This window comes from Malaclemys terrapin, chromosome 1 (assembly GCF_027887155.1).
Source record: "Malaclemys terrapin pileata isolate rMalTer1 chromosome 1, rMalTer1.hap1, whole genome shotgun sequence".
In the NCBI taxonomy this organism is placed as follows: domain Eukaryota; kingdom Metazoa; phylum Chordata; order Testudines; family Emydidae; genus Malaclemys; species Malaclemys terrapin.
In genome coordinates, this window is record NC_071505.1 from 141,441,907 (window position 1) to 141,585,007 (window position 143,101).

Below are 143,101 nucleotides of genomic sequence, written 5' to 3' on the forward strand. Positions count from 1 at the left end.
AGAGAAAAGCAGTACATACTAACTCTCATAAATTTTGCCACCCAATGGCCAGAAGCAGTAGCTCTAAGCAACACCAGGGCTAAAAGTGTGTGCCAGGCATTAACAGACACTTTTGCCAGGGTAGGTTGGCCCTCCGACATCCTTACAAATTCAGGAACTAATTTCCTGGCAGGGACCATAAAAAGCTTGTGGGAAGCTCATGGGGTGAACCACTTGGTTGCCACCCCTTACCACCATCAAACAAATGGCCTGGTGAAGAAGTTTAATAAAACTTTGGGGGCCATAATACATAAATTTGTAAATGAACACTCCAATAATTGGGACCTAGTGATGCAGAAGTTGCTCTTTGCCTACAGGGCTGTACCACATCCCAGTTTAGGGTTCTCACCATTTGAACTTGTGTATGGCTGCAAGGTTAAGGGGCCATTACAGTTGGTAAAGCAGCAATGGGAGGGGTTTATGCCTTCTCCAGGAACTAACATTCTAAACTTTGTAACCAACCTACAAAACACTCTCTGAACCTCTTTTGCCCTTGCTAAAAAAAAAAAAAAAAAAACCTAAAAGGTGCTCAGGAAAAGCAAAAAGCCTGGTATAATAAACATGCCAAAAAGCGTTCCTTCAAAGTAGGGGACCAGGTCATGGTCTTAAAGGTGCCCCAGGCCCATAAAATGAAAGCATAATGGAAAGGGCCATTCACAGTCCAAGAGCGCCTGGGAGCTGTTAACTATCTCATAGCATCCCCCACCTAAAGCCTAACGTGTACCATGTTAATTCTCTAAAGCCCTTTTGTTCCAGAAAATTAAAGATTTGTCAGTTTAACAGCCCAGGAAGATGACACTAAGTGGCCTAAAGGTGTCTACTACCAAAAAAAAAAAATGACGGTGGTGTGAAAAAGGTAAACCTCTCCATAACCCTTAAACGTATACAGCAACAGCAGATCAAGGAGCTGTGCACTAGTTTCACACCAATGTTCTCAGCTACCCCAAAACAGACCAAACGGGCATACCACTCCATTAACACAGGTAATGCTCACCCAATTAAAGCTCAACCTTACCGGGTGTCTCCTCAAGCCAAAACTGCTATAAAACAAAAAATCCAGAACATGCTACAAATGAGTGTAATCCGCCCCGCTAACAGTGCATGGACATCTCCAGTGATTCTAATGCCCAAACCAAATGGAAAGATACGCTTTTGCGTGAACTACCGTAAGCTAAATGCTGTAACTCGCCCAAACAACTATCCAATGCCATGCACAAATAAGCTATTGGAGAAACTGGGACATGCCCAGTTCATCTCTACCTTAGACTTAACCAAGGGGTACTGACAAGTACCACTAAATAAACCTGCCAAAAAAAAGTCAGCCTTTATCACCCATGCAGGGCTGTATAAATTTAATGTGCTCCCTTTTGGGCTGCAAAATGCACCTGCCACCTTCCAAAAACTTGTAAATAGTCTCCTAGCAAAATTGGAAAAATCTGCAGTCACCTACCTTAGAAAAAATGGCCACATTATTAATTCATGGGCAAAACACCTGGAGCATCTGCAAAAAGTCTTCGAGCGCATAAAGGAGGCAGGACTAACTGTTAAGGCTAAAAAGTGTCAAATAGGCCTAAACAAAGTAACTTACTTTAAAGACCAGGTGGGTCAAAAAACTATCAGCCCCCCTGCAGGCTAAAGTAACTGCTATCCAAAAGTGGCCTGTCCCAAAACCAAAAAAACAGGTACAATCCTTCTTAGGCTTGGCTGGATACTACAGGCGATTTGTACTGCACAACAGCCAAATCGCCGCCCCACTAACAAACCTAACCAAAAAACCCAGCCAAATGCAGTTCAGTAAACTAAAAAGTGTCAAAAGGCCTTTACCAACTTAAAACGACATTTATGTCTAACCCTGTGCTAAGGGCCCCAGACTTTAACAAACCTTTCCTAGTAATCACAAATGTGTCCAAGCGTGGTGTAAAAGCAGTTTTAATGCAGAAAGGACCAAATCAAAAATTCCACCCTATCGTGTTTCTCAGCAAAAAACTGTCTAAAAGGAAAAGCCACTGGTCAATCAGCAAAAAAAAATGTTACGCCATTGTATACTCACTAAAAAGCTACGCCCATACGTGTGGAAATGGCGTTTCCACTTGCAGACCAATCATGCTGTGCTAAAGTGGCTTCATACTGTCAAAAACAATAACAAAAAACTTCTTTGGTGAAGTTTAGCTCTCCAAAATTTTAATTTTAAAATACAACACATTTCAAAAGCTTCTAACAAAGTGGCTAATGCACTCTCCCGTAAAAGTTTCCCAAAATCAACTAAGTAAAATCATCCTTAAAATGTAAAAAATATTGTTAGTTTTTATATAATAAATAGTATATCTAAAGGTGCATATGTTTTATTAATTCTGTTTTCTCCTAGAGCTCTAGGAAGAAATCACAGCCAGTGTGGAGGAGGCTGTCCAGCACTGCCTATGATTTGGGGAGCGTATCATAAACATACAGCTAAGGGTAGCATAAAATCCCTCCTTTACCAGTAAAGGTAAGAAGCTCAAATAACCTGGTTGGCACCTGACCAAAAGGACCAATGGGGAAAAAATATACTTTCAAATTTGGGGGGAAGGCTTTGTTTTGTGCTCTGTATGTGTTCTCTCAAAAAACAAAGGAAAAGATCAAGCAAGTAGTCCAGCTCCTACTAAAATAATACATCTAATATTACAAAACTAATAAGTAATAGTAAAAAATGCATAAAAGTATCTTTTGTTTTAGCTTGTAAATTTTCCTTATGCTAAAAAAAAGGTTTATTCCTGTTTTTTTGTAACTTTAAAGTTTTGCCTAAAGAAAAATCCTCTGCATTTTAACTCTTATTACCCTGTAAAATTACCTTCCATCCTGATTTTACAGAAGTGTTTCTTTTACTTTTTTTCCTTATAATAAGAGTTCTGTTTTTAAAAATCTAATTGGGTTTTTAGTGTCCCAAAAACCCAAGGGTCTGGTCTGTGCTCACCTTAGTTATTCTCAAGCCTCCCAAGGAAAGGGGGTGAAAGGGCTTGGGGGAATATTTGGGGGAAACAGGAACTTTTCCTAAATCTTTGTCTAACTCACTTGGTGGTGGCAGCATACTGTCCAAAAACAACAAAAGAATTGTGCCTTGGGAAAGTTTTTAACCTAAGCTGGTAGAAATAAGCTTAGGGGGGCTTTCATGCGGGTCCCCACATCTGTACCCTAGAGTTCAGAGTGGGGAGGGAACCCTAACAGGGTCTTTTGCCAAGGCTCAGTCACAATGAAACAGGAGCCCAAACCAGCCATACCTATAGTCATGCTAATGGGTGTTAAGGACAGAGATAGAGGATAACTGCATCCTTAAAGACTGCTGGACAGTTACATCTTGTGGATAGCAGATGAGAATCTAATTTCAAGTTTTATATTGTGATTTAGATGTTATGAATGTGAATGTATTTAAGTTTGTTGTAGTTCTAATACATTCACTTTTGCCTTTTAGCTATAAAAATTGGATGGATAGTGAACTCCTGCTGCTAACAATAAGGGAAATCTCTAGGAAATACAAATTAATGCAGGGCAGCTGCAGAACTCTATGGGCAGCCAAATTGGGTTTCAGTATCTACCACGGGGTAGGCAATTTATGGCATGCGTGCCGAAGGCGGCACGTGAGCTGATTTTCAGTGGCATTCACACTGCCTGGGTCCTGGCCATCCGTCCAGGGGGCTCTGTGTTTTAATTGAATTTTAAATGAGCTTCTTAAACATTTTAAAAACCTTATTTACTTTACATAAAACAATAGTTTAGTTATGTATTATAGACTTATAGAAAGAGACCTTCTTGTGAATTCCCTTGCTGTAACTTAACTACTCTGCCCTCAGGCAAAGAAAAAACCTCCAGCTGCGCTCAGCTAAAAAGCAGTGACTTGTGTGGTGTTCTGTCCCATCTAGTGGCACTGAGACTTTTGGGGAAGTAGAGCCAGCTGCTGAAGGGTTCTGTCCTTTTAACTCCATAACAGCCAGTTCACGCTTCTGGGCCGCAATCTGGGCCTATATTTCTCTGTCTTTTAACTTCAGGACTCTTTTATGGGCAGCCTCCTCTCTGGCTGTTTCTGCCTCCATAGCCCTTCTGTATGCAGTTGCCTCTGCTTCTTTGAGTTTCAATTGAAACTCCCGGTCCTTTGCCTTCTCTTCTGCTTCTAGTCTGGCCAGCTCTAGTTTAGTAGCTGCCTCACTGGTTGTCATACTTGCTAACCTTCCTGCCCTTACCGCAGCCTAGCCCGAGAGCTAGGAAAAAAAAACCCCACAGCTTTAATAAAAATAATAAATAGAGATATACCTATCTCATAGAACTGGAAGGGACCCTGAAAGGTCATTGAGTCCAGCCCCCTGCCTTCACTGGCAGGACCAAGTACTGATTTTGCCCCAGATCTCTAAGTGGCCCCCTCAAGGGCTGAGCTCACAACCCTGGGTTTAGCAGGCCAATGCTCGAACCACTGAGCTATCCCTCCCCCTAACTTCAGATACTCACACCTTCTTGTCAACTGTTGGAAATGGGTGACAGCCACCTTGAATGAATTGGCCTCTTTAGCACTGACCCCCCACTTGATAAGGCAACTCCCATCTTTTTATGTGCTGTAATATATATATTGCTTACTGTATTTTTCACTCCATGCATCTGATGAAGTGGGTTTTAGCCCATGAAAGCTTATGCCCAAATAAATGTGTTAATCTCTAAGGTGCCACAAGGACTCCTCTTTGTTGTTGTTTTTTATGCAAGATGGCTCATGTAAGATATCATTGGAAAGGTTATGATTTACTGACTGTGATTATCCAATTTGTATGCCTGTATCATTTCTGTATCTGAAGTTAGGAATATTGACTATGTATCTGTATTTCAAATGGGTTACTTTGGGTGTCACCCCCAACTAGCACTTCAGGTACAACAACGGAAAAGCCAGACAGTGCTAATGGCCCATTAGCAAAAACAATGGACTGTGAAAGGGCCTAGTCTTCATGTGGACGCTCCAGACAGCCTGCAAGTAATGGCTGCCACAGCCCTGCAGAGACATGGGTCCAAGTCACTTGGTACGGGACTCCCTCCCTCCCCTTTGGAATGCCAGCATTTTTCCACTGGAAGACAAAGGGTTCCTGCCTTACTCAAGAGCTATATAAGGCAAAGGAGTGACATCATTGAGGTTCTCCTCTGCCTCTCCACCCAAAGAGACACTGAAAAAGACCTGGAAGCAAGAACTGAACTGGGGGGAGTAGGGTTGAGCCCAAACTGGAAGGGCGTCTAACTTGTGAGTAATAATATCAGAGGTCTCTAGCTGCAGACCAACGCAGCTGCCTTTCAAGACTTTCTGCAATCTGTCTGTAACAATATGTAGGGTGAGAAATTATTATTTGTATTTGTTTGTGTATTTTGTTTTATTTGCTTAATAATCTGCTTTGTTCTGTTTGCTCTCTTTTACCACTTAAAATTCACCTTTTGTAGTTAATAAACTTATTTCTTGTTTATAATATAACCCCATTTGTACAATTCATAATTGGGGGTGGGGCAAGAGGCTGTGCATATCTTCCTCCACAATGAGGAAGGAGGCAGATTTCATAATATACCTTTGGGTCTGCACTCCAAGCAGGGCCGGCTCCAAGGTTTTTGCCACCCCAAGCGGCGCAAAAAAAAAAAAAGCCGCGATCTGCGGCGGCAATTCGGCGGGAGGTCCTTCGCTCCGAGCGGGAGTGAGGGACTGTCCGCCGAATTGCCGCCGAATAGCTGGACGTGCCACCCCTCTCCGGAGTGGCCGCCCCAAGCACCTGCTTGGCAAGCTGGTGCCTGGAGCCGGCCCTGACTCCAAGGGAAGTGGACACCTGAGTGCTGGAGCAAGTCTTCCCAGAGCTGATCTCAGTGTCTGTGTCATTCTGCAGTTGGGTGTGGCCCTGCGTGTGTGTGTGTGTGTGTGTGTTTGTGTGTGTGTGCTGGAGGAGGCTTAATAGCCTGGCTCAGCAACAGGGCTGGCTCCAGGCACCAGGACAGCAAGCAGGTGCTTGGGGCGGCCAACGGAAAGGGGCCGCACGTCCGGCTCTTCGGAGGGAAGGACCTGCTGCCAAATTGCCGCCAAATAATGAAGCAGCAGTAGTAGAGCGCCGATCGCAGCTTCTTCTTTTTTTTTCGCCGCTTGGGGTGGCAAAAACGCTGGAGCCGGCCCTGCTCAGCAAGACAGGTAAAAAGGGTGCCCAGGCTGGCAGAATAGGTGGGCTCAGCGGTATCCCAGGTAAGTGGTATCCCAGCACATCAGGTGTACTTAGATTTTAAACTCGTGTTTGAATCAACAGCCAATTATAACTAAACAGGGCTGAAGCAGAGAAACAAGTAAAGTGGCCTGGGGGTTGCTCTAATTTGCACCAACTGGGTATAGTCCTCAATAGGCCATATGCCAACTGGAACTAGCCAGGACACAGTTTGTTCATGTCCCCCCGAACACAGCATAGGCAGGTATAGGAGCCAGTACTACACCCACAGGAGGGTAGTACTTGGGGTGTTGAGTGAATCCCCAAGGGAGAACTTGCAGATGGCTTCCAGGGTTGCCAGCTCTTATGATTTTATTGCAAGTTGTGATTTTTTGATGTATTTCTTAAAGCTTCAGCTCATGGAGTCAAAAGATTGCATGAAAATCTCAGCTTCCTTTCTAGACGTAAATTTCTAGACCTCATGGTTGCAGAGAAATGCTTGAAAACACAAAGCAAGTGCACCCTAAAGGTAAAGAAACCAGAAGGCAAATAACAAGAAATACAATTTAAAATAATCTCCTGGTTATGGGCCAATTTCATGGTTTGTGTACTTGACTTATGATTTTTGAATGCTCAAGTGTGCCTGAGAATGAAGAGAGCAGAACAAGGCAAAGAATCTGCCTCTCTTTGAAATTAACTTACCTTAAATAATGTGAGACCTTCAGGCTAAAGTAGGTGAACAGCAGTGAGCATTTAAAACCACTTGATGGCGCCAAGAGTCCATCCTCTGCAGGGGACAGTAAGACTACTAAGGTTCTGCTTGGCAGACAGCTAGGAAACTTTCAGAGATAAAGAAATACTGGAAAGGTATGCTGTGGGGTATGTGGGTGAGGGAAGGGCAGGGACATAAGGAAGGACAGAAACTCTCTTGAAATAGACAGCAGTAAGGGTTGACAGAGAGAAATTGCAAGGAAAACTGTCTTGTTTTCCTGTCAGTTACAAAATTAGCAGATGAGGGAAAGGCATTACAGGCCCTACAGCTGGGGTCTTGTTCCTCCTCCCCCACCTTCCCCAGGATATTAGTAACTGCCTTAGACTTAAGTGGGAATATTGGTATCCTGCAGGGGAGAATTGGGTGATCATTTAGTACTGTCTGTCATAAAATCTTAACTGAAAAATGAATTCCAACTTGCAGTCACAGGGTTTGAGAACTGGCTAAATGTTTGTAAAGAAAGAGCTGTGATAAATGGCAGTGTATCAACATGGAGAATGGTATCTAACAAGGAACCACAGGGAGCAGTGTTGGGCCCTGTCTTATTTATCATCAGTCATGATTTGGAAGGGTGAGCAAACAGAACACTGAAAAATTACTGAAATCAGGAGGAACAGCAAACACTAACAAGGACTGGAAAAATAGTTTAGAAGAGACCTACAGAGCATAGGAACCTGGGCAAAAAACAACAGACTAAGAAGCAAATTGGAAATATGAAACTAATACATTTGAATGGGGTTGGGAGATACACAGTGGAAGGAAGGAATGTGCAAAGCTGTGATACTGAGAAAGACCTAGAGGTGATAAGACACCAAATAGATTCTATTTTTGATCATCCAGAAAAGTACTAGGCACCAGCTAGACATGACTTAGCAATGTGATATGACTGCAGAGAGACAATCCCGTTCTGAGCTGCACATGCAAAGGCATCATGTCAATGGAGCATTTCTATATGGCTGTGATGCACCTGCATCTAGAATACAATCCCTGATTCTGGGCACCACATTTCACACAAAGATACTGACAAATCAGGGTGTTCAAAGAACAGCAACAAAGTGATCATGTGGCTGGAGGAAGTGAGTGAGGAAAGACTGGAAAAAATTGCTGAATATATGTCTGTGACATGCTAACTATGTTTAAAAGACTATTGAGGCTTCACAGTCAGGCACTCAAATTAGGAAATGCCAGAATTAAGCTTTCCCATGCAACCTTATTTTGGCTTATGGGTGTATGTATTTTTGCACAGTCTTTATCTGCATGATTGCATATTCTATTTTCCATAGGTCCTGCCTCATTCAGTGAATAGGATGGATGATAAGGAAACATAACTGAACTTTTTTCCCCAACCATCAAAGATCATTTGGGTTTGAGTTTTGGAGGGTTGGGTTCATTTCCTGTTTTATATTGAACTATTTGCCCTCAGCCCAGGTCTTAAAGTGGGGTCACAAGGTGTTTTGTTTCACTATCTGGGCATACCCTAAGATAGTGAGCTACTGGTAGAAAATATATACAAAGAGCTAGCAAGTTCCAGCACTTAAAGCAACAGTAAAGCCACTTGATGCTATTCCTGGCATTATGCCCCATACACTAACAAGCTAAGACCCAAAAACCCTGTTGTTCAGACTCCCAATAATTGGCTGGCTCTTGCTGATGAAATGGCAACATAGAGAAATGACAACCTTGTACAGGAGCCATAGACAGGAAATTCCTGAACAGGTCATATCAGAGGAGTGGCTGTTTGATAAACTTGCTTCTAGAATTTCTGGAGTGTCCTTCTGAAAACACCATATACACAGACACACTTCTTACAGCGCTAAGGACCTGAAAGTGAGTCCTCAGCTCTCTCTCTTCTTCTCCCCCTGCTGTGACTTCTTCCAGCTGTTGAACCCAACTAGAATCGTCATCCCCAGTGCAATTCCCCTCTCCTAATGCTGGTTCTCTCCCCTTCCATCTTCTCAACACAATCTCTGTCTCAGGCCTTGTCTACAGAGGTTGCCCCAATTTCAGATACTGATGACCCACCTTTGGTGTAGCTGCACCAGTGCAAACCCCTAGAGTAAGAAGGCAAGGTACAATATTTGATTTGATGGAGCTTGAAATGGGTAAGATCCACTGGTGTAAACTGCAGCTTTTCTTGTCTACACTTGGGTTTTACACTGGTGCAGCTGCAACAATAGCTGAAATGGGGTAAACCGCAATGGAGTCAAAGCCTAAGAGAGCAAACACTCTGGTAAAACTAGACAGGGAGAGAGTTCCCCACCACCCCCTTCATTCAGCCTATCTGCCAAGATTGTTGCTATTCCCTCCTGCTTTTTGGCCTTTCTTACTGAGAAACCAGCCCCATCTGCTGCTTTTGCCGGTACCAGATTCCATCCAGGTATGACAGTTGCTGTCTTGGCCAATGCCAGGGCCTGAAACTGGGACTTGCAAAGATAAAAGCATGTGTATCGACAGCTAGAGCTAGGGTGACCAGATGTCCCAATTTTATAGGAACAGTCCTGATTTTTAGTCTTTTTCTTATATAAGCTCCTATTACTCCCCACCCCCATCCCAATTTTTCACATTTGCTGTCTGGTCACCCTAGCTAGAGCTAATGATCGGGCTCAGTAATTGCAACTGTAACAGCTACATTCTCTGTGGCTCAGCCATAAGGGAAGATGGTAAGAGACACTGACTTGTTGCATCTGAAGCAGTGGGGGTTTTTACCCACGAAAGCTTATGCCCAAATAAATCTGTTAGTCTTTAAGGTGCCACCGGACTTCTTGTTTTTACTGACTAGTGGATTACCTATGAACAGTGCAGGAAAGTTTTACATGATATTAGTGATTTGTGTGTTTAGAAACAGTCCAGGCACTCACAAGGTTTCAATGTCATCCTCTGTGATTTATCTCCTCATTTAGATGTTTCAGTCCCAGTATCTCCTATAGGACACACTAAAACCAAACAAAAGTCTTTTCTACCTAGTGCTCTGTCAAGGAATGGAGTACACTGACCAGCTAAGGCCCTTTCACAGAGGTCACACCAAGAAGCAGCTGGAACAACTTTCAGGTTGCAGGACGCATTGCTTTAACCCCAGATGGGGACTGTGGCAACACTAGCCCAGAAGGTGGCATCCAGGAGCCATGCACAGCATTGGAGCAAAGGTCGGGTGGAGGAACGATCCTGGGAATAGTGGCTGGCTGCCTTTAAGGTGGATTTATTTGCCTGCCAGATGTGAAGTCTGTAACCAGCCCCTTTAAAGAGCAGGTAAAGCAGCAAGTGGGTAGGGAGAGAACTTGCTTCTCCACCCCTCGTTTTGGTCTTTCATCATAACTCCAGGCCAGGCAGGCAGATTTTGCAATGTGTGCACTCCCGTCAGGAGGCTCCAGGAGAAGTTCACGCACAGGGAGCAAGTGCCAAGTGTCTAGGGCCTGAGCCAAGGAAGCAGAGGCCCAGGGTGCAAGGGGCTGGGAGCAGGGCTTCCTCCCCGGGGACTATGGAGCTGAGATCCCCTGGCAGCAGGACAAGTCTCTCCACTGGGCTCTTTCTCCTGCTTTGTGCTTTCCTGCCTTCTGAAATACCTGGGAAAGAAGGTAAGGATAGTGCCTGGCCTCCCCATCCCCCGGGAGCTGGGCAGGGCTCTGCCTCCAGCAGCAGGAACCCCTACAGCTTGGCTGAGAGAGGGGTGGGAACGGAAGGTTCCTTGGGAGACCTGGGCAGGAGGGGGGTGGGAAGGAGAGCCTCCTCTGTAGGGGGCTGGGACTGGCCTTCCTCAAAGGGGGACCGGAATAGGGAGGGAGGGAGTTGTAAAATTAAGACAGGGAATTGTGTATGTGGAGGGGTGTGGGGAGACTGACAGGTGGGGTTTGCTCAGGAAACTAACGTCTGACTTCTTACTTTTCTTTGTGACTCTGTAAACTATTATCACACTCCAGGTGCGTGGGAAAGCAGTCATGTTGCTGCAACTTCAGGGAACTGCACCTTCCCTCCCCCCAGTCAGTTTTAAGCACAACATCTTAAAGCATTTGTAGGTCCAGAAGGGATTTTTCTCCTTTTGCATTTAACACAAGCTCTGGGGTTACAAGTTCAAACACAAACCAAATGAATAAATCCCCTCCCCCTCTCCCTGAGGAATCTCTCTGGGGACTGGGGGGAGTTAACACTTTCACCAATAACAGTTTTTGTTTGATTTGTAGCTCTTGTGGAGATTTCTGCATTAGAAAACCCATCAGTACTGGTCTCCCCTTCCACTTCCTTGTGGCAGGGCGAGGAACCTGTACGTGGGTTCATCTACTCTGCACAACTTATCTACCCTGCCCTGTGCATTCCCCTTGATCCCTGTTTTCCCCCCTCCCATTTCTCTTTCCTTTCCACCTCTTGGCCTGCCTCTGATCCACTTCCCTTTCCTGCTTAGCTCCTTCTCCCTCCTTTCCCACTTAGCCCCTTTTGCTAGATGTAGTGATAGATATTCCTAGACAGTGTGATGCTTGTGAGGGATTCAGAACCTGCGTAGAACAGGGTATGGGGAGAATGATTCTCTAACTTTCTGTGAGGTTAAAGTGAACTTGTGGAACTGTCTGACCCTCCCTTACACTACCTGTCTCTGTCACCTTTCTCTGCACATTTGTATGAGGGGCTTCAGTGTTCTCCTCTCCTACTGGAGTTGCTCTTCCCCTAGCACTCAACTAGAAGAGCCGTCCACCTCTGTGCAGATTACGGTATGAGCCTCTCTCTGGCCCTGCGCTGGGCTTTATACTGTATGTGGTTCTCAGACACACTTTAAATAGGGTTCCGGATAAATAAGTTTCTAGACAGGTTTGGCTGTATCTGTCGCTGAGAGGGCCAGATTGGATTAGAACCTAAGTTGGGCTCCAAGTGAACTCCAGGAACTGACTGGTCTGTTGGAAGAATAGTTGGTGATAACATTTTGAGGACTGGATAACTTGTTCAAATACATCTGCCATGCCCCCTTCACTAACAGTTCACCTGCCTCAGACTGTTTTGTTTTGGTTGTGGCTGTGATCCCTTCCTCAAGTCCAGACCCTAGAGCAAGTGTAGACATGCCCTGAGATGCTTTGAGCTGGGGGTGTAATTTGCAGCTTGAGGAGACATACCCGTGCTGCTTCTGATCAAACTAGAGCTCTAAAAATAGAATGAGGCCACAGCAGCAGGAGGGGCTAGCCTCCCCAAGTATGTATCCGTCCAAGGCAGCTGGCATGGACTCAGGGCAGCTAGCTGCTCTCTCCACTGCGGCTACAGTATACGCGTAGAGTCTCTACTGGATAGGTACTTGGGTCAGCTAGCCCCTGATGCCATCCACGGCAGCTACATTTTTTTTTTTTTTTTTTTTAAGCACACTAGTTCACTCAGAGCCAGTGCAGGTATGTCTCCTTGTGCTGGGGATTGTGCCCCCAGCCCAAAGGGTAGACATACCCTAACAGGACTCATCCCCACTGGTCATATCCCCTGACTCTGTTTGGGTCCCAGTGTGGATGGGGCCTTTATTTCTTTTGGAGAGATTCTCTCCCTCACTATATGCCGTATAACAGTGAGACTTCCACATGTTAGGGGATGGGCAGCCAAGCTCTCTGCCCCACCAGTGTGCCCTCTGTCCCCTAATATATTAACTTTGCAGGTAAGTGGCTCAACGCTACCTTCCCTCCACTTCCATGCAGCATCCAAATTGTGAGCCTTGTGGGTGGAGACCTGCCTTGCTGGTGCACTGTCCATAGGGGCAGGCAGTGCATGTATGTGTTCCCACCACGACTCACAGCAACTATCCTGTACTACCAGATTGCACTCCAAGGCAGCATGAGCTTCCGCACAGCTGGGTCCTGTCCTTGCCTAGAAAGCTCTTAAATCTCTCTTGCTCACTACAGTATTTTTCTCCTCTCCTTACCCTTATAAAAACTGTCTCTTCCCACTCACTTTATCCTGCCCCTTACTTGTGTGGGGTAGATATTGTGTCCTCTAGGAAGTGACTCGAGTGAGGAGCACCTCGTGCAGATAGGATTTGGGACTGTGGAAGTGTTATCTCCTCAAAAGTCCCAGAGGGAATAGAGTGGAGAGGGGAAGAAGAAGGGAGGGGTACAAAGATTCATGGCCCTATCTCTGATTCTGGGCCATGCCCTGCTTCCTCATTCCACACGTCTCTTACACGCTCTCTCTTGCACTTTACACTCTGCTGGCTGTAGAATCATAGAATCACAGAAGATTAGGGTTGGAAGAGACCTCAGCAGGTCATCTAGTCCAACCCCCTGCTCAAAGCAGGACCAATCCCCAACTAAATCATCCCAGCCAGGGCTCTGTCAAGCTGTGAAAGCCAGGGCTTTGTCAAGCCAGGCCTTAGAAACCTCTAAGGATGCAGATTCCACCACCTCCCTAGGTAACCCATTCCAGTGCTTCACATCCTAGCAAAAAAGTTTTTCCTAATATCCAACCTAGACCTCCCCCACTGCAACTTGAGACCATGGCTCCTTGTTCTATCCTTGTTCTGTAACTGGCAGGCAACACTGATCTAGTCAGGGGCAGCAAAAGAAAGATTCCGGCTCTTTAAATGGCACTTTATCACCCCCAGTTCTTTCCCAGTCCAATTGGATATGGCCCTCAGAGTGAAGCTAGTGGAAATCGACAGGGCATCTTCAGGGATTTTTCTCTGTGCTGCAAAAGTGTAATTCTCAGGCCAGGTTTATACTAGGAGTGCTTTGCTGGCATAGCTGACCTGGAATAGTGAGGATGCAGCTTATACCAGCAAATCTACTCTTTGCTGATATAATTTATTCCTGGACACAACCCACACCCCAAGACAAACCAGTAGATTTAGTGGGATTCAGGTTTTATTTTTTGATCATTTAGATGGATAATAGCAATGTTTATTTTTAAGCAGTTTTTCAATGCTTATCAATTTAAATTTTCACAGTAGTAGAAAATTATGGGGGTGGGGTGTCAGACAATAATTATTTAATAACAATAGATGTTGAGATGCAAAAAGTTAAAGCTTTATAATTGCTAAAATACAAATTGTCAACATCACATAGCAAAATATAAAAAGTAAATATCCTTAAATCAAACTCTAGTAAGTTCTCAAGCAGCATTTTTTTACTTTGTCTAACTGAACATTTTGATTACCAGTGGAAATATTTTTTCATTAGTTTGTGTGAATTGTTACTAACATTGACCAATAAAAATCTAATCCTTCCAGCCTATAAACAAGCAATCCATGGAAGAGTGCAGTTCTGCTGGTATAACTGTATCTACACTAGGGGCTTTTGTCAGCACAGCTCTGTTGATCACAGAACACTCCTCTTCATACCTTGGCCAACATAGCCAGCAAAGCTTTATAGTGTAGGCCTGGCCTCAGGATTGCCAACTATAAAAGCATTCAACAATCATGAGCCAAGCCTCAAAAAATCATGAGACTGGCTTCTAGATCCCAAGACTTTAGGGTGCACTCAGATAGGGGCAGCTCTATGTTTTTTGCCGCCCCAAGCACGGCAGTCAGGCGGCCTTCGGCGGCATGCCTGCGGGCGGTCCACGGTCACGCGGATTCGGTGGCGTTTCTACAGGTGATCTGCTGGTCATGCGGCTTCGGCGTACCCACTGCTGAATTGCCGCCGAAACCGCAGGACCAGCGGACCTCTCACAGTCACACCGCCGAAGGGTGCCTGACTGCCACCTTCACAGTGACCGGCAGGCTGCCCTCTCCTCCCCCCCTCCCCGACGCGCGCAGCTTGCCGCCCCAGGCACGCGCTTGCTGCGCTGGTGCCTGGAGCCGCCCCTGCACTCAGATCACATTTTCATTTTTTTCCACAGCAACCATGAGGGATGGAAACTAAACTGAAAGCAGGATTCTCACCTAATCACATGCTTTCTAGGAGTCAAGACACTAAGAAAAACACCAAACAGCTTGAGACTCATGAGAAAACCATGAGAAGTGGCAATACTGCATTCTGCAGACCTTGTACACTTGCTGAGTTAACTACTGCATGAAGCAGTTGAGACAGTGCATTTGGAGGGGAAAGGGATGCAAGGTGGAGGTCATAGGATGCAAAAGTCAAAGGAGAGAAGATGAGTTGAACACCGTGGGTATGAGGGATGGAAGATGGAAGGTTAGTGAGGGAGATATTGGGATATGGGGGAAAGTGAATGCTGAGATAAAGCTTGTAAATTTCTTTCTTATTCCCATCCCTGAACATGGAGGAGATCTTTGAGTTAAAGCATCTCCCCATAGAAATACAGAGGGAGAGGAAAGAAACTGGGTGGTTGTGGACAGTCGATACTAAAATACAGCTGACAGAAACACTCCCGCTGGAGACTCAAATTAGGGCTGATACTGTCCTGGAAATTAACTAGTTAATGTTAGTACAGCCCTTTGCAGCTTCAAAGCACTGATAAAGTTTTCACTGTTATAGTTTGCCATAAACAAAGAAAGCTCTATAATTTCAGTAGGGAAAAGAAAACCAAAGTAAAGACTGCAGGAGAGGGAGAGAGAATGGTGTTTGTCTCTCTTTGCAACCAGCTACATCTGGGCTGAATGCAAAATGACAGCTTCCCCTGCAGACAGGAAGACTCCTAGAAACTTAAATACAAAAACAAAATAACAGTTGGATGGTTCCATATGTAGGGGAGATGATACATCCATAAACTAGCTGCTAAAGGCTCTTGGTTGCTGTGACTGATGCAGTGGAGGTTACACTCTTCATGTGGTCTCTTTACACTGTATCTTCCCATGACCCTCCTTCCTCTTTTTCCCCAGCCCTGGCTAGTTCCCTGAGGCAACACTAATTGATCTTTTGTGGTGGTAATTTGTTCAGTCACTTCAGCACTTATCTCTTTTCAGCCCTCTGCCTTTGCTTCTCCTGTTCTGAAGGGAGATTCTTGGAGAGGATTCCATTACCAGGCCAGTTTTGGGGCACTGAATTCCCATTTTAATTCATCCCAGCATCCTGTACCCATTTAAGGGGGTGGGGAAACACTGAGAGGAAGCCTACTCTGCTAGGCTTCACGAAGGGCTCCTCTTGATTTTTGCTGCCTGGGTTTATGGATTGGAAAGAATTTTGGGTAGCTGCAGTGTTACTGAGATCTATTGCTATCCTCCCTCTAGCTGTGCTATGGGTTTGGGGACAAAGGCAAAGATTCTTCATGCTCGTTTCCTGGCTGGAGAAGAAGGAATTGGGGAGAGATGATGTGGCTATGAATTGTGGGGCAGAACTGCAGACATTGCTGAATGACCTGGATATGGTCACATTGAATATAATGGGGAAAGTCAAAAGCAGTAGTGACCTAAGAAGCAGTGACAGAATGGGAAGGCTCTCTATGCCTGTTCCATAAACCATGGGAGTTCGGTTTCTCATCCTTTCCTTCTGGTTTGCAGTGAATCTCCTGGACACAAGCACTGCACAGAATGAACTGGGCTGGCTTCCGGATCCTCCAGAAACAGGAGTGAGTACTATGCTGGGGAAGGAAGGGCAGAACTCTGGAGTATTGTCTGCCGTGGAGAGAAATCAAGGATCAATTCCAAAAAGGGACTCTTAGGGCTTGCGAGTTACAGTGCATTAAAGCAGCCACGGGCGTCCTAGCTCACTACCCATCCACACTGGCAAGGCACATAGAGCGCTCCTGATACTCCACAGCTAGAGCGCTCCTGATACTCCACCTCGGCGAGAGGAATAACGTTTGATGCGCCCCCCCATTGGAGTGCTGCGGCGCCAGTGTGAATGGGGTGTTGCATTACTGCACTCTGATTGGCCTCTGGAAACACCCCATAATCCCCTTAAGTCAAGTGGCCACTCTTGTCATTGTTTTGAATCACTGCAGGAATGCGGATATGCCCTTTGAAAGCTCCCTTTCAGACAGTCGGTTGCTTATCTGCTCCGAGACAAAGCAACCATTAGTGTGGAATGCAGTGTGTGAGAGAGAGGCGGGGGAGAGAGGGGGTCTGCTGCTGTGTGAACTTACAAGACAGCATGCTGACATGGTCTCAGCCCCCCAAAAACCCACTCTCTCTGCCCCCTCATACACACAACGCACTCCCTGTCACACTCCACCCCATCCCCACCCCCCATTTGAAAAGCACGTTACAGCCACTTGCATGCTGGGATAGCTGCCCATAATGCACCGCTCCCGATGCCGCTGCAAGTGCCGCAAATGTGGCCTTAGTCTTAGCCTTAGTCCTGCCCTGCAGCTCCCCATAGTATTTCAATCCTGGCCTCCCCACACAGCTCTGCCAATGCCCCTCAGTCCTGCCCTGCAGCCCCCTGCTATTCCAGTGCTGGGCTCCCCTCACAGCTCTGCCAATGCTCCTCAATCCTGCCCTGTAGCCCCCCTGTTAGTCCCGTGCCATGGATCCCATTACTAAGGAAATATAATAATGTTGTTACTTTTTAGTGATTATTGGCAGTTGGTATTTAAATAAGAAATCTTTCAAATGGATTCATATGTTGAATCTAAATACAGGAGGAGGAAGAGTAAAACTGATGTCCTATCTTGTCACCTGAGTTCCTCTGTCCCTTGTTGCAAGTACAGTGTGTGCTTCCCACCCCCATTGAAATACCCATGACAGAACTACTTCCATTCCTAATGATTTTGAAGAATCTCGAACAATTTGAAAATAAGTGGGACTCTCTGTTCACTCCCTCTTAGGGCCTTACTGGTTGTAAACTGAATATATTGGATCATTAATTGACTGTGAACAGTCAATTGAGAGACTGCCCCAGGGAGATGCAGTATGGTCTAGTGCAGTGGTCTCCAACCTTTTTATGCCCAAGATCACTTTTTGAATCTAAGGGCAACTAGGATCTACCCCCACCCCTTCCCTGAGGCCCCACCCCTTCCCCAAAGCTCCGCCCCACTCACTCCATTCCCCCCCCCGTTGCTTACTCTCCCCCACCCTCACTCACTTTCACCGGGCTGGGATATGGGGTTGGGGTTCGGGAGGGGGTGCAGGCTCTGGGCTGGGGCTGAGGGGTTCACAGTGTGGGAGGGGGCTCTGGGCTGAGCCTGGGGCATGGCATTGGGGTAAAGGAGGGGGTGAGGGGTGCAAGCTCTAGTAGGGAATTTGGGTGCAGGAGGAGGCTCCAGGCTGGGACAGATGGTTGGGGTGCAGGAGGGGATGCAGGGTGCAGGATCTGGGAGGAAGTTTGGGTGCAGAAGGGGGCTCCAGGCTGGGGCAGAGTTTTGGGGTGCAGGAGGGGGTAGAGGGTGCTGGCTCTGGGAGGCGGGTTAGGGCTGAGGCTTGGGGTGCAGGAGGGGGTTTGGGGTGCAGAATGTGGTATGGGGTGCTGGCTCTTGGAGAGGGCTCAGGGCTGGGGGTTTGGGTGCAGCCTCCCACCAGGCAGCATTTACCTCTGGCAGCGCCCAGTTGGCGGCGGGCGCAGTGGGGCTAAGGTAGGGTACCTGCCTATGCCGGCCCCACACCACTTCCGGAAGGGGCCAACGCACATCTGTGGTCCCTGGGGGAGGGACAGAGGGCATGTGGCTCCATGAGCTGCCCCTCTGTGCAAGCATCAATGGGAGCTGCGGTGGTGGTGCTTGTAGACAGGAGCAGCGTGCAGAGGGAGACCCCTGGCTGCTTTCAAGAGCAGCATGGGGCCAGGATAGACCTTAGCGGCAGCCACGCTGCTCCGCTGGAGATCACGATCGACTGGGAGATCCTCTAGGATCGACCTGTCAATCATGATTGAGCGGTTGGTGATCACTGGTCTAGTGGATAGAGCCTTAGACTGGAATTCAGGAGACTAGAGTTGTAGTTCTGCCTGTGCTACTGGCCTGCTGAGTGACCTTGGGCAAGTCACTTCTTTCTGTGCCTCAGTTTCCCTATCTGTAAAATGGGAATAAGGATACTGGCCTCATTTTTAAAGTGCTTTTAGATCTATTATTATTACAAATTAGAATATGACTTTTCTAGTTGCCAGCACTACAAACTCTGACCTGGCATTTACACATCTCACAGAGTGCTTGGTTTTCTTCTGTTCTTATCTGTTATGTACAAACAAAGCAATCATGTACTCTCTGTAAAATGACTTTTGTTTTAGATCAAAAATAAATAAATATTAGAACAAAAATAAAGACTTTATGAAAAGACAGCATGTTTTTTTGTCTTCTCCGTAATGTCTGAACTGAACACAAAATAGCAGGTGCCTTCAGCAGACTACCAGAAAGTTAAAGATGCACTATGCATAAAATTAAGTGCTACATAGCCACATGCCATTACCACGGGAAGGGCGTCACTAGTTGGCACCAAGATAATATCTTCATCTGCATAGGATAAGCCTGCATAGCCAGCTTTGGTAATGCCTATCCAAAGAACAGCAACTAAAATAATGTCCCTTCTCTATGTTTCTCGGGAGCTGGGAATACAATTACAGGGCATGACAATTCCTATGCAATTCCCCCCTCCTCTCCCCATCAGTGTGATCACAGTTATATCAGTATAAATGTGCTTGAATCAGTATAACTTATTCCAGTTTAAGAAGCAGAATAAGCTAGCAGAACTGCATCCACACTAGGGCTTTTACCAGTATTACTATTTTGTTTAACAAAAATAGTTATGCCAGTAACACTTCTCAGTCTTTCCCCCTGCCTTGCCACCACTATGTGGCTTTGACTAATATAGTATTCCCAGTTGGCTAATGGGGAGTACTGAATCCAAATGTTCCATTCCAGTAGATTGGTAGCAATATAAACCCCACTTTGGACTCTTGGACACTGAAGAGGAGGTATGCAGCCCCAAATGTTGAAAGAAAAGCATAGGATCAGGCAGCAGGGAGTGAGGAGTGCCAGTTTTGAGTAAGGGGATTTGGGAGATGGATTGGGATAGAGAGAACAAACTCTGTCTGTTAGTGGCAAAGTAATTTTCTGAGCAGGTTTTGCCAGGTATCACAAAGTTTGGTGTGGGGGGGAGTTTCCCAAAGCTAGGGTTACCATATTTAACAAATAAAAAAAGAGGACCCTCCACGGGGCCCTGGCCCCGCCCATTTTCCACCCCCAGCCCCGCCCCAACTCCGCCCCTTCCCCACCCAACCCTGCCCTAACTCCGCCCCCTCCTCCCTCCCACTCCCAGCCACGCGAAAAGGGCTGCCCGAGCGCTACTGGCTTCACGGTTTGCCGGGCAGCCCCCAGACCCTGCGCCCCCGGCCGGCGCTTCCCCAGCACAGCTGGAGCCCGGGAGGGGAAGCGCCCAGCCGGGGGCGCAGGGTCTGGAGGCTGCCCGGCAAACCGTGAAGCCAGTAGCGCTTGGGCTTCGGGCAGCCCCTATGCCTCCGGACCCTGCGCCTCCGGCTGGGCACTTCCCCTCCCGGGCTCCGGCGGCGCAGGGTCCGGAGGCATGGGGGCTGCCCAAAGCCCGTAGCGATCGGCTCTTAAACAGAGCCGAAGAGTCAGGGGAGGAGCAGAGCTACCGCGTCCGGAGGCTCTGCTCCTCCCCTGACTCTTCGGCTCTGTTTAAGAGCCGGGCTGCCCGAGCGCTACCGGCTTCGGGCAGCCCCCATGCACTGAGTGTTAGTAAGGGGGCAACAGTCCCCTTACATAAAGGGAAATCATGTCTCACCAATCTATTAGAATTCTTTGAGGGGATAAACAAACATGGACAAGGGTGAACCAGTGGATATAATGCATTTGGACTTTCAGAAAGTCTTTGAAAGGTCTCTAATCAAGGGCTCTTAAGCAAAGTAAGCTGTCATGGGATAACAGGGAAGGTCCTCTCATGGATTAGTAACTGGTTAAAAGACAGAAAACAAAGGGTAGGAATAAATGGTCAATATTCAGAATAGAGAGAGGTAAATAGCGGTGTGTGTACTGGGGCCAGTGCTGTGCAACATACTCATAAATGATCTGAAAAAAGGGATAAACAATGAGATGGCAAAATTTGCAGATGATACAAAATTACTTAGGATATTTAAGTTTAAAACACAGTTAAAAAGGGATCTCACAAAATTTGGGTGAATGGGCAACAAAATGGCAGATGAAATTCAATGTTGATATATGAAGTAATGCACATTAGAAAACATAATCTCAAAATGATGGGCTCTAAATTAGCTGTTACCACTCAAGGAAGAGATCTTGGAGTTATTGTGGATAGTTCTCTGAAAACATTTTCTCAACGTTCAGCGGCAGTCAAAAAAGCTAACTGAATGTTAGGAACCATTAACAAAGGGGTAGAAAATAAGACAGAAAATATCATAATGCCACTATATAAATCCATGGTATGCCCACACCTTGAATACTGTGTGCAGTGCTGGTCACCCCATCTTAAAAAAGATATATTAAAATTGGAAAAGGTACAGAGAAGGGCAACAAAAATGATGAAGGTAGGGAACAGCTTCTGTATGAGCAGAGAATAAAAAACTGGGACTTTTCAGTTTGGAAAAGAGACAACTAAGAGGGGATATGACAAAGTCTATAAAATCATGAATGGTGTGGAGAAAGTGAATAAGGAAGTGTTATTTACATTTTCACATAACACAAGAACCAGGGGTCACCCGATGAAATTAATAGGCAGTGGGTTAAAATAAGCAAAAGGAAGTAATTATTCACACAACGCAGTTAACCTGTGGAACTTGTTGCCAAGGGATGTTGTGAAGGCCAAAACTATAGCAGGGTTCAAAACAAGACTTAAATAAGTTCATGTAGGACAGGTCCATCAATGACTATTAGCCAAGATGGTCAGGGATGTAATCCCATGCTTTGGGTGTCCCTAGCCTCTGATTGCTAGAAGCTGGAAGCAGATGACAGGGGATGGATCACTTGATGATTGCCTGTTTTGTTCATACTCTCTGAAGCATTGGCATTGGCCACTGTTGGAAAACAAGATACTGAGCTATATGGATCATTGGTCTGACTCAGTATGGCTGTTCTTATGTTCTTGAAACGAACAGTTCATGAACAATTCAGTTTGAAAGCTATTCCTCCAAAATATTGGAAATAACAAACATATTCCAAGCAAATCAGGATCAGTTCAGAAAATTCATGAACAAAAATGGCTAGGTTAACAATGAATAGCTTAAGCAGCTTGATTAATAGCTAAAGGACTGGAAGGAGGATCAGGATTTGGTGGTTATTGCTGTTCTCAAATGCAGGATCTCCCATTCCAAAACTGTATTTGTGTGAATGTGCTCAGCTTATGTGTAAGACACAGGGTTGGAGTTCGGATGGGGACAGTGTTGGTGTATTGGCCACCCCACACACGTTCAGAGTCTCTGCTTGAGCTGATTTGAGTTTCCTCTGGCAGTGGTTTTAGGAGTTGCTGAGACTGTTTATTCCGGGTGACGTGATTATCCATCCTGGTGATTGTTCTGGATTAGCTCAAGACCTCATGGCCATCTTGGATGTTACTGACTTGGGGCATATAGCTAGACATACATGGATTAGAGAGGAGAAGAGGGGTAGAATTATACTCTTGTCATGGACTAGCTATTACCCTCTTTTTCATGGTCAAGGGCTCACTTCTCCCACTGAAGTGATGGAACCTATTATACTGATCTTATCTCAGAAGTTAATGAAGCCAGGTTGTTTTTGGATGACTTTGAGGATGAATTCTGACACACCTCTCTTTTGATGGCCTGGTCAGAGCATAATTTTGTGTCCTCGCTGTTGATACAATGACACATAAAAAGCCCTCTCACCCTCTTTTGTCCTTTGAGGTAATTTTGATGGGAGAATGGGCTGCCACAAGTGACTTAGGAGGGGTGATGGTTAGAGAACCTTGTGGTGAAACTGTGGCCCAAGCTAAGTTGACTTGTTGCATAAAAAATGTTTGAAAGCTAACATCTATAAATTTTCAGTTTACTTTGTGGATAAGGTCACTTAGGTTTAGAGAGAAGATTGTCTGTGGGAACAGAACTGTACCTTTTTCAGTTATTGAGTTTTGACCACAATGGGCAAAAAGGTGTGGCTTTTTTTCTTCAGTCAAGTTGTTTAATGTGATTGAAAAGCACTCAGTACTTGACAAGTTTCAAAGCTCAGTACTTGACTTCAAGATGTGATGTTAGCATGTGCTAGCTAACTTGCAAACTAATGCATTTAAAAATATTTAATATAGACATTGTTTCCTTTAACACATGCAAAATTCATGTTAAAGCTTAGTGGGCAAGCTAAGCTTTAACTTACATGGGCAGTGTCTTCTCTACAGTAGACTTCTAAAGGGTGTGTGTGGTAGCTAGTATGCTGTCAAACCTTATATCTTAGACCTTGCCTAGACTAAGTCACAGGTAAAAATGTACGAAGGTATGTACAGATTGGCATGCGATACTTGAACTGACATACTTCAAGAATGACTGAATTGATCCAATCATGTACTGTGTTATCTGTTATGAATTCATCTGGAATCCTAAAAGTAAGCAAACTGATTTACAACACATTTATTATCCTGCTACTTGGTGTGTTGTAGAATAACAATTTTAAAAACAACAGTAATCTTTTTCTTTAACACAAATAGATTTACATCAACTTTGGATCAAAGGTTATGGTTTTTCTTTCAAAAGTTTACAACTGAACATTGACTTAATTCAGCTTTGAAACTTTACTATGCAGAAGAAAAGTGCTGCTTTTAACCATCTTAATATAAGTGAAACAAGCACAGAAACAGTTTCCTTACTTTGTCAAAGCTTTTTTTAAACTTTCCCTTTATTTTTTTAGTAGTTTACGTTTAACACAGTACCGTGCTCTATTTGGGTTTTTTTTTTTTTTTTGCACTTTGCTGCTGCTGCCTGGATGTGTACTTCCGGTTCCAAATAAGGTGTGTGTTTGACTGGTCAGGTTGTAACTCTGGTGTTCATAACTCTGAGGTTCTACTGTAGTTTCATTTTGACACCCGGTAATAAGGGTGTGCACCTCATCCCAGTCACGTGAACCCGGTCAGAGTCACAAAATGGTGAGCAAGTCAGTATCGCTCATTCCAGCCGTTACTGTTGTGAAAAGTTATGGCTTGATGCAGGAATTACTGTGTGAGGTCAGACTTGATGATCACCATGGTCCCTCCTGGCCTTGGAATCTATGAATAGGACAAATTCAGCAGTAGACAGAATTGTCAGATTTTCTTTGCCGCTGTTAGTCTGGTGTTCAATCCCAGGCATTGCATAGGCACTGCGTTGGTCAATTATTTTCTTCTGGTGGTAGGCGAAGATCAAGGAACTATGACCTGTCAGCAGCCTTTGATACCATTGACCAAGAGGTATTGTTTACATGCCTGCTGACCTTGGCAAGGGTAGACAGTGTCCCTCTAGAAGTGAGTCAATCCTTCCCTTTCTGAGAGGTCCCAAAGGGTAGTGTTAACTGATTGCTTGTCTGCCTTGAGGGTACTCTCAAGCAGGATATCGGAGGGCTGTATAATCACTCCTGCTCAACAGGTAGACACTGTTATTATGGGAGATAGGGAGGCAGTGTGGGCTGTGCTGCCTTCCCTATGCAACTAAATACTAGCTCTGTGCCTATTTCATCATACCTAGACAGTGCAATTAATCAGCTTTCTCAGTATCTTCCTGAAATAAGGCCTTGCTGAGACCAGGACAGTTGAAGCTCATTCCAGATAAGACTGAGATAATATTGATAGATAGCAGGGGAAATAACCTGTGGAAAATCTATACCTAATATTTGTCTGTCCCCCAGCTGATGAGTCTGTCTCCATGTGGCTCTGTGTGGAAGGACTAGCTCAAGGGGTATGTGTAGGTGTGGGGTTCACTAAGAAGTCCTGGGTGGGGTTGCCTCCTGTGACTCCACTTGCTGTTAATGTATGGGGCTTGTCAGGTTGTCAGCTCCTTCATCTGGACAAAGTTTGCAAGGAAGTTACAAAACCTGAGATAAAACACTGGCAGGTTTTTGTTTGACTTGCAAAATCAATGGCAACCAGCTGTGGAAATAGAAACACTTCTGCCTTCTCACTCTTCCACTCCTGCTGCTGCTCATCTGCATCAAGTGGGGGAATGCCAATGTTCTTCCTCATAATAAATATTCAGCTCAGTGAAAAATAAACTTCTTTTGCTGTGGGCTGGGGAGGCAAGAGAGGAGAATTCTCTCTACACTGAGGTACTCACTTGAGGATTGACAGAAGCATGAGTTGGGAGTGGATGAAAGGGTCATAACTTGAGTTCTCTCTGGTAAATTGGTAATTATTGTGTCCTGGGCTAACTAACTTTGGAGGTGAACTTAGTAGCCCAGGATACAGTCGTTACCCCATAAACAAGAAGCACTCAAGTTATCAGCTAATTAAGCCATTGCTATGAAGAAGAGAGCTGCAATGGCACTCCTTCAAGGATACTGTGTTTCACCATTGGCACAGAATTTCAGTAGCTAATCCTGTACTAAAAATGAGATGCCAATGTTGTCTAGCAACTTATGAGAGGTGATTAACCCCTTTATGGATGTTCGTGCAACATGCTTCTTGCTAGTGCTCTGTAAAGGCATGTTTCACTAAACTTCCCTTATAACCAGACTCCTCTGTCTTCTCCTGCTCTGTATTCTTCCAAGTGCTTTCTTTCTTTTATAATTGCTGACAATGTGCTTGACCCTGTATGAGACACACCATGGAAACCCTTTGTCCTGAAGAATTTGCTTCTTTTGAGTCTGTGTTTGATAGGCTGTAAGTGAACTATTATGTAGTACATGTGTGGAATTTCATTATTCCACATGCTGCACCCAGTACCACTCCAACAGGAGAGGTATCATAAACTAAAATTACAGGCAAAGTGGAGGTAAAATGCTCTAACACATGGGCACACAACACTTTCCATGTTCCGCTTTGGCCACAGGAATACCAGATCTCAGGATGTACACTTTGTATTGAGTCAGTCATGTTGTACCAGAGCAGCCACATCTGAAAATGAGTTTTCCATAATAGCTTACAAATGCTAGGAAAGTCACAGCTGGCTAACTATAGATACTACTCATAGCTTCAGGGTAGGGTTTCTGTGGTTAATTCCTTCAGCGTTGAACCTGTTTCTGACATAGGCTACACTATTCTCAATCAACCCTTAAATCTGTTTGAGACTATCCTAAGTACTTGATTTTCTTTGCTATCAATGCATTGTCTTGCAGTCTATATAGTATTACTTCCAGGCTTCCATCTTACCGCCATAACGAGAACACCAGCTGCTTTCAGATCTCTGGTCCATAGTAAAGGTATAAACAGCTAATGCACTAGTTACACCATAGGGTGACCTTTTTGTTTAACTTGCACTGGTCACTGTGGTGACTAAGTCCATTAGAGACCTTTCCCATTACCAAATGGAAAAATATCCTCTTGCTCCTAGTCTAGATGATGAAAAAAGCAAGAGTGAACAAATGCCTCTTGGATGCTGATCCACAAAGGTACTCAGAGTTAGGTCCTAAATCTAGGGTTAGGTGCCTAAGACCCACTTTTAGGCTCCACTGTGATCTGCTGAACCAGTAGGCCCCTAAACTCACTTGGCACCTAACTTTTCAGGGTAAAAGTTCCCCTGGCACCTAAGTTTTTGCCTCTGGGCATGTGCAATGCTGCCTCACTTTAGCCGTCTGAACGCCTATCTCCCCTCTGATCCCCAGAGCAATCCATGAACCAGGGGAAAACATGCCTATCTTGCGTACGAGGTCTGTTCTGATGAGAGGCCACCTACTGGCTCAGGTCCCATTCAAAATTCACCAGCAGGAGGCATTGCTGCCCACTTTATAGTTTTTATTCCAGAGGTTAGAGCACTCACCTGGGATGTGGGAGGTCTGGATTCAATTCCTCCCTCTGCCTGAGGGGGAGAGAGGATTTGAAACATGGGTCTCCTACCTTTGAGATAAGTGCTTTAACCACTGAGCTATGGGATATTCTGATATGGGGTTTCCTCGATCTCTTCTGTTAAAGCAGTTCCACCATGGTTAAATAATTAAAGTATGATTAGAGAAGGGGGAATGAACACCGGGTCTCCCACCTCCCAGGTGGGTGCCCTAACCACTGGACCTCAGAGTCACAGTGTCTCTCTCACCCGGTGACTGTTTCACTGTGGATAATTACTATTAAGTCAAAAAAAGCTGTGTAAATGTTGCTTAGACATTGTGGCTCAGGCTGGAGCTCAGGCTCTGAAGCCACCAAGGCACATAGTGGGATATGTAAACAAGGCTCTTTCTCCTCTCTGAGGTGTGTTGTGTTTTTTTGATGGGGATGGGGGATTGATCTTTGCCTGCTAAGTAGGCCAAAGTGGATCTATGTTGCAGGGGTGGATGCGTGTGTGTGTGAGAGAGACAGAGATCATGTGGGAAGGTTGGGGGTGGTGAGGAACATTGTAGGTCAAAGTAAAGATGATCTGAGAGAACTCATACTTGTCATGACAACTAGTTGGGCTTGGGCTATGACCTATTAGATAAGTTATCAATTTCATATAGACCTCTCCCTAAGCAGTTAACAGTGTTGAGTACATTATCAAGTCTTGTAGAAATTTGGTTTCTCAATCCTATTTTTGCCAAATAGAACAGAGCCTTTGCTTTAGAATCATAGAACCATAGAATATCAGGGTTGGAAGGGACCTCAGGAGGTCATCTAGTCCAACTCCCTGCTCAAAGCAGGACCAATTCCCAACTAAATCATCCCAGCCAGGGCTTTGTCAAGCCTGACCTTAAAAACCTTTAAGGAAGGAGATTCCACCACCTCCCTAGGTAACCCATTCCAGTGCTTCACCACCCTCCTAGTGACATTTTTTCCCCCTAATATCCAACCTAAACCTCCCCCACTTCAATTTGAGACCATTACTCTTTGTTCTGTCATCTGCTACCACTGAGAACAGTCTAGATCCATCCTCTTTGGAACCCCCTTTCAGGTAGTTGAAAGCAGCTATCAAATCCCCTCTCATTCTTCTCTTCTGCAGACTAAACAATCCCAGTTCCCTCAGCCTCTCCTCATAAGTCATGTGTTTCAGCCACGTAATCATTTTTGTTGCCCTCCGCTGGACTCTTTCCAATTTTTCCACATCCTTCTTGTAATGTGGGGCCCAAAACTGGACACAGTACTGAAGATGAGGCCTCAGCAATGTCGAATAGAGGGGAATGATCACGTCCCTCGATCTGCTGGCAATCTTATTTGCCTACTTATACAGCCCAAAATGCCATTAGCCTTCTTGGCAACAAGGGCACACTGTTGACTCATATCCAGCTTCTCGTCCACTGTAACCCCTAGGTCCTTTTCTGCAGAACTGCTTCCTAGCCATTCGGTCCCTAGTCTGTAACAGTGAATGGGATTCTTCCATCCTAAGTGCAGGACTCTGCACTTGTCCTTGTTGAACCTCATCAAGTTTCTTTTGGCCCAATCCTCTAATTTGTCTAGGTCCCTCTGTATCCTATCCCTACTCTCCAGCGTATCTACCACTCCTCCCAGTTTAGTGTCATCTGCAAATTTGCTGAGAGTGCAGTCCACGCCATCCTCCAGATCATTAATGAAGATATTGAACAAAACCGGCCCCAGGACCGACCCCTGGGGCACTCCGCTTGAAACAGGCTGCCAACTAGACATGGAGCCACTGATCACTACCCGTTGAGCCTGACGATCTAGCCAGCTTTCTATCCACCTTATAGTCCATTCATCCAGCCCATACTTCTTTAACTTGCTGGCAAGAATACTGTGGGAGACCATAACAAAAGCTTTGCTAAAGTCAAGGAATAATACATCCACTGCTTTCCCCTCATCCACAGAACCAGTTATCTCATCATAGAAGGCAATTAGGTTAGTCAGGCATCACTTGCCCTTGGTGAATCCATGCTGACTGTTCCTGATCACTTTCCTCTCCTCTAAGTGCTTCAGAATTGATTCCTTGAGGACCTGCTCCATGATTTTTCCAGGGACTGAGGTGAGGCTGACTGGCCTGTAGTTCCCCGGATCCTCCTTCTTCCCTTTTTTAAAGATGGGCACTACATTAGCCTTTTTCCTGTCATCCGGGACCTTCCCCGATCCTTTGCCTCTTTCCGGTGCTTAATTTATAATGAAAGAAGTGTTGTGGCTCAAGCAATTTTTTTACATTCATAACTGATGCAGCAAGCCCAATGGTACCGGGTCTAATTAAGCACTGCCTCTTTCTAAGATTGTTTGTTTATATCTTTACGTGACCCTAGAGCTCAGGACGCAATTTACATTTTCTGCACATACCGTTTTGCAAATTTTTTAAAACGTCAACAAAATTTCCAGTGTCTGTTTCCATTTGGATGTTTATGCCTTTGTGGGCACCGCCCAGGTATGATTTTTTTCACACAGTCTGTACAACTTATGCTTATGTAGTTCCCATACCAGTTTTTCTCCCCCCGTCTCCAGAGGTCATGTTGTAGGCTCTTGGGAATGTAGAGAACTGGCAGAAAGCAAACTGTCTAACTTCTCTTGGAATATTGTGGGCTGCAGAGCTTGAGAATAGTGCCCTAAATTCCCCTTAATGGCGTTGCACCACTCTGGCCCTGTATCTGGGCCATGACCTGCTGACTCCCATGTTTTGAAGGGTGATCCTAATTCCACATCCATTCTTGATCTGTAACAGTGAATGGGATTCTTCCATCCTATTGAACATATCCAATTCTAGAATGTCTTTAAACCTGAATATATCCAGTGCTAATCCTCAGTCAGTGAAAACAAAGGGCTGATCTCTTTACAAGTCTTGCTTTCTGTCTCCATGTTGCACTATGATCAGAATTTTCAGTATGCCTGTGTAGAGCAGCATTATGCAGTTCATAGATACTAAGGCCAGAAGGGACCTCTGTCATCATCTAGTTCAGTAGTTCTCAAACTTTTGTACTGGTGACCCCTTTCACATAGCAAGCCTCTGAGTGAAACCCCCCTTATAAATTAAAAACACTTTTGTATATATTTAACACCATTATAAATGCTGGATGCAAACCAGGAGAGGTCCTGACCCCCAGTTTGAGAACTCCTGATCTAGTTTGACTGCCTGTATAACACAGGCCATAGGACTTCCCTGAATTAATTCCGCTCTGAACTAGGCTAGAGCTATATTTTTTTAGAAAAACATCCAATCTCAATTTAAAAATTGCCAGTGATCAAAGTTAAATCATTAAATGCTGTGTCTAAGGCTCTCCCAATTATTCGCAATGGCCAGAGTTCAGATCCAAGACCAGTCTTCTCCAAAGGTTGCCTTTACTGAGTTGCTGCTCAGCTCACTACTAATAATCCCCTGAACAAATTCTCCTGACATAAAATCACACTTGCCCAGGGAAGCCCAAGCCTATTCCGTTTTCTCTAAATTAGACAGCTTTGCTGCCCCCGGCTGTCTATGGACACTAGTGGTACTTTTGCTAAGATAGCTATCTTAAGAGATATTAATTCACTTAGCACTCTGATGGTAACATTAAACCTGGTTTATCCTGGATTTGTCCTTTAGCTGACCAAATGCCTTTGGGCACAACAATGACAAGAACTTGGCTCTCTTTCTGCATTATTCTTAAGTTATTTAGCCAAGACTTGCTTAATTAGGAGTCTAAAATTAGGTGCCTAAATAAGAGGGCTGATTTTTCAAAAGTATGGAGTACCCAATCACTCCTTTTGATCCCAGGTGGAGTGGGTAAGGTGCTTAGCCCTCTTTGAAAACCAGGTCCCTAATGTTAGGATCCTGTCTTGAAAATCTTTGCCCTGCTTCTAAAAACTCTTAGATGCTTCTCATGAGCTCTAATGCTCTCTGTAGGATCACAAAAGCATGATCCAGACTCACTGCTAAAATGGTCCTTTCTCTGTTTTTCCCTCTCTTCCTAAAGCAACATCAATTCTTTTCCTCATTGCCAACCTATGGTGATTGGAGCAATGGTAAAGAGTGTGGAGATGAAATGGAAAGATAACGACTGTATTAGAGGAGATTAATTCAATACCACCAGCAGGCAAGCTGGAAGGGCAGGTAGTTTAGAGTGATTGAGCCAAATTTCACCCACACAATTCTGCAAGGACATTGAATTAATAAGCATTGCATCAGAGGCATAAACTCTGATTGGCTGCTGATGTTCCAAGGACATGACACTGCTGCCTAGCAACTGGTGAGCTAATTAACCCTTTAATTAATGTTGCATACTTCACAGTTCGCTGAATTTAAAAGTTGAACTGATTAATGGGGAAAATTGTGGGTGTTAATAGGTGATGGCTTCATTCTGCTTTGCTTTATCCATTTGGTCTAACTTGTGTAGGGTCTGTTGCCAGTCTCATTGTTATTTGTTTGCAGGGTGGGAGGACTTGGTAGTTTTGTCCAGAACTTTGGGTAAAATTTTCAAAAGCACCTAAGGGCCTAAGTCACATTTGAAACTGTTCCCTTTTGTGTACACCGACATTTGGACTACAACGGAAAGCTTTGGAATTTCCCAAGCATATTTGTCGCTGAAGCCCCCCCAGCATCTTCCACAGGACTGCCATCCAGTCCATGGGAGTCTTTATACAGATCTCATTTTAGCTGAATGCTGTCTGTAGCTAGACCGTGGCCTTTCTGCACCTATCCTTGTAACTAACTTCCTGTACTTTAGAACATATTAGGGTTACCATATTTCCACAATCAAAAAAGGGGACACTGGGGGGGGGGGATCCCCACTCTAGCCCCGGCCCCCGCCCTGCCCCGCCACCATCCACTCCCTCCCACTTCCCACCCCCTGACTGCCCCCCTCAGAATCCCCAACCCCCCCTCCGCTCCTTGTCCCCTGACTGCCCCCTCCTGGGACCCCTGCCACTAACTGCTCCCTAGGACCTCACCCCCTATCTAAGCCTCCCTGTTCCTTGTCCCCTAACTGCCCCTTCCTGAGCCCCCCCCAATTGCCCCCCTAGGACCCTACCCTCTACCTGTACCCTGACTGCCCAAAACCTTATCCACACCCCTAGACAGACCCCCCCACAAACTCCCAACCCATCCAACCCTGCTCCCTGTCTCTTGACTGCCCCCTCCAGAACCTCCCTGCCCCTTCTCCGACCCCCTGGCCCCCTTACCGTGCCACTCAGAGTGCTGCGGAGCGGCGCACTGGGCAGCAGGGGAGGGTGAGCAGGGGGAGAAGCTCCAGACTGCTGGAGGCCGATGTGAACCGCTGGCCAGGGGGAGGGATGGAGGGAGAGAGAGGAGGGGAGTGATTTCAAGCTGCAGGGGAGAGGAGGGGGAAGTGGAGGAGGGGCTCTGGCTGCCAGAGTCCCGTGCGAGTGGCAGGATCTGGCCGGCTGCCCTGTCAGCCGCACGCACTCTGCATGGGGCGGGGGAAGTCCGGACATTTACAAATTCCCCCCGGACGCTATTTTTAACTCAAAAAAGCCGGACATGTCCGGGAGAATCCAGACAAATGGTAACCCTAGAACATATCTTTTCGAACCTTTCCAGCCACTGCCATACTTCCCTTCCCTCAAACATGTATGCAAAATCACTAAAATCACCTTATGGTACTCATCTGAAATGCTGTACTTAAATACCTTGTCTGAGGCAAACAGTGCAGCCCAACTGCTGGGCCTCATATTCAGAGATTCCTAGGCTAGTAGAGACCATTGTGATCATCTACTCTGACCTCCTTTATAAGCATACTCATGTATTTCCCAACAGACACATGCAGGCATACAGCTATACTGTATACAGAAAACCTTCCAAAAGCCTGTTTCAGTGTAATGAACTTGAAAAATACATCACAACATTCCCATGTCTCCCATCCACCCACCCATCCCTATCCTCTACCTAATCATGTCTCCTGAGTTAAGTTCAAATCTATACCATTCTCGGTGTGTTTGCCTCAAATTGTGTATGACATTATAGTTATTGCCTCTTCCTTGGCTTTGCTGTTTCTCTTTATTCCTTGTTTTCTCTCACCTTCAAAATATTCCAGCCTCAGTTTCTTCAGTCTCTTTCAGTGTCAGGTTTGCAGTTAATTAACCTTTATGGTCTTCCTCTTCCCCCACCCCCACTACCTTGATCCCTCAACCTACTTTTCATCCATTGTTAGTCTCTTTACTGCTAAAACACACCTCTGTGGTACCCATGGTTGCTCCTGGGCCTCTGTGGCAGGGAACATGACTAGTTTGTGCCAGTGAGAAACAGTCACTATGACAAACTCTCAGTCCTAGTGATTGGTTGATTCCTGGTAAATTCCCACACAAACAGCAGCAGCTTGCTGAACACTTCACAGACAAGGGACATAACAGTGAAATCCTTGCTGATCTTAAACACAAAAAAAGAAGCTTACAAGAAGTGGAAGATTGGACAAATGGCCAGGGAGGAGTATAAAATTATTGCTCAGGCATGCAGGAGTGAAATCAGGAAGGCCAAATCACAATTGTAATTGCAGCTAGCAAGGGATGTTAAGAGTAACAAGAAGGGTTTCTACGGGTATGTTAGCAACAAGAAGAAAGTCAGGGAAAGTGTGGGCCCCTTACTGAACGAGGGAGGCAACCTAGTGACAGAGGATGTGGAAAAAGCTAATGTACTCAATGCTTTTTTTGCCTCTGTCTTCATGAACAAGGTCACCACCCAGACTACTGCACTGGGCAGCACAATATGGGGAGGAGGTGACCAGCCCTCTGTGGAGAAAGAAGTGGTTCAGGAGTATTTAGAAAAGCTGGACGAGCACAAGTCCATGGGCCGGATGCGCTGCATCCAAGGGTGCTAAAGGAGTCGGTGGATGTGATTGCAGAGCCATTGGCCATTATCTTTGAAAACTCATGGTGATCCGGGGAAGTCCTGGATGACTGGAAAAAGGCTAATGTCATGCCCATCTTTTAAAAAGGGAAGAAGGAGGATCCAGGGAACTACAGGCCAGTCGGCCTCACCTCATTCCCTGGAAAAATCATGGAGCAGGTCCTCAAGGAATCAATTTTGAAGCACTTAAAGGAGAGGAAAGTGATCAGGAACAGTCAGCATGGATTCACCAAGGGCAAGTGATGCCTGACTAACCTAATTGCCATCCTCTTTGGAATCCCATTTCAGGTAGTTGAAAGCAGCTATCAAATCCCCCCTCATTCTTCTCTTCTGCAAACTAAATCCCGGTTCCCTCAACCTCTCCTCAAAAGTCATGTGCTCCAGCGCCCTAATCATGGATTAGAGGATGGATCTAGGCTGTTCTCAGTGGTACCAGATGACAGAACAAGGAGCAATGGTCTCAAGTTGCAGTGGGGGAGGTTTAGGTTGGATATTAGGAAAGGGGGAGGTTTAGGTTGGATATTAGGAAAAACTTTTTCTCTAGGAGGGTGGTGAAGCACTGGAATGGGTTACCTAGGGAGGTGGTGGACTCTCCTTCCTTAGAGGTTTTTAAGGCCCAGCTTGACAAAGCCCTGGCTGGGATGATTTAGTTGGGGATTGGTCCTACTTTGAGCAGGAGGTTGGACTAGATGACCTCCTGAGGTTCCTTCCAACCCTGATATTCTATGATTCTCTGATTCTATAAACAGGACTAAGGGCAAGTCTACACTTAAAGCTCTGCACTGATACAGCTGCACTGCTGTAGTGCTTTAATGAAGATGCTGTAAGTTGATCGGAGAGCTTCTCCTGTCGACATAGCTACCTCCTCTCAGGGAGGTGGATTAACTGTGTCCATGGGAGAAGCTCTCCTGCCGACATAGCGCTATCTGCACTGGAGGTTAGGTGGGGTATAAATGCATTGCTCAGGGGTGTGGATTTTTCATACACCTGAGCGATGTAGTTATACCGAGATAGGTCTGTAGTGTAGACCAGACCAAAGGAAGAAGCTACCCATCGCTGCTGCAGACTATCAGAATAAATAATGTATGATTTCCTGTGGAAAGGTGGCTTTCAAATAGGCAACATGATGCTGAATCTGAGCTTACTTCCACCAATGTAAATCAGAAATGATTCATAGAATCATAGAATCATAGAATATCAGAGTTGGAAGGGACCTCAAGAGGTCATCTAGTCCAACCCCCTGCTCAAAGCAGGACCAATTCCCAGCTAAATCATCCCAGCCAGGGCTTTGTCAAGCCGGGCCTTAAAAACCTCCAAGGAAGGAGACTCCACCACCTCCCTAGGTAACGCATTCCAGTGTTTCACCACCCTCCTAGTGAAATAGTTTTTCCTGATATCCAACCTGGACCTCCCCCACTGCAACTTGAGACCATTGCTCCTTGTTCTGTCATCTGCCACCACTGAGAACAGCCGAGCTCCATCCTCTTTGGAACCCCCCTTCAGGTAGTTGAAGGCTGCTATCAAATCCCCCCTCATTCTTCTCTTCTGGAGACTAAACAATCCCAGTTCTCTCAGCCTCTCCTCAAAAGTCATGTGCTCCAGACCCCTAATCATTTTTGTTGCCCTCCGCTGGACTCTTTCCAATTTTTCCACATCCTTCTTATAGTGTGGGGCCCAAAACTGGACACAGTATTCCAGATGAGGCCTCACCAATGTCGAATAAAGGGGAACGATCACGTTCCTCGATCTGCTGGCAATGCCCCTACTTATACAGCCCAAAATGCCATTAGCCTTCTTGGCAACAAGAGCACACTGTTGACTCATATCCAGCTTCTCGTCCACTGTGACCCCTAGGTCCTTTTCAGCAGAACTGCTACCTAGCCATTCGGTCCCTAGTCTGTAGCAGTGCATGGGATTCTTCTGTCCTAAGTGCAGGACTCTGCACTTGTCCTTGTTGAACCTCATCAGGTTTTTTTCTGCCCAATCCTCTAATTTGTCTAGGTCCCTCTGTATCCGATCCCTACCCTCTAGTGTATCTACCACGCCTCCTAGTTTAGTGTCATCTGCAAACTTGCTGAGAGTGCAGTCCACACCATCCTCCAGATCATTAATAAAGATATTAAACAAAACCGGCCCCAGGACCGACCCTTGGGGCACTCCACTTGAAACCGGCTGCCAACTAGACATGGAGCCATTGATCACTACCCGTTGAGCCCGACGATCTAGCCAGCTTTCTATCCACCTTACAGTCCATTCATCCAGCCCATACTTCTTTAACTTGGTGGCAAGAATACTGTGGGAGACCGTATCAAAAGCTTTGCTAAAGTCAAGAAATAACACATCCACTGCTTTCCCCTCATCCACAGAGCCAGTTATCTCATCATAGAAGGCAATTAGGTTAGTCAGGCATGACTTCCCCTTTGTGAATCCATGCTGACTGTTCCTGATCACTTTCCTCTCCTCTAAATGTTTCATAATTGATTCCTTGAGGACCTGCTCCATGATTTTTCCAGGGACTGAGGTGAGGCTGACTGGCCTGTAGTTCCCCGGATCCTCCTTCTTCCCTTTTTTAAAGATGGGCACTACATTAGCCTTTTTCCAGTCATCTGGGACCTCCCCCGATCGCCATGAGTTTTCAAAAATAATGGCTAATGGCTCTGCAATCTCACCCGCCAACTCTTTTAGCACCCTCGGATGCAGCGCATCCGGCCCCATGGACTTGTGCACGTCCAGTTTTTCTAAATAGTCCCGAACCACTTCTTTCTCCACAGAGGGTTGGTCACCTTCTCCCCATGCTGTACTGCCCAGTGCAGCAATCTGGGAGCTGACCTTGTGCGTGAAGACAGAGGCAAAAAAATCATTGAGTACATTAGCTTTTTCCACATCCTCTGTCACTAGGTTGCCTCCCTCATTCAGTAAGGGGCCCACACTTTCCTTGATTTTCTTCTTGTTGCTAACATACCTGAAGAAACCCTTCTTGTTACTCTTAACATTCCCCTGAAATCAATGGAGTTACATCAGTGGAAATGATAGCCAAATCAGGTCCCTGGGTATAATGATGTTCAGGTTTCAGCAGCAGCAAAATCTGTCTTTCAGATAAGACTTTGCTGCAGGTAATATGTATCTGTTACCAAAGTATAACTTCCTCCTGAAGAAATAATGGTTGGCCAACCCTTCCTGTGCTGCCTGCTGTATGAAAACTGTCCCCAAACCATCTCTCTGTTATGGGGTCTCTTGTCTCTGCCTGTGTTTCCAGATGTTCATCAGGTAGATGCCATTGCAGCACCATGCTGGCTAAAAGGATTAAACATTACTCGTTTATGTAAGCAGTCTTCCAGTTTCCTTAAAAGAATTAAAACATATTTATGAAAAACAATAAGCAAGAGGAGAGTGTTTCTACAAGATGCAACTAAACACATTAGTCTAGATTGTCGCTGACAGATTTACACAATTAATAAACCATCCAATAAATCTTTTGCTTTCTTTTGCAGTATGGAAAACGCTTATTTACTTTAAAATTCCCCATGAGCTAGCTGCCAGCCCAGACGCTAACTGAATGGTGTGGCAGCTGTGTGTTTCCATGCATAAGGAGTAACCATATACTTTAAATAAATTATTTTAGACTAGGATTAAGAAAGAAAGCCCTGTGATTGCCCCCCGCCACAATGAGATTCTGTGACAGACCCATGTCCTCACCCACTCTATTCTCCAAGCTGCTATTGCCTTTGTAGAGGGGGGATACGCTGGAGTCTGATACCCCTTCAGGTGACACAATTTTCAGGGGCAGATGGGAGGCCCTAGCCATACTCACTACATACCCAAAGGTTTCAGTCAGGTTTGTACTTGGCACAGCTCAGCCGCTACCCATGCTGCCACAGCTACACTGCTAGTCATACTCATGCTAACTTATTGAGAGCTAGCATGAAGATGTGTACATAAGCAGGGGAATCACACTCCTAGCTTGTTGTGTAGACATAGCCAATACCCAATCTTGATTTACAAATTGCCAGTGATGGAGAATACACCACAGATGTATTCCAAATTATTCCAAAGGTAATTACCTTCATTGCTAAAATTTGGTGTTTTATTTTCTGTCTGAATTTGTCAAGCTTCAACTTCCAGACATTGGATCATGTTATACCTTTCTGTGCTCGATTGAAGAGCCCATTATCAAATATTTGTTCCCCATCTGTAGGTACTTTTAGACTGTGATCATCACTCATTAACCTTCTCTTTGTTTAGCTAAATAGACTCCAGGAGCTCAATCTATCACTAGAAGGCATACTGTTTAATCCTTTAATAATTCTCATGGCTCTTCTCTAAATCCTATCCAATTTATCCATATCCTTCTTGAACTGTGGACACCAGAACTGGACACAGCATTCCAGCAGTAGTTGCACCAGTGCCAAATACAGAGGTAATATAACCTCCCTACTCCTACTTGAGATTCCCCTGCTTATACATCCAAGGATCACATTAGCCCTTGTGGCCATAGCATTGCACCAGGAGCCCATGTTCAGGAGAAGTGGTGAGTCATTGTCAGCTAGAGCTGAGTCAGACCCAGATTGCAGATCATATTTATTGCTCCATGCTCACAGTGTTAAGGCAGGCTCAGAGCTCTGAACCAGAAGCAGATTGTTCAAGGCCTTGAGGTTAGTCAGGATCTGAGTCCCAAGTTTGCAGAGGCTTGGATCTTGTGGGCCTGTTTTATTGCATATTTAAGTGTCACATGTCTCTTCTCTGTATAACATGAGTTTGTTTGTGTGTGTTTTGTTTTCTTTTCCCCCTGGGAGCAGTGGAGCGAGGTGCAGCAGATGATAAACAGTACCCCCATCTATATGTACCAAGACTGCAGCGTGCTCTCGGGGGGCGACACTGATCACTGGCTCCGGACCAACTGGATCTACCGAGGTGAGGCAGCCTCCCGCATCTACGTGGAGCTAAAGTTCACTGTGCGTGACTGCAAGAGCTTCAAGGGAGCGGTAGTGACCTGCAAAGAGACCTTCAATCTTTACTACATGGAGTCAGAGCAGGATGTCGGCATCCAGTTCCGTCGCCCCCTGTTCACCAAGGTCAGTAGCAGTGGGGGTTGGGGATCCTTTTGATCCCTCCGCCTAGGGTTACCATATTTAAACATTAAAAAAAGAGGACATTCTATGGGGCCCTGGCCCTGCCCCTTCCCCCGGCCCCGCTCCTTCCCCGCCCCAACTCCGCCCCCTCCCCTGTGCGCCCCACATTCCCCCTCCTCCCTCCCAGCCACGCAAAACAGCTGCCCGAGTGCTACCGGCTTCACGGTTTGCCAGGCAGCCCCCAGACCTCCAGACCCTGCGCCCCCGGACGGGTGCTTCCCCAGCGCAGCCGGAGCCCGGGAGGGGAAGCGCCCGGCAGGGGGTGCAGGGTCTGGAGGTCTGGGGGCTGCCCGGCAAACCGTGAAGCCGGTAGCGCTCAGGCAACTCCACTCGGCAGCTGCACAGAGCTGAGGTGTCTGGGGGGAGCTGCAGGCGGATTCCCCTGCGGCGGTGGCGGCGGCTGCTGCTACTCCCCCCAGACACCTCAGCTCTGTGCAGCTGAAGAGCCGAGCTGCCCGAGCGCTACCGGCTTCACGGTTTGCCAGGCAGCCCCCAGAGCTCCAGACCCTGCGCCTCCAGCCAGGCGCTTTCCCTCCCAGGCTCTGGCTGCGCTGGGGAAGCACCCGGCTCGGGGCGCAGGGTCTGGAGGTCTGGGGGCTGCCTGGCAAACCGAGAAGCCGGTAGCGCTCGGGCAGCTCGGCTCTTCAGCTGCACAAAGCTGAGATGTCTGGGGGGAGCAGCAGCAGCCACCGCCGCCTCCAGGGGGAATCCTCCTGCAGCTCGCAGCCTGCCGGAGCCGCTCTAAGGTAAGCAGGGGACTGGGGCAGGGATGCCGGCAAAACAAAGCTGGGAGTATTTTCCCGGACATGTTCAGCTTTTTGGCAATTCCCCCTGGACGGGGATTTGAGTAACCCTACCTCCGCCCCAACCTAAACAAGATGGGGCTGGCCAGATGGGAGACCTCCAAGGAAATCAAGGGTCCCATAGGGAGCATAGGAAATGCTCTCTTGCTGCTGCCCCAGCATGATGATCAGGGCCCTCTCTGCTGCAGGAGGTGCCAATTGTCAAATGAGCTGTTAAATAGAGGGACTGAGAACATTTAATGTTGATGGTAATGCTTTGCATTTACTTATCCAAGGACTGTGAAGGGTTCTAACAAACATCATCATCCCCATGTTACAAATAGGGAAACTGAGACCAAGAGAGAACAAGTGACTTGCCCAAGGTAATAAAGCAAGTCAGGAAGATAAAGAAATAGGAAATAGGTCTCCTGACGCCTAATCCCCTGCTCTCATCACTGGTCAGAAAAAAGTGCATGGCATTTTCTTTGAGGGTGGAGGCAATGGTCTCATTGGCTGTACCAAATTCTTATTTGTGTCACTACACTCTGCCGCCCTATGTTTCTCCTGCAGTTTCAGTTGGATATGGTACTTACTGTCCCTTCTGCCCCAAAAGCAGCTGAATTCCAGTGAAGAGAATCTCTGCTTTCCTGTAAACAGTCTCCCGTAATCAAGGCCCAGTGTGTTTTGTGGCAAGCCATAGACTTATATTCTTTGGCAGTCCTCCCCTCTTAATTCTCAGCAACACATCATGATAAATTCTTCTTGAAATTTCTGCAGCAGCTTCTAGTAAACTCAAGCCCAGAAAGTTGCACTGAATTAAACAGAAAAATGAAAAATGCAAGTATCTTGTACCTTTATTTGGGTTATTTATTTTGATATTAAATTCATGTTTTTCTATTCATTCCCGCTGCCCCCACATTTTCACTATGTTCTAGTAAATTCTGGAGATTTAGGTAGTTGGGGATTTTGACAGGTAAGAGGAAATTGGGGCTTCCAGTATACTAAAGAGGAGGAGATCATCATCACCCAGCTCTTATTCATAGATTACAAGGCCAGAAGGGACCATTGTGGCCTCCTGTATAACACAGGCCTTAGAACTTCCCCAAAATAATTTGTAGAGCAAACCTTTTAGAAAAAAACATCCAGTCTTGATTTTAAAATTGTCAGTGATTGACCAAGATCCTTGGTAAATTGTGATTAATTACCCTCACTGTTCAATTTACATCATATTTCCAGTCTGAATTTGACAAGTTTCAGCTTCCAGTCATTGGATCATATTATCTCTTTCTCTGCTAGATTGAAGACCCCATTATCAAATATTTATTCCCCATGTGGATACTAATAGACTGTGATCAATGTAAGGGGACTGTTGCCCCCTTACTAACACTCAGTGGGGGTGTTTTGGTTGGCTAGCTCCCAGCACAATGGGGAGAGGCCAATGCTCCAGATCAGCCTGATTGACAAGGCGGGCAGGCTAATCAGAGAGTCAGGAGGCCGGGGGGGGTCCCGTCCTCCGTGTGAACTGGAATGGCCTGAGTCAGACAGAGTGGGGCCGAGCTAAGGAGAGAGCAGGGGCCCGAGCTGAGCTGCTGGGAGCAGAGCTGCAGCCCCAAAGCCAGAGCACAGACCAGAGAGAGCAGAGCTGCAGCAACCAGAGCCAGAGGGGCCAGACAAGCAGCCAGGAAGCAGGTCAGAGCTGGGAGCAGAGTCACAGAAGCAGCCTGCAGAGCAGAGCTGTGCTGGGGGCAGAGCTGCAGCAACCAGAGCCAGAGAGGCCAGAGAAGCAGCCCAGGGAGCTGAAGGCAGAGCAGCAGCAGCAGCCGTGCTGAGGCAGAGTGGAGCTGGAGCAGTCCAGAGCTGGGGCTGGGGCAGTCTGGAGCCGTGTGCAGTCCAAGTGTGGTGAGCAGCTGGGGAGAGTGAGGGGGACCCTGGGCAGTGGGCCCAGCACAGGGAGACGCCTCAGCCAAGAGGCCTTGCAGGCCAGACTTGGAGGGGGATCATAACCCCGACCGGGCAGGGGCGACGCTGGGCAGAAGGGTCCTGCCACCTAGAGCCTGAGAGCGTGTGGCCACCACCAGAGCAAGTGTCCAACCCACAGCGTCCCTGCAGCACAGACAGGGCCTGAGAAGCAGGCCTGGGACCTACAAGGAACAGACTGAACTGCCCTGACGTTCCAGAGACACTGTTTGTAATGTTCCCTGCCACAGAGCGGGGTGATGTGTTTTCCTTTAACCTTTCCCATTTTTCCTTATTCTTTTTTAAAATTAATTGTTAATTAAACAACTTGTATTTGCTTTAAATTGTATGGAATAATCAGTGGGTCAGGGAGGTGCCCAGTGCAGAGAGAGTACCCCGGAGTGGGGACACCCTAGCTCCTGTCCTAGGTGACCACAGCAGGGTTGGGGGTCGAGCCCCCCAGGAATCCTGGGCCCAGCCTTGTTGGGGTTACGAGGACTCAGCCAGACAGGAGAGTGGAAGGGGAGCCCTCAAGGGCAGGGAGGCCTCTGGGTAAAGGAAGTGGGAGCGGGGACTCAGATCCTTTCGCTAGTCCACTTCACCGGGGTAGTACAGAAGCCAGGAAAGTTCCCCACAATAGCGGGACCATTCCCCCGCTTACATCAAGTTACCCCTTAACTCTTGGTTAAATAGATAGACTCAAAGAGCTCAATCACTGTAAAACAGGTTTTCTAATCCTTTAATCTTTCTTGTGGCTCTTCTCTGAATCCTCTCCAATTTACCAACATCCTTCTTGAATTGTGGGCACAGAACTGTACACACTATTCCAGCCATGGTCACACCAAAGTCAAATACAGAGGTAACATAACCTTTCTGCTCCTGCTCGAGATTCCCCTGTTTATGCATCCAAGGATCACATTAGCTCTTTTAACCACAGTATCACACTGGGAGCTCATGTTCAGTTGGTTATCCACCACAAGCCCCAAATCTTTTTCAGAGTCACTGTTTCCCAAAGCAGAGTCCCACATCCTGTAGGTATGGCCTATGTTCTTTGATATCTACCATGTTTCATCAGTAGATCTCAAAGCACTTTAAAAAGGAGGACAGTATCATATCCCCATTTTACAGAGGAGGCACAGAGAGGTGAAGAGGGTTGCTGAAGGTCACCCAGCAGGCCAGTGGCAGAGCTGGGAATAGAATCCAGGTCTCTTGAGTCCCAGTCCGGCTTTGTATCCACTAGGCAACACTGCCTGCATCTCCTCTTTCCTGCCCCCTTGGGGCAGAGGTAGAAGTGACTTGAAATATTTTTTTGTGGAATTTTAACACCTACTTCTTTGCAACCAGTTTTACGGCAATAGCTGTCCCAATTCCCCACCCCTCACATCTGCAGTTGCTGCATCCAAAGATGGCAGTTGAGCCCACTTGAAGTTTCTGGTGAGCTGATTACCAATTGACTGCAGAGATGTTTCAGGCTGGGGTTTTCAGAGGAGTCTAAGGCCTTGTCTATACTAAAGGGAAAAATCGATCTAAGCTATGCAATTTGAGTTACGTGAATAGCATAATTCAAATTGACGTAGCTTAGATCTACTTACACTATGCGACGGCGATGGGAGACACTCTCCCATCGACTCTCCTTACTCTTCTCGATCAGGTGGAGTACAGAAGTCGACGGGAGAGTGATCGGCAGTCGATTTAGCGGGTCTTCACTAAATCGACCGCCGATGCATCGATCGCCCCAACGTTGATCCTCCGGTAAGTGTAGACAGGCCCTAAGGGAGTTAGGTGTCGAACTCCCAAAGACTTCAGATTTGCCTCAAAAGCCTGTGTGCAGGAGCGATGCCCATCTAGCCAGGGACTGGAAACACACCCACTGTCCCCTGTGGATTATATCAACAGATGGGAAATATCAAAGGCACACGCAGGACTGCTCACAAGCACCGGACAGATGGAGAATTGTCAGCAGCAGTTTATCAACATGTAATTTCAATTAAACAAATCCAAAGACTATCACAGTTTATTGGTAGATAAATTGCTGATAGAAAAAGAAACAATCCACCTCAGAAGAATGACTTCTTGCTGTAGTCTGTAAGTGTGCTGTGGCAGTGCCCAAAGGCCAGCCTGAGATCAGGGCTTGTTATGGTAGGTGCTGTACAAACAATGAATCAATCACATGGCTCTTGAAGAGAAGCTAAGTGGAGAGCTGGGAGGAAAGAATAGAAACGAGGCTTGTGAGGCAGATGGGGGACGTCCATAGGAGTTATATAAAATGAGGGAAACAATGGGGAATGAGTGCACTTGTTTGACGTGTTTGTGCTTAGTCATCCACATGCAAAGATGGGCAGATCATGGAGTCCAGAGCATCAGGGCTAGAGAGAGGCCATAGAGAAAGGAGTTACAGTGAAGGCTGTAACAGGGCATAGGTTTTCTTCCCCCACACCTGATCCTTGGTCACTGCAAAAACCCTTCAGATTCTCTTCTTATAGTGTCTACTCCATAGAATTTATTCAAGTTGCCTCCACTAACACTTGTGCAATGCAATAACAACAATTCTAATACCTATATCCCTATTACCCGTTTTTCAGGGCCCTGAAAGGAAAAGAGACCTCCTTTTCTTGGGATCAGCTTCAGTCTGGGCATCGTTAGGCCTGTCGTCCCCTCCTGCTAATGCTTCCTTCCTGCCTTTTATCAAGATAGTCAGCTGATGGGGCAGTTAGTTCCTTCACTCACCCAGATTCCCCATCTAATTAGCTAATTCCTCTATTTTCCTCAATCAACTGTCACTGGGGAAACTAACTGAGGCTACAGTGATCAGAGTGCTGGCCCATCTATTAGGCCTCAGCACTCTTATCACAGGGGCTTTGGGGTGAAAGATGCATGACAAATGTAACCTTGGAGGAAGATCTTCCAGTGCCATAAATTTTGATTCTTCCTCTCCTTTTCAGGTCAACACAGTGGCAGCAGATCGGAGTTTCACAAGCCGGGACATTGAGTCAGGCGTTATGCAGCTGAATGTGGAAGTGTGCCCCATACGGAAGCTGTCTCAGCGCGGATTCTACCTGGCTTTCCAGAACTCTGGGGCATGTGTGGCTCTGGTCTCTGTCCGGGTATATTACAAGACCTGCCCAGAAACAGTGGTGGGACTGGCTCACTTTCCAGAGACACTGGCAGGCTCAGAGGGGCTGACAGAGGTGCCAGGGGTCTGTGTAGAGGACGCAACCGAAGAAGCAGGTTTCCCACCCAGGATGCATTGCAGTGCTGATGGGGAGTGGCTGGTGCCAATGGGCCAGTGCCTGTGTGCTGTTGGGTTTGAGGAGGCTGACAGAAGCTGTGTAGGTAGGTGTGGAAGGGAGCAGTCAGGTGCAAGGGGAACGATGGGGAGATGGAGATCTGGGCAGTGATACAATCCAGCAGTGTTTGCAGTGGGGTGAGAGGTGAGTTATAGTCACCTGACCAAGAGCTGCCCTAAGTGCATCTGACTTTGCTACTGTCTTTCTCTTTCTGTCCCCATCTCTCACCCCTGCTGGCTGTGCCCTGTCTGTCTCTCAGTGATTCAGTTATTCTCTCTTTATTTCTCTCTTTTGTTCCTGTCCCTGTCAGGCGTAACAGTTGCACACACTCCTCCACTCCCTCTTGGTCTCCTTCCAGCAGCGCTTCAGGTCTGGAGCTGGTTTCTGGGAGCTGTAAGTATATGATTGACACTGACTCACTCAGCAACTGGCTCCCAACCCTTAAATGGCAGCCTTGTTCTCTGGGGTGTAACAGCTAGGTCAGGGTAGAGCAGATGGACAGATAAGCACCTTTGTCCCCCTGGCCAGGATCTTGGGTTCATGGGTGGGAAGGGTCAGAGCTCCTCCTGTATTGTGCACATGCATTCCCTGAGTGGGAGAGAATTCAGCTGTGTTACGGAATGAGTATAGCACCCCCTGCACGGCCCAGCTCAGCATTCAGGCAGAACAAGCGCATGAGAGACCATGGGCACACCCGCTGTATTGGAGGGGAGTGCTTGGCAAACTAAATTGGGCCCATCATAGCAGTAGATTGAGTCTCCCCTTGGCAGTGAGGGGAGAGAAGGTGCTGGTGGACTGTCTTCCAGCCTGTAGCAGCTGGGAGAGAAAGGGGATGTGTTGAGGGTATGTGGATGGCACATTGCTGATCCTATATTGCTGATGGGGGTGGTGACTGTGCCCAGGCAGTTATAGGGCCCACAAGTGATACATTCCTTCTCGTGTGCTACATAGTTGCAGATAAAGGAATGAAGAGGAAAGGGAGAATTGATGGGAGCCTAAGTCACAGGGTGTCAGGCAATCCACAGTGGATTCTTAGGGTCTATAGGGGCCTTGAGCGATTCCCTGTCTCCCTGCCTTGTTCTCCCTCTGTTTGCTGCAGTGTGAGGACTCGATCTCTGTTTGGATTGCTGATGCCTCTCCAGTCCAGCCTTGCTCTGGGAGCTGATGAAGGGTTAAGGGAGTCTTCCAGCATGAGATTCCTGCCCCTCCCCTTTGCTCTCCTTCAATGGCCCAGCCAGTTTTTCCACTTAGCTGTTGCTGCTGAACTCTCCCCACCCTCCTGGGAGCTGAGCACACTCTCCTGGGAAGGGGCAGGGAATCCATCATGCCTGGGCTGGTTCTCACCGCTATCATGGGATGGGACAGCCTCCAGGTCCTGGCTATTCCCCCTCCCAACCCAAGAATAGCTGAAGCCAGATGTGTCCTCTAAAGGGACAGCAGGGATCAGGGTAGTTGCCCAGAGGGCGGTGGGCGTGGGGTGGGGTGTGTTTGAGGAAATGGCAAAGCCTGAAGTGGCATCTTGTTGGTGGATGCAAGGAAGGAAGGGTAGGTCTAGGGCACCTGTTTGTCCGCCCACATCTCCATTGCAGCTGCTTTCCAGTGGCAAGGGGCCAAGTGCTCTGCAAAGGATCAGAACTGATCTAGATCTCTCGCTGAACCCACCCAGTGCGGCAGAGGCAGGGATTGTGGCTCTGACCTTTGCCTTTGGAAGGAGGCCGGCTCCAGCTCAGAGCTCTGTCCTGGCATGGGGATGAGGACTCAGCTCTGGCCTTTGTCCTCTGATGGGAAGAGGGCTGGAAAGGCAGGGAGAGTCTTTCACTGGGATGGGATGGGATGGGATGGGATGGGGGTGGAGGGAGATCCAGCTGTGACCTGTACCCTCTGATAAGGGAGGAAGGCATCGCAAGGAAGACATCTCTGACCTTTGCCTTGGAATAGGAGGATGAGGAGGGATAGTAATTGGGGTGTGAGGGGGTCCCAGCTGTGCACTAGTTCAGACAATTGCTGGGTGACTTTTCAGGTACCGATATCAGAGTGTAAAGCCTTAAGGGGTCTAAGCCCAGGCACCTCACCCCCTTGCACCCACCATAAATCTATGCTCATGTGGAGATAGACGGCTCTGCATCCCAAATGTGTTGCTTGTGGGCACTGGTGGCATAGCTTTCCCAGTGGCCAGCCTGCACCTCTGGCATTAGCTCCCTGCAGTAATACAATTAATTATGAAGGTGCAGGATGCCTCTCTTTGCCCAAGCTTTCCAAACCAATTGGGTCCCCTGGTTTCCTAGCTGGCTGGCAAAGCAGCACGGAGTATGTGGGTTGGTCTCTTATTATGAACTCTTGATTGCCTCAGCTTAATCTTTGTAAGGTGCCCAGTCATCCTAGTGACGTGCACCAAATAAATACTTGTAATAATGATGAATGAAGGGCAGGGCAGCCGGCTCTGATCTTTGCCCTCAAAAGGGCGGTCCTGGTCTTTTGCCTTTCCCAGAATCTGTTTTCCCCCATTTGATTCCTTCGGACTTTAATTCCAAACAACAAAGCTGCCCAAATGCTATGGGGGTGCACTGGGAAGGCAGGGGGAACAGACAGTTGGGAATGGGGAGGAGGGGCAGGGTACAGGAAGTCTGGGAATGGCTCATCTGACGTCTCTAACGGGGAGTCACCTCCCACTCTGGGTGCACTGAGGGCAGAGACTCTCTGTTCCTCTTCCTGTTTGATGAGCCCACAGAGGCCTTGTTAAAGATAATTGCTGGGTGGGACATGGCGGCAACGATGGCAACAGCGCTCTGGGCCAGTCCCACACTCTGTACCGCCCACACAGGGGAGGGGTGCCTCATTTTCTGCTAATGTGGTGGGGTCACCCCAGTTTGTATCTAATTTATTTGAAACTTGTTCCCTTCTCATATCCTCCTCCCACATGTGAATCAGAATTCTCAGCTCTGGGATGGGGACCTGGCACAGCTGCCCCCCAGACAGAGGCAGGGGAACCTTGCTTTGAATGGGGGGGGCGAGGTTTGGGGCTGGGATGTGTGCCAGAGAACTTGGGGTTCTGGCGGTGATGGGGGTGGGAGGGCAGCGGCGGGGCAAACACCTGGGCCTTGGACACAAATGGTAGGTCAAGGAAGTGGCACAGTTAGGGTGGCTGCAGCAGCTCGGTATCCCTCCCTCACCCCCCACCCCAGGCCTCCAGAGCAGCCCCTCACCCACCTTCCTGCTCCCACCCCACCTGCTGCTTTTAGACTACTGGCAGAGGTTCCTGCCCTGGAGTGGAAACAGCTCTCCCCACATCCCTGAAATGACACGGCTCTGTCTGGCCACCCCTTCCCACCTAGCCTACCTCCAGCACCCACCTCTCTCCTCCGCACCAAAGGAGCCCAGGCTGCCCCTTCTCACAATGCATCCTCCCCAGGGACAGAGGAAATATTGTGGGAACCAAAACATAGATCAGCTCTCACAATATTTCCATTGCTGCGGCACTAGCCTGTACTTCTCCCCTAGTTCTGCCACCGCTGCCACTGTGCTTAACCCCTTCCTTCCATCCAGCCACCCCAGCCCCCAGGGTCAGTGTGTGCAGGGGTCCCTGAGGACACCCGTGAGGGAAGCAAGCTTCCACACTATGCGCTACAGTAAGAATCTGCCTTCCTGGTGTGGTGCTGCCCCTTGCTGGCACTTGTTACCATTGCACCTTCCATCTCACCTGGGTTCATTCCCTTCTCTCGAGCTGGCTGTGTGTGGTGACATAATCCTGTCTGTCTGGCATGCCTCTACCCTGTTAGATCCTAGGCGTGTTCCCTCCCCTTCTCTTCAGCACACCCTCCACAGGCCCGCACTAAAATTTCCCACTTTGTTTTCTTACCTTTAGAAGCAGTAGCCCACTCTGTCTAGCTAGGTGTTCCTCATCCAGGGCCATCATTTCAGAAAAATGCAGGGAAGGGGAGGAGAGTGCCAGCATCCCTGCTTCCCCTCCCCGCTGAGGCCGTGGCAGCTTGTGGGGGGTTAGTGGGCTGGTCCCATCCTGGGGGGGGGTGGGGAAGTGGCTGGCTGGTCCTATCCTGAGGAGTAGGCAGTGAGCTGTGCGGGGAGGTTCTCACCAATGACTGGCCTGGCACAAGGATCAGGGTCCAGCTTGCTCCATGCTCAGCTCTGGCCGTAGTTGCTGCTGCTTCCTGTCTGGCTGGTAGGGCAGAAGCTCTCTGTTCCTCTTCCTGTTTGGCCAGGCCCAGATGCCCTCTGTCATGACACAGGGACAACTGGACCAAATCTGCCGCCCTCCACACCAACCTAAAAGTCTGGGAGCTGGGGGGGAACCAAGATCAAATGGCCTTTCTGCCACATACCAAATGATGCTTCATCCCCACCCATTGTCTTCTGATGGGCTTGCCAACTGTCACCAACACCAGCCATGCTGGGCAGGAGAGGGGAGAACAGTAGGAAACACGAGGAAATATATCAGGACAGCGTAAGGGGAGGGTTTAAAAACACACTCATCCCACTCCTTGGCTGTAGCACTTGGAAACCCCTGGAGACTGCTGCTTCACCAGGCCCTGTCCAATCCTGGCAGCCCACCTACAGTCCTTGCCACCTGGGGTAGGGGGAGAGAGACCTCCCAAAGCTGCTTGATGCAGGATTGCTGCAGCTGACAAGAGGATGCAGATGATATTGCTGGACAAGTGAGAGTTGAGAGGAAGGAAGGAAGGAGGAAGACAGGGCGGAGGAAGTCAGGTTTCTGGGGTAAAGTCAGGATGTAGGGTATGTATCCCCTGAAGTGGTTGTTCTCCTCACTTGGTTTCCACATTCAACCCTTGTTCCCCCTAGCAGCAGGGACTGGGTATATATGCCATCTCTACATACCTGACAGGCAGTGTGGTTCAGTAAGCATGAGGAGACCTGAGTTCCATTCCTGGCTCTGCCACTGACTTGCTTGCAACCTTGGTAAAGTTACTTCCCCTCTGTTCTTCAGCTTCCTGTCTGGTGGGGTGATAGTGCTGCTGCTCCCCCGGGTTTGTAAAGGGTTTCAAGGTCCCCGGGGAATGAGCATCACATAAGTGCTTTTGTCCTTCCAGTCCACAAACGAGAAGAGGTCTGTAGGGTTGGGTTGAGAGTTGTATGCTGAGAGGGTTGCCCCTTTTGGGGTGTTAGTGATTTGACTAGGGTTTGCTTAGAAGGGTTTAATTGTCGTATAGATTTTTGGGCTCGGGCTGGAGCCTGGGCTCTAGGATCCTGCATGGTGGTCCCAGACATCTGTGTGTAATAATACAGCCCCCCAGCCCAAGCCCCATGAGCCTGAGTCAGCTGGCACAGGCCAGGTGCAGGATTTTAATTGCAGTGTAAACATACCCATAGATGGTTTGCTTGCCTGAAGCAGACTTTTTCAATTTGCTGACAAAATCAGAACATTTTCGGAACTGAATATTTTTTCAGTTTGCTGGCTGAACTGACAAATCAGTTATTCACTCAGCCCTAGCCAGGGGTCCATGCTTGATTCTTTTAGATCTGTCAGCACCCTTTAATACCATGGGGCACGTAATTTTGTTGATTCAGCTGCAGATCCTGGCCAGTAAAGATGGGCTCACACTTGAATGGTTCTGCTTTTTCCTGAAAGATGACAAGAGAGTGCTGTTGGGCAAGTGCTTGCATGTCCTCAGTGGTTCCCCCTTCCTGCACTCTGCAGGTTTCATTCTTTGTGGCTTACCTGCTCAATGTGTATCCACAGCTGATGGGTGAGGCTGTGATACTCTTTGGGTCATGACACCACTATTATGCGACTGACAGGCAAGTCTGTGTCATCAGACCTGGATGGAGTGGTCTGCCTGCTCTCTCTGGCCAAGACAAGGGGTAGATGGAAATAAAAGGCTGAGGCTCAGTCCAGGGGTGACAGAAGTTAGGGAGAAGCCTGAATTTGTGGCAGAGAGAGTGCCTGACCCTGTTGTTGAAAGGGGTATGCCTGCCCTTTGTCAATAAGCTCCTGGATCCTGGAAACATTGCTGGGTACCTCAACTGCTCCCCAGTTTCCAAATAGCATTGGTGGACTGGAGCATCTCTTTCCATCTCCTTTGGGTCAGACGATTACAGTCATTTCTGTGGTGCAAACTTCACCACGGTTACCCATGCCTGTGCTCTCCCTGTTGGGTGACTGCAAGTGCTCTTCATTGGGCTTCCCTAGAAGACTCCTGAGATGCTACAACCAATGCAGAATACAGCTGCCCTCTGACTTAGTGGTTTGGCCATAGGGAGCACATGGCACATCTTTTTTGCAGTCTACACTGGCTTCGTGTCCAGCTGCATCCAAGTGTAGTCCAGGGTGTTAACATTGATCTAGAAATTCCTACATGCCCCGAGGTTGGGTAGGCAATGCATTGGTACAACAGTCAAGATCAACAAGGCCACCCATGCTAACAGTCCCTAGACTTAAACCCATGGTGTCAGTAGGCACCCCTCATTGTTATGGATTTCCCAGCCCAAAGAGATACCCTGTTTGTCTAGTGAGACTTTTATTTTAGATTAAGGGAAACAAGCAAATAAGAAAGAACAAAAGGAAGGTCTTCATGAGAGTGTGGGCATTTTTTTGGTACCAGGCTGCCTCAGATCTGCCTCACAGATGCTCTTCTGGACAGGCAGACGCCCCAGAAAGGTAGAGGAGTAGTGCAAGAAAACTAAGTGCCAGCAGTTCCATAGCTGCCTACACCACACTCAGCTCTGATGTTTGCAGCCCAGGGTGGCACAGCCAGGTTTGGTGTAAATCTTGAAGGGACAGGGAATGTGCTGGATTTATGTTAGGAGGAGTCTCTTTGAGGCTAACCAAGTCTTAAGTGTTCTGTTGATTTTTACAGGGACCTCCCATGTGCAGTTTCCAGCAGCCATGATCTTCTATTCCCTATCCCTGGGAGCAGGAGAGAGGGAGGAGTACCAGGGCTGTGGAGGTGGAAGATGAGGGAGCCAGGCAGGGTTGGTTGGTTACTTCCCACTAATCCTGTGCTTCCCTGTTGTTTGTGTGTCCGCAGCCTGCCAGCGAGGATTCTACCGTCACTCCCCAGAGACTGAGCACTGCCTCAAGTGCCCCCCAAACAGTTCATCCAGTGCTACAGGGGCCACAGCCTGTCCCTGCAACCCGGGCTTCTACCGGGCACCCACTGAGAGTCAAAGTGTTGCCTGCACTCGTGAGTCAGTGCTGGGGGAGGAGAGCAAAGGGATGTGGAGAAGAGGAAGGGTCAGGGGGAGAGAGGAGGGGGGAGATCCAGATGCAGAGAGAGGGGACGTTGGTGCTTTGGAGAGGGAAATGCCTTATGGGGTGGGGAGAGAGGCAGGTCCTGAGCCACATGAGGGGAAGGGAAACTACAAGACTGGTTTGTGCATTGGAGCCTGTATGCTGGATCTAATTCTCTCTCCCCCACTCTCTGCAGGCCCCCCTTCTAGTCCCCGCAATGTCAGCTTCTCCCTGGTGGGGACGCAACTTTCTCTTTGGTGGCAGCCACCCAGCGACCATGGTGGGCGCAAGGATCTGACCTACAGCATCTCATGCCAGCGCTGCTCTGTCCTGGCATGTGAGCCATGTGAGGCTAGTGTGGTCTTCTCCCCCAGTGCCTCAGGCCTCAACAATACATCCATAGATGTGAATGGTCTAGAGGCTTATACCAACTACAGCTTCACTGTGAAGGCACGTAATGGTGTCTCAGAGGTCAGCCCTTTCCCCCAGCGGACCTCCCCTGCTGTCTGGGTCTCTGTCGGGCATGCAGGTGAGTCACCAAGGTGGGTAGAGGAGCAATTTCAAGGCAAGAGGAGAGTCAATGTGGGTCTCTGAGCCTTTTTCATCTTATCTCTCTCCTTATGCGGCACCCATCAGCATGGTACCTGCCTTCTACCTATTGAGTGAATCTCTTATAAGGTGCCTGTAGCTCTGGCAACTAAGCTCTGTCACTGTCTTTGTCAGTCACTTTCCTGTTCTGTTTATAAACCAAAGTAGTGACTGTAATGATCGTTCAGAAAAAGCAGTACGTTCACCAGGCTCTTTGCAGACATGATGGGGCCCAAGTCTGCTCTCAGTTACATAGCTGCACGGCAATGGGAACTGCCCCCATGTAACAGAGCAGAACTGGGCCTGTAGAGTGAGACACCTCCCTGCCTGATATATGCAACAAACAAACCACAACATCTTGGTGCAAATAGAGTCTTTAAACACACTGAAGTCCGGAGATTCACAAGTGCAGGTTCCTACCTCACCACTCACTTATCCACCAATGATGGTGCGAGACATGGAAAGAGTCTGGCTTCACTCTTGGATCCCAGGATCATTCACAGTACTACCCTTAGGGGGCCATGTTTTCACACCTAAACAGAGCACATTTGCCCTAGACTAGCTGAGAGATGATAAATATGGAGTCTCACAATGGCATTTCAGTGTCACTTGTCAGAGCCAAGCTGCACCCGTATGGTGTTAAGTGAGGGTGTATTCATGTTGCTGTAGGAGCCCTAACTTTGGAAATTCCTTTCTGCATTTAAAGTCTTCACCTTGGTGCTGCATTAATAGAGCTACTGTGGGTGTGGATGATGTTTCGAAAGTACAACAAAATCACAGCTGAAGTGCCCTTGCCATCAGCAGTGATTTACTACTGAACCCCTGGCTTCCCCTCAGGCACACCAGAGAAGGATGAGCTGAATGCAGTACCGGAGGTTCAGCAGGGGCAGCAATGGGAGAAGCTGTAATCTGCGCATAGGAGCCACACAGCCTGGGAGGATGGAGGGGGTTTGGTTTGTGTTTTCATCTGATTCTGTTTCATGCCATTGCTCTCCCCTGCAGCTCCAGTAACAGTGTCCCACCTGACTCTCACCCAACGTGATGACAGCAGCCTGTCTGTGTCTTGGCCAGCCCCACGACACCGCAGCCGGAGTTCAGTGCAGTACGAGGTCATGTACTTTGAGAAGGTGAGAGGCACCTCTTCTCTGCTCCTTACCTGTGTCTCTTCTGCTCTTTGTTTGTGACACCCAGAAACTTTCCTCCTCTAAAAGTATAAATAATATGCTAAGAGTCTAAATAATAAGATGGGTGAACTAGAGGGCCTTGTGTTAAATGAGGATATTGATATAATAGGCATCACAGAAACTTGGTGGAATGAGGATAATCAATGGGACACAGTAATACCAGGGTACAAAATATATTGGAAGGACAGAACAGGTCATGCTGGTGCGGGAGTGGCATTATATGTGAAAGAAAGTGTAGAATCAAATGAAGTAAAAATCTTAAATGAACCAAACTGTACCATAGAATCACTATGGATAGTAATTCCATGTTCTAATCATAAGAATATAGCAGTAGGGATCTATTACCAACCACCTGACCAGGATGATGATAGTGACTATGAAATGCTCAGGGAGATTAGAGAGGCTATTAAAATAAAAAACTCAATAATGGGGGATTTCAACTATCTCCATATTGATTGGGTACATGTCACCTCAGGATGGGATGCAGAGATACAGTTTCTTGACATCTTAAATGACTGCTTCTTAGAGCAGCTAATCATAGAATCATAGAAGATTAAGGATGGAAGAGACCTCAGGAGGTCATCTAGTCCAAATCCCTGCTCAAAGCAGGACCAATTCCCAACTAAATCATCCCAGCCAGGGCTTTGTCAAGCTGGGCCTTAAAAACCTCTAAGGATGGAGATTCCACCATCTCCCTAGGTAACCCATTCCAGTGCTTCACCACCCTCCTAGTGAAATAGTTTTTCCTAATATCTAACCTAGACCTCTCGCACTGCAACTTGAGACCATTACTCCTTGTTCTGTCATCTGCCACCACTGAGAACAATCTAGCTCCATCCTCTTTGGAACCCTCCTTCAGGTAGTTGAAGGCTGCTATCAAATCCCCCCTCACTCTTCTCTTCTGCATACTAAATAAGCCCAGTTCCCTCAGCCTCTCCCCATACGTCATATGCCGGAGCCCCCTAATCATTTTTGTTGCCCTCCGCTGGACTCTCTCCATTTTGTCCACATCATTTCTGTAGTGGGGGACTCAAACCTGGACACAGTACTCCAGATGTGGCCTCACCAGTGCTAAATAGAGGGAAATAATCACTTCCCTCGATCTGCTGGCAGTGCTCCTACTAATGCAGCCCAATATGCTGTTAGCCTTCTTGGCAATAAGGGCGCACTGTTAACTCATATCCAGCTTCTTGCCCACTGTAATCCCCAGGTCCCTTGCTGCAGAACTGCTGCTTCGCCAGTCGGTCCCCAGCCTGTAGCAGGATTCTGCACTTGTCCTTGTTGAACCTCATCAGCTGTATTTTGGCCCAATCCTCCAATTTGTCTAGGTCCTTCTGGACCCTATCTCTACCCTCCAGCATATCTACCTCTCCCCTCAGCTTAGTGTCATCCATGAACTTGCTGAGGGTGCAATCCATCCCATCATCCAGATCATTAATGAAGATATTGAACAAAACCGGCCCCAGGACCGACCCCCTGGGGCACTCCACTTGATACTGGCTGCCAACTAGACATCGAGCCATTGATCACTACCTGTTGAGCCTGGAACCCACAATAGGAGAGGCAATTCTTGATTTAGTCCTAAGTAGAGCACAGGATCTGGTCTAAGAGGTGAATATAGCTGGACCGCTTGGTAATAGTGACCATAATATAATTAAACTTAACATTCCTGTGGCGGGGAAAACACCACAGCAGCCCAACACTGTAGCATTTAATTTCAGAATGGGGAACTACACAAAAATAAGGTTAGTTAAATAGAAATTAAAAGCGCCAAAGTGAAATCCCTGCAAGCTGCATGGAAACTTTTTTAAGACACCATAATAGAGGCTCAAATGAAATGTATATCCCAAATTAAAAAACATCGTAAGAGAACCAAAAAAGTCCCACCGTGGCTAAATAACAAAGTAGAAGAAACAGTGAGAGGCAAAAAGGCATCATTTAAAAAGTGGAAGTTAAATCCTAGTGAGGAAAATAGAAAGGGATAGATAATAACACAGAAAATATCATATTGCCTCTATATAAATCTATGGTATGCCCACATCCTGAATACTGCGTTCAGATGTGGTCACCCCAAGTCAAAAAAGATATATTGGAATTGGAAAAGGTTCAGAAAAGGGCAACAAAAATGATTAGGGGTATCGAACAGCTGCCATATGAGGAGAGATTAATAAGATGGACTTTTCAGCTTAGAAAAGAGACTACTAAGGGGAGATATGATTGAGGTCTATAAAATCATGACTGGTGTGGAGAAAGTAAATAAGGAAGTGTTATTTACTCCTCATAACACAAGAACTAGGGGTCACCAAATGAAATTAATAGGCAGCAGGTTTAAAACAAACAAAAGGAACTATTTTTTCACACAGTGCACAGTCAACCTGTGGAACTCCTTGCCAGAGGATGTTGTGAAGGCCAAGACTATAACAGGGTTCAAAAAAGAACTAGATAAGTTCATAGGTAAGTTCATGGTCCATCAATGGCTATTAGCCAAGATGGACAGGGATGATGTCCCTAGCCTCTGTTTGCCAGAAGCTGGGAATGGGCGACAGGGGATGGATCACTTGATGATTACCTGTTCTGTTCATTCCCTCTGGGGCACCTGGCATTGGCCACTGTTGGAAGATAGGATACTGGGCTAGATGGACCTTTGGTCTTACTCATTATGGCCATTTTTATGTTCTGTTTCCGTGTGTGTGTTAGCTGTCCAAGTAACCTGTTCTCTGGCCCCCGCAGGGAGAGGATGCACACTACACAGTGAAGCAATTCCATGAACCCAATGTGACCCTGAGGGACCTGCAGCCGGACACAGCCTATCTGCTCCGTGTGCGCTCCATCACGCCTCTAGGACCTGGCCCCTTCTCCCAGGAACAGGAATTTCGCACCCTCCCGTCAGGTGAGGCACAGCTGCCCTCTATCTGATTGTTGGGTTGCAGGGGCTTCCCACTTATGGCCTAGGTTCTTCCCCCAGCACATACAGTTGTGGAAGGAAAGAACCGAGGAATGGCATTTTGGGGATTCTTGTTATCTGGGGCCAAGTCCTGCCACATTTTACCCGGCTCCTGAGCATGATTCTGATTGTGAACTCAGCTAAAAGCTGGAACAAGGTAGGTGAAGGAAGGGAGGTCTCCCTGAAAGCACAAAGTGTAGCGATTAGTGCTGCAGAGACCACATGATAGGGGAGGTACCCTGTCTCTCACGGGCCTCTCACCTCCACTCCCAGGTCAGTGCAGGATTGTTCCCTACATCCCACAGGAGGGGTCTTCCTCTCCATCCCTTTTGGGGACAATTACACACACGCACAGATCTCACCATGATGTCCGGACATTCAGCCTAAACTTTGTCTTCCTTAATGTCACACTGCTGCCGCTAGCACTAACACTTTCTGTTTGGCTTTTGAATTGTAATGGTCTAGCTAGCATTGGTTGTAAGTGAAATATTGTCTCATCCTTCATTCTCCCTTAATTCTCCTTTGTCTAGGAATTTCCTGTTTTTCTTTCTCCTGGGTGTTTCCCCAAATGTCCCACTAGTTAAATTTTCTAAAGAATAGTGGTGTCATTAGAATTGAGTGAAAAACAATAATAAACAAAAAACAATCAATAATAGATTTGAGAGGTTGTGTCAGGTAAGTGATTCAGTGAATATAATTCACCCAAGTCTCCTAGTCACTTAGCTCTTGATGTGATAAACACGCAGGGACTGTTATGGACTAGAATTGCTCGGCCTCGAGAATCTGAATGGAGAAGAGAATCTGCTTTATTCAAACAAACAGGACACAAACCCCATTGCAAGACAGAAACTAGGAACAATATTTTAAAAACAGGAGCCTACAGTTAGGCTCCCAAGTCCATAATTAGTCATCTGCTGGATTTTCAAAAGTGCTCAGTACCCAACAGCTGCCAATGAACTAATTGGCCTCAGGACCAAGCTCAGAGTTTGATGAATGTATGCAGAAGGTGGAGGAAAATGTCCATTTTCCAGGACAGATTGCATGAGTGGGGAATAAGGCAAGTTAGACTCCTTTGGAGACTGTGTGCCAGGCTCCCTGACTTCATTCCTGAGCAGAACAAAGGGTCTAATACAAAGTGAGTAGGTGCAAACAGGTGAGAAGGAGGGAGTGGAAATATTTGGTATCTGAAAGTATTTGGAAAAATAATTCAGTTGGAAAAACAATAAAAAAACAATATCAGGATCTTAGCTGGAATTTATCCAGACATCCATTTGAAGGTGAATTTTAGTTCATCCACCATGTGAAATAACAATAATAATGATATTTGGCCCAAACCTGCTGGCTTTTACAGTCAAAGTGCCATGTGGCTATGCACTATGTACATGGGTAATAATTATACACTGGGAGTCAAGTCTGGCTGATGGCCACACCCCGGGATGTGTCAGCGCTATTCCTTCCCTGCTCCCATTCCCGTGTTCCCTCAAATGACACTACTGGTATTTCCAGCCACTTGTAGTTCTATGCTATTGCCCAGCACTAAGGAGGGCAGATGGCCATTGCTCATTCAGCACCATCTGCTAGACAGGCTGGCTGTTACATTCCCAGTCACCACAGCCTGGAGATGGGAGTGTTGGTCTTTTGCCTTTGTGTGGGGAAAGCATGTGACTGTCGTTCTGTCCTGCAGACACCGGGGCTCCATCTGGAGGGGTGCTTGTCTCCATTGTCTTCGGAATCCTACTGTTTATTGGACTGGTTGTGGGAATCTTCATCTTCACACAAAGGTAAACTCAGCCCCTTCTTGGATGAAAAGGGTAGGGAGGGCTGGGTGGTATGGTGAGGAAGGAGCTGTGGAGAGAGGAGCCAGGCAGTGTGGTGGTGGGGCTTGACTGTTCATTGGAGAGCAGAACAGATAGAAGTTGGGGTGACTGGTTAGAGATGGAAGGGGGGATGGGAGGCCAGGGCCAGGTGGAAGGAGACAGTTGGGGTTTGATGGCGTACTGAGGGACTTGGCAGTTTGCACTGACAATCTGCTCATGCTGTACAAGGTCACTTGCAGGGCTGGCATGAGGTTTGCTTGATAGGTCTGTGGGGTTGGCACTCACTGCTGATGACTGAGAAAGGTGCCATTTCATGCATTTCAGGGGGACAGAACAGGTTTGGGGTGGAGGACTCCAAATTCTAACCCTGGCCCTGCCCACCCCCTACCATAGAAAGCTGATGTTGTCTGCTCTTGTTTGGATGTGAAGGAGAGCTCTTTCAGGAGGAAGGAAGCAGGAGCTGATTAAGTTTGCGACATTTTAGCCACTGAAGATTGTAACTTTCATAGTCTGAACTAGAAAAGCAGGGGGTCAGGACTGAGGCACAAGCAGCAGAGCTGTTTGAGGCCAGCAGTCCTGTGCATTTTCACAAGGGCCATGTATTCTGCAGCTGCAGAAATTGCAGCAAACTCCACCCACTATTAATTATGGGTCTACCTCTCCTGGTTGCAAAGAAAATCTTGAGAATGTGAACAAAATGTAAGTGGTGCAGCGACTGGGTCTGCAGACAGCCTGAAAAAATGGTTACTCACCTTTGTAACTGTTGTCTTTCGAGATGTGTTGCTCATATCCATTCCAATTAGGGTTTGCGCGCGCTGCGTGCACAGCTGTCAGAAAGTTTTCCCTTAGCAGCACCTGTCAGTGGAGCCCCCTGGAGTGGCTCCTTCAGGGCGCTCAATATATACCCCAGCTGATCTGGTGCCTCCCCAGTTGCTTCTTGTCGACTACTCCGACAGAGGGGAAGGGAGGCAGGTTTGGAATGGATATGACCAACACATCTCGAAGAACAACAGTTACAAAGGTGAGTAACCGTTTTTTCTTCTTCGAATGCTTGCTCATATTCATAGAATCATAGAATCATAGAATATCAGGGTTGGAAGGGACCTCAAGAGGTCATCTAGTCCAACCCCCTGCTCAAAGCAGGACCAATTCCCAACTAAATCATCCCAGCCAGGGCTTTGTCAAGCTGGGCCTTAAAAACCTCCAAGGAAGGAGACTCCACCACCTCCCTAGGTAACGCATTCCAGTGCTTCACCACCCTCCTAGTGAAATAGTGTTTCCTATATCTAACCTAGACCTCCCCCACTGCAACTTGAGACCATTGCTCCTTGTTCTGTCATCTGCCACCACTGAGAACAGCCGAGCTCCATCCTCTTTGGAACCCCCCTTCAGGTAGTTGAAGGCTGCTATCAAATCCCCCCTCATTCTTCTCTTCTGGAGACTAAACAATCCCAGTTCCCTCAGCCTCTCCTCATAAGTCATGTGCTCCAGACCCCTAATCATTTTTGTTGCCCTTCTTTGGACTCTTTCCAATTTTTCCACATCCTTCTTGTAGTGTGGGGCCCAAAACTGGACACAGTATTCCAGATGAGGCCTCACCAATATTGAATAAAGGGGAACGATCACTTTCCTCGATCTGCTGGCAATGCCTCTACTTATACTGCCCAAAATGCCGTTAGCCTTCTTGGCAACAAGAGCACACTGTTGACTATATCCAGCTTCTCATCCACTGTGACCCCTAGGTCCTTTTCTGCAGAACTGCTACCTAGCCATTCGGTCCCTAGTCTGTAGCAGTGCATGGGATTCTTCCGTCCTAAGTGCAGGACTCTGCACTTGTCCTTGTTGAACCTCATCAGGTTTTTTTTGGCCCAATCCTCTAATTTGTCTAGGTCCCTCTGTATCCGATCCCTACCCTCTAATGTATCTACCACGCCTCCTAGTTTAGTGTCATCTGCAAACTTGCTGAGAGTGCAGTCCACACCATCCTCCAGATCATTAATAAAGATATTAAACAAAACCGGCCCCAGGACCGACCCTTGGGGCACTCCGCTTGAAACCGGCTGCCAGCTAGACATGGAGCCATTGATCACTACCCGTTGAGCCCGACGATCTAGCCAGCTTTCTATCCACCTTACAGTCCATTCATCCAGCCCATACTTCTTTAACTTGGCGGCAAGAATACTGTGGGAGACCGTATCAAAAGCTTTGCTAAAGTCAAGGAATAACACATCCACTGCTTTTCCCTCATCCACAGAGCCAGTTATCTCATCATAGAAGGCAATTAGGTTAGTCAGGCACGACTTGCCCTTGGTGAATCCATGCTGACTGTTCCTGATCACTTTCCTCTCCTCTAAATGTTTCATAATTGATTCCTTGAGGACCTGCTCCATGATTTTTCCAGGGACTGAGGTGAGGCTGACTGGCCTGTAGTTCCCCGGATCCTCCTTCTTCCCTTTTTTAAAGATGGGCACTACATTAGCCTTTTTCCAGTCATCTGGGACCTCCCCCGATCGCCATGAGTTTTCAAAAATAATGGCTAATGGCTCTGCAATCTCACCCGCCAACTCCTTTAGCACCCTCGGATGCAGCGCATCCGGCCCCATGGACTTGTGCACGTCCAGTTTTTCTAAATAGTCCCGAACCACTTCTTTCTCCACAGAGGGCTGGTCACCTTCTCCCCATATTGTGCTGCCCAGTGCAGCAATCTGGGAGCTGACCTTGTTCGTGAAGACAGAGGCAAAAAAATCATTGAGTACATTAGCTTTTTCCACATCCTCGGTCACTAGGTTGCCTCCCTCATTCAGTAAGGGGCCCACACTTTCCTTGATTTTCTTCTTGTTGCTAACATACCTGAAGAAACCCTTCTTGTTACTCTTAACATCTCTTGCTAACTGCAACTCCAAGTGTGATTTGGCCTTCCTGATTTCACTCCTGCATGCCTGAGAAATATTTTTATACACCTCCCTGGTCATTTGTCCAATCTTCCACTTCTTGTAAGCTTCTTTTTTGCGTTTTAGATCAGCAAGGATTTCACTGTTTAGCCAAGCTGGTCGCCTGCCATATTTACTATTCTTTCTACACATCGGGATGGTTTGTTCCTGCAACCGCAATAAGGATTCTTTAAAATACAGCCAGTTCTCCTGGACCCTTTTGCCCTTCATGTTATTCTCCCAGGGGATCCTGCCCATCTGTTCCCTGAGGGAGTCAAAGTCTGCTTTTCTGAAGTCCAGGGTCCGTATTCTGCTACTCTCCTTTCTTCCTTGTGTCAGGATCCTGAACTCGACCATCTCGTGGTCACTGCCTCCAAGGTTCCCATCCACTTTTGCTTCCCCTACTAATTCTTCCCTGTTTGTGAGCAGCAGGTCAAGAAAAGCTCTGCCCCTAGTTGGTTCCTCCAGCACTTGCACCAGGAAATTGTCCCCTACACTTTCCAAAAATTTCCTGGATTGTCTGTGCACCACTGTATTGCTCTCCCAGCAGATATCAGGGTGATTAAAGTCTCCCATGAGAACCAGGGCCTGTGATCTAGCAACTTCTGCTAGTTGCCAGAAGAAAGCCTCGTCCACCTCATCTCTCTGGTCTGGTGGTCTATAGCAGACTCCAACCACGACATCACCCTTGTTGCTCACACTTCTCAACTTTATCCAGAGACTCTCGGGTTTTTCTGCAGTTTCATACTGGAGCTCTGAGCAGTCATACTCCTCTTTTACATACAACGCAACTCCCCCACCTTTTCTGCCCTGCCTGTCCTTCCTGAACAGTTTATATCCATCCATGACAGTACTCCAGTCATGTGAGTTATCCCACCAAGTCTCTGTTATTCCAATCGCATCATAGTTCCCTGACTGTGCCAGGACTTCCAGTTCTCCCTGCTTGTTTCCCAGGCTTCTTGCATTTGTGTATAGACACTTAAGATAACTCATCGATCGTCCCTCTTTCTCAGCATGAGACAGGAGTCCTCCCCTCTTGTGCTCTCCTGCTTGTGCTTCCTCCCAGGATCCCATTTCCCCACTTACCTCAGGGCTTTGGTCTCCTTCCCCGGTGAACCTAGTTTAAAGCCCTCCTCACTAGGTTAGCCAGCCTGCTGGCGAAGATGCTCTTCCCTCTCTTCGTTAGGTAGAGCCCGTCTCTGCCTAGCACTCCTCCTTCTTGGAACACCATCCCATGGTCGAAGAATCCAAAGCCTTCTCTCCGACACCACCTGCGTAGCCATTCGTTGACTTCCACGATTCGACGGTCTCTACCCAGGCCTTTTCCTTGCACAGGGAGGATGGACGAGAACACCACTTGCGCCTCAAACTCCTTTATCCTTCTTCCCAGAGCCACGTAGTCTGCAGCGATCCGCTCAAGGTCATTCTTGGCAGTATCATTGGTGCCCACGTGGAGAAGCAGGAAGGGGTAGCGATCTGAGGGCTTGATGAGTCTCGGCAGTCTCTCCAATTGATTCCAATTAGGTGACTCCCAAGCCTTACCTAGGTGGTGGGGTCGGAGTGAAGCAATGTGGACTGCAGTACCGCTCTACTAAAAGCTGCATCGTCCCTGGCACGCCGGATGATGGCATAGTGCGAGGCGAAAGTATGTACCAAGGACCAAATTTGCTGCCCTGCAAATTTCTTGAATTGGTACCTGGGCCAGGAATGCCGCCGACGAGGCCTGGGCCCTAGTGGAGTGAGCGGTGAGAGCTGGGGTCGGTACGCTGGCCAGCTCATAGCAAGCGTGGCTGCAGGACGTAATCCAAGAAGAGATCCTCTTAGAGGAGACTGGGAGACCCTTCATCTGGTCTGCCACCACAATGAAAAGCTGAGTCAATTTCCTGAATGGCTTAGTGTGCTCAATGTAGAAGGCCAGAGCCCTGCGGACATCGAAAGAATGCAGCCACTGCTCCCGGGGACTGGCGTGAGGTTTAGGGTAAAAAACAAGCAGAAAAATGAGCTGGCTGGTGTGGAAAGCCAACACCACCTTGGGAAGAAAGGCTGGGTGAGGTCTGAGGTGTACCTTCCTTATGGAAGACCGTGTAAGGTGGTTCTGAGGTAAGGGCCTTTAGCTCGGAGACGCACCTCGCCAATGTGATGGCGACATGGAAAGCCGTCTTCCAGGAGAGATACAGGAGGGAGCATGTGGCCAGAGGCTCGAACGGGGGCCCCATGAGCCTCGAAAGGACCAGATTAAGGTCCCACGCGGGGACAGGCTGCCGGATTTGAGGGTAGGAGCGGTCCAAGCCCTTGAGAAAGTGAGCAACCATAGGATTGGCAAGATGGCCGCAAGGTGAACCTTCACAGAAGATGCCGCGAGGCCTTGCTGTTTCAGGTGCAGGAGATACTCCAAAATGAGGAGCACCAGTGCCTGGAGGGGTGGGGTGTGGCCCTGGTCTCACCAACACAAAAACTGCTTGCACTTCACCAGGTACATGGCTCGAGTGGAAGGCTTCCTGCTGCCCAGTAGTATTTGCCATACGGAGTCCGAACACAGAAGCTCCATAGGGTTTAGCCATGCAGCATCCATGCTGTGAGGTGGAGAGACCGCAGGTCGGGATGACAGAGGCAACGGGACTGGAACGTCCATGGACAGTTCCAACAGCATGGTGTACCAATGCTGCCTGGGCCACACCAGAGCCACCAGAATCACCCTTGCCCCATCTCTGCGGATCTTGAGCAGGACCTTGTGCACAAGGGAAAATGGAGGGAAGGCATAAAACAGGCGACCCGTCCAGGGAAGCAGGAACGTGTCTGTGAGGGAGCCTGGGCAGCAACACTGGAAGGAGCAGAACGCTGGGCACTTCCTGTTGCTGCGGAAGGCGAACAGATCAACCTGGGGAAAACCCCACCTTTGGAAGATGGGGTGGACAACATCCGGCTGGAGAGACCACTCATGCGAGTGGAAAGACCTGCTGAGGTAGTCTGCCAGCGTGTTCTAGATCCCAGGAAGGAAGGATGCCACCGGGTGAATGGAGTGGGCTATACAGAACTACCACAGTTGAATGGCTTCCTGGCAGAGGGAAGAGGAGTGGGCCCCTCCTTGCTTGTTGATGTAGAACATGGCCGTGGTGTTGTCCATGAGAACTGCCACACAACAACCCTGCAGGTGCTCCTGGAAGGCCCAACAAGCAAGACACACTGCCATCAGCTCTGAGATGTTGATATGGAGGGAGAGTGCGGACGGGAACTATAGGCCCTGAGTCCAAAGGTTGCCGAGATGAGCGCCCGACCCCAGGGCTGACGCATCTGTGACCAGGGACAAGGAAGGCTACAGACTGTGAAAGGGGACCCCTTCGCACACCACCCAGGAATATAGCCACCAGCAGAGGGAGGCGAGGACCCGCTCCAGAATGGTGACCACCAAGTTCAGGCTGTCGCACCCCGGGCAATAGACTGAAGCGAGCCAGGCCTGCAGCAGCCAGAGCCAGAGCCTGGTGTGCCGGGTCACATATGTACACGAAGCCATGTGGCCAAGACTCAGGCAACTTCTTGCTGTCGAGGTCGGGAAGCTCTGAAGACCTCGAATGAGGCCTCGAGAACTTGGAAATGAGAGTCCAGCAGGAGGGATCGCACCTGAATGGAGTCCAGAACCACCCCGATGAACTCTATTCTCTGAGTCGGTTCCAGGGTCGATTTTGCTATGTTGAGGAGGAGACCCAGCCGAAGAAACGTATCCCTGACCAGGTGGAGATGGGACTGCACCTGTTCTCTGGTGCAGCTCCAGATCAGCCAGTCATCGAGGTAAGGATATACTTGCACCCACTGTTGATGGAGGAAGGCAGCCACAACTGACATACATTTCATAAACCCCCAGGGGGCCGTGGAAAGGCCGAAGGGGAGGGCCGTGAACTGGTAGTGTTCACAGGTGACCACAAAGAAGAGGCAACGTCTGTGCGCCGGATGAATCGCTATGTGGAAGTACGTGTCCTTCATGTTGAGGGCAGCATACCAGTCTCCAGGATCCAGGGAAGGTATAATGGTGCCCAAGGAGACCATGCAGAACTTCAACTTTACCATGAATTTGTTGAGCCCACGCAGATCTAGAATAGGCCGGAGGCCCCCTTTGGCTTTGTGGATTAGGAAATATCGGGAGTAAACCCCCCTGCCCCTTAGTTCCCTTGGAACCTCCTCGATCGCCCCCATGGTGAAGAGCGCCTGCACCTCCTGAATAAGGAGTTGCTCGTGAGAAGTGTCCCTAAAGAGGGACGGGGAAGGAGGGTGGGAGGGTGGGGAGGAACAAAATTGGAGAGAGTATCCCGCTTCCACCGTGTGAAGGACCCAGTGGTCCGTGGTTTGCGACCAAGCATGGTGGAAATGGGATAAACAATTCAAAAAAGGTAAGGTAAGATCCTGAGGGAGGTCTGATACGCCGTCCTTGGGCGTCCCTTCAGAAGGCCTGTTTGTAGCCCAGCGATGGCTTGGTTGGGCCCTGGCCTTGTCCAGACAGTGGGTTAGGGGGTTTCCTCCTGCCATTACGCCCCCACCGTCTGTAAAAATCCTGCCTCAGCTGAGGATGATAGGAGTGCTGCTGCGGTTGCTGAGGCTTGAAGTGTTTCTGCTGGGTTGCTGGGGTGTGCATACCCAGTGACTTCATGGTCACCCTTGAGTCTTTAAGGCTGTGCAGCCTAGAGTCCATCTGTTCCATGAACAGACCCTCCCCGTCGAAGGGGAGGTCTTGCAGCATCTGCTGAACCTCCGGGGGACATGACCAATCCCAAAGGACAACGTACACGTGGCCAAGTCTGCAGCATCCAGCGAGGCCTGCAAAGAGGTCCGTGCCACTGTTTTGCCCCTTGTCAACCAGGGCCCCAAACTCCTCTCTGGACTCAGGAGGCACAAGCTCCTTGAACTTCAGCATGGAATTCCAGGAGTTAAAATTGTAATGGCTCAGGAGCACCTGCTGATTGGCGATCTGGAGCTGAAGCCTCCCCATAGAGTCGACTTTGCGTCCAAACAAGTCGAGGCACTTAGCGTCCTTCGACTTGGGTGCAGGGGCCAGCTGACTGTGTCGGTCCTTCTCGTTCACAGCCGCAACCATGAGCGAGCAGGGCTGCGGGTGGGTAAACAAGTAGTCATACCCCTTCGAGGGGACAAAGTACTTGCACTCCACTCCCTTGGCCGTAGGGGGAATGGAGGCTGGAGTCTGCCAGATGGTTTTGGCATTAGTCTGGATGGTCCTGATGAGAGGCAGGGCCACCCTTGACGGGCCTTCTGGGGCCAAAATGTCCACCACAGGATCCTCCGATTCCATCACCTCCTCAGCCTGCAGGTTCATATTGCGCGCAACCCTGTGCAGGAGGTCCTGGTGGGCATGGATATCGATCGGAGGTGGCCCTGAGATAGAGGTGCCGGCCACAGCCTCATCGGGGGAGGAGGAAGAGGAGTCTACAGGGGGAAGAGGGTTGTCTTGACCCCCCTGCGTTGTGGGGGCCTGCTGTCCTGTGTCACCAACAGCAGGGCCCGGCTCAGGGATTGGAGTCCCAAAGTGGGAAGAGTGCATGCCACCTCTTCCATACCCCCCGGAGCAGGCCGACTGGCGGCGGCTTCCAGCACCCGTGGCTCTGAGGGGGCTGACCGGGAAGCCCCAGACAGTGCACCCTGGGTTTGGTGGTACACCCATGGAGTCCAGAATGGCCACTGGGTGGGTCCCTGTGTGGGTCCCTCTCCATGTGCCTGCCATGACCCCACCCCCACATCAAGGTGGCACGGTCTGACTGGCCACGGTCCGAAAACCTCAAACCTGTGTCTGATCCCAAGGAGTGAGAGCCAGAGCACGAGGGCCAGGGTGGTGTGTGACAGGTTGGATCACAGAAAACCCCTTGGGAACTGCCAACTGATGTGCTGGGACTACCTCTAAGCCCATTTTCCCTGGCAGCTTGGGACTTCAGAACCCTGCCTGGTTTGAGCCAGACACACTAGCCTGCTACAAACCCAGACCCAGGTCGGAACAACATCCCCCAACAGCAGCAGGCTTAACTGAAAATAGCTTAAGAAGTGTTCCTGTCTCCAACACTCAGATGCCCAGCTCCCAATGGGGTCCAAACCCCAAGTAAATCCATTTTACCCTGTATAAAACTTATACAGGATAAACTCATACATTGTTCACCCTCTGTAACACTGATAGAGAGATATGCACAGCTGTTTCCCCCCCACCCCCACCCCCAGGTATCAATACACACTCTGGGTTAATTAATAAGTAAAAAGTGATTTTATTAAATACAAAAAGTAGGATTTAAGTGGTTCCAAGTAATAACAGACAGAACAAAGTGAATTACCAAGCAAAATAAAATAAAATACGCAAGTCTAAGCCTAGTACAGTAAGAAGCTGAATACAGATGAAACCTCACCCTCAGAGATGTTCCAGTAAGCTTCTTTTACAGAGTAGCCTCCTTCTAGTCTGGGTCCAGCAATCACTCACACCCCTGTGTTTCTGGACTTTGTTCCAGTTCCTTTGTTCCAGTTCCAGTATTCTTTGGGGTGGAGAGGCTGTCTTGAGCCAGCTGAAGACAAAATGGAGGGGTCTCCCAGGGGCTTAAGTAGACTTTCTCTTGTGGGTAGAGCCCCCTTCCTCTCTCCTATGCAGAATCCAGCCGCAAGCTGGAGTTTTGGAGTCACATGGGCAAGTCACATGTCCATGCATGACTCAGAACTTTACAGGTGGCAGCCATTGTTCACATGCTACCTTGAAAGTCCCAAGTAGACTTCTTATGTGGATTACAGTCTTCCAAGATTCCATTGTCCGTTAAGTGTTTCTTGATTGGGCACTTAACTTGCAAATTCCTTTCTTAAGAAGCTGACCAAATGCCTTACTAAGGCTACTTAAAATCAAACAAGTACACAGCCAATATTCATAACTTTGAATATGAAAATGATACATGCATACAAATAGGATGAATATATTCAGTAGATCATAACCTTTACAGAGATATGTTACATGGCTTATGTAGCATAAAACGTATTCCAGTTATGTCATATATACATTCATAAGCATATTTCCATAAAGCATTATGGGCTGCATCACATGGTGCTGAGCGGATCTGCGTCAGTGAGCGTCGATGGGGAGACGTGGAACATGCTGTGAAGCTGGGGAGCGGTGCCGAGACCTGGATCGGTACCGGGACATGGATCAGCACCTGGACCTGGAGCGGGGCCAAGATGACGAACGGTGCCAAGATTGGCACCAGGTTCAGGATCTGCTCGGTGATAGCGACCAGCAGGCAGAGTGGCGCCATGATGGGGAATGGCGATGCAAGCCAGAGCGGTGCCGCAAGTAGGGCTTTAAACTAGGTTCACCGGGGGAAGGAGACCACAGCCCTGAGGTAAGTGGGGAAATGGGATACCAGGAGGAAGCAGGAGCAGGAGAGCGCAAGAGGGGAGGACTCCTGTCTCATACTGAGAAAACGGGATGATCGGCGAGTTATCTTAAGTGCCTATACACAAATGCAAGAAGCCTGGGAAAGAAGCAGGAAGAATTGGAAATCCTGGTACAGTCAAAGAACATTCCAATGTGATTGGAATAACAGAGACTTGGTGGGATAACTCACATGACTGGAGTACTGTCATGGATGGATATAAACTGTTATGAAAGGACAGACAGGGCAGAAAAGGTCGGGGAGTTACATTGTATGTAAGAGAGCAGTATGACTGCTCAGAGCTCTGGTATGAAACTGCAGAAAAACCTGAGAGTCTCTGGATTAAGTTTAGAAGTGTGAGCAACAAGGGTGATGTCGTGGTGGGAGTCTGCTATAGACCACCAGACCAAGGGGGGTGAGGTTGACGAGGCTTTCTTCCGGCAACTAATAGAAGTTACTGGATCACAGGCCCTGGTTCACATGGGAGACTTCAATCACCCTGATATCTGCTGGGAGAGCAATACAATGGTGCACAAACAATCCAGAAAGTTTTTGGAAAGTGTAGGGGACAATTTTCTGGTGCAAGTGCTGGAGGAACCAACTAGGGGCAGAGCTCTTCTTGACCTGCTGCTCACAAACAGGGAAGAATTAGTAGGGGAAGCAAAAGTGAATGGGAACCTGGGAGGCAGTGACCATGAGATGTTCGAATTCAGGATCTTGACACAAGGAAGAAAGGAGAGCAGCAGAATATGGACCCTGGACTTCAGAAAAGCAGACTTTGACTCCCTCAGGGAACTGATGGGTAGGATCCCCTAGGAGAATAATGTGAGGGGGAAAGGAGTCCAGGAGAGCTTGCTGTGTTTTAAAGAATCCTTATTGAGGTTGCAGGAACAAACCATCCCGATGTGTAGAAAGAATAGTAAATAACAGTGAAATCCTTGCTCATCTTAAACACAAAAAAAGAAGCTTATAAGAAGTGGAAGATTGGACAAATGACCAGGGAGGAGTATAAAAATATTGCTCAGGCATGCAGGAGTGAAATCAGGAAGGCCAAATCACACTTGGAGTTGCAGCTAGCAAGAGATGTTAAGAGTAACAAGAAGGGTTTCTTCAGGTATGTTAGCAACAAGAAGAAAGTCAAGGAAAGTGTGGGCCCCTTACTGAACGAGGGAGGCAACCTAGTGACCGAGGACGTGGAAAAAGCTAATGTACTCAATGATTTTTTTGCCTCTGTCTTCACAAACAAGATCAGCTCCCAGACTACTGCACTGGGCAGCACATCATGGGGAGGAGGTGACCAGCCATCTGTGGAGAAAGAAGTGGTTCGGGACTATTTAGAAAAGCTGGATGAGCACAAATCCATGGGGCCGGATGCGCTGTATCCGAGGATGCTAAAGGAGTTTGCGGATGTGATTGCAGAGCCATTGGCCATTATCTTTGAAAACTCAAGGCGATCGGGGGAGGTCCCGATGACTGGAAAAAGGCTAATGTAGTGGAAAAATCATGGAGCAGGTCCTCAAAGAATCAATTATGAAACACTTAGAGGAGAGGAAAGTGATCAGGAACAGTCAGCATGGATTCACCAAGGGCAAGTCATGTCTGACTAACCTAATTGCCTTCTATGATGAGATAACTGGTTCTGTGGATGAGGGGAAAACAGTGGATGTGTTATTCCTTGACTTTAGCAAAGCTTTTGATACGGTCTCCCACAGTATTCTTGCCGGCAACTTAAAGAAGTATGGGCTGGATGAATGAATAGGGTGGATAGAAAGCTGGCTAGATCCAGGTCTAGTTGGCAGCCGGTATCAAGCGGAGTGCCCCAAGTGTCGGTCCTGGAGCCAGTTTTGTTCAATATCTTCATTAATGATCTGGAGGATGGCGTGGACTGCACTCTCAGCAAGTTTGCAGATGACAATAAACTGAGAGAGTGGTAGATACGCTGGGTAGGGATAGGATACCGGGGGACCTAGACAAATTAGAGGACTGGGCCAAAAGAAACCTGATGAGGTTCAACAAGGACAAGTGCAGAGTCCTGCACTTGGGACGGAAGAATCCCATGCACTGCTACAGACTAGGGATCGGATGGCTAGGCAGCAGTTCTGCAGAAAAGGACCTAGGGGTTACAGTGGATGAGAAGCTGGATATGAGTCAGCAGTGTGCCCTTGTTGCCATGAAGGCTAATGGCATTTGGTGCTGTATAAGTAGGGGCATTGCCAGCAGATCGAGGGACGTGATCATTCCCCTCTATTCAACATTGGTGAGGCCTCATCTGGAGTACTGTGTCCAGTTTTGGGCCCCACACTACAAGAAGAATGTGGCAAAATTGGAAAGAGTCCAGTGGAGGGCAACAAAAATGATTAGGGGGCTGGAACACATGACTTATGAGGAGAGGCTGAGGGAACTGGGATTGTTTAGACTGCAGAAGAGAAGAATGGGGGGGGGGGGGAATTGATAGCTGCTTTCAACTACCTGAAAGGGGGTTCCAAAGAGGATGGATCTAGACTGTTCTCAGTGGCAGCAGATGACAGAACAAGGAGTAATGGTCTCAAGTTGCAGTGGGGGAGGTTTAGGTTGGATATTAGGGAAAACTTTTTCACTAGGAGTGTGGTGAAGCACTGGAATGGCTTACCTAGGGAGGTGGTGGAATCTCCTTCCCTAGAGGTTTTTATGGTCAGGCTTGACAAAGCCCTGGCTGGGATGATTTAGTTGGGAATTGGTCCTGCTTTGAGCAGGGGGTTGGACTAGATGACCTCCTGAGGTCCCTTCCAACCCTGATATTCTATGAGTCTATGACCAGCACCGCGATGGAGAGCAGTGCCGGGAGCGGGAACAGTGCCGCAGCTTGACCGACGGTGCTGACAGGTGAATCAATGCCAGCTTGCCCCAAGATGGCCCTGGGATGTTGGCGTGGAGCTGAGGGGACCCCGATGCCATCATGGCAATGAGGTCCCTCGCTGCTGCACGGGTGTCCGGGGTAGAAGGTAGCTGGACTTGTACCACACTGCGGGTTGGGGAGTCTGGTGGCACCGGACTCAACGGATCCCCCTGCAGGGCCGGTGTCAACGGTGCCGGGACTGCGGCCTTTGCTCCTGGGAGCTCCCCTCTGGGATGCAGCCCAATAGTTGGCTCCAGGGAAGCTGGTCTCGGTGTAGGAGAGCCACCCTTTTCCAGCTTCCAGTGCCGCTTCCGACCAGGGCAGTGGGAGCAGTGTCTAGCCAATGTCGCCGGTTGTGGTGCCAGGAAGCGTTGGTGCTGCGGGTCTCAGTCAGAGTCCAACCGCGGGGGGGCCGCACCAAAGGAGGCTGAGGGCTAAGAGCTGCCTCCACAAGGAGCTGCTTTAAGCGGAAGTCAAGCTCCTTTTTAGTCCGAGAACTAAACCCTTTGTAGATCCTGCAATTTTCGGCTTGATGAGCCTCCCCGAGACACTTCAGACAAGAGTCATGGCGGTTGTCCATTGGCATGGGCTTAGACCAGGACCGGCAGGGCTTGAATCCTGGAGACTTGGGCATGGAGCCCAAGAAGAAGGCTTGGGGTGGAGGGGAAAACCCCCAATCCAGCTAACACTAACTAAAAACCAAAAATAAGAACTATAAACCAAACTTACAACAACTATCTAGAGAGTTAGGGAAACGTGGAGAGCAAGCAGAGCAAGACTCCATAGTTCCAACAACTGTTACAGGCAGTAAGAAGGAACTGGTGAGGTGCCGTTTCGGCTGGGGTATATATTGAGCGACGTGAAGGCGCCACTCCAGGGGGCTCCACATCTGACCCCACGGGTGTTGCTAGGGGAAAACTTTCCGATGGCCGTGCATGCGGCACACGCACACCTAATTGGAATCAATATGCGCAAGCACTCAAAGAAGAACAATAGTTCTGAGAGGTGTGAATTGCTCTGTTTCTATTAAGGGAGTATTAGCTGTGACAGTTTGTTGTTGTTATGCAATAATTTACATAGCATGGGTAACTTATTTCACTACTGATCACTTCAGCAGAAACATCCAGCTAATGTACATATCCATGATATCAACCTCACATATGCCACCTCCCACAGCTGTCCCCATGCCAGTTCAGCTACTAAATTCTACAGCATCTCTATGATGCCATTATGTATTGTCACTAGAAGGACCTGTGGCACACTGAAAACTAAAAGTATGGGGACAATGTAAATTAATGGATTTTAATCTCTAAGTAACTTCCCTGGGCCCTGTGCAATGGTATTGTTCATTCCCATGTATAGTGAGTTAAAACCTCAGTTTTAACTGTAAATAAAGCTGCTGCAGTGTTTCTCACCTTTGGCATTGGAAGACAGGGAAGTGGGTGCAGCACTTGGATCCACACTGCTGCAGAGTGCATGGAGCCCTTTTCCTGACCAGCTGGGGAAAGGACTCTGAGACGTCTGCTCTTGCCTTTGCCTCATTGTCCTGTTGCCAGGGCCAGCTCCAGGCACCAGCGCCCTAAGCAGGTGCTTGGGGCGGCCAACGGAAAGGGGCGGCACGTCCAGCTCTTTGGTGGCAATTCAGCGGCGGGTCCCCCAGTCCCTCTCGGAGGGAACGACCTGCTGCTGAATTGCCGCCAAAGAATGAAGTGGCATGGTAGAACTGCTGCCGAAGTGCCGCTGATCGTGGCTTTTTTTTTTCCCACCGCTTGGGGCAGCAAAAACGCTGGAGCCGGCCCTGCCTGTTGCTCTGTTAGTCGTTCAGGTTTGATGGTGACTGTCTGTCTGTCTATGTCTTCCAGGAAAGCCCGTTGTCACCAAGCACGGCCAGACTATGACATCTCAGCCTTCGACCGAGGTGAGATCCAAAGCCAGGAAGGGAAGGGGAGCTCTGCTGAGAGAGAGTCCTGGCAGCGAGTCCAGGGGGAGGTCTGGGGTGGGTCAGACATTCTTAATGAGAGAGACTGGAGGGCCCTGGCTCTGGATGAGCATCCTTGGCTGTCAGCACTGACTTTCTACATTAGTTTCTCTCTTCCCTTAATGGCTCTGGTTTTCCACATACGATTGCTAGCTGGTTCGCCCAGTGCTCTGGCTTTCCAGCCAGAGCATCCTGGCTCTCAAGGGGGTCCCAGGAATCTTGGTGACAGGGTGTTTATTTCTCTCTGTTTCTCTTTGCCATAGAGGAGAAGGTCTGGTTGAAGCCCTATGTGGATCTACAGCCCTATGAGGACCCGAGCAGGGGGGTCTTGGAGTTCACCAAGGAACTAGATGTGGCCTATGTCACCATGGAGAATGTTATTGGGGAGGGTGAGTCTCATTGGGGCTATCTCCATGCCCTCATTCCTGGGTTCCCCCTCACACCTCCCCTTGTCTGCCGCCCCTATTCCTGTGTTCCCCAGTAACCTCCTGTCTCTGGCAATGCCGCAGGGGAGTTCGGGGAGGTCTATCGCGGCACCTTGCGCCTGCCAGGGAAGGAGCGCATTGTGGTTGCTATCAAGACCCTGAAGTCAACGTATTCGGACTCTCAGTGGTGGAATTTTCTGCGTGAGGCAACAATCATGGGCCAGTTCAATCACCACAACATCGTGCACCTGGAGGGGGTCGTCACCAAGCGTAAGAGCCCTTGTGGGATGGGCAGTGATGGGCACCGCTGTGCGAGTCCAAGGTGTGGGTAGAATGGCCATATTCCTGTGAGAGCCAGAGGAGGAGAGGATGCTGCCCACTAGCCTGTGCAGGGAGGAGAGGAAGACTGCCATCATGTTAGCCTGTGGCAGGGAGAGATGTAGCTTTGTAGGAGTCTGGGGACACCATCATGAGAGCCCCTAGTAAGGATGGTGGGGGAGTGAGGAGAAGGGATGTGTCTCCTGTGGGCATGAGGAGAGGAAAGGTATGAATTCATCTCTGGAGGTGTGAGGGGGGAAGGCAGGGAGCTGGCTGGGGGTGGGCTCCAAGTTGGGAGTGTGGGGTGGAGGGCACTGCAGGGTGAACAGGAGGTGAGGAGTCATGCTGCTTTGTGGGTAAGGGAGCCGGGTGGCTCGCGGTGGGTCCTGTAGCAGAGAGGGATGCAGTGTGGGTAATGCTCTCTTTTCCTCTTGCCCCAGGGAAGCCGATGATGATCATCACTGAGTATATGGAGAATGGTGCCCTGGACATGTTCCTCCGGGTGAGGGACCAGAGTTTGTAATGTTTTTAGTATCAGAGGGGTAGCCGTGTTAGTCTGGATCTGTAAAAGCAGCGAAGAGTCCTGTGGCACCTTATAGACTAACAGACGTATATGCATCCGAAGAAGTGGGTATTCACCCACGAAAGCTCATGCTCCTATACGGCTGTTAGTCTATAAGGTGCCACAGGACTCTTTGCTGTAATGTGTTTGTATGCTGTGGGCACTTGCCAGCCATTGCAGGTGCTGAGGGGCAGGGATACTAGGCCGTCTTGGCCACTTCCACTCACAGAGAGCTCTGTTCGCTGGGAATTGCACCCACAGCTGCAGCAGCTGAGGCTGGATCCCATTCAGCCTGTTTATTGTCCAGGGTCTTTCACTGCTGGGGAACGAACTGCAGATCCCTGGTTATGATTCCAGAGGGCTCTCCTTCCTCCCTTCTGATCCTCTCACCTGTGATGTTCGCTAGTCCCCTTGCGAGCTGGTAAGCCTGCTAGCCAAGAATCTGCAGACTCCAGTGATCTGATGGAACCTGTTTCTTTCCCCCTCACCCTGTAGGAGAACGAGGAGAAGTTCAGCTCTGTACAGCTGGTGGTTATGCTGCAGGGCATTGCCTCAGGCATGACCTACCTCTCAGACCGCAACTACGTGCACCGGGACCTGGCTGCCCGCAACATCCTGGTAACTCACAGCCTGCAGTGCAAGGTGTCTGACTTTGGCCTGTCCCGGATATTGGAAAACGATGTGGAGGGGACGTACGAAACTAAGGTGACATGGCAACAACCTGTGTGAAGACTGGGGCCCCTCAGGGTCTTATAACTTCTAAATGGAGTTATTGTACATTGTGGGTAGAGAGCCTTCTGGATTTCATGCTAAGGGAGGCCAGGCCAGGTGAAGATTTGGATGGGAAACCTCCAAGGAGGGGTGTGGGTGACTCAGAAGGTGGTGCTCTTCCCTCTGGAGTAAGTATGGAGCTCAGTGTGGTGCTGGCCAGCACTGTGCTGGAGGGGCTGTCTTTTAGGTGAGGCATAAAACCAAAGTCCTGATCATTTGCAGTCAGCTAAGAGCCTGTGTCACTTTATATAAACTTTGGGGATTAACCGTAGTGTCCTGACTAAATTCCAACCTGGATGGTTCTATGATGCCACCCTAGCATTCCCCCTATAGATTCAGTTGGATAAAGGAGTCTCCTCCATTTTCCCTCCAAAACTATGTCACTCACTGTTAAAAAGTTGCCTCATTTAGCCCAGCGGTGGCTGCATGTCACTGGTGGATGAAGTAAGCACATTGTTATATGTGGTTTGTACTGCACTTTGGGATCCTCTGGGATGAACAGTGCTGAAATATGACCAGACGGTAACCGCTAGCTGTGCTCTGGTCCCTCCCTGCAGGGCGGGAAGATCCCCATCCGCTGGACAGCACCCGAGGCCATTGCCCATCGGATCTTCACTTCAGCCAGTGACGTCTGGAGTTACGGCATTGTCATGTGGGAGGTGCTGTCCTTTGGGGACAAGCCCTATGGAGACATGACCAATCAGGAGGTAACAGGGAGGGAACGGCTGTGGTGTTAGCATGGAGGTCATATACTGAGCAAGAATCAGGGCCTAGGCTGGGAATGGAATGGATAAGGCACATAAGACCACCTACTTTGGGGAACCCATTGTCTGCAGTCCCTGCTGTGGCACCCCAGCCCCTCTAAGAGTAGCCACTGCCACTAGTGTATGCTAACCCCTGCCTTAAAACAGGGGAATAAACTCTTTTTACCCTGACCTCATTCATGTTAGTGGGGCAAGGAAACAAAGACCCAGCCCTGTGGAGTGTCACACCTGTATTTCCCCCACCCCACGTGGAAGGCTGGTCCCAACAGGGTTGGTTAAGCAAGGGCTTCTTTAGCCATAATCCTATATAAAGATAAAGGTGGCTTACTCCGACCAAGGCCACCATGAGTACAGAGAAAAGCTCTTTCCCCCCTTCCCCTCTGAAAACCCCTCTCGGTCTCCTCCTACCTAGACTACCCTTTTGAAGTAGTCTGGATTATTATCTTATCTCATTGTCCCTATTCCCCACCCCCAGCTCAGCAAGGTTATCCCACTGGATTCTTCCTCAGAGACTGTTAACCCTTTCCCCACCAATCCTGGGACAGGACTATAGACCCCCATATCTCACATCTGCAAAGATGAACATGTGTGTATGGAGATGGGGGCACAGTGACAAGTGTACCTATCAATGTGCTCCCTGGCACCTCCAAGCATCCTGTCCAGTAACTTTCCCACACCCCTGTTTATGAAGTGACCCCATCTGCTTTTCATTGCACAGGGCCCCATAAAACACTGACCATCGCATGGCCTTTCCTATGGAGGCATTCTGGCTCCTCTTTGATTATCTCTGTGGCGTCTCTGCCATGAGTAAAATCTGGTCACAAGTCTCTCTGCCCTTCTGTGTGTAGGTGATGAAGAGTATAGAGGATGGGTACCGACTCCCACCCCCTGTAGACTGCCCATCCATCCTCTATGAGCTCATGAAAGGCTGCTGGTCACATGATCGCATGCGACGGCCCCGCTTCCAGGAGATCCAGGGCCAGCTAGAACACTTCATCTCCAGCCCCCATTTACTCCGATCTGTTGCAGACTTTGACCCCAGGTAGGTGGTGCTGGGTTGGGAGGTTCCACAGAACTGGGAGAGAATGCAGTTAGTTCCTGGCTCCAGCATTGGTGCTTTCCCCAGAGGATGGGGCAATGACAAAATAGGGGAGAGGAGCCTCCAGGCTATGTGTGCAGGACATGGAAGTACGGTCTCTTTGGTGTCAGCACAGGACACTGTTGCTGAGTTAGGGCTCAGGGAGTGTAGGAGCAGACATACCTGTCTGGCCTCAGCAGAGGGTATTCTTGCTCTTTAGATAATTTCCAGTTTTATGGTGCTGGCATTCAGTTCAAGGTAGTTGCCTTGATGATGACTTTTTGTCCCCAGGGTGACGCTGCGGCTCCCCAGCTGCAGTGGGTCTGATGGGATCCCTTATCAGTCAATCCCAGAATGGCTGGAATCCATCCGCATGAAGCGGTATATCATCAACTTCCGCACTGCTGGCTTGGACACCATGGAATCCATCCTGGAACTCACTACTGAGTAAGCTGAAACCACTGCGGCCCTCCTGGGCGGTCCTGGCTCCCCTTCGGGCCAGGGGCGAGACCCACACTAAATTTATGCAGCCATCTGTGGTATCTGAGCACACCTCCAGAAATGGGTACACAGATTATCCAAGGGGATCATAGCATCCCCTTCCTGCTCCCTAGAGTCACAAAGAGGGGGAGCTTTCCCCTTTCCCGGAAGGTGATAAAACCGACTCATCCTAATCCCCTGGAGCTTGTTCCATAGCTGTAGCCCTCCCCTTCCTCATAGACTCTGCCAGCTGATGGTCTTCTCTGCCCTCCTGGAGTCTGAAATATAAGGGTTATGCTGTGTCCTCCCAGACGTGCCATCAGCCACAGGCAGCTGCTCTTCTTGAGCACTGAGAGGCAGTCTCCTGAGTGAGCCAGCTCCCAGCCCATGTAGGGCTTTGGAAAGGAGGACCAGGGGCTTGCATCAGACTCTGAACTGGCTAAGCAGGGAAGGCAGAATGTGAGGCTCTGTAGGGACATGTTCTCCATGGTCTCTCTCAGTTAGCTGGCCAGACACTCTGTGCTCTACCAGCTTTAGCTTCTCAGTGGCAATCAGTCTGCTCCAGGTGCAGCATGTCTGGCCTGGAGATGCTAAAGCTCTGCCTGGATCTCTATTGCCAGGAAAGTGGGTGTCTCCTGCTCAGAGCCAAAGGGGAAAGTACATCCAGGAGCAGAACTGAATCTAGCAGGACTCCCCCTACCTTTGAGGACAGATTCCTCTGCAGGCTTTGCCAACTAACAAAGTCTTCTCTGCTCTGTCAATGTGGAGCCTGAACCAGGTGCTGCTCATCCATGCCATCTGGACAGCAGGGAGCCCATGCGGTTGATGCTCAATAGGAAGGAGTCAGAGCAGGCTGCATGGGTGGCCAGGGCCTGCTCTACCATTTTCGCCGCCCCAAGCAAAAAAAAAAAAAAAAGCCGCTTGGACTTCCGCCCGAACTGCCGAAGCAAAAAAAAAGCCACCCAGACTGTGCTGCCCTTTAGCATGTGCCGCCCCAGGCACATGCTTCCTCCACTGGTGCCTGGAGCCGGCCCTGTGGGTGGCACAGCCCTCGTGCTTGCAAGGAGATATCAGGAAATGGGAGGGGTTGGGACCAGTGTGCATAGCACCAGGGGAGTACGGTAAGTACGTAATTTAAGGAAGCATCTGCCCAGAGGAAGGGCAGGAGCCACAGGAGTGGGATGTATGAAGAGGCTGATTGATTTGGTGGGGGAGGAGGGGGACACAACTGTATCAGGTGGAATATTTACAGCAATGACATTTAGGTCCAGTGCCATGGGTGTCCATCGTCCTCCCTCCACATGCTCATGCCAAGAAGACAGCAGCTGGCGGGAAGAGTAAGCTGCTGAGTCTGATGGCAGCAGTGACATGCAGCCCTGCAGTGGGCTCTCAACATCCATTGACTACAGGGGAAGGCACTGGGGGCCAGCAGCTCTAAGCTAGAGGGAGGGGGAAGTGCCTGGACCTAGGAACTGATCCTAGGGTTTGATTTCCACAGAATGAACGGTAGCTATGTGCCATTCCCTTCCCCTGTCAACAAGGAGCAAGAGCAGCGAGTCAGCTGATCTTTCTCTTCTCCCTCCCCCAATCTCTTTAAGGGACTTGAAAAAGATGGGGGTGTCGCTTCCAGGCCACCAGAAGAGGATTCTCTGTAGCATCCAGGGCTTCAAGGAGTGACCGGGCCTCAGGCCCTCAAGCTACCAACATTCCCAAGCCTACTGGGTATCACTTGGAGCCATTCCCAGGGCAGTTGTTTCCAAGAAGGGAGACTGAGGTGATCAAAGCAACTAACAGGACAAAAAGAACTCTCCTGTAAAATCTGCCTGCTCCATCCATGTGTGAGTCTGCACCGAGGTTGCAGGGTGCTGTACATACTCCAGAGCCAGGACACCCTTCTCAGCTCCAACACTTGACATTCTCTGTAACATATTCTGTGCAGTACTGAAATAGCCCCTGCAGCACAGACTGAGGCCTGAGTGATACAGAGGGGGAAATCTTTAGGGATGCACAGATACATGGAGTGATGGCCCTGTTAAGATCTGTTGAGAGACAAGAGCGGAAATACAGAGAAGAATCTCTGGGGAACCTACACAGGGGCTGGGACAGCAGAAAGCCCCATCCCTGCTTTCCCCGCTACCAACTTTGTAGCATATGTTCCCCATTGCTGCAACAGTGCATCTGCCTTCCCCATTTCATTGTTATGGTGGAAGCAGGTACAATCAGCTGCAGAGATCAGGGAAAGGATTCTTCTTAACTTTCTTTGCAGTGAGTATATCTGCCAATAATGCTAAATAAGGGTATATGCCTTCCCCTACTATACACTGCCCCATCCTCCCTGTGAGGGAGGGGAGAGCCTGAAAAAGAAGGAAATGGGGTACCCTGCTCTTGCTCATGTGCTTCCCTGTTTTCTTCCATGAGAGAGAACCAGGGTTAATGCTGAAGCAGGGCAATTCAGACCCCACCATGTGTGACCTGTACCTCCCCTTCTCCTGCCACCTGTTTTCTCCTGCAGCCTGTTCCAAATGTGGGGATAGGCTGCTTTTGCTGCAAGGGGGGATTGTTCCTGTGTGGAAGAAATATGGAATTTTAAAGTCTCAGGGGGAAGGCACGGTGGCCTGTAACATTTTTGTAAATAAACTCGTGGCAGAGGTGGGGGTTCTGTAGCATTCCTTGACTAGTATGTGGGTACTATATGGAGCTTTCCTTCAGTAATGCCCAGATGCAGGGTGAGTTCTGTAAGGCCAGCTCTGTGGGGCATAGGCTATCTCTTGCCACACTCACACCTGAGCTGGCTTATACCTTCTCCTGTTCCCCAACAGGCACTCAACCACAGGAGTCCCTCACACTAGTGGAGCTAGATTTACTGCTGTATCTATTAATACTGCACCACTTATGTTGGCCCTGGGAATCTCCCAGCTCCAGCCCAAACTGGCTGCCCCAGCACTGTAAGATCTGACAGACCACAGCCCTGCTGCAGTGGCACAGCTGTGAGCTATGCAAGCACTCAAGTGAAGCCAATGTAGGCACGCCTAGCCGCTGCTGTGGAAATGACACTCCTGTCAACTCTGCAGCCACACTGCATGAGAGACCCTGTTCAAGGGAGAGAGACACCAGAACGTCAAATCCTTCCCAGCAAAACTCCTACCCCCCACTGAAGCACAAGGTAGCATTTTAATTACAGTAGTGAAGAACAATGCAGGCTGCTGAACAGGAGCCCCAGGCTGGAGCCCTTTCCAGACACCATTACTCCTGGCTCTCTGTTTAAAAGACAGTCTTTCCCCCGCCCTCAGATTAATTCTGCAGTTGATCACAAAAAAAGAAAAGTTATCTGAATTGCATATCACACCACATGCTGCTGATCTGCTCACATAAGGCCCCCACTCCTTATCAGTGCTGCAGGAAATCGGATTGCTCTTGGCAAGGACATAAGGAAGAGGGCTGTCCCTGGGTGCTAGTGGCACATGGGCCACGGAGAGAGAAACAAAAGTGCTGTATGCTACAGGAAGGGATGTTGAGAACTCAAGCTAGACTTTTGCCTTCCAAGACCATGCAGAATGAAGGGCAATAAGAGGGTGCAGTCCTCCATCTAGAACAGCCATTATTAAAGCTTTGATCAGTTTTTAAGCGGCAGCGTTAAGTCTTGCTGGATTTCAACTGGGGCAGTTTGACCTTATTGACCTAACACTAAACATTTGTCTTAATAAACTGGAACATAGCAGGCTGATGAGATAACCTACTTGCTGTAGATTCAGAAATGTGATGCAGCCTGGTTTCTACTCAACACCAAAAGTGGCAGAGTAAACACAAGGCCAAATAGTTTATTTGCACAGCAATAGCCACATTTATTCACAATCCCCAAGTTCAGTAACAAATTCCCTACTATCATCCTATCTTATGCTATAATCCTAGTATATATTGGGGTACAATATCTACACGGTCACATACTATCTTTCCCTAGGACCCTTCCCTCATTCAGTGCACAAGAACAATAGTGCTCAGTCACTGAGGCAGCAATCCAATATTTCTTTTACTGAGCGCAGGAACAAATATTCATTTCCTCATGGGCTTCTTCAACAATGTCAGAGAGCTTCCCACACAACTGAATGTAACTTCCCAACATCTCCCAGAGATGGAGATAAGATAGCTGAGGACTAACACCGGCACAGAGACAAAGATAAAGTTGTGTATGACCACTGTTTTAAGTCCCATTTGGTGCACCGACCATCCTCAGCTCCCATTGTCTCCAACTTTACTGGAGAGCATTCTGCACGTGTGAGAAGTCAGGTTATAGGTGTTTCATGGTGGGCCTCCAGAAAATGAGGAGGAGCATACAATTAGCAATCTTGCAAAAACTCTGGTTTAAGTGATTTACCTAGGAGCAGCTTGAAGTTCATGTCAGATACAGAAAATCTGCCTAGTTTCCAATCCAGGGGCTTAAACACAAAGCCATCTTTCTTCATGCAATCTTCCAATGTGGTAGGCATCCCACAAGCAACCCTTCTTCAGCCACTATCTATCCTTTATAATGGATGAGGGAGGGAGAGAAAGAAGGTATGTAATGTGATCATGAGCTTGTGCAATTTCTCAGTTGCCTCCAGCTGTAAAGAGTGAAGAATATTTGTCTGCCCCTTGGGTAAGGACATGTAGCCTTATTTAGCCACAAGGGTTATGAAATATTAACACCAGGCAATAGAAAAGACTATACATGAGGCCCTGTTCCATTGACTTCAAGCCTAGTGCATCTTCCCCTAAACAAAGGGGTACTGAGAGCCTATGCACTTGGAACATTCTGCAAATTAAAGAACACCTGTAGAGTAAGTTGCACTGAGTTTGGGCAAATGGTGAGATGGTTAGAGGCATAGATAACTTGGCAAGTCACAGGTACAACAAAAGACAACTTCTCTCAACATGACAGGCCAGTTTTTGAATTCCTATTCTAAACTATGGAGATGTTACAGCTGATTTTGTTTTACACACACTGCCAAAGTTACCTACCCCTGATCCCAGAAAAGCCTGAACTGTTTGTGCGCTGACACACAAACAAACAAAAAAAACCATCTCAAAGCCCAAGCATGGGAAATTTCAGGCTGAAAGAAAGAGTTGGGCAGTTTTAGTAATTGCAAAACAAGGTTTATAATGGGAAGGGTTAGACAACCCAAAACTATAGGCAATGCTGTGCACTCCACCTACAACTTTTTGTTAAACTGAGGAAGATAGTCAAGAAATGAAACCCTTTCTTTTGAGAATTCCCCTCACCTAACAAAATGTTCATGGGGAAAAAAAATTCTCTACCCAGTTCTACCTAAGGTCACCAACAGGTTTCAAATAGATCAGTTCAGATTGGCTGAAAATAGTGGTGAGGTTTATTTTATTTTTTAAACACAGGAGAGCAAGCTTACCATAAACCATTTTCAAACTTATGGAGCAGAAAGATTTTTAAAAACCCTTAAATTAAATTCAAAGGCCAATCAGTTCTCAAAATGCCCCTGCATCAGTCTGGACACCCCCATTTCACACAGGTTTAGTTGGCTAGGAGTATGTTCCAGTGTGATTGGAACAGAAGGAATGAGCAGGCTGCAGTTCCACACCACCTTTCCAAAAAGGCACACCAGTCCAAGTTCTCTCAACACAAGATCATAGAATATCAGGGTTGGAAGGGACCTCAGGAGGTCATCTAGTCTAGGGTTACCATACGTCCGGATTTTCCCGGACATGTCCGGCTTTTGGGGGCTCAAATCCCCGTCCGGGGGGAAATCCCCAAAAGCTGGGCATGTCCGGGAAAATCGGGAGGGCTCGGTGGTGCTCGGCCGGGGCCGGTGCGGGGCCGGGGGCATGGGGCCGGGAACCAGGGGCGCAGTGCCGGGCCAGGGGTGCAGTGCCGGACGGGGAGCCGGGGGCGCGGTGCCGGGCCGGGGTCCGGGGAGCCGGTCAGCCGAGCCCGCGGGGCAGGGAGCCGGGAGCCGGACTGGGAGCCGGGCCCACGGGGCGGGGAGCCGGACCCGCGGGGTCGGGAGCGGGGGGTGCGCCGGGCCGCCGGGGGCCGGCAGCGCTGGGCGGGCCGGGGGTGGTCAGCCGGGGCCGCGCCTCCTCCCCGCACACTCCCCTTACCTGCTTCAGGCTTCCCGCGAATCAAATATTCGCGGGAAGCAGGGGAGGGGGCGGAGACTTTGGGGAGGGGCGGGGCTGGGGGCGGGGGGCCGTGGAGTGTCCTCCATTTGGAAGCACAAAATATGGTAACCCTAATCTAGTCCAACCCCTTGCTAAATGGCCCCCTCAAGGATTGAGCTCACAACCCAGGCCAATGCTCAAACCACTGAGCTATCCCTCCCCCCCTTCCACTGCTCCAATTTGAGGGGCTACTCATCAGTTTCATGTTGAACAAGGTTGCTTCCATAGCAATCAAAGGCACTTCTAGGACTTGTATCCCTGTTGGCTACAATTGGCAATGAATTAGCACACCAAGAAAAACAAAATGCAACTCCATTATGTGTCACTGGAGTATTTATGTTTTACTCCGAAATGATAATAACATACCCAGAATTCCAGGCAAGCTAGGCAGAAGCACAGCAGCATGAAAATACCCCCAGAATAAAAATAGGAGGCACAACCAGGCAGCAACTCCGGGTGGAACAACACTAACAGTCAGTAATACAGTGGTCTCCAACCTTTTTACACTCAAGGTCACTTTTCAACCAAGGATCTACCCTTCCCCAAAGTTCCACCCTTCTCGCTCTCCCCCACCCTCACTTTCACCAGGCTGGCATAGGGATTCGGGGGGGAGGGCGAGCTCTAGGCTGAGCCTGGGGCAGTGGGTTGGGGTGCAGGGTGCTGGCTCTGTGAGGGGGGCATCAGGGCTGGGGCTTGGGGTGCAGCCTCCCGCTGGGCAGCACTTATCTCTGGCAGCTCCCAGTTGGTAGCAGGCGCAGGGAGGCTAAAGCAGGGTCCCTGCCTACTCTGGCCCCACACTGCTCCTGGAAGGGGCCCAACATACCCCTGTGGCCCCGCATGCTGCCCCTCTCTGGCAGGGAGAGCTGCAGAGTGCTTGCAGGCAGGAGCAGTATGCAGAGGGAGACCCCTGTCCTCCCTCCCTCCCCCCGGGGGGGCCACTGGCCACTTTTGGGAGCAGCGTGGGGCCAAGGTAGGGAGTCTGCCTAAGCGACAGCTACACTGCACCACTGGAGATCACGGTCAACTGGGAGATCCTCTAGGATCAACCAGTCAATTGTGATTGACCAGTTGATGACCACTACAGTGGTAGATGCAATATCCATTTTGTCTAGCTTGTACAGAGTGCTCACTGCCCCACACCAATCAGTGAGACTGGTTTTCTGGAAAAGATCCAGTTTGCCATCTGCAAAAATTGCATTTTTCAGGCCAGCAGCCCACATTTTCTATACTCCTAATCACTCTCCCATGCCATTTCAATGGGATGGAATATTATGCTTCACTTCTTGTCCTATTGTGCAGAGTTTCACGTATGCAACAACTAGGGTGACTAGATGTCCTGATTTTACAGGGACAGTCCTGATATTTGGGGCTTTGTCTTATGTAGACACCTATTACCCCCCAGCCCCTGTCCCAATTTTTCACATTTGTGTGTGGTCACCTTAGCAACAACTACATTTAGGTGTTAGGTCGTTGGGCGAGTCTATATGCAAACACAAGCACTTCAGCATCTCTCTACTACAGGAAGTATGCCAAAGAAATCAACAAGGCATAGTGCTGGTTTAAATGCACACAAGAAATCCAGAATTAGATTTCCTATTGCAAATTTTATTGACCCCCCTCCCTCACAGGTGTATTGCAGAAAGACTTTTGTTAACTGCACATACAACTGCCACATGGTGGACATATTATACCTGGACTTCAGCGAGGCTTTTGACAGTCCCACATGACATTCTGATAACTACGCTGGAGAAATGAAGGTTTGGTGGAACTACCATTAAGCGGATACAAAAATGGTTAAACAACTGCAAAGAGTAACTATTAATGGAATGATGTCAGATTGGATGGAGGTCTCAAGTGGGGTTCCACAGGGATCTGTTCTAGGTCCAATATTACCTCTAGTTCATTAATAAAGATGTTAAGCATAGATAGCACACTGATCAAGTTTGTAGATGACACAAAGCTGCGAGGGGCAGAGGTTTGCCAATACTTTGGAGCTACAATTCAGAGAGATCTTGATCAATTGGAGGATTGGGCTATAGACAACAAAATGAAATTCAACAAAAACAAAAGTAAGGTGCTAGACTTAGGGGAAGAAAAACCAAAGGCACAAATACAGATTGGGGGAAACTGTCTTGGCAGCAGCACTGCTGAGAAGGATCTGGGAGTTGTGGTGGATCACAACCTCAACATGAGCCAGCTGTTTATTAAAAAAACAAAAAAAAAAACAAAAAAAAACCACACACCCCAAATGCAATTTTAGGTTGCATTAACAGAGGCATAGCATGCAAGTCACAGGAGAGGATAGTACCGCTCTCATTGCCACTTGTTAGGCCTCAGCTGGAGTACTGTGTCCAATTTTGGTCACCAATGCATAGAAAGGATGCAGAGAACCTGGAAAGAATCCAGAGGCAAGTGACAAAGATGATCAAAGGGATGGAATGCAAACCATATAAGCAAAGGCTGAAGGAACTGGGCAGGTGTAGTTTGGAAAAGAGGAGATGAAGTTGGGGGAGAGGGGACTTGAGAGCTGTCTTCAAATAACTTGAAAGACTGCCATTAAAAAAGATGGCGAAAAGTTGTTCTCTTCTGCCACAGTCAGGACAAGAGGCAATGGGATCAAACTACAGCATAGCAGATTTAAATTAAATCTCAGGAAAAATCTTCCTAACTGTTAAAAGAGTAGGATAATGGAACAGACTGCCTAGGGAGGTTGTGGAAGCTTCTTCACTGGAGGCTTTCAAAAGGAGTCTGGATAGTCATCTGTCTTGGATGGTCTAGACACAATAAATCCTGCATCTTGGCAGGGGACTAGATTAGATGACCCTTGCGGTCCCTTCTAACCCTATAGTTCTATGGCAAATTTTATGATCATGGGATGTATATGTGACAAGCAATAGCCACATACATATAGACTGCAAGAGAGTCTTTGACCTTTAAGGACTCAACCACTAGAACTAAGGCCCTGTCTATATGACAATTGCTTTGCCAGTATACCTATCTCAGCAAGACACTAGAGATGCTGTAAACCTGAAAGTTAAATTTAAGTTGACTAATTTCAAAACATTCAGGCAGTGATTGTTTTCTGGTGCCCAGCTTAGATGTGGAAGGATCTTTTAGGTCAATTCAAGAGCAACTGGGAATCTACCTCTCCTGTCCCTTCCACACACACAGACCCCCAGCATATTCACCAGCTACCCCTTTAGCTTCACCTTTGCTGCACCTGTTGCAAGTAAAATACCCTTGTACAGAACCTAGGGAATAGGCTGAACATGAGCTTCCCCAGACCAATATTTGAGTGATATACTAGTGGATCACACAGGAAGGGCAACCAACCATCAACAAAACAGGAAAAATTGCTAGACACTTATCAAATACAAAACTGTAAACAAAGAAAGGAGAATATTTCTCTAATCTCTTTCACTTCTATTCTAGGGATCTTGGGGGTTACTTAGAATAGAAATGAAGCATTCAGAGGGAAACATGAGTTTCAAGTTGGCAGTGTTGCTTTCAACTCTCTCACCCTTGTTTCCTACCACCAGGAACAATGAGTTTATTACAAGCAATAGGTTACATTCTATATACATAGGATAGGTTAAGATGATGCTGAGCTTTCAATTGCACTAAAGTTGGAAACGCGTGTCCTATTGTGCATATGATCTCACAACTCAGAGACAGCAAGCAATAGGACTAACATTATGGGATTATAACAGGAGATGCTCATAAGATGTATATGTAATGCAAACACATCCCACAGTGCTCAGTGCACAAACCAGAAGCCCTCAGCACCAAAAATCAAGAGCACCTACTATGGCTCTAGAAGTATTAACTCAGCTGTAAATAAGTATCAGGCAGAAAAGATTACACATATGTGCAAGACCAGGCAAAATAAGAGGTACTGGGTTTTCTGACAGTGACAGTCAGTCAAATAGAGAGCATTTATACACTTAACTCACCGAGGCGTCGCTAGCAGTAGATGTTTGTGAAGTGATGTAATGAATGTAAGAATTTATGTGTAAAGCAACAAGTATTATTGCCACCTGATTCTTATTCAGGCTACAAAGGCCTATGAATTAGATACATAACCTCTTGCTTGCTAGAAGCATCAAGCATTCACATGACCACAAAGCTGCTAGTGGGATGCCTCAGCGGTCAGTTGCTTCTCAGTTTGCAAGTGATCTTTGGAGAGAGGCAACTGTTGTCTGTCTCTATTAATGCAAATAGAAAATTGCATTAATAGTTTGACTTTCAAGCCTCAAAAATTTGATCATCATACTCACTGCCTGGGGATTGGTCCTGCTTTGAGCAGGGGGTGGGACTAGATGACCTCCTGACGTCCCTGCCAACCCTGATATTCTGAGATTCTCACGGTATGCATTTAGAATCATAAAAATAAGGCAACCTACATACTGTACTGGCTAATCACAAAACATGTTGCAAGTGAGGGAGACAATGTGGTTCTACTCAGAAAAATGACTGAGAAACTGGCCCCTCCTCATTCTCTACTTACACCATGTGTAGCAGTCCCAGCTACATACTATAGCATCTAAAGATTTTCCTGCTTTTTCACTCCTGTGAGTGCTGCAAAGACACTAGACAGAGCTAACAGGTTAGGTGCCTATCTCTGCTCAGGATTCACAGCCACAAACCCCTCTTCTGGGGTTAGGCAAGTGGGGTTTTTTGTTTTGTTTTTTAAACACAAACAGTGAGATGATGGTGCTGTTCCTCCCCCTTTATAATTTCTGCCCCAGGGGTTAGAGCACTCACCCAGGCTGTGGGAGTCCCAGGCTCAATTGCCCCCTCTGCCTGATGTGAAGAAACTGGAACTTGTGTTCCACCCCACCCCCATTTCCATGCAGATGCCCTAGGTCTATGGGGTATCCTGGGGCATGCTTCTCATTCTCTTGTTTGAGCTGTTCTACTATGTAAGTACTTAAGGCCAGAGAAAGGAGGACTCCATAGACCAGTGGTTAGGGTATTCTTTTGCAGCTGGGGGAGGGGGAAGAAGAGGAGACCCAAATTTAATTCCCTTCTCCACATCAGGCAGAGAGGGAACTGAACCCTGTCTCCCACATCCCAGTTGAGAGTTCTAACCAGTGGGCTAAGGATTAGAGGGGGCAGCACCACTACTCTTCCCTCCCACCATTTTATGTGGAGTTTGGCATGCTTGGAGAAAACTCTGATTGGAACAGGCCCCACAGGCAAGATAAAGTAGGTGTTTCCCCACCTGAGGATCCCACTGGTGCTTAAGTGTGAGATAAGCACCTGGGCACCTCAACTGAAGAGGCTGTGCACATGCTCACTGGCAGAAACTTGGCACCTAAGGGATTTAGTAGAGGAAGTTTAGGTGCCTAGAAGATTAGGCAGTAGTTGAATGGAGATTTGAAGATTTGTGTCACTTAAGCTAGATCCATAAAAAGATTTAGGTGTCAAAAAAAATCAGAAGAGACAACAGGAGCATTGTGAAAGAGCCGAGATGCTATGGTACTTCCAAAGCAGGACGTGCATTCAGGGTTGGGCACCACTCAATTCTGGAGAAGGTCCAGAGAACAAACAATTAACCTAATCAAAAGTATGGAGGGCTTTAGGTTCAGCTATTAGGTATTAAGGCTCCTAGAGATGCTTCAACAGAAGTTAGGTATCTAAGCAGGTGTCTTATCTGCATCGATATATGTCTAAATACCTTTGAGCTAAGGGCCAGATTTTCATAGAGTGTTTGAGCTCTTCAGCTTACACAGTTTGAAGAGGAAGCTAATAATATAGGGCGGGGAGACCCAGACCTTCTCATTGCCAATGCAAAGTCAGAATCCATAGCCCCAGGGTTCAGGTGCAGAATGGGGAAGTGACCGACAGTTGCTGGAACAGCAATGCTATCTCATAGCTGTATGGTGGTGGAACAGGGTGATTCTCATGCACAAGGTTGGATTAACAGACCAAGGAGGAGATTTCAATAAAAAAAAATTTATTTAGATGCACATAGTGGCTGGAAAGTACAATATCCAAAATGCTGGTTCAGTCAGAGAGTGATTCCAGCCCAGGAAGAGGGGATCATCCTAGTGACAGGCAGAGCTAATTAGGACATTGCAATTATCACTGCAGCCTTCCCAGTAACAGTGAGCAATGCCTATTGGTACCTGGGGAGACATTCCTCCAACCTTGTGCTGGCAGTGAATCCTCATACCACACCCTGGGGCCATTCCCTACTGGGTGCTGGCAGCCTCCACAATGAGCTCTCGGAGTCCTTTGTGTAAACACAAATCCTTTGGATAGTTTGCTATGCCAAGCGACTGGGCCAAGCACCAAGGAAGACACTGAGTGAAAGGAAATGGGGAGTACAGACCTTCTGGGAGGGGAGGAAGAGGGTCCCAAACCCAGTGAGAGGCCCCTCCCCAGACTGACAGGTTTATCTGTCAGGGAAAAATGTTAGACAGGATCAGCCAGCTGGTGAGCTCTGACAGAGGCAAGAAAGCTATAACCTAGATTAACTCTTTCCAGCCCAGGGAGCAAGGCCGCCCACCAAGCTCTGTCTCCACTCTTCTCAGAAATATGCCTATGCTCCTAGATATGGGTGAGGAGACCGCAGAGAACGGAGCACTGAAAAGACGGGCACTTCATCTCACAATGTCAAGTACGTGTACTGCTCCATGGAGCAAAGATACCTTTAGCCTCAGACACAGCCACTAGGTAGTTCTGTCTAGCTCTACCAAGTGGAGCTGAAGGAGTAAGAGAGCACAGAGTTGGAGAGGCCAACCTATTTCCTCCAGGACTATTGAAATGTCCATTCTAGAGCAATTTAGGGGAAAAACAGAGGGATCTCCTACACTCCCCAGTCTGGAACGCACTGGGACCAGGAAAAGCAGGCATTGCAGAGGGGGATCCTGGCATGGAGGAGGGGATATGGGGTGGTGATCCCTGTGTAAAGGAAGGATCATTGCCAAGGTATCTAAGTAGGAATGTGCTCTGTGGGGCAAAGGGATTGGACCATTGAGAGCAGGGGAATGCAGGCCATTGGCATGGGGGAGGAGAGGTATCAGGGACATACCCCACTCCAAGCCCCTCAGCACGCAGCTTTGGCACGAGTGGTGTGACACTTCATACACAGTACGTGACCATCCAGGGGGAAGCAGCCGTTCTCATCTGCCTCAATAGACAAAGGCCTCTCACAGTCCTGGGGGGGAAAAAAAGATGACAGGAAGTTCAGTGACAACTAACACTAATGTGAACGAGACACAGGGTGGGGGAAGACAGATGCACATGGAGGGCCCCGTGGGAGGGCTGACAGGCTTGAGAACAGGACAATGCCATAGAGAGACATGGAGGGGATTTGGAGGAGAGGCTGGTTACCTCACACTTGTAACACTTCATGTGGAAGTTCTTCTCCAAGGCCACCACACGTACCGTCTCATCCTTTCCAGGCTCTGGCATGATGGGCTCAGCACAGACTGAGCAGCGGGGGGCATACTTCCTGCAGCACACACAGGAGAGGAGACACTGACAACAGCAGCCTTCCCAATGGGAATCCAGTTAAACAGTGCAGGAGAGCTGAGAGGCAGCCAAGCCTGGAAGAGGGCCTCCCTGCAGCAAGGATGAGTGGGGGGGGGGCTCCCCTCTCTTGGGAGACTACCTGCCTGTGGGGCTGGCTCCTCCTCTGGCCAGATGCCTCCTGCCTACCTGTGATAGTCATCCACACAGTGGGGTTGATTGGCCTGGTCCACAATGAAAGATGCCCCCTCGAGGGGGGTCTGACACACCACACAGGTGAAGCACTGGGGATGGTATGAGTTGCCTGTGGCCTTCAGCATCCGGTCTGTGATGGTCTGTTTGCAGACACTGCACTTCTCCAGGGTACCCTAGGGAGAAGACAGGGCAAGTGAGCCAGAGATAAGAGCAGCCCAACCCAACAGTAATCCCTGGACAGGAGGGTCAACCTTCCTTCAGGCAATTGAGGGAGGGAAGACTGGGGCAGGCCAGCCACACAGAGTGCTGTGCCCACTCACAGCATAGCAGCACCCCTATGCCCATTCCCCTTCCAGCACAGCAATGCCCCACACCTTGGGCCCCCTCCATCACTCACAGCATAACAGTCCTCACAGAAGGGCTTCTCATCCACATTGTAGAACTGCTGCCCCTGCAGTTGCTTCTCACACTTGAAGCAGGTGAAGCACTCCACGTGGAAGAGATGGTCAAGAGCACGCACAGCTGGCTGAGTTCGGGACAGGGGCCTCCGGCAGAGGCCGCACAGCTCTGCCATAGGAGGGAGAAGAAGGTTAGAGAAGGGGAATAGCCACCACAACCCAGATTAATACTCAGCTTCTCCACAGGGGGCCCTCACTTGCCAACACCCACCAGAAGTGGAGGCTTCTGCATGGGGTGGGTTCTCCATATCCTTCATGAGCTTCTGGGTCAGCATCTCCAGCTCCTCCACCTCTTTCATGGTCAGTGAGGAGTTTCCCCTGGGGGGCTCTGAACCAGTTCCCACAAGAGCCCTGTGCTGCAGAAAGAGGGGAAGACATTCAGCGCCAGAAAGCAGTTACTGGGGGATGGGAGCCCCCTCTCCCCCCATGTTTGTGCCCCTTTCCCCACTGGCACAGTATCTCTCAGGAGCACCCTGCAATGCCTGCCGCCTTCCCTGGTATCTCTGGGGAATACCCTTCTCCACCTACTGCCTGCCCCCTCCACTGTATCTTATTTGAGGGAAGTCTCTTCCTCAGCTGCTCCCTCTCAGATGAGTACTAACTTTCCTCACATTGGAGGGAACCCTGTTTTCCCTTACACATTCCCTGTCACAAGCCATCTGGAGCATGGCTCTGCTCCTTACCATGTCCCGTGGGGTGGCAGGCTGTCCTGTGGGATGTGGCTTCTCCTGCACCTGAGGTCTCTCCTGCTGCTGGGCATAGGTGAAACTGGGAGGCTGGGGCCTTGGGGCCAAGCCCATAGCTGAAGGGGTTGTGAATTGGGTCTGAGTAGGGGGAGGGGCAGTAAATCTCATGGAGTTTGTGGGGACCCCAGAAGCACTAGCAGCTGGTTTGGATCCAAATTTGGGGGAGCTGGCAACAGGGGGTGGGGTAAATTTAGGGGCAGGCTGGGCTGAGGGAAGAAGGGGTGCAGATGGGGCTAGTGCTCTGGACTGTGTTGCTGGGGAGTCTCTACGCTGCATTGGGGCTGCCCAAGGTGCTGGTGCAGGGACCACATCCACTTGAGAAGGTTTTGGCATGAATCCTCCACTGGGTTTTGGGGTGAACTTGGGGGGGAAAGAAGCAGGAGTTGGGGGATCTTTAGGTGCAGCCATGATTTCTACATGGCCTTTAGGGGCAGAAGGTGTTTCCAGGGGAGCTGTGAATCCTGGAGACACCTGCAAGGAGAAGAGATGGGGAGAACAGACAGCCAATCAGTATTATGCAAGTGATTATCTACCATGCTTTGCAGGGTGTGTTGAGGCACTTCAGCATAAGGTCCTTGGAGAGTCTGCATTGCTGCTTGAGGCAATCCCCAACCTCAGACACACTGAGCTCATCCACTCCCACAGTCTGAGGTTGAGGCTAGAGCTGCCCTTCTTTCTCCTCCCTGACTCCACACCCCACCTCATCTATCTGGCTACCCCTTCAATCCACTAAACATCCCTGACTATGCTGCAACAGATTTTTTCCCCCTTCCAGCTATGCTCCCCCCCCCATGGTTTATCTATCCATTTCCTACTTCAGTAATGGCCCCTACCACACAATCTCCATTCAGCCATCCCCCTGACCCCACCTTACCCCTAGTGAAACCAGCCTACCACCCCTCCCCTTCAACATGACCCATCCAGAGAATACAATGCAACCTGGAGGGCAGCTCACCCGGGATTTGAAGGGATCATTCTTCTCCATGTCATCCAGCATTGAGGACAGCGAGTCAATCTCCATATCAATGCTATTCGTCTTCCCACGCACCTGTGTCACCAACCAATGGGGGAGGAAAGAGAAATAGGGCGTGTTACGTGACTCAGCCCCATCAGGAACAGCTGCAAACCTGGGGGCATCCTCTATCCCACTGTGAGTTTCCCAACCCCCACAGTCTTCTGCTGGGACAGAATGCTGTTGGCCTGGGATCACAGCATAATCCTACAACTGATTTTGGGCGAGAGGCAAGCTGGACGGGACGGTGGGGGGTTAGGTACATGCTGTGCAAGCACTGTGGGCAGTACGGAATGCAGGCCCAGACAGATGGTACCACAGTAGTGACTTCCCCAGGAACAAAGCACTCTGAAAACACCGAGGAGGTGCCTGAAGTGAGAGAGCTTTTCTGCTCCCAGCATCTTCCCAGTGCTGAGGTGTGTGTGCAGAGATGTTGACTCAAGGCCATACAGCCCTGCCAAGTGCCTGCACATGTTCAGAACACTGGGAACTAGAGTGGCCCACCTAAGAAATGAACCCCAGACCAGCTATAGCTATACTTACCTGTGGGGCAGGCACCCCAGTCACAAGCCCCTCGTCAGCCATGGGGGGAGGGGGAGAAGGAAAAACCTCTTCTGGGGCCGGGGGGAAGGGCTCTTCGAATGGTGGTGGGGGTGGGGGGAAAGCACAGGTTGGGGAGATGACGGTCTCCTCTCCTGGAGGGGGTGGAGGTGGCAGTGGCAGCTCTGCAGGGAAGAAGAAGGGATTAAGAGAAAAAAAGAGGGGGGATAGGTTTTGACCATGCTTCTCCAGCAACACTCAGACAGAAGATCGAGGGCTTTCCAGAGGAGGGACATAAGAACGGTCAAACTATGGGGTCTCTAATTCCCATCCCACAATTCACAAGCTTGGCATCACACAGAGACCATTCCCAACACACTTGCCATTGCATAAAAGACAAACACAGTAATTGTGCACATTTGATGCATTTTAGACTCAGACTTTAAGGTCCGAAGGGACTGTTGTGATCATCCATCCTGATCTCCTGCACACTGCAGGCCACAGAACCTCACCCACCCACTGCTGTAATAGACCCATAACCTCTGGTTGAATTACTGAAGTCCTCAAAATGCAGTTTAAAGACTTCAAGTTACAGACTATTCACCATTTACACTAGTTCAAACCAGCAAGTGACCCGGGCCCCATGCTGCAGAGGAAGGTGAAAGAAACCCACAGTATCTGCCAATCTGACTTATGGGAAAATTCCTTCCCAACCCAATACGGTGATCAGTTGTTAGACCCCGAGCATGTGGGCAAGAACCACCAGCCACACACCTGGGAAAGAATTATCTGTAGTAACTCAGAGCCCTCCTCATCTAGAGTCCCATCTTCAGCCATTGGATATTTTTGCTACTGGCAGTTGCTGATGGGGCATATGCCCCATCATCCCATCCCCTCCATAAACTTAAACTCAATCTTGAAGCTAGTTAGACCTCCCCCCGCCCCACTGCTCCCCTTGGAAGGTTGTCTAATTTCAAGCCTAAACTTGTTGTGGCTAGTTTATACCTATTTGTTCTTGTGTCAACACTGGCTCTTAACTCTCTCCCTCCCCAGTATTTATAGAGAGCAATCATATCTCCCCTTACCCTTCTTTTGGTTAGGCTAAACAAGCCAGCCTCTTCAAGTCTCTTCTCATAAGGAAGGCTTTCCATTTCTCAGATCATACTAGTAAACCATCTCTGCACCTATTCCAGTTTGAATTCATCTTTCTTAAACATGGAAGACCAGAATTACACACAGTATTCCAGATGAGGTCTCTCCAGTACTTTGTATAATGGTACTAACACTTGCCAGTCTCTACTGGAAATACCTCACCTGATGCATCCGCCTTTTTCACAGCCGCATCACATTGATTGCAGGATGACTATGGACTGTCAATCAATACACCCAGGTCTTCCTCCTCTGTCTCTTCCAACTGATATATCCCCAGCTCACAGGATAATTTCTTCTGGTTATTCCCTAAATTCATGACCTTGCACTTTGCATTATTAAATTTCATCCCATTTCTATTACTCCAGTTTACAGGTCATTCAAACCTTCTTGTATGATATTCTGGTCCTTCTCTATATTGGCAATTCCTCCCAACTTTGTGTCATCCACAAATTTTATTAGCACGCTCCCACTTTTTAAACACAAATTGCTGGCCTTGGCATAAATAAGACTGGACCCAAGACCACCTCCTGAGGAACTCCACTAGTAAGCTCCCTCCAGCATGGCAGTTCACTTTTCAGTATGACCAATTGTCTACCCTTTAACCAGTTCTTTACCCAGCTTTCAGTTTTCATATTAATCCCCATCTTCTCCAATTTAATTATTTCCCATGTATAACCCAGGTATAGTATATCTGCATTTTCTTTGTCAAAAACTTGGTTCTCTTCTCAAAGAAGGAGATGAGGTTGGTCTGGCATGATCTACCTTTTATAAAACCATGTTATATTTTATCCCAATTATTTTTACAAGAAGTAGGTCTCCTTTGAGATAACTGATTTTTTTTTTAATTGATATGGCACATTGTGATGGGGTATGCATACCCCACATTGGGCCGGAAGGGATTACCACCACACTATGGGCAGAGGAAGTCCTGCCCCTCAGACCATACTGGTCATGCTCCAAGTGCTATGCCAGTATAAAAGGGAGCAGCTCAGTCTAGACTGACTGCCGGAGAGGGAGGACCTTTGGTGGAGTCTGCAGCTGAGAAGCCATCACAGCCCTTGCCTGCAGGAGCTGGAGATCCCAAGAACCAGACTGGAGATCTGTGGCTAATGAAGCCCCAGGAATTACCTGTGCTGAAGAGCCCAGAGACCCTGATAGCCCATGGACTACAGCTTCAGGAAGCGACTCAGGGAGAATGAGCAAGTGATATCCTCCACCTGTGTGAGGTCAGCATGTTTCGTTGCAATTCCCTGCTGACCCAGGGGTGGACCACCCCGCTACTGATAGGGTCCTGGGTTGGGGTCTGGTGGAGTCAGGTGGGCGCAAGCCCCACTACCTGGGCTGCCACCCCCCTGGTAGCAGCCCCTTGAATAATGGCCACTAGGCCATGCTGCCCCGAACCCAAGGGCCGCTGCTTTCACTCTGGCCCTTGGACCTCTGTGTGGTAAGGTATGAGAGTCGGGTAGATAGTAACCGCAGTGTCCACACACCCACTATCCACCCTGGCAGGGGAAGGGGTGTGCATACACCACCATGCATGTTCACCCTTATTTAAGTTTCTCCCCAGTCTCCTGCACATGCTTCTCCGATGCCTGATCCTCTCCCACTAGCAGGTGGCCTCCCATTTCCTCTCTTACTCCTACATAGCAGATCCCATTAGGACAGAAGGTTAAAGTGCTTATTCCTCATTTCCCAGTACTTTTGCAGGCACCCAGGCTTTTTGCAATGAAGAGTTTAGAAGACTATATAGATCAAGTTAAGCAGACAGCACCATATAACTTGCCAGCAAGTACACATGGACAACATGTTTGGGAACTGGTGCATTAGACCAGTGGTTCTCAATCCTAGGTACATGTACCCCTGGGGGTATGCAGAAGTCTTCCAGGGGAGTACATCAACTCATCTAGGTATTTGCCTAGTTTTACAACAGGCTACATAAAAAGCAATAGCGAAGTCTGTATGAAATTTTCGTTAGTATATAGAGCAGTATAAACAACTCCTAGTACAATGTACTTACATTTCAGTGTAATATTTGTTGATTTTATAATTATATGGTAAAAATTAGAAAGCAAGCAATTTCAGTACTAGTGTGCTATGACTTTTGTATTTGTCATTTCATTAAGCAAGTAGTTTAAGTGAGGTGAAACTTGGGGGTACACAAGACAAATCAGACTCCTGAAAGGGGTACAGTAATCTGGAAAGGTTGAGAGCAGCTGCATTAGACTATCTGGCCCATCACACAAAGCAGACACTAGGGTGCTGTTGGAAGCCACTATTCTTTTTCTGGTAGCTGAAAGAAGCATTGGCTCTGGGGTTAAAGTTTCCCGTGCCCAGTCTCCACAAGGACTTGAGAAACTTACCAGACACCTTCTTGACAGAGGTAGAGATGAGAGGAAGGAACCTACAAGTCCAGGGATCATGCTCTGGTAAAAAGCTCAATTCTCCTCCAGTTGAGGTTCTTATGAGGCAGATGTCCCTAGGCCCAGCTTAGGGGATCCTCTAGCCAGCAGAGATCTGATAAACCTATACCCTCTTCCTCCCCACCTTCTAGAAGCGAGGAGAAATCTCCTTGCATTCTCTCCTCCCCATAACCCAAAGCTACAAAGGCTTCTGGCTACTGCTAGGGAAGGGGAGGTATCCACTACTATATCCCTTACCCTAGATCCAGTGCCTCTATTGCTGCTTATAGTTACCCCTTACTAGCAGCATGAAGTTGACCTGATTATTGTCCATTCCACTGCTGGATACAGAACTCTGAGCAGGAGCAGCAGAAGTGAAACTGACTAGCCTTGTTGGTTTTGACCTGCTGCTGCTTGGGAAAGTTAGACTCAACCATCAGAAATATGCTGGTTCACATTTGGGAGGTTCTCTTCAAAGCTACAAGGGATAAGATAAGCTTTCAGCTTTAAGAAAAAAAGTGTAAGTTTTCCTTTTAGCCAATTTGGTGTTATTCAGACTTCCTCTCAAGCTGCTCTCATTCTCCAAATTTCTGCCTTCATTTTAAAAAATAGATTAGTAACTTATGGTTGCAAAGAAAACCATGAATATGTGAAACAAGCATAACCGTAGCAGCATGGTCTGCTTGAGTTTGCAGAGAGACTGAAACAAGAACTCAGGGATGTAGGCACTGCCCCATTCATCTAAGCACTTGTTAAAGTATCAATTGGTATTGAAGTTAACGGTCAATGCTGTTAGCTCTTTCACTGCTCAAAGTATGTAAAAAAATGAAAGGAAGTACTCTGAGTGACAAGCTCATTTTGGCACCACAAGTTGGGGAGATACCACTTGTTTTTTCCCCTCCCTGTTCAAGGAGCGGGACCCAATGCACAGAGAAGCTCTCATGGAGGGAGCCAAGTACAGAAAGCCTAGCGGAACAATCATATTCTGAACATATGCAGTCTATTGACAGAACCATCTCATTTTCTCCTCAAGTGGGCAGAGCTTATTTTTGTAGCTAGAGAATGAAAGAGTACATCACCTTCAATCCAAGCCTGCAATTTGACCCCCAATTCAGGGAAAGCTTCCTACTTGCCACCAGCAAATGGAATTTTCAAACCTTGGTTTCTGCATGCGCGTATACACATACACTCCTAACTGAATGGAAAGTTTGAGCAAAGTCCGTTTAGCTGTTTCAACTCAGGAAGGAAAGATAATGCCGGAAGATTGAATGCAAAAAGAAAACAGTTGCTCAAACACAAAGCAGTTTGCAGAAGTGGAACCAAGATCTGCCAGGATGGTAGGTGCCGTATCAGCACAGATTATGAATTAGTCACCAAAATGGCTTCATACCATTATTCATAAAAGGATAATTGTTAGTTATTGCACCTGCACTAACTTGATCTTAATCCTCAATAGTAGATACGAGAGAATTCTTATAGCAATATTAACTTGCCATGTTGCATAGCAGTTAGGGTTACCATACGTCCTCTTTTTCCCCGGACATGTCCGGCTTTTCAGCAGTCAAACCCCCGTCCGGGGGGAATTGCCAAAAAGCGGAACATGTCCGGGAAAATGGCGGCTCTGTTTAAGAGCCCGGCTGCCCGAGCGCTACCGGCTCTTAAATAGAGCCGCGGGGACTGGAGCCTCCAGCCGCCGGGGCTGTGTGTAACTGACACAGTGTCAGTTACACAGAGCCCCAGCCGCTGGAGGCTCTGTTTAAGAGCCGGGCTGCCCTAGCGCTACCGGCTTCGGGCAGCCCCGTGCCTCCAGACCCTGCGCCGCCGGAGCCCGGGAGGGGAAGTGCCCGGCTGGGGGCGCAGGGTCTGGAGGCACGGGGCTGCCCGAAGCCGGTAGCGCTTGGGCAGCCCGGCTCTTAAACAGAGCCTCCAGCGGCTGGGGCTCTGTGTAACTGACCCAGTGTCAGTTACACAGCGCCAAAGAGGAGAAAAGCCTCCAGCCGCAGGGGCTCTGTGTAACTGACCCAGTGTCAGTTACACAGCGCCAAAGAGGAGAAAAGCCTCCAGCCGCAGGGGCTCTGTGTAACTGACCCAGTGTCAGTTACACAGAGCCCCAGCCGCTGGAGGCTCTGTTTAAGAACCGGGCTGCCCGAGAGCTACCGGCTTCGGGCAGCCCCCTTGCCTCCGGACCCTGCGCCCCCAGCCGGGCACTTCCCCTCCCGGGCTCCGGCGGCGCAGGGTCTGGAGGCACGGGGCTGCCCGAAGCCGGTAGCGCTCGGGCAGCCCGGCTCTTAAACAGAGCCTAAGAGGAGCAGAGCCTCCAGCTGCGGAGGCTCTGCTCCTCTTTGGCTCTGTGTAACTTATACAGTGTAAGTTACGCAGAGCCACCGGGGCCCCGGAGGGGAAGTGCCCGGCTGGGGGCACAGGGTCCGGAGGCATGGGGGCTGCCCAAAGCCCGAGCGCTACCGGCTTCACAGTTTGCTGGGCAGCCTCCAGACCCTGCGCCCCCGGCTGGGCGCTTCCCCTCCCGGGCACCAGCTGCGCTGGAGAAGCGCCGGCTGGGGGCGCAGGGTCTGGGGGCTGCCCGGGAAATCGTGATGCTGGTAGCACTGGGGCAGCCCTTTCCCCCTGTCTGGGAGTGGGAGGGAGGAGGGGGTGGAGTTAGGGTGGGGGAAGGGGCGGAGTTGGGGCGGGGCTAGGGGTGGGGAAATGGGCGGGGCCATGGCCCGTGGAGGGTCCTCTTTTTTTATTTATGAGATATGGTAACCCTAATAGCAGTAGCATTTTTCTCTTCCTATTTAACATTATACTACTTGTATTTTTTGTGTAATACTGGTTATGTCTGTGTCTGTGCAGCGTGGTGGAGTTTCATAGACTTTTTAAGGCCAGAAGAGGCCATTAAATCATCTAGTCTGACCTCCTGTATAAAAACAGGCCATAGAAGTTGATACAGTTAGCATTGCATTACATGATCTTATATTTATTTTCTACATTAACATGGCATTCTCTCTTTGCCTTTGTTATGGAGAGAGAGAGTCTCCACAATTAAGCTTCAAAATTCACAAAAATCAATCTGCATGAAGTTTCTCTTTAGCCTCTTGCCTTTAGACTTTTGTTGCAAGTTTTTGAGTGAATCAGAGAGGGAATTTAGAGATAGGAAAGTTACAGGGAAGAAAAAAGTTTGCCACCATTTGGGAAAGTCTAGGGGTTTCTTTGGAATGAAATATTAACCACTGTTTGGGCTAGAAACTCCCAGCTGGCTTGATGTTTTGTCTGCTCTCAATGAGAAAGTTTGTTGTTTGCTGTTGGAGTTTTATGGTAAGGGCTTTTGCATCTCCCCATAGTCCAGGAACTCCTTTTTAAGGTCTTGAGAATATTGGGCGTTTTATGATCACCCTGCCATTTTCAAGCAGCCATCTTGTTTGGACAGAAACAGACATCTAGTGGACAAAACAGAAAGCTGGAAGCCAGCAATACACAAGATCTAGTCCCAGCCTTGTCCCAATAGGTGGCCCTAACAAGGCAGCTTTGGATTTATACAACTCCTTTCCAAGGACTCAGTATGTGATTTACAAACAGCCAGACTCAGTCATTAACAAAAAGTGAGTTTCACAGCCCATGCAGTGGATATTATCCATGTTTCCCAGCTGGGGGAAAAAAGGGTTTGAAGCAGTGCCTTGTCCAAGTGAGCCAGTAGCAGAAATGGAAGCTCAAAGTTCTCTGGACTCCCAGTTCACAGATTAATTAATAAAGCTACGTTGCCTATTATGAAAGTCATTTCATGCTTGAGCATCAGTTTCCTCCTCAGTAAAATGGGGAGAACGAGTACTTCACAAAGCAGTACTAAGGATTCAAGTCTATCCAATCTTCATGTTTGTGCAGAATTTTGAACACACTGAAATATGACTTCACAACAGAGAAATTGATTTATATGAGTGAGCACCCCTCTTCACTGAAGTTAGAGTAGGGTTTTTAAAAGTTTTAACCAGTCTAATTAAGAGTCCCCTCCCCGCTCAAGTTTTGCTGTCTAGTGTCACAATTTTCACTAGTTCTCTAGTCACCAGAGTCTCCCAGGCTAGACAGGGACTGAATTTCCCAGGCAAGAAATGGAGGGGGGGGGGGGGAGGGGAGAAGAGGAGGAGAAGGAGAAAAGGGAAAAAAACCCACCACCACACAACCTTCCATTTTTTCCCCAGAGGGAGGGAATTTTAGGCCTCCTTTATCCACTATAAAGTAGCAAAGAAAGGGCACAAAGCCCACTTTTCACCACTCTTTGCAGGTCCACTTTAAAAGTGTAACCTTGAGTTTCCCAGCATGTAGCACCCTTAAAAAAATGTTTACAATGTTTTGTTCAAGTTCTTTCCTCCCTCCCCCCAGCTCAAGCCCAGGGCTGTAATTCTGCATCAGGAACATAACTCAATGAAGTAGCATTTGATATAGACAACAGCTCAACCACCATCTATCCAGTCTCCTCCATGCTTCTATGCAGCATAGCATCACCATGGGGCATTGGGGTCACTACTGACTCAGAAGGAAGAAAGCACATACCCCAATTTTCTTACCCTCCCATCAAGCAACTGCCCCATTCTACTCTTGCTTAGTATTCACAATTGGACAACACCACAGCTTCCTGGAGCTGGCACAGCCACTGACCTTGGTGAAGAGAAGCCACAGGATAGACTGCTACCAACCTAATGTTTCCCAGTGTAGTCAGTGTCTCTTATGCAATGACAGACCACACACTGTAAGCCATCATCTCCATAGACATTCTGAGCTGGCTGCAGCACACTCAGCCCAGAACTTGAATATATCTGAAGAAATACTGAAGCCACAGAGGGCTGAATTCAGGAACAGGGACTGAGCATTTAAGTAGGGCAAATTAACAGAAGAAACTCAGAGGGCAAGAGAAAAAGTTCCCCATCTCAGTTCCGCATTCTGACCACCAAATAACTACTGGGGGCCTAATCCTGCTCTCATTTTACCAGTGGAGTACGGTCAGCAACAGCACTGAAGTCAAGGCAGATACACTGCCCCAAAAAAGAGGGGGAGGGGGGGCAAGAGAGGCAAGCAAGTTTTCCCAGCACTGCCCATCTCCTCTGTGACTTTGTGTCTTAACCAGGATTTAAAGATGGTATTAGAACATCAGCTAGGTTGTCTGCTAGACTAACTCAACCAGCTAGCAGACATTAAAGTTGGCATTGTCTTGTCTACACTAGCCTTTTAGAAGATGGTGGCTAACATCACACCACCTATCCTAGTCAAGACAAACCCAGTGACTGGGTGGTGATATACCGGGATGCCAAGAAGGAGAACGTGGGTAGTAATGATACTCCTAGTGGCTTGCACTGGCCAGGTCCAGCATGGGAGCTGAATCACCAGGTGGCCTCAGAGGAGTGAAAAGGGGCCCCAACAGGGATCAAAAGCTAAAGTAAAAGCTACATTGGCACTAGAACCCTGCCCATAAGAAAAAAAAAAAAAAAAAAAAAAAAAAAAAAACAAACACTCAAAACAAGAGAAAAACAAAACCCAGGGAGGCAAACCGCTATGTCTCACTTCCTGTTTATGGCACCTCCCATCTGCCCCTGCAACTACTCCACCCACTCAGGCAGGGCATGTACAGTGGTGAAATGGCAGGAAATGAGTGAGACCAAAGGGGAAGAGCTTTCACAATCTGAGACAAGCTACAGAGTGAGCTAAGGGATGAATCACAGAAATGGAAGACTGTGTGAGCTATCCCCACAGTGAGCCAAGCTGGGGGATTCTTCCCTGCAATGTAACAGCCCCCTACACGGATATTTATGGTATTCCTACAGACTCTAGAGAGACCAGTGAGAGACCAGAATTTCTCTTCCCCCTCCACCCTCCTTTCCTCTTTGGGAAGAAGATGCTATGAACACCTAGATCAAAGTGGTCAGAATTGCTTCCCCATGTTTTGTCCCCCCCATACACACACCTTTGTATCCCACTCTGGAGTCCTGCTACACGCCCAGTGTGAGCACCCATCTATTATTTGTAACAAGTTGCATCCCCTCCTTCTCCCTTATTCATTGTTTAGGCCAGACACAGACCATTTGCACTGAGAACGCAGGAATGCACATCAGCTCCCACAGATGGAGCGAGTAATAAGTTATGGATCTCACATACCTTCAGCAAGCAAAGGTGCTGCAGCTGGTGGGATCTCCCCCACTTTCCCTATCTGAGCACGTTGGGCACCAGCCCCAGAAGGCTGAGGCAGTGGCAGCTCTGAGGCATTCCCAGGCATGGCACCCCCAGCCCTGAAGGGGTTCACTTTGGGCTTAGGGGCAACCACTGGTGCAAACTTCTTCTGCGGGTTGTAGAAAGTTGGAGTGGAAATATTGATGCTGACTGTGGAAGTCATACGAGTTCCCGGGCTACCAGAGGATGCCATCTTGCTGCTGGCTGCTCAGCACCTGGGGGGCAGAAGGAGAGTGGAGACACAGACATGAGATTAGACATGACCCTGCAGAGAAAAACCAGGGCAAATGAATCTGGAGAAAGGCACAGCAGGAAACAGAATTGGAGGGTGGGTGCACCTGAGTGAGATCAGAGGGGCACGAGTAGAGCTTGGGGTGCCCCCAGGACTGGGAGACAGAAATATGTTTTGAAGCAAGAAATACTGTCTGACCTGGAGGCAAACCCTGAACAAGCGCCTCTCCTCTTCTCCTCACTGGGATGCAGGGAAAGAACAACTGGCCAAAGCACCAAATAAACTCTCTCCACCTTCAGCCCTTTGCTGAATGGGGTTAAACGTGGGGGGATAGAGGGGCAGGAATGATAAACCAAGAGGACAAAGCTGGGATCAATGCAGAAGACAATTGCTAGAGAAACCAGCCTTCTGCAGATGGCTCAGATCCCCACACCTCAGACTGGAGCCCCTGCACACCAAGAGGCAGCTTTAGCATCCCTTGCATCACACCACCCCCCATGCCCTCCTGAAGCCCCAAGCCTATGTTACCACTGCATCCCTGCCAATTCTGTCCAATCCTCTCCTCCTGCAGCCCCTCTCCTCACAATCCCACCCCCTTCCTTTTACCTGTAGGCCCCCAGCCCCCTCTGGTCAGTGGGGAAGCTCCAACAGCTGCAGCACAAGCAGAACAAAAGGAAGCCTGGGCGATTCCATAATGTCACACATTCCCCAGCCAAGCCCTTTGTCTTGCTGTCATTTCTGTCTTGCTGTCCCTTCCTGTCATTGTAGCAATAGGCAAGAGCTCCTACTCAATGGCTGCAACGGCTGCCCGCCCTGCCCCCGCCCCTTCCTGCAGGAAGCAGCTCCTGGATTCAGCCAGCCTCATTGACATTCCTAGAGTCACTCCCTCCCAGCCCCTGCGGTATAGATGCTGCCCTAAAGCAAGCCGATCCATGGCCTGGCCCCCTCAGGGTGCAGCCTAGTACAGCACAGCAAGCAGCACTTTCCTATTTGCCCCAGAATATGCTCACAGCTCCATCCTGCCGATGGTATCTTACTAGGGTCTAGCTAGAATGCAGCTTGCTGTACATTTCCACTCCCAGGATCAGAGCCCAGCCATGTCCTGAAAAGCGAGTTCTCTAAGTTGTATGTGGCAAACCTGAAACTCTCCCCATCTCCCTCCCCTTCCCCACCCCAAACCACCACACAAGTTGCCCTCAGGATGTTTCCAAACTCACAACAGCCAGGAGCTATTGGTGATCTCCTAATAAGAGCCACATTGCTAGGATTTCCCCCCCACGCTGGTGTCCAGGCCAGAGAGGCATTAAGTTTATCATGCTGACCACACACAATAATGCGCCCAATGGTGCATAGGCAAGTATGCCAGCATTTGGACTTAGTTTGTTTTGAACAACAAACTTCTACAGTGCCTGCCGCTGCACAGTCAGCATGGATGATGACGGGCTGCTGTAACAACCCCAGCGATGCAAACAGCCCTCCTGCAGCTATTCCACCATGCTGCTATCACTGAGGAGACCTACGTGGGCCACTTACCCATACAAGCTCTCCCAAGTTGTGGGAGTACTCAGATCTCAGATACACCTCTACCTCAATATAACGCTGTCCTCGGGAGCCAAAAAAAAAATCGTACCATGTTATAGGTGAAACCGTGTCATATCAAACTTGCTTTGATCCGCCGGAGTGTGCAGCCCCACTCCCCCCGGAGCACTGCTTTACTGCATTATATCAGAATGTGTGTTATATTGGGTCGCATTATATCTGGGTAGATGTGTATTTGCCTTAGTTATATTGGAACCAATCCTCACCAGCCCTCCCTCTCCTGGTCATACTTACATCCAGCTGAGAGTTGGTGAGAGAAGAAGAGTCATCAGCATTGACTAAGGGCTAGTCTACACTGGCAATGTTAAAGCATTTAAATGTTAAAGCAACGTTAAAACGCTACTACCTCCACAAGGGGCACAGCTCCCAGCGCTGGTGCACGATCTGTCTACACTGGCACTTTACAGCACTGATACTTGCTGCGCTTGGGGTGGGAGGGGGGGGTGTTTTTTCACACCCACGAGCGAGAAAGTTGCAGCTCTGTAAAGTGCCATTGTAGACAAGCCTTAAGTGACTGAAACCACAAGATCTCATTTCTCCCAAGGTCAGGCACTGGGTGATTCAAGCATCCATAAGAGTGCTGGGGAGTAGATTACCAAATTTTAAGCCCAGAAGGGGCCGTGCCACCATTATTGGGACCTTCTGCATAACGGACCATAGACTCTCACCCAGTGATTCTGCTTCTAACTAATTTCTGCTTCAGCTAAAGCATATCATTTTGAAAGATATCCAGTCTTCATTTAAAGACTCCAAGTGATGGCAAATTCACCAAGTACCTTGGTAAACTGTTCCAATGGTTAATTACCAGCCACTGGGTCTTCTTATGCCTTTACCTGCTAGTTTAAGTGCCCTTTGCCATTAAAAATCCTCTCCCCTCGTAGGTACTTGAAGATCACATCCTAGGGCAGGTCTTCACTACGGGGGGCGGGCTCGATTTAAGATATGCAAATTCAGCTACACGAATAGCGTAGCTGAATTCGACATATCGCAGCCGACTTACCCCGCTGTGAGGATGGTGGCAAAATCGACCTCCGTGGCTCCCCGTCAACGGCGCTTACTCCTACCTCCGCTGGTGGAGTAAGCGCGTCGATTTGGGGATCGATTGTCGCGTCCCGACGAGACGTGATAATTCGATCCCCAAGAGATCGATTTCTATGTGTAGACCTAGTCACCTCATGATCATACTCTATAATGGGGCTGGTCTTTATAGAGATGGATTGTGGGACCTCAGCTGCTTCATGCGGATATCTAGCAGCTGTTCCCATCTCCCTGACCCCAGAGCAGTCCTTTTCCCCATATACTCGGTCTAGGCCGAAGCCTCTCTCTCCTCACAGCAGCCTCCCTCCTACAGCTGCCCCTGTCTATCCCAAGTTCTGCTTAAAAAGGAGCAGGAAGGCATACCTTCAGTTTGTCCATCAGCCACCCTATAGCCTAGAGGGAAGGGAAAATGGAGCTGCCAGGGATTGAAACTTCCTCAACATGCCTTTAGACTGACCTACCTCTCCTCCCCCTAGGCATGCTATGGTTCCCCCTGTTCTACTGGTACCCATCAACCCTGACCTGCAATTATGAAATGTGCATTAATAGGGTCCTGTTATTCAAGCATACAAAAATTACTGAGGGAGTGTCACGTAGGCAAGCCTGAGCCTAAATTAGGGTTATCAAACCCCAAAGGAAGATATTTCCTGACAGCTACAATAATAATCAGAAGACTCCATGTAGCTGTAGAGGCTGATGACACCAAAGCCTCAAGCAAGGGCTATGTAGCTACCCTATGCATGACCCCTCTCTACTGATTAGGGGCAGAAATTGAGATTTAGATCCTTTCACTGGCCAGAGTTGCACTGGTTACATGAAAGCAATCCATTTTAAGGGTATCACAGACTCCTATATAAGTGCTGTAGATCCCTGACCTAAACCATACCTACTGGGTGACCCACCAAGGGGAAACCAACCAACTCTGTCTTAGGCTCCTGCCTCCATGACCTGAACTTCATGGCCCAGTCACCAGTGCATCCCACCCTTGAGTAGGGAATGAAACATGGAAGGAAAGACCCACCCTAACGTCCTCCAAAATGATTCCTTCCCTATGAAGCAGCCGTTCATGACCCTGTTTTTATGGGGTTGCCAGGGGTGGCTTAGACTTGCTGGGACCCATGGCCAAAGCCCAAGCCCCACTGCACAGAGCTGAAGCTGCAGCCTGAGGGCTTTAGCCCTGGGTGGCAGGGCTCAAGTTATAGGGCCTGGTTTTGGAGTTCAAGTAGGCTTAGGCTTCAGTTCCCCCCTCCTGGGGTCATGTAGTAATTTTTGTTGTCAGAAGGGAGTCGCAGTGCAATGAAGTTTGAGAAACCCTGCTATGGAGACTATCAGTTCAGACCAAGCAGGGAGTAATGGGGGGTGGGGAGGGAAGACAGAGAAATGTTTCAGAATCACCAGAATACAGTAACTTTGGCAACTGCACCCACGGAGTCACCTGCCTCCTCCAAATGGAAAGTGGAGAAAGGGGATGTGCTATTAAAAATATGAAGTGAAAGAATCAAGCTGATTTACTTCAGTTTTTTTGGTTTGTTTAAATTAAAAAAACCCACCGCATGCATTTCCACCCCCTCAAACTCTGGTTAATCCTGCAAAGTTTGCTTGGCTGGCAAAAAAGTTACAAAGCCCAGCAAAAGAAAAATCATTTATTTTTCAAGCAGCTGGTGTTTCCTTGCTCAACCACCCCCCCCCCCCATTCTTTACCCAGTAAACCCCCCCCCCCCACACACACACACACACACACACACACTTCCCTTCCCCCACCAGTGAGTTTATTCCAGTCACTAAGCCCTGCATGTAAGTTGTAGTCAGGAATCGGACCGGGGAAAGGGGAACTTTCAAAGCTACAAGCCAAGCCTAGAGTGAACATTCACATAACTAAATACCCGTCTTCTTTTCTGCACAGCAAGAAAGAAACATGCAAACGTATTTCAAACTCCAGACAGTCACAAATTTGCAGGCACAAGTATCTTCAGATCCCTGCTCAGGAAGGTAGAGGATAGGAGTTCCCGAAAGTGTTACTGATTCTTTCCCCACCTAAACACATCTGGAAAAAGGCTCTGGGGTCTCACTTACACACAAGAGAAGAGTGTCTCAACTCAAACCAGCCAGCAGACCCCCTTCTCCTTCCCCATTGCTAAACCTTTACAAAAGAAAGGAGGCGACTTGGAAGGTATTTCTTTTTCTCAGGGAGGGGAGGAACCTATCCCAGCCAACCAAATAGTTGGTCAGGCTTTCAAAAGTTTGAGGCTCCCCCGGAAAAGAAGTCGGACACGCAGAGACGTCAAACCCATAAATTTAACGCTAAGAACGGCCCAAGCCGTGCAACCAGCATAGACCACAAAACACAACAGCAAGTTCAGCCTCTCAGCCCCAGTGGGTGTGGTAGGAAATTGGGGGGTGGGGTTCCCTGCTACACAAACATGCATTTAGTTTCTGAGCATAAAGTTACAATAAAACTAAGAGGCAAGAGCTTCACCCAGGACAAGCTCTTCTCCAAAGGAAGCGTGGGGGAGAGGACTCACCTTTGGGGAGAAATTCAGGAAGAGAAGGCTGGTGCCCCTTGGCCTAAAAGTTTGTTGCTGCTGGAGCGCAAGCCCAGCTTCACTCCTTCCTCCCCGTGGCTAAGCGGGACGCTCTCTCTGCCCCCTACACAGCAATCTGGACTTACTTCAGTTGCCTGTCTGCCAAAAAAAGGGGAGGGGGGGAGAGGAGTGGCTCTAGGTGGAGCTAGAGGGCCCAAGGACTTCCCTAGGATCTAGCAAAAAGGCCTCGCCCAAGCAAAGCTGTTTGACCATAAAAGGAGAGAGGCTGTGTGAACAGCTGAGCTCACTCACTAGGGAATGTGGCAATGAGGTAACGGGGGGAGGATGAATGCACTAGACAGGGCTGTTGAGAGAAGGGGGAACAGCAGCGCTTCCACTCTTAAAATCAGCATCTCATTACCCTCCCCCCCTTTCCCTCTGTGTTTTCAGGGGAGGGAGGTGTCAGCTTTCTCTCCTGCTGCTTATGGAAGGCCCATATTTCATACCCTTTCTACTTTCTATTCCTGGATTCCCTCTCTCTTCCCCCCCCCCTCCGAGATTTGCCAGGGCTCTCAATCCTGATTCCCAGCCCCTTCCAATCCACTCCTGTCTTCTTGTTCCCAGCCCCCAGCTCAGTCAAAGCCCCTCAGTTTAGGTTTCCCCCTGCGGGTTTGTGTTTTATCTCTTGCCCTAGCATGGGACTGCCTCCTTCTTTTTCCTCCTTTTTCAGCAGCTGGTGTTTCCTTGCCTCAAGCCCTACCCCATTCCTTCACCCAGTGACTCCCACTTTTCCCTCACCCATCAGTGACTTCATTTCCACTAAATCCTACATGTAAGGAGAGACTTGGCAGCTCTGGTGAGTCAGGGTCCCTCTCGGTCTCTTCCCCACCCCCTCCCCACAGCAACCAGCTGCAAGAGAATCTGACTCAGACTTTCCAAATCCTACAGACACTGTTTTTTAAAAAAACAACCAAATCCACAATACTGCAAGTAATGTAATTCCTCATTTATGCAGTACTGGACAGGACCTTATCTCAAACCCCAGCACACAGACCACTTAGCTTACTGGTGACATTACAGGCCTGAGAACCCCACACAGCTCTACTGATGCCCCTCAATCCTAACATAACCATGACGCAATCCTCTGGTGCTTTGTAAATTGTAATGTACGTACTGATCTGCAGGATCCACATTATTCCCAAATCCATTCCAATCCTAACATAACCATGACGCAATCCTCTGGTGCTTTGTAAAAATTGTACTTACTGAACTGCACGATCCACATTATTCCCAAATCCATTCCAGTATTACCTATTAGGTTTTGGTTTTAATCTGAGCATGGATACCGTGCTTAGTACTGTACCTCACCCAGAAGAAGATCTGGTCCCTGCACCAAGGAGTTTTAAATTGAAATTTCCTATCTTTGGTTTTCTTTTTTCTCTTTTCCTGAGCCCTTCTTTTTACAGGGCAGCCTCCCTAAGCCTATTTCTTCCAAGCAGGGAGCCAAGGGGGAATTCCTGTTCTTTACCTAATCACCATACTTTCGCCTTGGAATCTGGCTTTCTGCCCTATTGTTGCCAAATTTCCAGAGATTATTTACTCTTTGCAATGCTCAGAGGATTTAGGACATATCTACAGTGGGGTATTTATCCACCAGTTACACTGATGTAGCTGCAACAGTGCATAACCCTAGTGTTGCATGGGACTTTCATTAGCCCAGCTTGTCTGGGGTAAAAGGCACCAGTTCAAATCCCAGTTTACACTGGTACAAAGTGTCTGAACTAGGGATTTGTACTGATGCAGCTATGTTGCTGTAGCTACAACAGTGTCTTAAAAACTCTAGCACAGACAAACCCTTCATTGTATATATCATGTGAAACATGACACCTCCACTACTGTGTAGCCTTGAGCAAGTCACTACACGTCTCTGTGCCTCAATTTTCCTGTCTGTGAAATGGGACTAACTATACTGACTTCTCTCTTATACAAGTGCTAAGTATTGTTATGATACTACAAGTGCAGACATGTCAGGAGACCCGTTTACAATCTGGTTGTCCCCAGACACAGTTCATGCACCATGTGATTTTGTAGGATATGTGAGCTAGCTATGATAACAGAGTTCCAGCCCAAGCTGCTCTGACTGCAAGAGCATAAAACCCAGTATGGTAGTGGCAGTGAGATCTAGTGCATTAGGGCACTGGACTAAGACTCAGGAGATGAGAGTTCTATTACTGGCTTTTGCTAGTGACCTATTTTGAGCATGTTACTTTTCATTTGTTTCGTCTTCCACCCTTTGTCTGTCTCCTCTGCTTAGACTCAACTCTTCAAGGCCAGGACTGCCTTGTACTATGTACCATGCTTAGCACAATGGGGCCATAATCTCATTTGGTTCTCAAGGCAGTACTGGAATATGAACAATGTATATAATAAAAGCTTCCAGGAATGTTGATCTGGAGCCCAAAATGTCTGTTGAGTCCATGTGAAGTTATAGAAGCAGCTACAGGTGTGGTCGAGATCTCACTTTGTTCAGAATACCACCAATTTCAATCATCACTGGTTTTTTCAGTCTGTTACAATCTTATTTTTAAATGCTCAGCCATTTTGCCCTTATGAATTACATCCATGCAGTGTACATTACAGTAAGGCATGTATCTATGCCATGTTGAACGTCCTACACCCTTCTTGCATGCAGTGTTGTTGTAGCCATGGTGGTCCCAGGATATTAGAGAGACAAGGTGGGTGTGAGGTCATATCTTTTATTGGATCAGCTTCTGTTGGTAAGAGACAAGATTTGGATCTTACACAGAGCTCTTCTTCAGGTCTGAGAAACTACAGTAACTAAGGCTAGGTCTATACTACCCGCCTGAATCGGTGGGTAGAAATTGACCTCTCAGGGATCGATTTATCGCGTCCCGTTGGGACGCGACAATCGATCCCCGAATCGACGCTCTTACTCCACCAGCGGAGGTGGTAGTAAGCGCCGTCGACGGGAAGCCGCAGAGGTCGATTTTGCCGCCGTCCCTATAGCGGGGTAAGTCGGCTGCGATACGTCGAATTCAGCTACGCTATTCACGTAGCTGAATTTGCGTATCTTAAATCGACTCCCCCCTGTAGTGTAGATGTAGGCTGAGGCGTTGGCTACACTGGCAATTCACAGCGCTGCACTTGCTCCGCTCAGGGGTGTGAAAAAACACCCCCCCTGAGCACAGCGAGTGCAGTGCTGTAAAGCGCCAGTGTAATCAGCGCTGCACACTCGCTCGCAGCGCTGCAAGCTATTCCCCTCGGAGAGGTGGAGTACTTGCAGCGCTGCGAGAGAGCTCTTGCAGCGCGAGTACACTTGCGCTTCACAGTGCTGCCACTGCAGTGCTGTAAATCCGCGAGTGTAGCCAAAGCCTCAAAGTCACTGCTAAATACAAGGTTTGAACAGATTATTTAGCATAAGTAGTTAACACATATTTCAAGGGACCATTCACAGTGAAGTGACCCGTTAACATCCCTACAGTCACAGGGAGGAAAAGAAGGGGGAGGAGGGTTAGTGGGTTACAGATTGTTGTAATAAGCCATAAATCCAGTGTCTCTATTCAGTCCATGATTTTTAGTGTCTAGCAAAGTTATGAATTTAGGCTCCTAGGCTCATCTTTTGAAAGTGTTATGCAGGTTTCCTTTGAGGCTGAGGACTGATAAGTCAGATACACGGTGATCACTTTGTGAAAAATGTTCATCCACAGGTGATCTGGTGTTATAGTCTTTTCATTTTCCTGGGTGAGTTCATCCAAGAGTATAGTGATTGTCTGGTTTCACCCATAGTTGCTATTAGAGCACTTAGTGCACTGGATGAGGTACACGACATGTGATAGGCATGTGTAGGTGACAACCAGGGGGTGGTTATTTCTGTATTGAAGCAGGTCGGGGCAACGGATTCTTCCTAAAAGTGGAGCAGGTATAAGATCACGCCCCCTCTGTGGCCCCGCCCTTGCCCCTCCTCTTCCCCCGAGGCCCCACCTCCCAGCCAACCTGGAGCTGGGCCAGGGAACCATGGACCCTCCACTCGGGGTGGGGGGGCCTGAAAGCAGTCCCTGGCCTGTGTCCCTGCCCAGGGCAGGTGGAGGGTCCACAGCTCCCCACAATTACCCACATGGCTCTTACCCCAACCCAACTCTGGCTTCTGGCCTGGGGCAGGGCTTCAGGGGCCAAAGAGCCACAACTTGGCCATGGTAGAGCCACCCGGACTGCTGTGGGGAATCACGGACCTCTACCTGCCTTGGGTAGGGGGCGCGTCAGCTGGGACATAGTCCAGGGGCTGCTCAGAGGCCCCCCATCCTGGGCAGTTGGAGGGTCTGTGGCTCCCCACAGCTGTCTGGGCTCCCCAGGCCGCAATTACCCTGGCCAGGCTCGAGCTTCGGACTTGCCAGGGGTGAGGCCTCGGGGGGAAGAGGAAGGACAGGGGTCTGGGTCCATGGCAAAAAGTGGATGAGCCAGGCCTGCCCACTTTCAAAAGTGGAAGGGCCATGGCCCCTTGCCCCCCCCCCCATTCCAGTGCCCCTGAAGCAGGTTCTCTTGGGGCATTTGGGTGGCCCGTCCCGTGATGTAATCCATAGGCACCGACTCCCATGGAACGCCCACGGAAAAAAAAATAGTGGGTACTCAGCACCCATGAGCCACAGCTGTTTGGTGGCACTGCCAAACAGCTGATCTGTGGGACCGCCAAACAGCTGTTTGGTGGCTCAGGGAGGTGCTTGGGGGAGGATGGAGAGCAGTGAGCAGCAGGTGGGGGCAGAGCAGGGGCAGGAAGAGGTGGAGCAAGGGTAGGGCCTTGGGGAGGGAGTGGAGTGGGGGTGGGGCACCCCCAGGGAAAAATTTAAAAAAAAGTTAGCGCGTATGATGTGATTGACTTCTCTGGTGGACTGTCATTGTTTGGTGAAGGGAGTTTTGAGTTTGATTAGGTGTATATCCCAGACTTTCTCCCCAGAGCATTCACCAGAGAAGAAGATAGCATGATGGAATGAGCCACCCAAATACCCCAAGAGAACGTGCTTCGAGACAGAAATATCCCCCTCCTGATCACACACCCCTAGTTGTCAACTACTACCTCACATTGGAACCCCTACAGAGTATCATCAAACAGCTACAACCCATATTTGATGGGGACCCTATACTGAAAACAATTTTTCCTGAACCCCGTCTTTCGGCCTTCAAACAACCCCCCAGCCTCTCCAAGCTCATCATCAAAAGCAAGCTCCCCACAGACCAGGGCACGCCAACTCAAAGAAGCACCATATCCTGCCAGAACAACAGATACAAAATCTGTTGATATCTCTGTAGGGGGATGTAGCGATGCGGGACTCACCCCTGCAGTGCCTCCTGCTGGTCCGGTGTGGGAATCAGCTCTCCAGCCTTGGAGCACCCTCTGCAGGCCAATGTCCCACTGTCGCTGGCCCTGTGTCCCTCCTGGACCCCGGTGCCCCTTTCCCTTGGGTGCTGCCCCCTGGCAGTACCCCCACTCTCTGGGCTCCCCTCCCAGGGGAATCCCCACGCTCTGTCCCCACCTTGCCTCAGTGTTCACTGCCAGTCCTCATCTAGCCCCTGCACTCTGGGGCAGACTGCAGTCCATATCACTCAACATCGGCAATGGGGGGGTTGAACCTGCTGCCTCCACCTACCTCCGGGCTGCACCTCTGCAACCCCAGTACCTTTTCAGGTCTTTGCCTAGGCTTGCAGCCTGGGGGTTTTCCAGGTAGGAGCTCCCTGGCTCCCTTGCCCTATTCCCCAGCACTGCTCTACTCCGGTACCTTACTCAAGTCCCAGGCAGCCAGGTCCTTCCAGGGAGGTGTTAACAGCAGTGGCCACCCGCAACCTCACAGTCTAGCTCCTGTCTCAAGGGCTGGTTGCAGGCTGCTCTGACTGCTTCTCCACTACCAGGTGTGGTACAAAGGAGAAGGGGGGGGACCCAGGCCCGCCCACTACTCTGCATCCAGACCCAGGTACCCTGTAGTGGCAGCCTCCCTGCCCTCCTTCTCTCCCCTTGTCCAGATGTCCCTGGGCCACTTCCCCTCTGGCCCCTCACACCCTCTAGGCTCTTTTTATCAGGGCCCACAGTTCAGCAAATATTGGGCTGGAGCCCTAGTATGCTCCCCCAAGCCTGCCCAGCACTGCTCTGTCCAAGGTGCAGGTCTCTTGCTCTGGAGACAGACCTTCTCCCATGAAGGTCTGGGACAGACTCCCTGCTCCCTTCCTGAGCCGCCTTTATATAGGGCCTAGCCTAGCCGTGATTGGCTGGCTCTAATCTCGGCCCTGATTGGCTCTCAGTAGGCCCTTCTCTAATTGGCTGCCAGCCTGCGCAGCCACTCTGGCCTACTCTAGCCCTCTCTCTCATGGGGGTGGGGCAGCTGCCCCACCACAGAGGGTTTAACATACTTGCACACAAGGGTGAGCTGCTAGCTGCCACCCTCTCATCTGGATCTTACTTGCACCCATGACGCCACAGGGAAGAAAGAAGAAAAACCACAGAGTTACCACCTACCTGTCGCCTGAGGCCCACTTCTGACCCTACCAAGTCACCTGGTCAGTTCCGGACCCGATTCGCACCATGAAGTCAGGAGGCTCCAGACAAGCTGCAGGAAATGGTAGAGACCTTTTAAGTCCTCCATACCCCTTACTTGGGACCCATTTTGGGGAGGGATTTGTTCTCAATCAGTAGAGTTATAATATCACCTTTACCTGTTTGCTTTACTTACCTGTGTTGGGAGTCCTTTATAATGTTCCCAGTTTACTTACCTTGTTGAACTGTTGTTAATTTAATAAACGTACCTGAGTTTTACTCTTGCACTTCCTTGTTAGTTTTTATTTTGGGGAATCTTAAACCCTGATGATAGAGGCGGGTAGGGAGACAAATCTCTCGACTGGTCTCCGGCCATTCTAAAACCAGTCAACATCTCCACAGCTACAGCAATCAATACCCGCCCCCCACCCCGCACAACACACCTTTCAAGATCCACGGGTCCTACACATGCCTGTCACAACATGTGGTGTACCTAATCCACAGATTAAAAAAATTTTATCCGCCTCCGATTCACGATCTGCAAAAATGGTCCACAGATATCCACGGATTTGCAAAGCTCTACTCATCCAGTGCACTAAATGTTCCATTAGCAATTAGGGGCTGAGAGCATGTCAGCATGCTGTCTTGTAAGTTCAGACAGCAGCAGACCTCCCCCTCCCCCCCGCCTCTCTCTCTCTCACACAGCATTCTACAGTAACGGCTTGCATGCCGGCTGTCAGAAACGGAGCTTTGAAAGGGCATTTCCGCATTCCTCCAGGAGTTCAAAACAATGACAAGAGTGGCCACTTGACTTAAGGGGATTATGGGACATTTCTGGAGGCCAATCAGAGCGCAGTAATGCAACACCTCTTTCACACTGATGCCCGTGCGTTGTAGCCAAGGCGCAGCAAACGTCATTCCTCTCGCCAAGGTGGAGTACCAGGAGCGCTCTAGCTGCGGAGTCAGAGCACTCTACGTGCCTTGCCAGTGTGGACGGGGAGTGAGCTAGTGCACACGGGGCTCGTTTATTGCGCACTAACTCGCAAGTATAGCCAAGTCCTTAGAGACTAACAAATTTATTTGGACATAAGTTTTCATGGGCTAGAACCCACTTCATCAGAAAACTTATGCCCAAATAAATTTGTTAGTCTCCAAGGTGCCACAAGGAGTCCTCAGGTTTTTTTGCTGATACAAACTAACACGACTACCACTGAAACCTGTCACTTTAGGCTTGTCTTCACTTATAAGGGCTTATCTACACTTACATTTTATAGCGCTCTAACTTGCTGGCTCAGGGGGGTGAAAAATCATCCCCCTGAGCACAGCAAGTTTGAGCGCTTTAAAGCACTAGTGTGGACAGGATCTGAGTGCTGGGAGCCCGCGGCAGCGCTTTGAAGTTTCTAGAGTCGATGTAGCCTTACAGGGACACAGCTGCACCGGTGCAACTGTGCCACTGTAACGCTTTAGTGAAGACACTACTACACCAATGGGAAAGATTCTCCCATTGGCGTAGTTAATCCACCTCCCCGAGAGGTAGTAGCTATGTCGGTGGGAGAAGCTGTCTCGTTGACATAGCGCTGTCTACATGGGGGGGTTAGGTCAATATAACTACGTCTCGCTGGTGTGGATTTTTCACACCTCTGAGTGATGTAGTTATACCAATATGGGTCTGTAGTGTAGACTTGGCCTTTGAATTAGTTTCCCATAACTGAAGAAATGCTCTGTGTGGTTCAAAAGCTTCTCTCTCTCACCAACAGAAGTAAAAGATATTATCTCTCACCTTGTCTCTCTACACCATTGTGTGGCATAAGATGTAATTCAATCAATCAGCACGCTTACTCTCCAGCCAATTTGCATGCAACAGATTCCTTGGTTGTATGAAGGAGACTACACAGAGGGTGGATTACTTTGATCAACTGCCACAGTTCTTCAAAACCAACCACACAACAACATAGCCTGTGCACACAATAACACAATAACCCAATAACCTCAAACACACATTCATAGATTCATAGATTCTAGGACTGGAAGGGACCTTGAGAGGTCATCGAATCCAGTCCCCTGCCCGCATGGCAGGACCAAATACTGTCTAGACCATCCCTGATAGACATTTATCTAACCTACTCTTAAATATCTCCAGAGATGGAGATTCCACAACCTCCCTAGGCAATTTATTCCAGTGTTTAACCACCCTGACAGTTAGGAACTTTTTCCGAATGTCCAACCTAAACCTCCCTTGCTGCATTTTAAGCCCATTGCTTCTTGTTCTATCCTTAAAGCCTAAGGTGAACAAGTTTTCTCCCTCCTCCTTATGACACCCTTTTAGATACCTGAAAACTGCTATCATGTCCCCTCTCAGTCTTCTCTTTTCCAAACTAAACAAACCCAATTCTTTCAGCCTTCCTTCATAGGTCATGTTCTCAAGACCTTTAATCATTCTTGTTGCTCTTCTCTGGACCCTCTCCAATTTCTCCACATCTTTCTTGAAATGCGGTGCCCAGAACTGGACACAATACTCCAGCTGAGGCCTAACCAGCACAGAGTAGAGCGGAAGAATGACTTCTCGTGTCTTGCTCACAACACAATGCTGTTAATGCATCCCAGAATCATGTTTGCTTTTTTTGCAACAGCATCACACTGTTGACTCATATTTAGCTTGTGGTCCACTATAACCCCTAGATCCCTTTCTGCCGTACTCCTTCCTAGACAGTCTCTTCCCATTCTGTATGTGTGAAACTGATTTTTTCTTCCTAAGTGGAGCACTTTGCATTTGTCTTTGTTAAACTTCATCCTGTTTAACTCAGACCATTTCTCCAATTTGTCCAGATCATTTTGAATTATGACCCTGTCCTCCAAAGCAGTTGCAATCCCTCCCAGTTTAGTATCATCCGCAAACTTAATAAGCGTACTTTCTATGCCAATATCTAAGTCGTTAATGAAGATATTGAACAGAGCCGGTCCCAAAACAGAACCCTGCGGAACCCCACTTGTTATGCCTTTCCAGCAGGATTGGGAACCATTAATAACAACTCTCTGAGTACGGTTATCCAGCTAGTTATGTACCCACCTTATAGTAGCCCCATCTAAATTGTATTTGCCTAGTTTATCGATAAGAATATCATGCGAGACCGTATCAAATACCTTACTAAAGTCTAGGTATACCACATCCAGAGCTTCTCCCTTATCCACAAGACTCGTTATCCTATCAAAGAAAGCTATCAGATTGGTTTGACACGATTTGTTCTTTACAAATCCATGCTGGCTATTCCCTATCACCTTACCACCTTCCAAGTGTTTGCAGATGATTTCCTTAATTACTTGCTCCATTATCTTCCCTAGCACAGAAGTTAAACTAACTGGTCTGTAATTTCCTGGGTTGTTTTTATTTCCCTTTTTATAGATGGGTACTATATTTGCCCTTTTCCAGTCTTCTGGAAGCTCTCCTGTCTCCCACGATTTTCCAAAGATAATAGCTAGAGGCTCCAATACCTCCTCTATTAGCTCGTTGAGTATTCTAGGATGCATTTCATCAGGCCCTGGTGACTTGCAGGCATCTAACTTTTCTAAGTGATTTTTAACTTGTTCTTTTTTTATTTTATCTGCTAAACCTACCCCCTTCCCATTAGCATTCACTCTGTTAGGCATTCCTTCAGACTTCTCGGTGAAGACCGAAACAAAGAAGTCATTAAGCATCTCTGCCATTTCCAAGTTTCCTGTTACTGTTTCTCCCTCTTCACTGAGCAGTGGGCCTACCCTGTCTTTGGTCTTCCTCTTGCTTCTAATGAATTGATAAAAAGTCTTCTTGTTTCCCTTTATTCCCGTAGCTAGTTTGAGCTCATTTTGTGCCTTTGCCTTTTCTAATCTTACCCCTGCATTCCTGTGTTGTTTGCCTATATTCATCCTTTGTAATCTGTCCTAGTTTCCATTTTTTATATGACTCCTTTTTATTTTTTAGATCATGCAAGATCTCGTGGTTAAGCCAAGGTGGTCTTTTGCCACATTTTCTATCTTTCCTAACCAGTGGAATAGTTTCCTTTTGGGCCCTTAATAGTGTCCCTTAGAAAAACTGCCAACTCTCCTCAGTTGTTTTTCCCCTCAGTCTTGATTCCCATGGGATCTTACCTATCAGCTCTCTGAGCTTACCAGAATCCGCCTTCCTGAAATCCATTGTCTCTATTTTGCTGTTCTCCCTTCTACCCTTCCTTAGAATTGCAAACTCTATGATTTCATGATCACTTTCACCCAAGCTGCCTTCTACTTTCAAATTCTCAATGAGTTCCTCCCTATTTGTTAAAATCAAGTCTAGAACAGCTTCCCCCCTAGTAGCTTTTTCAACCTTCTGAAATAAAAAGTTGCCTGCAGTGCAGTCCAAGAACTTGTTGGATAGTCTGTGCCCCGCTGTGTAATTTTCCCAACATATATTTGGATAGTTGAAGTCCCCCATCACCACCAAATCTTGGGCTTTGGATGATTTTGTTAGTTGTTTAAAAAAAGCCTCATCCACCTCTTCCACCTGGTTAGGTGGCCTGTAGTAGACTCCTAGCATGATATCACCCTTGTTTTTCACCTCTTTTAGTCTAACCCAGAGACTCTCAACACTTCCGTCTCCTATGTCCATCTCCACCTCAGTCCAAGTGTGTACATTTTTATTATATAAGGCAACACCTCCTCCCTTTTTCCCCTGTCTATCTTTCCTGAGCAAGCTGTACCCATCCACACCAACATTCCAATCATGTGTATTATCCCACCAAGTTTCAGTGATGCCAACAATGTCATGGTTGTATTTATTTATTAGCACTTCCAGTTCTTCCTGCTTATTACCCATACTTCTCGCATTTGTATATAGGCATCTAAGATACTGGTTTGATCTTGCCTCCCAGTTTTGTCCTGACCCTCCTTTCTCTCTGCCAATATAGCCCACACTCCCTCTTGTTCCCAACCCATCTCCCAGGTCTCCATGTTCCCCACTTACCTGTGGGCTTTGCTCACCTGTCCCCATCGAACCTAATTTAAAGCCCTCCTCACTAGATTAGCCAGTCTGTGTCCAAATAGGCCTCACACCAAAGCACACACTCCTCACTTGCCACCTGCACAAATCAACACAACTCTCCCCACACAACACAACCATGCACACCATACACCCAGTACAACAATAATCTGAAACATCACTCTGAAACCTAGAATGGGCTGTTGAGTCCATGTGATGTGATGGAAACAGCTCCAAGCATGGTTGAGAGCTCTTTTGTTTAGAATATCACCAGGTTCCATCATCACTGAGATTCTCAGTCAGTTACTGTCCAATTTTTAAGTTCTCAGCCATTTTCAGTTTTTTTACACATATGATTTTATGAATTACACCTCTGTGACAGCCAGTCTATCAGCTACTAGTATAATACACCCTTGCAGTATAATTTCACTGCAGAAGCCTGGTCCTGTTCTCTTTCATTTCACACACCTCTAGTACTTCCAATTGTCTCACCATCCTGTGGAATATTCCTCTCTGACTGAACAGAAATGTACTTCATCTGGCAGTGTCAAATAGATCAGGAATGGGAGGAATGAAAGCAGACACTTAGGGCTCTTTGTAGTAACTTGTCAAAACAAAAACTGATAAGAAATTGAGAAGTGTTTAGTGGGTGGGTATAGGAAACAACAGAGCAGAGTTCACAGGAATGATAAGGCATTGAGTCCTAGGCCTGGTCTACACTACGACTTTAATTCGGATTTATCAGCTTTAATTCGAATTAACCCTGTAACCGTCCACACAACGACGCCATTTAATTCGATGTAAAGGGCCCTTTAAATCGATTTCTGTACTCCACCCCAACGAGCGGAGTAGCGCCAAAATCGATTTTAGCAATTCGAATTAGGGTTAGTGTGGCCGCAATTCGATGGTATTGGCCTCCAGGAGCTATCCCACAGTGCATCATTGTGACCGCTCTGGACAGCAATCCGAACTCGGATGCACTGGCCAGGTAGACAGGAAAAGCCCCGCGAACATTTGAACTTCATTTCCTGTTTGCCCAGCGTGGAGAGCACAGGTGACCACAGATACCTCATCAGCACAGGTAACCATGCAGGCTGATAATCGAAAAAGAGCACCAGCATGGACCGTGAGGGAGGTACTGGATCTGATCGCTGTATGGGGAGAGGATTCAGTGCTTGCAGAACTTCGTTCTAAAAGACGAAATGCAAAAACTTTTGAAAAAATTTCCAAGGGCATGATGGAGAGAGGCCACAATAGGGACTCTGAGCAGTGCCGCGTGAAGGTCAAGGAGCTCAGACAAGCCTATCAAAAAACAAAGGAGGCAAACGGTCGCTCCGGGTCAGAGCCGCGGACATGCCGCTACTACGCCGAGCTGCATGCAATTCTAGGGGGGGCTGCCACCACTACCCCACCTTTGTTCGTGGATTCTGGGTCGGGGATAGTCTCGACGCCTGAGGATTCTGCCGATGGGGTAGAGGAGGAGGAGGAGGAGGAGGATGAGCTTGCAGAGAGCACACAGCACTCCATTCTCCCCAACAGCCAGGATCTTTTTATCACCCTGACTGAAGTACCCTCCCAAGCCAGTACCCAAGACTCTGACCCCATGGAAGGGACCTCAGGTGAGTTTACCTTTTAAAATATAAAACTTGTTTTAAAAGCAAACGGTTTTTAATGATTACTTTGCCTGACTTTGCATTCGCGGTCAGTTCAGCTACTGGAAAAGTCTGTAGCTACTGGAAAAGTCTGTTAACGTGTCTGGGGATGGAGCAGAAATCCTCCAGGGACATCTCCATGAAGCTCTCCTGGAGGTACTCCGAAAGCCTTGCCAGAAGGTTTCTGGGCAGTGCATCCTTATTCCCTCCTCCATGGTAGGACACTTGACCACGCCATGCTTGCAGCAAGTAATCTGGTATCATTGCCTGACAAAGCCTGGCAGCGTATGGTCCCGGTGTTTGCTGGCATTCAAGCAACATCCGTTCTTTATCTTGTTGTGTAATCCTCAGGAGAGTGATATCACTCCTGGTAACCTGGTTGAAATACGGGAACTTAATTAAGGGGACAGAGGTGGCCGTTCCTACTGGGCTGTTTGCCTGTGGCGGAAAATAAATCCTTCCCTGCAGTTAGCCAAGCGCAGATGGGAAATTGGCCCTGAAGTTTTCCGCGTTTGGCTAGCAGGGATCTTCCCTGTTACCAGCCACGCGGTGGGGGGAGGGTACCGTGATCATCCCAGAGAATTCATGGCGAGGGGGGGGGGTCGGCGGCGGGGGGGGGTAGTTTGGTGCCTGCAGGGATCTTCCCTGATACCAGCCATGAGGTGGGGGGAGGGGTACCGTGATCATCCCAGAGAATTCATGGCGAGGGGGGGGGGTCAGCGGCGGGGGGGGGTAGTTTGGTGCCTGCAGGGATCTTCCCTGATACCAGCCATGCGGTGGGGGGAGGGGCACCGTGATCATCCCAGAGAATTCATGGCGGGGGGGGGGGTTAGTTTGTTTTCTGGTGCTGCTGAATGTTAACAGAAAAACCGCAGCACTCTACTTGCCTGAAGGGGCCCAGACAAGCCCCCCCACACTGCCCCCCCCCCCAACTGGCTGAGATTGGCCAGGCTTCTGCAGCACTCTACAGGCTATGCTTGGTATGTGGGAAAGGAGGGTGCAGAAGCTGTAAAACAATGGCTTACCATGGCCGCATGCAAGCCGAATTCTGTTGCCCAGACCTGTGATCTCTAGCAGCAAAGCCACAAGCACTCAGCATTAAGAGGCAAAATGCGACCTTGCACAGAAATCACATGTGCTATGTAATGTGAACAGTGTTGGTCACCGTGAAAGAGTATAAGCATTGTTCTGCAAAATGTAGCTTTTAAAACAATTCTCTCTTTTTTCCCCTCCCTACAGCAGCTGCAAATTCCTCAAGCCTCCCTCCTCCATCCCGAAGGTTATCACAGATAAGGCGTCGTAAGAAGAAGACGCGGGAGGACATGTTTTCTGAAATTATGCAATCCAGCAGGAGTGACAGAGCTCATCTGAATGAGTGGAAGGAAACAGTTTCAAAGTATAGGAAAGAAGTCAGTGAACGTGAGGAGAGGAGGGACCAACGTGAGGAGAGGAGGGACCAACGTGAGGAGAGGAGAGACGATCGAGATGAGAGATGGCGGCAGGAAGACCAGAGGATGAAGGATGCAACGCTGGGGCTGCTCCGGCGTCTGGTGGAGGTTCAGGAACGGCTGCTGGAAAACAGACTGCCGCTTCAGCCCCTGTTCCACCCTCCCCCCTCCCCATGTTCCGTATCCTCCTCACCCAGACGTGTAAGAACGCGGGGGGGGAGGCTCCGTACACCTTCCCATTCCACCCCAGTAGACAGCCCAAGCAAAAGGCTGTCATTTTTTTAACCTTTTCTTTGTGGCTTTCTCCTTCCCAGCAATCCTCCTCCCAAATACCACCCGGGTTCCCTCCCTCTTTTTCTAATCTATTAATAAAGAATAAATGATTTTTAAATGATAGTGACTTTATTTGGTTTGAAAGAAAGCTGGGGGAAGGGGCAGGGTGGGTTCCTTACAGAAAATCAGTCAGTAAAGGGGGAGGGTTTTCATGAAGGAGAAACAAACAGATATTTCACACGGTAGCCTGGCCAGCCATGAAACTGGTTTTCAAAGCTTCTCTGATGCACAGCGCTTCATGGTGTGATCTTCTAATCGCCCTGGTGTCTGGCTGCGCGTAATCAGCAGCCAGGCGATTTGCCTCAGCCTCCCACCCCGCCATAAAGGTCTCCCCCTTACTTTCACAGAGATTGTGGAGCACACAGCAAGCAGAAATAACAATGGGGAGATTTCTTTGGCTGAGGTCAGAGCGAGTCAATAATGAACGCCAGCGACCTTTTAAACGGCCAAATGCACATTCTACCACCATTCTGCACTTGCTTAGCCTGTAGTTAAACAGCTCCTGACTCCTGTCCAGGCTGCCTGTGTATGGCTTCATAAGCCATGGCATTAAGGGGTAGGCTGGGTCCCCAAGAATAACTATGGGCATTTCAACATCCCCAACGGTTATTTTCTGGTCCGGAAAGTAAGTCCCTTGCTGCAGCCCTTTAAACAGAGTAGTGTTCCTGAAGACGCGAGCGTCATGAACCCTTCCCGCCCAGCCCGCGTTGATGTTGGTGAAACGTCCCTTGTGATCCACAAGTGCTTGCAGCACCATTGAAAAGTACCCCTTGCGGTTTATGTACTCGGTGGCTTGGTGCTCCGGTGCCAAGATAGGGATATGGGTTCCGTCTATTGCCCCACCACAGTTAGGGAATCCCATTGCAGCAAAACCATCCACTATAGCCTGCACATTTCCCAGAGTCACTAACTTTCGTAGCAGCACCTGAGTGATTGCTTTGGCTACTTGCATCACAGCAGCCCCCACAGTAGATTTGCCCACTCCAAATTGATTCCCGACTGACCGGTAGCTGTCTGGCGTTGCAAGCTTCCACAGGGCTATCGCCACGCGCTTCTCAACTGTGAGGGCTGCTCTCATCTTGGTATTCTGGCGTTTCAGGGCAGGAGACAGCAAGTCACAAAGTTCCATGAAAGTGCCCTTACGCATGCAAAAGTTCCGCAGCCACTGGGAATCGTCCCAGACCTGCAACACTATGCGGTCCCACCAGTCTGTGCTTGTTTCCCTTGCCCAGAATCGGCGTTCCATGGATAGAATCTGCCCCATTAACAACATGATCTACAAAGCACCGGGGCCTGTGGTTTCACTGAATTCTGTGTCCGTGTCCGTGTCCATGTCCTCATCATGCTTGTCGCTGCGCTGCCGCCGCCGCTGCCTCCTCGCCTCGTTTTTCTGGTCCTGGCTGAGCATAAACTCCACGAGAACGCGCGAGGTGTTTGCAATATTCATGAGTGCTGTCTTGACCTCAGCGGGCTCCATGCTTGCCGTGGTATGGAGTCTGCAGTGTTCACCCACCCAGGAAAAAAGGCGCGAAAATGGTTGTCTGCCGTCCGTTGCTTTCATGCAGGGAGGGAGGGAGGGAGGAAGTGAGGCTGTACCCAGAACCACCTGCGACGATGTTTTTTGTCCCATCAGGCACTGGGATCTTAACCCACAATCCCAATGGGCGCGGGAGACTGCGGGAACTATGGGATAGCTATGGAATTGCTACCCACAGTGCAACGGTGCAGAAATCGACGCTAGCCCCGGTACTTGGACGCACACCACCGAATTACTGTGCTAGTGTGGCCGCACTCATTTCGACTTTATACAACCTGTTTCTCAAATCCGAATTATCTAAATTCGGATTAATCCCGTAGTGTAGACATACCCCTAGTCAAACCTGCCACCTAAGGCCTTGGCTACACTTGCAGCTGTACAGCGCTGTGAGTTAAACCTGACTTCGTGCAGCTGAGTAGGGAAAGCACTGCAGTCTGTCCACACTGACAGCTGCCCAGCGCTCTGTCGTGGCCACATTTGTGGCAATTGCAGCGCTATTGGGAGCGGTGCATTATGGGCAGCTATCCCACAGAGCACCTTTTCCCATTCTGGCGCCATGGGTTGTGGGAAGGGGGCATGGGTGCGGGGGATTATGGGTCCTGTCCCAATGCCCCGTGATGCATCGCTTCGCATCCCAAAAATCCCTTTGTTTCCGTCCACCTTTGGCGCCATCTTTCAATGGTTTCTGTGCAGCGCGATCTGTCTGCGGGAAGTCCGAACTGCTGAGGCGTATGCTGACGAGTCTCGCCAGCACGTCACGTTTGGCTGTCGAACTATTCCTTAAGATCCAAAGTGACAGTGAGAGTGAGGGCGAGGAGTCCGACGATGCTATCGAGCCGCGTAATGCGTACGACACGAAATTGCTTGTGGCATTCACGGACATGCTCAGCACCATGGAACGCCACTTTTGGGCTCGGGAAACAAGCACTGAGTGGTGGGATCACATCGTCATGGAAGTCTGGGATGACGAGCAGTGCCTGCAGAACTTTCGGATGAGAAAAGCCACTTTCATAGGACTGTGTGAGGAACTTGCCCCCACCCTGCGGCGCAAGGACACGAGATTGAGAGCTGCCCTGCCAGTGGAGAAGCGGGTGGCTATTGCAACCTGGAAGCTGGCAACTCCAGACAGCTACCAGTCGGTTGCAAACCAGTTTGGAGTGGGAAAGTCAACCGTTGGAATCGTATTGATGCAAGTTTGCAAGGCCATTAATCGCATCCTACTCAGAAGAACCGTGACTCTGGGTAACGTGCAGGAAATAGTGGATGGCTTTGCATAAATGGGGTTCCCTAACTGTGGAGGGGCGATAGATGGGACACACATTCCTATTCTGGCACCACCCCACCTAGGATCCGAGTACGTTAATCGGAAGGGGTATTTCTCTATGGCTCTCCAGGCGCTTGCGGATCACCGTGGGCGTTTCATTGACATTAACACAGGCTGGCCCAGAAAGGTGCATGACACATGCATCTTTCGGAACACTTGGCTGTTCAAGAAGATGCAGGCCGGGACTTTTTTCCCAGAGTGGAAGATCACGGTAGGGGAAGTTGAAATGCCCATTGTGATCCTTGGAGATCCTGCGTACCTGTTAATGCCATGGCTCATGAAACCCTACACAGGGAGCCTTGACAGGAGCAAGGAACGGTTCAACTACAGGCTGAGTCGGTGCCAAATGACTGTGGAGTGTGCCTTTGGCCGTTTAAAGGCCCACTGGCAATCTCTGTATGGGAAGCTGGAGTTGGCCAAAAACAGCATCCCCGCAGTTATATCCGCGTGCTGTGCCCTCCATAATATTTGTGAAGGGAAGGGTGAAAGCTTCACTCAGGCATGGACCTCTGAGGTTCAACACCTGGAGGCTGAATTTGCACAGCCAGAGAGCAGGGCTATTACAGGGGCCCAGCGCTGGGCTGCAAGGATGAGGGATGCCTTGAGGGAGCAATTTGAGGCTGAAAACCAGCAGTGATATCTGGTGCCCTGCACGGGAGTGAAGTGCAGTAGTTTCAATCTTTAGGAATCAGTGTTTGCTAAGCAGACAAGCAGACTTGCAGTGCCTGTTTATTTCCTGGGCTAAGGAGTCTTTTACTTTATGCAATAATAAAGAATGTTTTCAAAGCCAAAAAATCCATTTATTGAAAAGAAAAAAAAATTATTTATTGAAAAGAAACAAGGGGGTGGAGTGGGGAGCAGTACAATCACAGATTCGCGTATGTCCTGTCTGGTATGCTGTGCAGTGAGTGCTGCATTTCAGGACAGCTATACTGCATGGTGATGGGGGTTGAGTGAAGAGGGTAAGGGTCATGGTTTTCAGGGCTGGGTGGTGAAGATACTGGTGTTGGAGGCAGCGGGTGGCATGAAGAACACGGAAGTTGGGGAAAGTGGGTTGGAGGTGACAGTGGGGCACAACGGAAAGAATTTTGGGACAAGGGCTGTAGGAGGGGATGGCGTTTGCGTTTGCGGTACTGCTCCTCTTTCTGCATGGCTACCAGCTCCTGGATAGCGTCTGCTTGGCGCACCAGGATGCTTATGAGCCTATCAGTGCTTTGCTGCTGGTGCGCGGTGCTTTGCCGCTGGTGCGCTGCATTTTCCTGGCGGATCCTGCTTTCTCTCTCCCTCCAGTTCTGTGCTTTCTCATTCTCTTTAATAGATTGACGCATCACTTCTTGCAGCATGTCTTCTTTGCTTTTTCGCGGTCTCTTCCTGAGTCTTTGCAGTCTCTGAGCAGGCGATAAGAGGGATGGCTGAAGTCTCAAGGTTGATGCAGCTGTATAGGCAAAATGCAACATTTAACAGAGGCAGCATTGTTTATACCAGACAGAGTAATGATTCCCCCTGCACTTAAGGAGTAGAAAACACACAGGGTCTACACAATAGCATAATTTTCCCATCCGAAACAGAGCACACATATCCCACGGGAGCCTCAAAATGGTGAGTAAGGGGGACTGATTGTTTCAGGGCTGCACTGTCCTCTGGGTTTCTGTGCCTTAGGGAGAGCCAACAGCTTCAGGGGGCACCTACACTGAACACTGTCCCAACATTTTCCACAGGAGTTCGTCCTGGACGATATCTCGCTGCTGAGGGTGACCTGGGAAGCAAGGGAGGGTCTTCTACTGCAATGCGGCTCCCGCCCTGGCCCATATGCAGCTTGCCTGTGTGCAGCAATGGTCCCCCCGCCCCTCACGGCACAGTGGCGCAGACATGTTAGCCTGGCTGGGACAAGGATCACGGTGGCTCTCCCGATAAACCTGCGCAAGTGCATTGCACATGTTCTGGATGAGACATTCGAGGAGATTACCGAGGCCGATTACCGCGATGTGATAAACCACATCAATGCACTATTCCTCATCTAGGCATGCATGCCTAACCCTCCTCTCCCAAAGAGCCCACACCGAAAAAATTCCTTCCCCAAAAAAACCCCCGCTTACCAGGAACCTGCTCTTCTGTTTGTCCTCCACCAAGTACCGGCCGCTGCGACTGGCTACCTTTCTCCTGGCTCGAGAAGAGCTCCTGGCTGCATGGCTCCAGGGATTCCGGGGTGTCTCCATCCGGCCCACCACCATCACTCCCATTTTCCTCCTCCTCCTCCTCCTCTTCCTCCTCCCCCCCTACACCAGCTCTGAAGTGTCCATGGTGGTGCTCGGAGTGGAGGTGGGTTTAACCCCGAGTATCGCATCCAGCTCTTTGTAGAATCAGCAGGTCGCGGGGGGAGCACCCGAGCGGCCGTTTGCGTCGCGGGCTTTGCGGTAGGCACTCTGCAGCTCCTTCACTTTAATCCTGCACTGCAGGGTGTCCCGGTCATGGCCCCTTTCCATCATGTCCTTTGATACCTTCCCGAAGGTATCGTAATTCCTACGGCTGGAGCGCAGCTGGGACTGTACAGTTTCCTCCCCCCAAACACTGATGAGGTCCAGCAACTCGCCATTGCTCCATGCTGGGGCTCGCTTGGCACGTGGAGGCATGGTCACCTGGAAAGATTTGCTGATAGCACTCCATGCCACGCCGGGCTGAGCAAACAGGAAGGGGATTTTTAAAATTCCCGGGGAATGTAAAGGGTGGGTCACATGGTTGGTTACCTGAGGCCAGGGCAGTAGAGTTTGAACTGATGATCAGAGTGGCTAGAACAGGCATTGTGGGATACTGCCGAATAATTCTGGAGGCCATTCACAGCACATTGGGCGGCCACACTGGCGCTGCAGAGGCAGCGCAATACTTGCTATTCCTCTCGGAGAGGTTGAGTACATGCAACACTGCAATCACAGAGATACAGAGCTGCAAATGCCTTGCCAGTGTGGACCGGGAGTGAGTTACAGCGCTGGGGGAGCCTTTACAGCGCTGTAACTCGCAAGTGTAGCCAAGGCCTAAGTGATTTTAAAGCCTGTGGTTTTGTAATCTGAAAACAAACCTGAATGCCATTCCTCTGCCAGATGTGAGTACTCCAGAAGCAAACAACTCCCACTGCAACTCCCTTCTATGCCTATTCCCCTTTTGGGTGGGCAGTTTCTTCACCTGAGATGCCGGGAACTGTAATTTGCTCTTGAGATTTGAGCAGTTTTACTGAAACTCACTTAAATTAATCTCTTTAATTAAACTCCATTGTTATATTTCAAATTCACTTCTGGTCTCCATAATATTGTTACTCCAGATATAACCATTTGGCAGTAAAGATGAAATTGCAAGCATTTTAGATGAGGAAGAGGACTCGATAAATCTCTGAAATAAAATAAAAGGGAAAAAATTGAATCAATTTTTATTTGGACTTCATTTTAAGCATTTTGGTATGATTTTATTAACATTCATTTAACTGAGAAACATGTAGGAGAAAAGCTCACTTTGTTAAAGATTCAGCACCTGCAATCCTTCAATTAAGGACTGAAGAAGCTCCCAGTCCTCATCTCTGATCACTCAAATGAGTTTTCCAGCAAAGGAAGTGTGATGTTCCCCTCTGGTGTTATCTGGACCGGTGATCTGCTACGTCACTCCAATCCTTGACTCTAGGAGCCAGCCTTACCCTGCTCTGCTGTGAGAACCCCCACTCTTGGGCTGTTCACGCACAGCCTCTGGCATGAAAGCTGCTCCCAGCTACTTGCAACCGGGAGCCAATATCTCCGGTCCCAGACACAACCCTAGGAACCTCCGTCTTGCAGTGTCCAGTTATGCCCGCTGGATGCTGCAGGCTTATATGAGTTTGTCAATTTAACAAAGAAATTGATATTGTCATAAACATACAGATAGGGGTAGCATAGACTCCCTACTGGGCAGCTGTACTGAATCTTTACCTGTAAGGTGTAAAGAAGCTCAAATAACCTGATTGGCACCTGACCAAAAGGACAAATAAGGAAAGAAGATACTTTCAAATCGGGGGAGGCGGGGGGGTTGTTTGTTTGTTCCCTCTCCGGATGGAGAGAGAGACCAGGCAGGTACAACATCTCCTGAAAACATACCTGAAATGAACCATCTAAAATTACAAAAATTGTAAGTAAGGCAAGGAAACTGTGAAGCTGAGTCCAGAGGAGAGTGCTCTGTGCTTTAAATCTTTTTATTACCCTAAAGTTACCTTCCATCCTGATTTTGCAGGTGTGATTCTTTAACTTTTTCTTTATAATAAAGTTCTTCTTTTAAGAACCTGATTGATTTTTAGTGTCCTAAAAACCAAAGGGTTTAGACTCATAGACTTTAAGGTCAGAAGGAACCATTATGATCGCCTAGTCTGACTTCCTGCACAATGCAGGCTGCAGAATCTCACCTACCCACTCCTGTATCAAACCCCTAACCTATGTCTGAGCTATTGAAGTCCTCACATCATAGTTTAAAGTCTTCAAGGTGCAGAGAATCCTCCAGCAAGTAACCCATGCCCCACGCTGCAGAGGAAGGCGAAAACCCCCCAGAGCCTCTGCCAATCTGCCCTGGAGGAAAATTCCTTCCCGACCCCAAATATGGCAATCAGCTAAACCCTGAGCATGTGGACAAGACACCCAGGAAAGAATTCTCTGTAGTAACTCAGATCCCACCCCATCTAACATCCCATCATAGGCCATTGGGCATATTTACCGCTAATAGTCAAAGATCAATTAATTGCCAAAATTAGGCTATCCCATCATACCATCCCCTCCATAAACTTCCCAAGCTTAGTCTTGAAGCCAGATATGCCTTTTGCCCCCGCTGCTCCCCCTGGAAGGCTGTTCCAGAACTTCACTCCTCTGATGGTTAGAAACCTTCGCCTAATTTTAAGTCTAAACTTCCTAATGGCCTGTTTATATCCATTTGTTCTTGTGTCCACGTTGATACTGAGCTTAAATAATTCCTCTCCCTCCCTGGTATTTATCTCTCTGATATATTTATAGAGAGCAATCATATCTCCCCTCAGCCTTCTTTTGGTTAGGCTAAACAAGCCAAGCTCTTTGAGTCTCCTTTCATAAGACAGGTTTTCCATTCCTCGGATCATCCTAGTAGCCCTTCTCTGTACTTGTTCCAGTTTGAATTCATCCTTCTTAAACATGGGAGACCAGAACTGCACACAGTATTCCAGATGAGGTCTCACCAGTGCCTTGTATTATGGTACTAACACCACCTTATCTCTACTGGAAATACCTTGCCGATGCATCCCAAGACTGCATTAGCTTTTTTCACGGCCATATCACATTGATGGCTCATAATCATCCTGTGATCAACCAATGAGGTCCTTCTCCTCCTCTGTTACTTCCAATTGATGAATCCCCAGCTTATAACCAAAATTCTTGTTATTAATCCCTAAATGCATGACCTTGCACTTTTCACTATTAAATTTCATCCTATTACTATTACTCCAGTTTACAAGGTCATCCAGATCTTCCTGTATGATGTCCCGGTCCTTCTCTGTATTGGCAATACCTCCCAGCTTTGTGTCATCTGCAAACTTTATTAGCACATTCTCACTTTTTGTGCCAAGGTCAGTAATAAAAAGATTAAATAAGATTGGTCCCAAAACCGATCCCTGAGGAACTCCACTAGTAACCTCCCTCCAGCCTGACAGTTCACCTTTCAGTATGACCCATTGTAGTCTCCTCTTTAACCAGTTCCTTATCCACCTTTCAATTTTCATATTGATCCCCATCTTTTCCAATTTAGCTAATAATTCCCCATGTGGAACCATTTCAAATGCCTTACTGAAATTGAGGTAAATCCACTGCATTTCCTTTGTCTAAAAGATCTGTTACCTTCTCAAAGAAGGAGATCAGCTTCTACATCTTAGTATGCAAGGTCTTGGGAAAAAATGTGAAGGAAAAAGTAGTTAAGGACATTGAGGTCAATGGTAATTGGGACAAAGTATAACATGATTTTACAAAAGGTAGATTGTGCCAAACCAACCTGGTTTCTTGGGATGCAGGCTTCTGATAGTTTCTGCAACTAGGCCTAGGCCAGCACCCTTTGTTCCTGTGAGGCTGGGCTGGGTTTGTCCCATCCACACCCTGATGAGGTGTGAATTGCCCCTCTGCTTCTGTAGAGTTTTTGTCTGGGCTTGCTTTAAGCCATGAGGATACATTTTCAGCCGCTTAACTATATACATGAAATTATAACCTATAGCATTACTGTAACAATTACTATAATATCACTATAACAACCATGCTTAGTGCATCATGAGCCTTCCGAAGACACCCAACATGACAAACTTTGCATTGGATACCACACAATCATTTTATAAAGATGAACCTGGGGGTGCTGGGTGTTCCCCCGAGGTACAGAGCGTCACAGGACAGAAGACCAGACTTGATATTCCTAAAATAAAAAACAATCTGAAAAACAAATTATTTAGAAAGAAAAAATGTTCTGACTTTTTTATACATCAGAGAGGAGCAACAAAAAAAGTTTTTTTTTATTTTATTCATTTATTTATTGTTTTATTTGCAGATTACTTTTAACAATTCCATTCACAGTGAACAACAGGTTGTCATGTGCAAAGCATCAAAAGTGAACACTTAGTAAAATTAGCTTCTGTTTGTTTCACTGTTTGAGGATCAAACATTTATTGCAGAGAGATGCAGATTTAAAGAATTCCAGTGTTGGCAGCATCCAAAATGGGAACATATGAATACAAAAGACAAAATGTGACTGCCATCACAGCAGCCACCCCTGAGACCAGGCAGACAAAAACTATGGTCATCACTGGGGAATGAACTCTAGGTGTTCAGCACCAAATGCACAAACTCCCACCACTTGTGCTAACACAATACATCTGTTAGCTGTAGCTAAGTAGCTGGATGTTATAGTCACTGCCAGCCAGCCACTAGAGAGAGGTACGATCACACAAACTAGGCCAGTATGTTAGAAGTGTTAACAAGACAACCTATCTAACCACAGTTCCAGATGGTGGATTGCTTTCTGGTAATCCTCCATACACCCAAAATCTTGAAATGGGAACTGTAGGAATGACAATATTGATATGAGACTCTGTGTAACAAATATAGCATTAATCATATCTGGCAATCCTTTGTGGCAGAAAATGAAGATCAGAATGGACATAGATGCTGGAAGAGCAATAGCTGTTATTTCTGAAAAACTAAATTATAACACAGCAATGTTGTTCTGAAAACACAATAACTAGAAAAACTGTGGGAAAGTTAATGGAAGTGAAGCATCAGGATGAAGTGGAAACTGTAACACTCTCAATATCAAATAACAAAGGTTCTGCTCTGTTGAGCTGAAGTTAGGGTGAGAAGCTAAGTTAAGAGTGGTGAAGAGTTAACCAGATAGCTTGAGCCTGATAGTTGTGCGTGAAATATACCCCATATTTAAATTTAAATGAATCAAACCTCTATGTTTCAGAGAAAGCGCATTCCTAAACTCTATAAAACTAGACCAGTGCTATGTCCACTGAGAGATACTGGGATTCAGAAGCCAAGGAACTAGAAAACAAAGGACTTATCCAACTGCCATTGAAGTCCATGGAAGTCTTTGAAGACTTCAGTGGGAGTTGGATCAGGCCTTGACTGCACAATCTTCAGGTCAGTGCTAACGAGGCCAATTCAGTTAGGGTGGATGTGGCCCATTCCCAACAGTTGACAAGAAAATTATCAACAAAGGGAAAATTACTTTTTGTAGTGCTAACGAGGCCAACACCCTAATTGAATGGGGCTCATTAGCACTGACCCCCCACTTGGTAAGACAACTCCCATCTTTTCATGTGCTGTATATTTATACCCTGCTTACAGTATTTTTCACTCCATGCATCTGATGAAGTGGGTTATAGCCCACGAATGCTTATGTCCAAATAAATGTGTTAGTCTCTAAGGTGCCACAAGGACTCCTCGTTGTTTTTATTGGAAAGGTTCTGATTTACTGAATGTGATTATCCAGTTTGTATGCATTATCATTTCTGTAGCTGAAGTTAGGAATATTCACTATGTAGCAATTACAACTGTGTGTGTACTTGGGGGAACGCCCACCAGACAGTAGGCAATCAGCCTACTGATTAAGAAGGACAATAGAATTTTGAAGATACTAATCTCCCACCTTCCTGAGAAGCTTCCTGGGATGCTGCATTGACACTACAAGGTCATGTGATCATGTCACCTGGTAGAGGGTCCTGTCTTGTACTGGTACAAAGGGGGAGGGATAGCTCAGTGGTTTGAGCATTGGCCTACTAAACCCAGGGTTGTGAATTCAATCCTTGAGGGGGCCACTTAGGGATCTGGGGCAAAATCAGTACTTGGTCCTGCTAGTGAAGGCAGGGGGCTGGACTCAATGACCTTTCAAGGTCCCTTCCAGTTCTAGGAGATAGGATATCTCCATTAATTTTTTTTACCAATGAAAGTGCCAAGAATGACCTTGAGCGGATCACTGCAGACTACGTGGCTCTGGGAAGAAGGATAAAGGAGTTTGAGGCGCAAGTGGTGTTCTCGTCCATCCTCCCTGTGCAAGAAGAAGGCCTGGGTAGAGACCGTCGAATCGTGGAAGTCGACGAATGGCTACGTAGGTGGTGTCGGAGAGAAGGCTTTGGATTCTTCGACCATGGGATGGTATTCCAAGAAGGAGGAGTGCTAGGCAGAGATGGGCTCCACCTAACGAAGAGAGGGAAGAGCATCTTCGCAAGCAGGCTGGCTAACCTAGTGAGGAGGGCTTTAAACTAGGTTCACCGGGGGAAGGAAACCAAAGCCCTGAGGTAAGTGGGGAAATGGGTTACTGGGAGGAAGCACGAGCAGGAGAGTGCAAGAGGGGAGGACTCCTGTCTCATGCTGAGAAAGAGGGATGATCGATGAGTTATCTTAAGTGCCTATACACAAATGCAAGAAGCCTGGGAAACAAGCAGGGAGAACTGGAAGTCCTGGCACAGTCAGGGAACTATGATGCGATTGGAATAACAGAGACTTGGTGGGATAACTCACATGACTGGAGTACTGTCATGGATGGATATAAACTGTTCAGGAAGGACAGGCAGGGCAGAAAAGGTGGGGGAGTTGCGTTGTATGTAAAAGAGGAGTAAGACTGCTCAGAGCTCCGGTATGAAACTGCAGAAAAACCTGAGAGTTCTGGATAAAGTTGAGAAGTGTGAGCAACAAGGGTGATGTCGTGGTCGGAGTCTGCTATAGACCACCAGACCAGGGGGATGAGGTGGACGAGGCTTTCTTCTGGCAACTAGCAGAAGTTGCTAGATCGCAGGCCCTGGTTCTCATGGGAGACTTTAATCACCCTGATATCTGCTGGGAGAGCAATACAGCGGTGCACAGGCAATCCAGGAAGTTTTTGGAAAGTGTAGGGGACAATTTCCTGGTGCAAGTGCTGGAGGAACCAACTAGGGGCAGAGCTTTTCTTGACCTGCTGCTCACAAACAGGGAAGAATTAGTAGGGGAAGCAAAAGTGGATGGGAACCTAGGAGGTAGTGACCATGAGATAGTCAAGTTCACGATCCTGACACAAGGAAGAAAGGAGAGCAGCAGAATACAGACCCTGGACTTCAGAAAAGCAGACTTTGACTCCCTCAGGGAACAGATGGGCAGGATCCCCTGGAAGAATAACATGAAGGGCAAAGGATTCCAGGAGAGCTGGCTGTATTTTAAAGAATCCTTATTGCGGTTGCAGGAACAAACCATCCCGATGTGTAGAAAGAATAGTAAATATGGCAGGCGACTAACTTGGCTAAACAGTGAAGTCCTAGCTGATCTTAAATGCAAAAAAGAAGCTTACAAGAAGTGGAAGATTGGACAAATGACCAGGGAGGAGTATAAAAATATTGCTCTGGCATGCAGGAGTGAAATCAGGAAGGCCAAATCACACTTGGAGTTGCAGCTAGCAACAGATGTTAAGAGTAACAAGAAGGGTTTCTTCAGGTATGCAACAAGAAGAAAGTCAAGGAAAATGTGGGCCCCTTACTGAATGAGGGAGGCAACCTAGTGACCGAGGATGTGGAAAAAGCTAATGTACTCAATGATTTTTTTGCCTCTGTCTTCACAAACAAGGTCAGCTCCCAGACTGCTGCACTGGGCAGCACAGTATGGGCAGAAGGTGACCAGCCCTCTGTGGAGAAAGAAGTGGTTCGGGACTATTTAGAAAAACTGGACGTGCACAAGTCCATGGGGCTGGATGCGCTGCAGAGCCATTGGCCATTATTTTTGAAAACTCATGGCGATCGTGGGAGGTCACGGATGACTGAAAAAAGGCTAATGTAGTGCCCATCTTTAAAAAAGGGAAGAAGGAGGATCCGGGGAACTACAGGCCAGTCAGCTTCACCTCAGTCCCTGGAAAAATCATGGAGCAGGTCCTCAAGGAATCAATTATGAAACACTTAGAGGAGAGGAAAGTGGTCAGGAACAGTCAGCATGGATTCACCAAGGGCAAGTCGTGTCTGACTAACCTAATTGCCTTCTATGATGAGATAACTGGCTCTGTGGATGAGGGGAAAGCAGTGGATGTGTTATTCATTGACTTTAACAAAGCTTTTGATACGGTCTCCCACAGTATTCTTGCCACCAAGTTACAGACGTATGGGCTGGATGAACGGACTGTAAGATGGATAGAAAGCTGGCTAGATCGTCAGGCTCAACGAGTAGTGATGAATGGCTCCATGTCTAGTTGGCAGCTCGTTTCAAGCGGAGTGCCCCAAGGGTCGGTCCTGGGGCCGGTTTTGTTTAATATCTTTATTAATGATCTGGAGGATGGTGTGGACTGCACTCTCAGCAAGTTTGCAGATGACACTAAACTGGGAGGCATGGTAGATACACTAGAGGGTAGGTATCAGATACAGAGGGACCTAGACAAATTAGAGGATTGGGCCAGAAAAAACCTGATGAGGTTCAACAAGGACAAGTGCAGAGTCCTGCACTTAGGACGGAAGAATCCCATGCACTGCTACAGACTAGGGACCGAATGGCTAGGTAGCAGTTCTGCAGAAAAGGACCTAGGGGTCACAGTGGGTATGAGTCAACAGTGTGCTCTTGTTGCCAAGAAGGCTAACGGCATTTTGGGCTGTATAAGTAGGGGCATTGCCAGCAGATCGAGGAACGTGATTGTTCCCCTTTATTCGACATTGGTGAGGCCTCATCTGGAGTACTGTGTCCAGTTTTGGGCCCCACACTACAAGAAGGATGTGGAAAAATTGGAAAGAGTCCAGCGGAGGGCAACAAAAATGATTAGGGGTCTGGAGCACATGATTTATGAGGAGAGGCTGAGGGAATTGGGATTGTTTAGTCTCCAGAAGAGAAGAATGAGGGGGGATTTGATAGCTGCTTTCAACTACCTGAAGAGGATGGAACTCGGCTGTTCTCAGTGGTGGCAGATGACAGAACAAGGAGCAATGGTCTCAAGTTGCAGTGGGGGAGGTCTAGGTTAGATATTAGGAAACACTATTTCACTAGGAGGGTGGTGAAGCACTGGAATGCGTTATCTAGGGAGGTGGTGGAATCTCCTTCCTTGGAGCTTTTTAAGGCCCGGCTTCACAAAGCCTTGGCTGGGATGATTTAGTTGGGAATTGGTCCTGTTTTGAGCAGGGGGTTGGACTAGATGACCTCCTGAGGTCCCTTCCAACCCTGATATTCTATGATTCTATGATTCTATTTTTCCACTGGAAGGGGGTAGGCTAGGAAACAAAAGATTCCCGCCATATGTAAATCCTATTTAAGGCTGGGGAGTGAGTTAATCTTGGCTCTTCGCCACTGCCTTCCCCACCCAAGTAGGAAGACTGCTGAAAACACCTGAAGAAACAAAGGAACTAAGCTGGGGAGCGGGGTAGGGGGCTGAGTCCAGGAGATTTAAGCTGCAAGTAGTGCAGTTTACCTTCATGAAACTATGCAACCTGCTTAAACAACAATTAGGGTCAGAAATTACTATTTGTAGCCAATTTCTTTAATGTGGCCAATCTAGTTTGAGTGTTTTGTTTTATTTGCTCAGTAATCTGCTTTGTTCTGTTTCCTATCCCTTATAGTCACTTAAAATTTACCTTTTGTAGTTAATAAACTTGTTTTATTTTCTAAAACCCAGTTTGTGCAATTCATAACTGGGGGAGGGGCAAAGAGCTGTGCATATCTTCCTTCACCTTGAGGGAGGGGGCGAATTTATGAGCTTATGCTATATAAATCTCTATACAGCACAAGACAGTATAATTTTGGGTTTGCATCCCAAAGGAGGTGTGCACTTGAGTGCTGGGCAATCCCCAAGCTGATTCCTCCCACACAGAGCTGATCTCAGTGTCACTGTGTCCATTTGCAGCTGTGTGTGTGTGCTGGAGAAGGCTTGAGGGCCTGGCACAGAGGAACAGAGTGAGGGAGGCCAGGCTGGTGGAATGGGCTGGCTCAGTGGGACCCCAGCGCATCAGGTAGGACCCTGGAAGGGGGGGTCCAACCCGTCACAACATAGTTGAGGCAGAAGGAGTCTCCCAGTTAAAAGGAAAATGATGGTGCTTTAGCGTTCCCATCCAATATTACTGAGTTGCGAGGTTTTGTGGCATTAGTAAACCATTAGTTCTCAACTATAGTAAACTATAAAAATAATAATTTTCATGCTTGTCATCTCTGACAAAACCCTTTACTAAATTGTTACAAAAAGTTAAAAATAGGTACAGTCACAGGAATGGCAAAAAAGCACTTGAAACTAAATAAGAGTTAATAATAATAATTCTTAGTGATCATCTGTAGACCTCAAAGAGTTTTACAAAAATGGGCAAGTATCATTATTCCTATCATGTAGGTAGGAAGCTGAACCATAGAAAGATTAAGACCGTATTTTCATTATTGTCCACTAATTTTGGGTGCTTCCATTTTTGGGTGCCCAACTTGGGACACCTAGGGCCTGATTTTCAGGACTTATAAGAATTCAGAACTCCAGCTAAAATAAATTGGAGATGTGAATGATCAGCATCTCTCATAATCAGGCCCAAAGTGCACCAAACTGGACATCCCAAAATTGAAGCACCCCAAATTAGTGGCTAGTTTTGAAAATTTTAGTCTAGAGGCCTTGCCTAAGATCACATGAGAAGTCTATGGCAGAGTCAAGGACAAAACTGATCTCCTTGCCTTATGCACTAGACCAGGCCTGCACAACTCGTAAAGCAGCGAGGGCCATATTATTCCAAAGAAAACAGCTGAGGGTCGAAAGCCCCCCCCCACTAGGCCCTGCCAACCCCCCCTCAGCGCCACCGAATCCACCCCCAGCACCACCCAGCCCCCGTGAAACACAACACCCCCGCCAGTGCCGCCTGCCCCGCAGAAACAACCCCCCCAGTGCTGCTGAAACACATAGCCCCAGCGCCGCCCAGCCCCCCTGAAACAACCCCTCCCAGCGCCACCTGCCCGCAGAAACAAACCCTCCTTCCCTAGCACTGCCCCACCGAAACAGCAGTGTTGAACCTTGGTAATATGTTATAGCGGGCCCCTAAGGTAGTACAATTAAGGTAAAAGAAAACTGTTTTTTTGTTAGAAGTAGAATAAGATCTTCCCCCCACTCTGTAATCAATTGCCCTGTTGAATGAATGAGGTGTGAATGAGGAAGACCTGGAAGGCAAGCACCTCCAGACAGCTGCAACCCTTGGAGAGGGGATGGGAGCCAGACCAGATCAGTAGAACAGGTCAGCCACCGACTCACCACTCGCCTCCTCAGCTCCCCTCCCCCGCCGCCAGCTCACCTGCAGGGCCGGCTCCAGGGTTTGCGGCGCAAAAACAAAAAAAGCCGTGATCACGATCTGTGGCGGCAATTCAGCGGAAGGTCCTTCGCTCCAAGTGGGAGTGAGGGACCGTCCGCCGAATTGCCGCCGAATAGCTGGACGTGCCGCCCCTCTCCAGAATGGCCGCCCCAAACACCTGCTTGGCAAGCTGGTGCCTGCAGCCAGCCCTGCTCACCTGCCCCCCCGCCACTGCCCACCCACTCACCTCCTCAGCCCCCCCCGGCTCGCCTACTCACCCCCCGCCACTGCCCGCCTGCTTGCCTCCTCAGCCCCCCCCCGCCAGCTCACCTGCCCCCCCACTGCTCGCCTACCTACTCACCCCCTGCTACTGCCCGCCCGCTTGCCTCCTCAGCCCCCCTCCCTCACCCGCTGCTTGCCTACTCACCCCCCACGGGCCGCATGTTGTGCAGGCCTGCACTAGACTATACTGTCTCTGATATCTAGAGATGTTAGTGAATGTTGAAGACATGGTAAATAAAATGACTATAAAGGATAGTTTTGGAAATAAGATCCAAATTTTAACTATTGGAGCTGTTTTGGAAACAAATATATAAGTAAACGGTAGGGTGACCATATTTCCCAAAGAGAAAATGGGACAACCCCAGCCCTTGCCCAAGGGCTCCCCGCACATGCTGTTGCTGATTGCTGGAACCCTGCCTCCCCACCGCCACCCCGTGCCAGGCTATTGTTCGGTCGCTGGAACCATGCGGGGCCCTGCATGCTGGAACGCTGCTTTCCCCCCAGCCTTGCCTCCCACTTGTGGGGGGCTGGCATCACCGCCTGCCCCGTCTGCACCGCACCCCACTTTTTTGACAAAAATGGACATTTGTCCTGTTTCCTCTTGTCAACTGATCAAGTCAGCAAGAGCAAATGGGACAAATACCTCCTTTTGGAAAAAAAAGTTGGGATCGCCAGGACAGAGCTTAAAAAAGCGACTGTCCCAGCCAAAACAGGACATATGGTCACCCTAGTAAATGGCCAGTTTGATCAAATGAAGAGAGAAATATTGACAATGTTTCTTAGAAAAGAAGTACTGCAGGCAACAATTAGCTAAAGGTTACAGAAGTCACAGAGCTGGTTCAGGAGGAGTGTGTATTACTACATTAAACTAAACATCAAATTTTAAAGCCAGTGTGGGTGAAAGATATATTGTTAATATTAATTGTGAGTAAAAAGTGAGATCTAAAAATTAGAGGGAGCTCAAGATTGCATTACAGCTACAGAGGGTTATAAAAAAGACAGAGGGAATGAAAAGGGTATCAGAACAAAGGGGAAATGAAGTATGCATAGATAAAAATATTGAGATAAAAACTGGAGATCCTTTGAATAGTCCATATGAAAAAAGTATTTTAGACAAGTGAAAAGCAAGAGACATGCGTCTGACGAAGTGGGTATTCACCCACAAAAGCTTATGCTCCAATACATCTGTTAGTCTTAAAGGTGCCACAGGACTCTCTCTTGCTTTTTACAGATCCAGACTAACACGGCTACCCCTCTGATACTTAGACAAGTGAAGTACTCAGAAGAGAGGAAATGCTATAGTTAAATCTGCCTCCTCACACTTATAATGGAAACACTTGGTCAACTTTATAGGTAATGCCTTGCAATTCACATATAACATTAGAGGACTAAAAGGGAGAGAAGCAATGGTGTTATTAATGGGATGTGGGAGAAATGAAGAATTAACAATGTATCCTGTGACAGATAGGTTTGTGGGTTCCAA

General features: G+C 48.4%; 2 protein-coding genes across 5 annotated transcripts; one reads left to right on the forward strand and one right to left on the reverse strand.

Moving 5' to 3' along the window:
• The first annotated feature begins 10,228 nt into the window (after nucleotides 1-10,228).
• EPHA1 (EPH receptor A1) lies at nucleotides 10,229-81,730 on the forward strand. 3 transcript variants are annotated; one of them, XM_054041037.1, is made up of 19 exons: nucleotides 10,466-10,556; nucleotides 14,776-15,071; nucleotides 16,337-16,404; nucleotides 38,339-38,614; nucleotides 44,352-44,742; nucleotides 51,698-51,853; nucleotides 52,097-52,429; nucleotides 53,491-53,615; nucleotides 56,403-56,562; nucleotides 58,301-58,397; nucleotides 73,498-73,553; nucleotides 73,877-74,002; nucleotides 74,123-74,308; nucleotides 74,797-74,858; nucleotides 75,414-75,623; nucleotides 76,247-76,396; nucleotides 77,302-77,495; nucleotides 77,823-77,978; nucleotides 79,610-81,730. In XM_054041037.1, exons 2-19 carry the CDS (start codon nucleotides 15,065-15,067, stop codon nucleotides 79,686-79,688), a joined length of 2,832 nt encoding a protein of 943 aa, XP_053897012.1. In that variant the 5' UTR covers nucleotides 10,466-10,556; nucleotides 14,776-15,064; the 3' UTR covers nucleotides 79,689-81,730. The 3 variants fall into 3 exon arrangements, with proteins under 3 accessions (XP_053897007.1, XP_053897012.1, XP_053897019.1); XM_054041032.1 differs by lacking the exon at nucleotides 14,776-15,071 and having other exon boundaries at nucleotides 10,229-10,556; XM_054041044.1 differs by lacking the exons at nucleotides 10,466-10,556; nucleotides 14,776-15,071; nucleotides 16,337-16,404; nucleotides 38,339-38,614 and adding an exon at nucleotides 41,838-42,268 and having other exon boundaries at nucleotides 79,610-81,729.
• An 8,387-nt stretch (nucleotides 81,731-90,117) lies between these two features.
• Nucleotides 90,118-109,931, reverse strand: ZYX (zyxin). 2 transcript variants are annotated; one of them, XM_054041057.1, is made up of 10 exons: nucleotides 109,765-109,931; nucleotides 104,302-104,588; nucleotides 94,613-94,794; nucleotides 94,013-94,105; nucleotides 92,995-93,528; nucleotides 92,523-92,667; nucleotides 92,251-92,420; nucleotides 91,848-92,026; nucleotides 91,521-91,641; nucleotides 90,118-91,344 (listed from the first exon to the last, which is right to left on the reverse strand). In XM_054041057.1, exons 2-10 carry the CDS (start codon nucleotides 104,564-104,566, stop codon nucleotides 91,234-91,236), a joined length of 1,800 nt encoding a protein of 599 aa, XP_053897032.1. In that variant the 5' UTR covers nucleotides 104,567-104,588; nucleotides 109,765-109,931; the 3' UTR covers nucleotides 90,118-91,233. The 2 variants fall into 2 exon arrangements, with proteins under 2 accessions (XP_053897032.1, XP_053897039.1); XM_054041064.1 differs by lacking the exon at nucleotides 109,765-109,931 and adding an exon at nucleotides 105,212-105,323.
• Between the last annotated feature and the right edge of the window lie 33,170 nt (nucleotides 109,932-143,101).

Coding starts and splice junctions, on each gene's coding strand:
- EPHA1 (XM_054041032.1), top strand. CDS start 10,460: ATGGAGCTGAGATCCCCTGGCAGCAGGACAAGTCTCTCCACTGGGCTC. Junction 10,557..16,336: donor TGAAATACCTGGGAAAGAAG/GTAAGGATAGTG, acceptor TCTGGTTTGCAG/TGAATCTCCTGGACACAAGC. Junction 52,430..53,490: donor GGTCTCTGTCGGGCATGCAG/GTGAGTCACCAA, acceptor TCTCCCCTGCAG/CTCCAGTAACAGTGTCCCAC.
- ZYX (XM_054041057.1), bottom strand. CDS start 104,566: ATGGCATCCTCTGGTAGCCCGGGAACTCGTATGACTTCCACAGTCAGC. Junction 94,795..104,301: donor AGCACCTTTGCTTGCTGAAG/GTATGTGAGATC, acceptor TCTTCCCTGCAG/AGCTGCCACTGCCACCTCCA. Junction 92,668..92,994: donor CTGCCACCCCACGGGACATG/GTAAGGAGCAGA, acceptor CTCTTTCTGCAG/CACAGGGCTCTTGTGGGAAC.